The following is a 133704-nucleotide window of genomic DNA, read 5'->3' on the forward strand; positions in this document are numbered from 1 at the left end:
CCCTGGGCCTGCGAAGGTAGCAGGCAGATGGAGGGACAGAACAGATGACAGACAGACTACTGATACCTAGAAATATCTCTTAAACACACCACAAATCCCTGCCCCCCCCCCCCACAAGCACTCAGGGGTCAGATTAAAGTTCACTGCAATGGCTGGGATGTTTATGGGTTTTCAAAACACTATATAAATAAGACAGGGAAATGCCTTGCACCCATTCATCATGGGCTGTGACAGCTGCCTCTCAGGGCGTGCCCAGCTGTGTCTGGGCACAAGGGAGCTGCAATGGGAGCTCTCTGCATGGCTTTGGCACCTGCTCCTCACAGCCTGCCTGAAGCCAGCCCCTGGGGCAGGAGTGTGAGCTGGGCATGGAGTCATGGCAGATCCCACAGAGAAGATTCCTGGCAATGTGGTTAGAGAGAGGGTGTGTTTTCCAGACCCCAGGACTAGGAATCAGGACGCCTGGCTTTTGGTCCCAGCTCTGCCACTGACTGTGGGCAACTCACTTAACTGCTCCATGCCTCAGTTTCCCCATCTGTCAAATGGAGATAATAATACTGATTACTCACTTCTGAGGGTGTTGAGAGGTCGCATTAATGGCTGAAGCTGTCTGAGAGCCTGGCATGAAAGGGGGCAGAGGATCATTGTTATAACCCAGGCTAGCTTATCCCCTCTCAGTTCCCACTACAGCTGTGAAGGCTAAAGCCAGCAACCATCATCCATTTGCAGGATTCAAGGAGCCAAACAAGATTTCCACGCAAGGAATGTGTCTGCCGGAGACGATGTCCAGGGCTGGCAGGGCTCCACAGAACTACAGCCTGCCAAGTCTCTCTCTGTCCGAGTTCACACCTGAGGTTACAGGTGTGAGACAGAAGTGTTAACTGGGAGCCGCTAGGACATGCGCTCCGGGCTTATCACGGGGCAGGCCTGCAGCACCATGAACACAGGAATTTCCAGACTGGACCAGACGGCGGGGTGGCCGGGAGGGGGGCGGGGGGTCCATTGGCTCCAGGACCTTGTCTCTCTCAGTCAGTGGCCAGTAGCTAATGCTCCAGAGGCAGGCGTAAGAACCCCAGAAGGGGCATTTAACAAACAAGCAGCCGGCAGGGAAGTTTATTCCTGACCACAGGTAATTGGAGGCAGGCGGGTTTCTACACCTTGTTTTCCAGCCCACGGTTCCTGTGGAGGTTCTGCTGGTTGTGGGAGTTTCTATTATTAAACTTGTGCCGGAGGGGTTTATAGCTCAGTGCCCATTAGATAACACAGGGCTCTTAGCCGAAGGGCACAGGCCAATGAGACTGAACAGGAGCAGCCAAGTTCAAATGACATTAGCTGCCCGACTGGAGCTGCCAGGAGATTCAGCCTCACCCATCCTCAACCCACCCCCTTTTACGTGGGCGCCCACACTCCAGCAACAGGGACGAGAAGGTGGGTCACAGACGGAGCTTGGGCCTGGGCTGGGCATCTCCTGCCTTGGCTACGATGGCCTAGCGGGCGTGCTCTGCCTGGGACAGGCACCCAGGGGACCTGGCATGCGCCCTGCGGCCAGGGAGCAGGGCAGGAGCAACCTAGCTCAGGGTCCCGTCCTCCCAGGGCCCCGGCAAGCCAGCCTGCAAAGGCATCGCAGCAGATCGATGCAAAAGGTCGGGGGGTGTCCAGGTGGCTCAAATCCTGGGGGTTGGACCCTGCTCCCGGCACGGGGGCGGTTTGCTGCCCCAGCCCCCCAGGTCCCGGTCCCAGCCCCAGCCCCTGCCCCTGCCCCAACCGGAAAGGAAAGGCTCTTACTGGTTTGGGTTTCTTTCTAGGGGTCAGGCTGTCATAGAAAGTCTTGGCTTCCTCCCAGCGCTGCGGCGTCCCGGCCTCCTGGCCGCCCGCGGACGAGCCCTCCCCAGCGGCGGCGGCCGGCTCCATCTCGCCGGCCCGGAGCGCGAGCGGCTGCGCTGCTGGGTCTCCCCGGGACGCGGCGCGCGCCGCTCGGCTGGGCGGGGGCGCTTTATAGGGGCCGCCCGCCCTGCGCCGAGATCGCAGGGGCCAGCTGGCTTAACCCGTGCGGCGCTGGAGCCTGCCGGGCTCTTCCCGCCCAGCCCGGCCCTGCCCCGCAAGCGGGGCGGCAAACCAGCGCCGGGCCGGGCTGCGCCTCGGGGGACCGGCGCTGCAGACCCGGGCAGGGCCCCCCCCCCGGCTCGTCCTTCGGCGCCCCGGGCAGGGCACCTGGCTGGGACTCAGGCCGCCCGGGTTCCCCGGCTGGGTCCGCCCCGGTGTGACCTCGGGCCAGTCACCTGCTGCCCGTGCCTCTGTTTCCCCTCTTGAGCTCCGCGGTACTCAGGCCAAGGCTTTGGGAGGCGCTTTAATGGGTCTCCTGCGGCTCTTCGCAGCACACGGTATTCAAAGGCCCTTGAGTGGGTATCTGGCACTCGAGTATCTGAAGCCATGAATTCACACCACGGGGGGGGGGGGGCCTTTGGGGGTAATGCTGATCGCTGATTTGGCTCCTGAACCCCTGAGGTCCGAGTATGGCTGCTTTAGACCGTAAGCCCACGGACTCTTTTATTAGGTGTATGCACCGCACCTAGGCCCCTGGGGCCTTGATCCCTGTCGGAGCCCCTGGGGGCTACAGCAATAACTTTGCCCTTCTTTTTATCTGGGATATAGATGCTGTTCAAGGGAGAGGGGTGCAAGGGTAGTCAGGGCACTAAGAAAAGACATACCCCCCCAGATCTGCAAAGGTATTCAGGCTTCTAACCTCCACTGGAGTCAATGGGAGTTAGGAGCCTAATTAACCTTTGAAGATCTACGCCAAGGCCCCTGCCCCGAGGAGCTAACTCAGAGGCTGCAGATCAGTGCAGGAGGTTTGGCAAATGGAGTGCGTTTTAAGGAAAGATCCCGAGTAAGTGAGGAAGGGTGCCTGGGGATAGGAGGGTGCTCCCAAAAATCGAGGATGGCAGGAAAGATGGCTCAAAGCTGAGAGTGGGGGAAGGAGGCGAAGGGAAGGGATAGAAGAGGGGGTACAAAGGAGCATGAGGGATGAAATGGTAATAATAAAACCTAACTCTGTATCGTGCTTGTCGTCAGTCGATCCCCCAATGCTTCACCATCTTTAATGTATTTATCTTCACACAACCCCTGTGAGCAGGAGAGTTATCTCTGATGTGCAGACAGGGAACTGAGACTGAGAGAGGTTAAGTGACTTGCCCAAAGTCACACAGGACATCTGTGGCAGAGCTAGGAATTGCACCTGAGCCTGCCAAGTGCTGGGATATGGCCTTAACCATTTAGGGTGGAGTTATGCAAAGCCCTGCAAGAGAAGAGGAGCTTCCGTTAGGTGCTGCAGCAGAGAGGGTGTTGGTGCAAGGACTGCCAGGGTTGGAGCCCTGGGAGAGGAAGATGAGCTAAGCAGTGACATTTTGGGGAGATGAGATGCAGGCAGGTTGTGCTAGTCAAGGCATAAGGGGTGGAGAGAGGAAAGGTTGGAATCTAGAGGATGGATGAGGCAGGAAACTAGAATTTGGCAAGGGTCTATCTGGGGGCAGCAGAGAGGAACCCCACATTGTGAAGCTGGGGTCCAGGGAGGGTGATGGAGTTCTTGGCAGTGACGGAGACCTGCCCACCTTTAGATAAGCTGATGAAGGGCAGGTTTAGTCCTGCTGGTGGGCTGCAAGGGGCTGCAAATCACCCAGAGTAGTTGCTGCAAGCCCAGTGCTGGGTAAATGTCAGGGAGACTTGAAACCCCGGTGGGAACGGCGTAAGTCCATCATCCTCCAGCAGGCTACTCGGGGACAAACAGATCCACGGCTTGGCAGCCTGAGATGGAGACACTGCAGTACACTCAGCAGGATTCACCCACTCGTCCTCTGAGTCCCTGCAGGGGGGACCATAGCTGTGCATTAGTGAATGGAATTATTAATCTTACTCATTAGCTAATAAATCATCTCCCAGGTGGATTCATTTGTATAACCCAGCCCCTCTGAGTGAAGTCGGAGGCCCAACTGTAACTGCTAAAAACACCTTTTGGGACAAACCGTAAAAGGAAACTCTTTGCCCTAAATGCAAAGCCCAGAACCCACTGAATCCGGGCTGCAGAGCAGCAGGAGGCTGACCCCCCCCTCTTGCTGAACACACGATAAAAGAAAGCAGCTTCTGTTTCAACGTTATCTGAAATGGCAAACGCCCCTTTACTGCAAAACCTGGAACCGATCCACACCCTAACCCACCCCTGGAGAGGGTCACTGCAAAGGCTCTGCTGAGCTGAACCTTCAGACTAGAGCTGGTCAGAAAAATTCAGACGGAAGTTTTCCATAGGAAAATGCTGTTTCCCTGAAATCAAAATGTTTCCCAGGCACCTGTCGACTTTGGTGAACCGTTAGAAAAGTTTCAAAATCAAAGTGGAGTGTTTCATTTCAACTTCCGCGTTTACACTATTTATTATTGGATCGTCATCATATATAACATTCTATATTATGCTGTAACATTTCATTTCAACAGTTGTTTCAAGGTTTCTAAATCAAAATGCTTCAGGCTCTTCCCTTCTGTGAATAGTTCAACCTTTTGTCCAGATTTGGGACAAAACAAATTTCAAAAGGTCAGAATTTTCCATGGGACAGAAATCCCATTTTCTGCCCAAGTCCACTTCAGACCAAGGGAGCCAACAACCTCCCCCTAAACTAAATGATCCTCAAGGCGCTAGATCAAGACCTGTGAAACAACTGTATAGGAGTCACTGGGAAGAACAGATCAAAACCAACAAACCAGGCTGTTAGGGACACCTGGATGGCCCAGCAGCCTCATCACAGTGAAATGTGTAGAACTCAAACCAAATACAGAATCAGGGCCCGTCCATTAGGGATAGAAACTGAACATCACAAAGCACAACCCTGGCAGGAAGGCGCGAGGATGAGAGACAACACCCCACCACACAGCAGCCTGCTACTGGATCAGGCAAAATGGGCTATGGTGACAAATAGACCCAGCGGATAAGGCCCCCAACCCCGTGGGCAGCGCCATGCTGGGTGAATTGTATTGGTCTCTGACAGGACCCTGAGGGTGTTGGCCTATTTACACTTTGGCAGCCATGAGGAATTTTAGTCAGGACCCCCACTCATGGACTTTGAGTGTAGCAAGGGACTGTTGTCAAGGATCCCATCCTCTCCCTTAGAATGGGGCACTGTCCTAGTGCCAAGACTCACCCTTTCTGCCTGTGAGATGCAACAAGGTCCTTAGATATGCGTTTTGCACAATAGTTCATCGAGCAATTAAGGGTTCATTTTCAGAGCTGATTGCCCAGGGGCTAATCAGACCAGCAGGTGCCTGCTCTCTTCTTGTTAGCTAGAAGCACCAGGGAATGGACAAAACCCAAGACACTGTTGCATCTCATGTTCTAACTGGCACCTAAGGCTGGGGACAATGGTGCTGCACAGGGTGCTGCTGGAGAACATCACTGGCTTCAGAGCTGGCTCCCGTGCTGTGTTGATCCTGAACTGCTTGGAAATCCTCTCCGTTTGGTAACAGTTTGCCTTTGACAAAGGACCCCAGGAAGTGCTTTGCTAGTCTCCATACACAGCAACTACACCAGTGCAGGAGTGGGAGGGTGGCCACTGAGAGAAGAAGCTACTTCACCATCCCTCCTGGAACAGATCCAGCTATTCCAGGCCAAGGCTTAAGTTACTGCCCTTTCTAATAGCATCTCTGGCTCGTTACCAGGATCAAGGTCTGAGGCTTGCACACAGAATAATACGGTTGTGTGATCTGTACAGTTTCTCCTTCCCCAGACACTTGCAGAGCTACCCCCGCATCGAAAGTTCAAGGCAACCCCATCTAACTGACCTCATCCCCCGCTACACTCAGGAGACTATTTTGTTGGGGCAAAGCTTTCAAGTTCCCCTGACCCTGTCCCCGACTCGTATTCATGCCCAAAGCTTTTGTAACTGCAGCTCACCTGTGACCCAGACAACTGGCCAGGCGAAGGCACCCACTGTGACCTGCAAGCAGCCTGCGGCCCCCTTTGGAAATCTTAGGCATAGTGTGCGGATCCCCAGGGTTCACGCATCACAGCTTGAAAAACAACGGATCTAACTCCCATCTAGGTGACGGTGGGAAAGGCGCCGGAGTCCCATCTACACTAGGGCAGCCAGCTGCACTACTGCCAGTGGAATAACTGGAGAGTTCCTGAAAAAATACCACTAGCGCCCAGGCTTGGCCGTCTCTCTTCTTCGACTGTACACGCCCCAGGGCAGCGACTCAGCCCCTCTCAGGATCAGGCCCTTCGTCGCCCAGCCCCGCACACGCTGTTGGAACTGAGCAAGAAAGGAAGGCGGCAGTCGGGGGAGAGCGGGGTTTGCCAAGTCAGCCTGCCTCAGCGCCTCAAAGCGTGGCTGAGCACCCACGCTGCGGGGAACCCTGTGGGCAAAAATAAAAGTCTTTTAAGATGCTAATACAACAAGAGTTCCCTAGCAACCGGGGCTCAGTCGTTATCTTAACAAGTATGTGATGGGGGGGTGGGAATGGGGGAAAGAGGAGATCAAAACAGAAGGAAGAATGAGGCAGCCAAGGGAAGGAGACTGAAAAGAAGGAAGGGGAAAAAAAAGGCGGGGGAGGGGGATGAACTGCAGAGCATGGGGATGGCTCACCAATGAGCAATGGAGTCTTCCCCCACCCTCGCTTATAGCTATTTATAGTGTAGTCGTGCCTAGGAGTCCCAGGTAGAGTCCAGGCCCTGCTGTGCTAGGCGCTGTACATACAAGAGCACTGTTCTCCAGCCCAGGTTAGCAATGACTGGGTGCTGGTACCATGCAGTGGCAGTCTGGTAGCCCCCCTGGGAGAGGAGTTTGCTGGGTCTCCATCCAGTTCCCAGGGGCCCAAGGACAACCGGCCCACTCCTAGCAAGCTCAGCAGAATGCCTGTGCTGGGGCCCTTCCTGCCTTGAGGGGGGGGGGGTGGGCACATGACGATGAGACTGGCATCATCTCTGGCCCCGGAGCTGTCTGACAACTCCCATGAGCCCTAAATTCATTGCAAGCTAAAAGCTGGAGGCGGAGGAGAGCGAAAGGGAATGACACAGCGAGAAGCTGGCCCAGCCCGAGAGAAGTGGGCTGCAGGCCGCCTGGCAGCGGGACTCAGAAAGCTCCTTCTGTGCCTGGGTGTTCCACTGCCCTCTAGTGGAACGAGAGCCCCATGCGCAGGTCCTGTGACCGAGCAGCAAATGACCGAGGGGTTCCTTCCACAGGAGCGGGGGTATTAAAACATGCCGCTCCCATCAGAAGGCTCAGTGCATTTGCCCCCGGCGCCCTTGGTCCTTGCTACGAGTTTGCGTTTTCTTTCAGAAAGAAAGCGCTGTTAAGTGGTTAGAGCAGGGAGTCAGGGCTGCTGGGGGGGGGGGCGGGTTGCATCCCAACCCTGTCTCACCCCAGACAAGGCCGTTAACCTCTCTGGGCCTCAGTTTTGCCATGTGTGAAATGGGGCTGATACTCACCTACCTCCCAGAGGTGGGGGTGAGGCTTCCACCACTCCCAACAGCCCAGTCATCCCCTTTGGTAGATATTTTGAGCCAGGTCCTGCTAGCCGCACATTAGTGGCAACCTGCTGGGGCTCCTTTGGCTGTCTTGGATTTGTGATACCGGCTGAGCTCAATGAGCAGAGCAGCATAGGCCCTTCAGTGGTGTCTTGGGCTGCAGTCAGCCCTGTCTCCGATCACATTGGCATCTGTCATCAATTCCTTGCAGACAGAAACGCAGGAGTGCATGTCAGCTTGCCCTTCGTTTGACCTTGCCTGTTGCGATTGCCACTCCCCATTTATAATGGACAACTGCCGTCTCCCATAAGAATTACATTCCCTCCCTCCTCTAAAGTAATTCGCATCCAGTTTTGGGGGTGGGCAGCAGGGAGCCTTTGCCCTGGCCTCTCTTTTACAGGGAAAGTCAGTGAAGGGAGCAAGGCCAGGACTGGAAAACAAGCCAGGTTCTCCGCTGCATGACACTGCTGTGGTTCCTTATCCCAGCCGGCTCCCTCGAGCAGCGTGCGTGGCTGGAGCGCCACTGAGGCGGGGTGAAGAGGCAAGAGCTAAAGCCATAGCAAACTGGAGCCGCACCCAGGTTTGGCCACATGGGAAAACTGACCCCACTAGCTACCGTGGAATAGACAATTTGCAGTAGCTCCTTGGGTGGATGCTCTGTCCCTGCATAAATGGGATTTTATTCCACAATGATTACTCTGCTTTGGGACACTAATTATTCCAGAATCAAGTGACTTTTCTTCCAGAGTAGAGTGTCCACACAGGGAGCTATTCTGGAATAGCTGTTTCAGGGATTGTCTACATGGAGAAATTGACTGGGAGAGGGATAGGGCATGGGAAGTCAAGGCACAGCCCTGGACCCACATGGGACTGTAAAATCTTGAGGGCAGGGACTCTCTCAGCCTGTGCTAGGTACTCTACAAACCCAATGGGACTCCATTCTCGGGTGGTCCCTAGGCTCTACTGTAATAATAATCATAGGGAACCAGGCCAACGGCTGCTCTTGGGCTCTCTGTCTCTGCTGTTGTGCCAGGTGGTATATATGAGTGGAAGAACTACATCTGCCTAATTCTTTGCTATGTAAGAACACCCTGGCATCTGAAACAAAATATGGAGGTGGTAGTGGTACCCTGGCCTCTTGGACTAGTTGGTCATAAGAGGTCATCAAAACATCTCCCAGCTGGAGGATGCTGCACCTTCCCCTCGGAACAAGGGATCTGGGGACATGTCTGGTCCCATCACTGCTCACGCAGAGCGAGCTGGGAGGAACAAATACAAAATGCAAGAATTTTCACACATTGCTCCAGGCTTGTTATTGCCTCTCCTTATTTTCTAGGATCTTCAGCTTGGGAAGGGGGATTCCTTGCTGCCGAACAGAAAAGCAAGAGGCAGGGGCAGGTACAGTCCAAGGGCTGCTCGCATGATTTGCTCAGGAGAACCCAGAGCTCACGTCACATTCCAGACCTACACAGCTTCCTGTCTGGGTGATGGAGCAGTGCAAAGCCAAGCCCAGGTGCTGACTTTAATCAGATTAAACTAGCTTTGTGATCCTTTGGCACAAGCTGTACCCGTTGTGAACATGGCATATGAGCATGTGGGCATGACACTTGGGGGGGGTTGCAAGCTGCCAGGACAGCTCTTGGTGCTGCAAAGTGTGGGTGCCTCTGGGGGCCAAGGTACAATCCAGCATTAAGATCTATAGTGCAGATCTGGGACAGTTCTACCAGTGATGCTCACACAAATGGAGCCGAGCAGAGGTGATATGGAGAGGAAATGCCAATTGATTGAGTGGTGAGTTCTAGGCCCAGCTCTGCCACTGATTCATGCTCTGGTTTTAGGCAACTCCCACGCTCCCTGTGTTTCACTTTGTACAATTAAAATGTCAAGAACAGACTATATGACTGCTAGGCAATAGTGCTACAGCAGGGCACAGTATGAATTCCATTCAAAAGCTCAGAGACCTTATTTTAAAGCCTCTTATTCCCTCCCCCCCATGTCTTGGATGCTCTGCTCATTTTTCTTTTCAGGAATTTAATAGGTGACCAAGTGGCCTTTGGGCCATCACTATCCCTCTCCCGGACACTCTGCTCTAGTGAGCTCTGCAGGAAAGTGGGCTAAGGGGCGTGCTAGGCATTGTTCTGCAAGAGCTCTGGGCTGGGCCACCAGCCCCCTACAACTGGCCAAGAAACTGGTGCTTCCGCTCCAGCTGGGGCAACTGCCCTGAGCCAGCACCAAGCAGCTCCAGGTTCTACCCATCCTTCCCCCTGCCCCCTTTGGAAGGGCTCACTGAATGGGCTTCGTACAGGGGTAAGCTGGGGAATATAAATGCCCACCCCCTCCAGGAACTCCAACCCCCCCGCAGAGAGATGCACAGCAACCCACAGCTACAGTGATGTTAACAGCCCCTGCACCCACCTCACCCCCCACCCTGAGGGCTTGGGTAGTGGCTCTATGAATTTTGGGTTCTGCGGCTACAGCCCAGCCCTTAATTGTTAATCATGTTGATTACAGTAGGGCCTGAGGGGCCCTTGAGGCTAGGTGCACTCCCCCTGCTCAGGGGGATCAGGCCCTTCTGGAGCATGCCCTGAAGCAGCTGGCACCCAAGTCTCTTTAGGGACAGGTACATGGCCCTAAAGGACCCATGGGACAGCCCTGCAAAGGCTGGAGGTCACAGGGCTTGGGGCTAAATATTGCCATGTAGACATTTGGGCTTGGGCTGGTGTCTGGACTCTAGGGACCCCCCCCCCCCAGAGGGGGATGGGCCTCACAGCCCAGACTCCACCCCAATCTCAAAAACGTCTACAGGGCAACATTTAGCCCCAAAGCCTGAGCCTGTGTAAATGGCCCTGAGCTTGGACCCTCAGTGCAGGGGTGTTTTTATAGACATCCCCTTTGGGGAATAGGCTCTACCCACACCGTGCACATGGAGCAAGGGGTAGGATCTGGCCCTACATTTGGCTTCGTAGCAGGCAGGATTCTGCCAGAGAGCGTGGAAATAAGGTTCATCCACAGCCAAGCCAGGGTGCTGCTTTGGTGGGGACAGAGAGAAAACGCAGGAGCCTTGGGGAGGGGGAATTTTTGCTCAGAGTTGTCAGGGGCATTTCAACCCCCACATTCAGGGTACCCACATTCAGAACGCCCACAAAACAAACCAACCAACCGAGTGAAGTTGCCTGAGGAAAGAGACCGTTTCCCCCTTCACTCAGCTGCCATGGACCTTACTTACAGGGCAGGGGCGAGCTCAGTGTTATTCCCAGGCCAGGATGTGCAGGTCCTCAGGGTATCTGAAGAGCCCTATGACCCAAGTCTCAGAGGCAGATGCTGATCATGGTGTGTGTTTTGGGTCCCCCCCCCATTGGAGGAGTTTTTTTTGGGGGGGGGGGATGGGTCTAGTGAGAACTCTCTTGCTGCCCACATCAGCCCACCTCCCTCCCTTGGGAGAAGTTAAGAAGTCTCACCTCTCAGTTACCTCCTCACCTCAGGCCTGTAGCTGGCTGCAGCTCCCCAGGGGCTCAAGAGCCCAGCAAGGATTCTAGGAGGAGTCATGTAACATCCCAGGGCTGGCCCTTTCCACAAATCCTCCATCAGCCTCACTCCAGGTGGAACGGCCCATGGCAGGAATGGGCAACAGGCTGGAGCCGGTGCAGTGGTCAGAATTTTGTTGACCACTGAAGAAAAAGCCACAGGGGAAACCAAGCGGACGCTGGTGATTATTGCAGCAGGCGGTTACGCTGCCCCGGCGTTACCAATAACGGCTCCACGGAAACCCTTGTGGGACACATTTTATTTTTCAGTTAAAAAAATATATAAACAACTCCACAGCTTCCTAACAGTTATTACAATAATCAAAACCACAATGAGCAGACTAGATACACATCTGTGAACAAACAACTGTCCTGGGGTTGGAGAAGGGTGGAGGCAGCAGGCTGGGGAGGGGAGATGCTGTTAAAAAGGTCTCATTAAAATCACTCCCAGGCCCTCAAACCTACTCTGTGAAGCGCAGCCTCCTGGCTGGATAGGTCCTTTGGAGACGACAACCACCACCTGATCCCAGCTAGTCAGCTGCTCCCCAGGTCACTCCCACAACCCGCCACTGCGTCTCTCTGCCCTCCACCACCAACCCCTGGCCTGTGGGGATCTTCTCCCTGGAGAACACCCCTGACCCAGACTCTCACCACATTTCACCCCATCACACCTGTGCTGTTGTCCCCCAGCTTCAGACAGCCCCTTCTATCTTCCCCCCTCACTTTATACCCTCTCCAGGTGGGATGCTGCTGCCGAGAGGTACCACCACCCAGCTGCAAAGGTCACATAAGTGCTGAGCAACGCCTGGCACTCTGGCCTGCGCTGCGGGTTGTCCCTCCGCCCTGCTGTGCTCAGGAGCAGAAGCAACACCCAGGACTCAAACAGAAAATCGAGCCAGTCTCTTCCAACTAAGCTAGACTGGCCTAAGACTCTTCCTGCCCCGAGGAGATAAAGGCAGAAGATACCCACCTCTAGCAATGCCACCAATGGGCAGAATCTCTGCATTCCACCCTCAGCAGAGGTCTCAAGCCTGTACTTACCATTAATGACAAACCCACCCAAATCACAAGGAACCCACTTCTACGAACCTGCACTAACATTCGCAGTGAGCGTTCACGTGAACGGCGAGACGTCTACTCAGCTCTGGCCTCCCTTGGACCCAAGAGCAATTTGAACATGGGACCAGCCCCAACATGCCAGGGCAACAGGAAAAGGGACCCTTGAGATTAGATGGGCAATGGCTTGATTTCAGGGCTGTCTTTGACGGGAGCATACAGATCAATAGCTCCTTCCTTAGCCCACTGAGGAGGCCTGTATTCAATGGTTGCTTTGATTTCTGGTTGGCCTGGGGAACAGAGGGGGCAGTTTAAATACAGATTAATTTCAAGATGAAAAGAGGGGTGCATGGAAATGCATTTGAACCCAAAAGCTGCTGGCTCTGCAATGCTACGCGGTAGCCAGACAGAACACGGCACTCTGGGATTTTACAGTGAGACCATATGGAAAGAGGAGGCAGAAATCAGTTATTTCTCAACGTCTCACAATGCTGCAAGTGCCTCATCTATGGGAGCCCTGCAACCAACGCTGGCTGCAGTGAAAGGAGAGGCCAAAAAGGTGGGTGCTGGAGGGAGGTGGAGACTGCAGGACGGCAATTCTATTGTGAGGCCCAGGATTGGGGCCCAGGGCACTGAGCTTAGGAGCTCTATTCTGTCAGGGCCCAGTTCTGGCTAGTTCAAATTTGGGGCTCCGTGGACTGGGGTATGTCGTGTGGGAGAGAAGAGACAGTCAGGACTGGCAGCAAGGGGCACTGCAAAACCTAGTTTGGGGCATCACCAGGAATCAGGTTTGGGGCAGGGGGGAGGGAGGGAGAAATTTGTTGGTTTCAAATAGGCCCTGACAGGATAACCCAGCTGGGGCTGTAGGAACTGGAACTAGGGATGAGAAAGCAGCATTTTGGGGGAGCCAGAAGGCTTGATGTTGGTTATGGGGTGAACACTGCCTTGGACAGTGCACTTCAGGGCTCTGGGGTCAGGGGAATTTAAGTACTGAGGAGGCTTAAACTGGTATTGGGGGCTAGATGGGAAAAGAAGAGCAGATGAGCTCCTGGCAGTGTGATCCCAGGATGGATTGATAGGGGATGGGCTGTGGGGTTGAACACACTCCAGGGATTTTTGTGGGGAGGGATTGTTGGGGGGGGGGTTCTAATGTGGCTCAGGCAGTCCCTTTGGGGGTGGGAGGGCTTGGGGAGTGGGATGTAGAGGTGAGGAAGTGGAAGGCTGCAAGCAGAATGAACTCTGCCCCAGGCAGCCAAGTGCACAGCTCTGGGAAGCAGGGGCTGGGTGCATGGTTCTGGGGAGGGCGGTAACCGGTATGCTGGGGCACGCGGCCTCGGACAGTCCAGCTGGAGTCTGCGGGGAAAGGCTATTTCTGCATGTCGCACTGCAGGAGGAGGACAATAGAGGGGTCGCTCTTGGCAGCTTCCTTGAACTCTTCCAGGGTGATCTGGTCATCCTTGTCCTTGTCCATCTTGGTGAAGATCTTGTCAACCCGCTGCTGGGGTGTCAGCCCGTCCTGGTTCATTCTCATCATGATGACCGTCCCCACCATCTTGTAAATAGCCTGAGGCATGAAGGACAGAGGGAAGAAGGGTGAAGTGAAGAGGGCCCCTTCTGCACGGCAGTAACACCATGCTAGCAGGGGCAGGGCTGAGTAGGTCCACACAGCAAGTGAAGGGGTGGTTGGAGCACAGACAGGTGTACCTATGCTAGCTTTAATCCAGCTAGCGTGAGTAACAATAGCATGGCACAGGGAGGCATGGGCTTGTACTGGATTGCAAGCCCATGCCTCCACAGCCACACAGCTACTGTTAGCCACACTAACTGGATTAAAGGCTAGGCCTACCTGTGCTACAAACCACCCCTTCACCTGAAGCCCTGCCCACCCACCTACTTGAACGGCCCCCACCCATGCTGCTGCAGCTTCAGGACTGCTGTTCCTTGAGCTAGCTTTGATCTAGCACAGGTAAGTGGACACATGCTGCACCGCCCCCGGCGAGGTCTATGGCTGCACCTGCAGCCATGGGTAACTTCCAGCTTGGACTGAGCTAGTGTGCTTTAAAGAGTAGAGTCATGCAAGTAGATACTGGGGGACAGGTGTGATGGTATCAGGTGGCAACCCTGTACCACCACCCATGTAGCCATGGTTACACAGCTATTTTGCAGTATGCTAGATCTACCTTTGCCAAAAGTTACACCCTAGGCTGCAGTGTAGACATACGGCAGCAGGGAAGAAGAGACTGGCGGGTGAGTGATTGTGGGCCAAACTGTCTGCTGATGTCACCTGGTGCCATTCCAGTCAGCACAGAGCCACATCAGTTAACACTGGCAGATCTGGCCTGGCATGCCTTCAGGGCCCAGTCTGCACCTAAGCAGGGCATTCATTGCCAGAGCATAGGGACTTTGTTCTTAGGAGGGATGTAGGAAGGTCAGAGTAGCCTGGAGGGGAGGGCGAATGCTCTGGGGGATATGGATTTACCACTAGGGACCCCGGAGTGTTTATTACCTATGGTTCAGGGCATACTGGAGTTGCTTTTGAGTTTGAACACTCATGTGCTGCAATGTTTTGAAGGGGCTTCTATTCTAGTTGCTTGGTCCTGCTCTCCAACCTCCCATCAGTGCTGGGGTGAACGATCAGAACGAGCCCACTGCAGCATCTGACCCCACTGTCTTCACAGAGACAGAGAGGCCGGTGCATTCCGATACCTCAATTATTTCTAGCATCTCCAAGCGGGTTATCTTCCCGTCTCCATCTAGGTCATACATCTCGAAGGCCCAGTTCAGCTTCTGCTCAAAGCTTCCCCTGGAGGTGACTGACAGGGCACAGATGAACTCCCGGAAGTCGATCGTCCCATCACCGTTCTTATCAAATGTGCGGAAGGCGTGCTGAGCAAACTTGGAAGCATCTCCATATGGGAAAAACTGCAGGGTGAGGAGAGGCTAGTAAGAGATCTAGAGATAGAGGACCTGCAGTGCAAGGGAGCATATGGGATTCATTGCTGCTTAGAGACAGCTACACACAGAATCTGTATTTCTAGTATAGAGAGATAGAGGGCATCATCAACTTAGAGAGAATAGCTGCGGGGGACAAGGAGTAAGAGGTGGACCTATTTGATTCTAGGCACAAATCTGTGAAGGCCTGGCCAAACCAAGAACTTTAGAGGACTTCTTTAGCCCCCACCACTATGGTAAGTTTCTGAGTAGCAGCTGTGTTAGTCTGTATCTGCAAAAAGAACTGGAGTACTTGTGGCACCTTAGAGACTAACAAATTTATTTCAGCATAAGCTTTCGTGAGCTACAGCTCACTTCATCGGATGTATGCCACTATGGTAAAAGGCTTATCTAACTTTTAAGGGAATCTGAGCTCTAAATATGGCCACTTTCTATCACTGCAGAGAAAGGGGTGTGGAAAGACACCCGGGCAATCATACTTCAGGAGACAAATTCAGGGCATCTCTCAGCCTGCAGACAGAGGGTAGCACAGAAGGTTTTAGGGGCAGGGGGTTATGATCTAGCTCTGACTGGACTTGGAAGGAACAATCAAACATTCTGTAGCTTAGAGCAGTCAGGGGTTCTGTGACTCCAGCCCAGGATCCTGCTAGCAGAGGGAGATCGACTAGATCTTTGCAACCCCAATCCATCCCTCAGGCTGTGCTGTGCCAGCCATGGCCAGCAACAAGTACCAATTTCATCCTAACCATAAAACTCTCCTGGGCCCAGACAGCACCAGCAGTGAAGGGGGCGGTTCAGTGGTGCTCTGGACTTCTAGTTGGTCTAGCACTACCCGTTTGCTTTGCCGCCATCCAGGTGAGTTAGTGGTCTCAGCTAGTTACCAAATGCAGCCTTTTAAACAGCCATAGCCCCATGTTTCCCGGCAGCTTATTCACTGCCTGCCCCCATCCACCCAACACTGACCATCTTCTTCCCTCCCCTGTACCTTGATGTAGAGCTGCTGGAATTCATCCAGGTTGAGGATGCCGGTGGGACAGTCCTTCAGGAAGCCCTTATACCACTGCTTTAGCTCTTGCTCACTGAACTCTGTGCTTCTCACCAGGTCGTCCAGCATCTCAGGGGCCAGCTTACTGTTGTGTTTTCCCATCACGGACTCTGGAAAGATCAGCAGTTCTTAGATGCTGAAGTACTAACCGTGTTGGGGAGAGGGCCGCGAGACAGGCATTCTTGGGCTCCCTTCCCAACTCTGCCACGTCTCCATCTCTGTACCACAGTTTCCCCCGTTCCCTCTCTGCAAAGTGAGGGTTGTCATGCTGACCAGCCTCACGGGTGTGCATGGGAGGGTTCGCAAGTTAAGCTTGGTACAAAGCACTGGTGTTGTCAAAGGTCCTGGAAGCAACAAGTATCAACATGGCCAACATTTCAGAGGAGACAGAAACACTACTGGAAAAGCCAGTGACTGATGAATGTGACTCACAAGCCACCTCTCCCATGGACCAAAGCCCTGAGAAGACCTGCCTGCCCTCCCCACCACTCGGTGGGGTTGTTTGCGGCTTGGATGTTTCCATACTAACCATGCTTCATGCTACTACAAGTGTTGCTGGTTTTGTGACTAGGGCCACCCTGGCTCCTACAGAGAAGAGACTAGACAGCTGATCCCAGGAGTGCCATCTGACATCATTCTAAAACTTGTCTGGACACCATGAGACCTCAGCCAACACCTCACCTGCCAGTCATGGCCAGTAAAACCTCAGCACCCAGTGACTGTCTCATGGCACCTGCCACAGCATAAGATAGGTTTTAGGAGCAGCTGAGAAGCTCACAATATTGGACTCCTGCTGGAATCGCAAGGCCATTAAGAATCATCTTGTTCAGAGTTTTTCCTGGGATGATTTCATAAGCCCCCAAAAGCAGCACGACTGGATGGAATTTTGAGGACATGTCTCACTGCCAGGGAGTTGAAGTAGCAGCTGGGAACCCTTTTCCTCTCTTCCCCATGGCTGTTGAGGGCCAAACCGGCCAAGACATGGCCAGAACACCCTCCCTCTAGCTGGAAGAAAGAGCAGGGCACCTTAATGCCGTGCGCTCTGGCACAAACCTCTGGGAATGGAGTCAGGAAGGCATCAGATCTGCCCAGTAAGGAAGCCTCCAGCAATCATCCAACACTGTCGGTTCTAACAGTGCTAGAAGGTCTCTTGGCCAAGAGAGCCAGCTTCCCCCCAGTGCTGGGGCAAGGCCAGAATGCCTATGGGGGAGTGGGAGTGGGTGGCTGGTGGTAGCTGCAGCAGCAAGGGGTTGGGGGGGCTTTCCATGAAAATGTTTAAAAAGAAGAACAAGCCAAAGCTGTGAAGTCAGAGCATTTGGTGGTCTGTGCTATGAAGGGTTAAATAAAACTAGTATTCATTGAGAAAATGAAAGGGGTGGGGCAGAGCCCAGGGGAGCCCTTGTCAGTGATTTGGGGGTGGTGTCACCTCCAACTTTCCAAGGCAGGGAGAGGCAAGGGAGGGAGAAGAGGATGTTCTTGGAACAGTCTCATCTGTGAGGCTCCCATTCAGGATAGAGTTGGCAACAGTGTGACCTTGCCCACTACTCTCTTGGGTTTACTGCGAGACTCCTGATATTTGAGGTTGAATTTGAAGCCCTGGTGCCTGCAGTCCCGCGTGTACAGAAGGAGCTCTGCTTTTTATGCTTTTTTAAAAGTACATTTCTAGCCCTCATGGATGCAGAGGGAGAGCTTGGGGAGGGGGGGGGGGGAAGTCACGAGTATCCCAAGAAACTCGGAACCAAGAACACCAAAAACAAACTAGAGCAAAAAGAGTCCTGTGTGTGGTTTGTTTTTTTGTTTAAAGACAAAAATGTGATTTTTGAATGTTTGGGGCTGGCAATCCTGAGCTTCCCCCCACTCCCTCCCATTACTTTGCTCAGACAGAACGACCCACCTTTTAGTCCAAAAGGCGTGCCCTTGGGCCACATCTAAGAATTCCAGATAATGGTGTCGCCAGCATGGACCTAGGGAGGAATTTGAGACATCTCCGCACCCAGAACACACCCTCCTTCTCCACATAAGGCCGGCTGCTTTTTCCTCCCAACGCAAGTGTCAATAGACTAGATCTGGAGGGAAGGGCTCAGGGAACAAATAGGCCTGCAGCAAAATATCCGAGTAGCCATGGATAATAATCTGGTGCTGTTTGCTGTAGTCAGAGCAGAGAGGCAGGATTTCCGACTTCTATTCATGACTGCATTGCTCTTCAAGCTCAGGCAAGTCACAGGTCAGCCTTTGTGCCTCAGTTTCCCCATCTTTAGAACAGCTGTTATACCTCTCCAAGTGGAGCACTGTTAGTCTTAATCAGTGCCTGAGAAATGCTTTGAGATTCTTATATTACAGGTGCAATAGAAGGGCAAAGTATTTACTGCTTGATGAATTCCTGAGTGGGGAACCTGTGTCTAATGAATTCCAGCCATAGATACCAAACCTCCACTGTGGGCGGTTAACTAGAGAGCAAAGGAGGGGGTAGCGGTGCTCCAGAGAGGTCATTCCTAGCACAACCACCCCAGACATAGGTCCCAAGGCACAGCCCAAGACTTTCAATTCTAAAGCAGATACTTGAGCAAACTGAGTAAATCTATGAACAAGTAGAAGTAGTAAGCTCTCATCCCTCATGCACCAACCAGCAGAGGGCGACACCATTTAGCAAGTGTTACCCTAGGCTGCAGTATTGTGGATGTCAGGATTTCAAAAGTGTGTTGGGGCAGCTCTGACATTTGCCTTTCTGCATCAGTCAGCCCTTTATAAAAGGGCACGAGCTTTCAGGCAGCTCCTTCCATCCCCAGGCTCTCCCACAGCACTACAGAGAAGCAAAATACTGGCAAATCAGAGAATGCCTAGGCAAAGAAAGAATCTGCCCAGCTTTCAGCAACCGCTCCCACACATCCTGGGTCATTATTTGCTGTTTAATCGAATGGCAGATGGTTGGCCAGGAGGACACTGGTGTTACCTTATATGCTCAAAAAAAATTAGATTTTTAAATTCACCAAGAGACAGACCGGAACAGACAAGCCCAGATCTCAGTTTGATGCATCTTCCAAAATATGGCACTTTAAGTGCCAGTGATTTACAGACATCTGCTTTGGCACTCCTTTGTCTCCCCAACCAGCTTCCCCCTCTATGCCTGCCTCTTCCTGTACGGTCCTGGTTTCCCAGGACATCTTGTTCCTTGCCCCAAGATAAGCGAGAGACTGTCACCAAGTCTCAAAATGCTCACAAAAAAGGGATGTTTCAGAGTAACAGCCGTGTTAGTCTGTATTCGCAAAAAGAAAAGGAGGACTTGTGGCACCTTAGAGACTAACCAATTTATTTGAGCATAAGCTTTCGTGAGCTACAGCTCACTTCATCCACAGTATGCATCTAATGAAGTGAGCTGTAGCTCACGAAAGCTTATGCTCAAATAAATTGGTTAGTCAAAAAAGGGATGCTCCTTCCTAGCATAGACCTCAGCAGCTAAACTCCTTCCTGCTTCTCTGTGCCATTGGCATTTCCCGGCCCAAATCTCGAACCTGCAACTGTCTACAGAAGTGACGGAGCAGATAAATGCCCCAGTGCAATCAGAAGTTTTGCCATTGATTTCAGTGAAGATCAGAGGCTGAGCCAACCTTGTTTGGGATCACAGGCCAGTCGTCTAAGTCTCTTGGTATGGATGTTAATTTCTGTGTCCTGGATACTGTGCAATCAGGCATGCAGGAAGAGCGCTTGCCCTATAAGCAGAGCTGGCTGGCGGAGGGACTGTCCCACCCTGCACAAGAGAAGGTGTGTCAGGCATCTAATCCCCTGCTGCGGTGTTCTCCTCCAGTGATTCTCGCTGTTGAGCAATTGGAGACAAACGTAGGAGTCTAGATCTGCAAGTTTAACCTTCAGAGAGCTCAGGGCCTGGGAGTGATGTCACTGGGTCCTTTGATTTCTGATGCCTCCCCCCAAGTATGGCACAGGGGCTGCCCCATTGCTGAACAAGAAGAGGACTTCCCAATTACACTAGGCCAAGTTCACCCCCCATCTCACATCAACTGCCGCCTAGCTCAACCCACTCACTCTCTGCTTTGCACTCTCTCCCAATGAGGCATGGTGGAGAACTGCTGGAGGGGGAGAAACAGGCTTCTGGAAGAGCATAAGCTCTACCCAGCCCTTGCCTTAGAATCACCCCTTGAACCTCAGCAGGTTTCTCAGCAGAGGTGGATTTTGCTCCAACACACGTGGGCCAGGGGATTTTATCATGGGACTCTGTGGCACCATCTGGGAACAGAAGGCAGAATACCAGCAACTGCGTGCTTGGTACGGACACTTCATCTCCAAGCTCAGAGCTGATCCCAGAGAGTTACTGGTTGAAATGAGACCTGGGTTAGTGACAGGCAGGGACCCAGTCATGACACCATATGATGCAGATTCCCTCATCTCCTCTGGGGGGGGGGGGGGGAGGAAGCTCTCCCTGAGGGCCTAAATGCTCCAAGCCACCTAGTTACTGCTCTCCCCATTCTGCAGGTGGAGTTTTGGGTTTGTATCCTGCCTGGCCCCTCACCCCCCCCCCCAATCTTTACTGCACGAATAGGCTAGAACGATGCCACAGCCTTGGAGCTCTTGCTCGGCAATGGGCATTTGGCTTAGACAAAGCCGAAGGATCTCTAAGCAGAGTTCGGATGTTTCAAGAACCCCCGTTTAGAAATTCCAAACTTTGCTTTCCTAGAGCCCCCCACCCACCCCCTTCAAGCCTAGCAACTGATGGCCCCCACCCTGCCACACCCCAGAATAGCTGCAGCCAAACTCAATCCTTCTCAGCATCCCCGAGCCAAGTGCCTTGACTGCCACAGACATCAATGGGAGCCGAGGGCACTTAACATCATGAAGGACCTGGCCTTGCCCTAGCTTGGGTCTTTTCTGTCTAATTCCCCTCCCCCCCCCCAGCGACTTCCCGTCCCTGCAACTTCACCCACTGCAGAAGCAGCACACAATGGAAGGGCATGTCAATGCAGCTTCCCCCACCTCCCAAAAAACCACCTCTACACCCTCCCCTGCACTGGACTGTCTCCAGACCCAAGTGGGGCAGACACTGCCCAAATTCCTGGTCTCCGACATCCCTCCCTGGGTCAAGCATAGGGAGGCGCAGCTGCAAGGGGACGGAGGCCAAGCCACCCCCTTCACTCCCCTTCCCCCAGGTTTGTTTGTGCTCACGCTGAAGGGGGGCAGGGACAATCTCCGCATTACTCTGGTACATATAGGAACTGGTGCTGAGGAGGTTGCCATGGCGACAGCTCCGCTGTGGAGAGATGGTTGCCAACAGTAGCAGCATTCCCAAAGCTACCAGCCAACTCTTCCCCCTGTGCCTTTTACTTCCACAGACCTTTGCGCTTCAGCCAAAAGCCACAAGATTAAATCACTTTGGAGCAAGAAGAGGGGGGTGGGGAAATCATGGCTAGTGGTCCCAACTGGGAGGTCAAAGCAAAATCAGGTTCCCTCTACACCCCTCACCAGTGCTTGTCCCCCGAGACTTGAAGTAGAGCATCTGGCTTTCGAGATCTTTGGGTCCCTCATGTAAAGCGGTCTGCACCTTTCACTTCAGGGCGACCTGCCCCCATATTTTAAAGGGGTGGATCCTTTGATCCTGATGAAGGAGATCAAATGCTGCAATGCTTGATCTCAGCCACTCCATGGCCAGCACCATCAGCTTCAGAGGGGACAAAAGTCCATGCCAAGGGGAAGCTCCCTGTGCCCCTCTCCCCACTCTTATGCCAAGACTCAGCCTGAGAAGTTCAAAGCAGGAAAACATGCGAGTCCCTGCTGCATGCTCACAGACCCGTCTTCCTAAAGACCTGCATAACAACCTTAGAGTCCAGCTTCATTTCACAGGGTGGGGGGGGGGTCACAGCCACTGCCTTGGGGAGTGCATCTGTTCTCCAGAAAGCTTAACGAGCCTGCAGACCTGGGTCTGGGAAATCTAACAGGGTCACGTGTGCTAAACAGAACTGGCCTGGGCCAGTACCACTTGGATGGGAGATCTCCCAGGAACAGCAGAGTGCAGGACATGCTGTTGAGGATTCTTCTGAGCCAAAACTGGCTACTGGGAGAGATGCCACCTGTCACATGCTGTTTGCAAGACAAAGTCCCAATTCCTTGTTACTATTAAAGGCTGTATGTTTCTTGGGGTGGAAAGGAGATGTGGGGGGGGGGTGTGTGTGAGAAGAGATCAGTGTTAAACTCATGCCCTGGCTGAAACCGGACTTGGGTCAATTCCTTTCTTCCCACTTCTAGTTCTCCCTGCAGTGCTAATTGAGAGCAGTGGCCAGAGCATAAGTCTGGGAGCCAGGAACACTGCAGTGCTCATTCCAGCCATGCTGCCTTGAGCAAGTCACGTCACCTCTCCATGCTTCCCCGAGTCCTCCATCTGCAAAATGGAAAGACGCTTACCTGTCTCAGTTTTCCTTCTAAACTGTGGTGCAATTATGCCCTTTCACAATAGCTATGCTCCACCCAAGAAGTGGCTGTATTTCAGCTGCCAAGTGACAGGATCCCAAGCTACAGCCAGTAAATCAGTTTACGCCTGCAGAGTGCTGTGGGCTGAAAGATGTGGTGTGAGTGTATTTGCTAGACACAGGAAGCCAAAGCACAAGAGTGATTCTCTTGGACTCACATGGTGCATGGAAATTCTCCATTCTGTGTTTTCCATCTTGCTGCAGAGATTTATTATTCTGAATGTCAGAGAAAGGCCTTAGATACAGCTGTTCTCTCCCCCCCCAGTCCCTCTGATTGTGGGGCTCAGATGGTCTCCTGGAGTCCCCCTTCCATTTAGTGGGACTGTGTTTCTCTGCAGATCACCACAAGTTCTGGATTGATTCTAGGCACAGGCCAGCTCTGCTACTGAGAGAATTAACCCTCTTGCTCCTAAAGTAGTCAGGGTTTTCCTGGTGCAAGAGTCATTGCTATGAACAAAGGCAGAAGAATTGCTGGGCAGGTGGGTTCAAAGTAAGGGAGATGGCTGGGCTTGAGGGATTCCCTCCAGTGTGCAGAGACAGGAAGGACGATCCTTCCCAGTAGATGCGCATGTTGGCTGGAGTGGGCACACTTTGCATAAGAACAGTGAGACCTGTTTGAGGAATGCCGCAGGGTACAGGTGGTATTTGCATGGTCACTATTCAGCAGGAGCGGAGCCAGCACCCTGGGAGCAGCAGGAAGAGGTGACAGGAGATTGCAGCATGTGATCAGCCCTGTGGGTTTGGGCAGGCAGACATTTCATGTGTAGGTCTGTCAGGAGTGTAACACACCTGTGTATGTAATATCTAGCCAGGTTACACACAAAGAATGCGCATGTTCAAGTTGTGCACTCATATCCATTGTGTGCGCAGAGGGGAGCGTACAAGGGCTGTGTGCGTGGGTGTACACACACAAGATGGGAATGTGTAGAGAAGGGACACTAAAGCCATATTTCTGAGGCTGCCATTTGATGCAAATTTTAAGAGCCAGGGAATAAAGAGCCATCCCAGGCTGGGATAATTCCATTTTGTCCAGGGAAGGGGAGTGAACCCCAGAGGCAGGAAATTACATCTTGATCACTGGAACAAGGGATTACGTGGAGACATTCATGGTTGCCTGTGGGACTGTGCAGGATGAAAGGAGCTGTAGAATTTATCATCGTGTCCCCACGCAAGCTGCTGCACAAACAGTTAAAAAAACCATAGCAACGGACTGATGCAAGACATCGTTTGTGAGCTGTGTACGTTCCATTGTGGGGACATCGGCACTGTGCATGCCCAGACACACACATTACACCGTGTGCAATCCAAAGATGCGGGCACATGGTTGAGTTTGGAAAGGGCTCCTCCATTCCACGGGCTGGAGCGTGTGTTACATTGTTCGTTCTCCATCATGCAATGGCACTTTCTGAGGGTTCTCCGAGATAAGGAGAACCCAGCCCACATGCCTCCAGAGTTTGGATTGGTGAAAAGATCACAGGACCTCGATGAAACAAATCTCCCTGTGACCAGCTGCCTGCGTGCTCCTCACAGTACCTGCTGCAGGCAGTGAGGAATAGGAAAAAACAAACAAAAAACCATGGCAAGCACCCTGGTGGGTTGAAACCCTGGTGGGTTGAAACCCTGGTGAGCTGGCTTGTTGTTGTGACCAAACATGGGGCTCTGGATTGTAGAGACTGTTTTTTTGGAGACACTGGCTTCCAGAATAGCAATGCCACACTTACACGGGCCAGTTACAATACCTCTTACTGAGATTCCCCTCCCAAACCAGGGCTTTCCCAGGGCAATGACAAGATGGCTGCTTTTATGGTTGGGGGAGAGAATCTAAAGCTTTGGTACATAGAGGAACTAACTAGCACTAGTGTATGTGCAGGAATGACCCCCTTACTGCCCCCCCATACAATAAAGCATAAATTAAAACAACCCTTACAGTACCTCCCCCCAGCCCACCTCCCCCACATACACTCATAAAATCACACTGCTGGGATCTGCAGCACGACACTGTCCTAGTAGGAGACAAACAAAGGGATGGGGTAGAGAGGGGCATCTGTGCACATGTCTCCCCAAAGCTCTTAAGGGTCTTTGACGGAGGTTGGTTTGGAGGCTCCCCTGGGCTTATTTGCAGAACAGCCCCCTCCTGAGAGCCAGCCCATACCCCACCTCCATTTCCCAAAGGAAGGGCTCCCCACACCTGCCAGCCACGCTGGGATTTTAGATCAGGCGCTGCATGCACTAAACCCGCTGCCAGAGCGGTGGGAAACTTTGCAGAAGGAGCAGCAAGAGTTCTGGGTTGATGCCAGCCTGGGGCAAGCTCAGAGATGGAGCCTATAGGGCACTTGAGCCAAGGACCCAAACACCCCCCCCACCCCCTTTGCAATAGATGCAACCAGTACAGCACCTGGCTGGGACCAGCTCCTACGATGCCCCAGACACAGCTCGCTCAGCGAGGGGCTCTGAGCCAGCAGAGGGGGGCAAGCAGAGGGGGGCACATGACAGGGCCAGCTGGCCGAGCAGACCCACTGCTCCCCCATCCCCGCCACTTGAATCACAACACATCGTGTGATCATCAGCTATTGCTGAACCTCCATTTTATTTCCAGCAAACCCCCTTTTGTCCCCCAACCCCACAGGGGCTAGAGGAGCCCCTGGGGCATTTCTCACCCTCCCAGGTGCCTCTTACCTTGCAGCTGGGCTGGGATGCAGGGGAAGCGGCCGTCGTCCCTCTGGGCCAGCGAGGTGTCAGCCCCAGGGGCGGTGTCTCAGGAGAGGGGGGGACGCCTCCTGCCCATGCACTCAAGCGAGCCCCGGCTTTCCCCCCACCTGCACTGCCCGCGGGCTGCGGCTCCCTCTCTCTTGTATCCCTACGTGCCCCGCCCCGCTCGGAAGGGAGGCGCCGGATTGGTCCCGCCGGCAGGCTGATTGGGAGAGGAGGGTGTCAGTCAGCAGAGCCTGCTTCAGCTGGGGCCGGGGACATGCTGCCGGGCTGCCTGGCCGCTGGGCTGAATCGTGCCCGCTTTGCTCAGGGGCGCGGGGAGTTTGCTCCCGGGTTAACAGGGGGTGGCCTGTGCTCTGTCTTCTCCCGGATAAGGGCCTGGTGGGACTGGGAGAGATGCAGGATATTATAGGGAGGCAAAGGGGGAGGGGATACCTTTCATTAGACCAACTTCTGGGGGGAGAGAGGCGAGCTTTCCAGCCCACCCCGGGCTCTTCTGCAGCTGGTTCCTGCCAGCGACACCACACCTGGTGGTTGTTCCCTTCCCCTTCCCCTGCCCCCCGCCCCGCCCCACTGCAGCATCCCATGCCACCCAGGGCTGCCCCAAAGCGCTGCCCTGCTGCAGGGGGGGAGCAGGCGTCTCCCCTGGCTCTGCCAAAAGCAGCCCCAGGGGGGGCGCCGACATGCTGTCCGTTCTGCTCCCCTTGGCGCTCTCCTGGCCTTGGTGAGTCACGGCGCTTCCCTCACCTTGGCCTGCAGTCCGGGTACATGGCAGTAAATACTCCAAGGAGGGGCTGACACGGAGCCCACCTGTGGCCCTACTTACAGGCAGCTCCTTATATCAAGTCACGGAGCCTTGCTAGCAAGATAGATGGCTGAACTTCATTGATCATTCCTGTGTCTGTGCCCAAAGGCCTGTCCCGTCATGCACTGGATTCAGCATAAAGTCTGCGATGGAGTCTCAGGGGTGTTGCCCCAGAGTCCTGGCCAGGGGTCTAGTGGGGAATGCGTAACAACAAACATAACTCCTGCTCATTTGCTGTCGCAGCCCTCATCCTCCCTTCCTCTAGTGCAGAGCCGGCACTCGGCATAAGAAGACTGAGGCTATGTCTACCCTTGCACTTTTGTCAGTAAAACTTTTGTCGTTCGGGTGTGAAAAAACACACACACCCTGCCGACCGACACAAGCGTCACCGACAGAAACGCTGATGTGGACAGCACTATGTCAAGTACATAAAAAGTTGTTACAAGGAGGAGGGAGAGAAATTGTTCTTCTTAACCTCTGAAGATGGGACAAGAAGCAATGGGCTTAAATTGCAGCAAGGGTGGTTTAGATTGGACATTAGGAAAAACTTCCTCCCTGCCAGAGTGGTTAAGCACTGGAATAAATTGCCTAGGGAGGAGGTGGAATCTCCATCATGGGGGATTTTTAAGAGCAGGCTGGACACACACCTGTCAGGGATAGTCTAGATAATATTTAGTCCTGCCTTGAGTGCAGGGGACTGGACTAGATGACCTCTCAAGGTCTCTTCCAGGAGACGCTCTCCCAGTGACATAGCTTCTGCTGCTCATTGGGGGTGGTTTAATTATGCCAACCAGAGAGTTCTCTCCCGTCGGCATAGAGCGGCTACACAGGAGCCCTTACAGCAGCGCAGCTGAAGGTCTGTAGTGTAGGCATAGCCTAAGCAATTGCATAGGCCCCTGAGCGGCTCAAGGGGCCCCCCATTTGCTTTTTAATCTAAGAACTTGCCTGTTTTAATACTGGGGGGGTGGGGTGGGAAAAGTATTCCTGCTTAGGGCCCCCAGTGGGCTAGGACCAGCTCTGCCCTACTCTGTCCTTGAGTGAGTTAGGGCTAATTTAGTGTGTGATCCTGACCTGCACCAAGCACCCTGGAGGTCAGAGAGAGGTGTGGGTGCTCAGCCCCTACAAATCATGTTCTTGGAGCTTGTTCAGAGCTGAGGCCTGTCATATTCCACTGATCTGTAAAGCGTCCTGCCCACCCATAAAGCTGGGTTGATGATAATAAATACAGCATCCTTTGGATACAGAGAGATGGATTCTGAGCCATCCTGACATCTCACAGAACAAGGAGGTGCCGTGCAGGGAAATCCGCACTCTCCCAGGGGACTGAGGTTTAGATAAGATCATTGCCAGGGACCCCCTCAGCCTGGGGTATGATGGAGACAGCACCGGCAGCAGAAGGGAAGTCTGGGCGTATGAATTATTTGTTCTCAGGCACCAGGGAAGTCAGTCACGTTACAGTCTCCTCTTCCCAGGCCCCTTAAAGTACTACTGGGTAGAAGGCTGGGATTCCAGTTTTGAAGGCAACTGCTCCGTGCTAGGACATATGCTAACCGTGGCATCTCGCTGCAGCCAGCCCAGCCCCCCATTCAGCTGCGGTGGGAATTTCCGCCTGGTGGGGGCTGGTCTTTAACACGTGAAGGTGGATTGGTCAAGATCTCCTTGGTTTGAGCCCAGAGCTCTGCCCTGCCCAGGACGTGCCATGCTGGGTCTAGGAGCTCAAGATCCAAAGTGATGAGCAGGGCGGGGAGTGAGGGGGAAGCCACCCCGAGCTGAAATGCTGCTCCCAGGAGGGGAGGCTAAGAGGGCAGTGGGTAGCTCAGCATTTCCTTAGCAGGGGGAGGATTGTGCCCAGGTCTTGATGGGCACACCGGTTCTCCACAACATGCCCTGCCCCTTTCATGCCCTGGCCAGAGAGGAGCTTTTGTGGGGAAGAGCAGGCCTGCCGATAAAAAAACCAGAGAGAGACCAACTGATTTCAGAAACAAAGGCAAATGGTTTCCATGGTGACTGCCAGCAACAGGAGGATGTGTCTCCTGGTGTCCTTACTTCTCAGATGCTGCTGTGTGTCCCCAGGGCTGCCGAGCCCATATTTAACAGGGCCCTGCTGCAGTGGCCACGGGGGAGCGGCTCCACCTGTCAGGGAGAGGAAAGGCTCCAGCCAGCTGGGTTCGGTGGCCCCACCCCGTGGAGATCATTCCTGTCACGCGGAAATGTGCCCTCCACAAGTAGGGTACAAAACAATGGGGCAGCTGACAGGGTGCATTGAGCTCCCCCTTGCAGATCTCCCAGGACAGCTACTTCACAAAAGGGACGAGCCGGGGAAAACCTGGACAGGCGGCAACCCTGCCCACAAGACACGACACGGAGAGAGAAGACCGCTACAGGCCTCTGGCTGGAGACGGCAGTGGGGAGGATCCATCTTGGGGGGCAGCTTCTTCCCCCAGAAATGAGGCAGATGGTGTCTCGTACGAGGGACTAGAGATGGACTGAGGGGTTGAAAAAAACAGGGGAGCTGGCTGGCATTGTTCGGTGCTCCTGAGAGATGAAGATGCCCTCATTGCTCAGATGGGGCACAAGGCTAGGTCTGTGTCGAATGAAGCTCACTACCATCTGGAGAAATAGGGGATATGCCCACTGCTCTGGACAAATGGGGTCCTGGGACTCTGGAGGGCTAAGTCCCAGTGTCCCAGGGGTCTCTGCATTATAAGGAGTTGAGGGTGTGGCCCATGCTTTGAGCAGTTTCCTGGGAGTGTACAGAGCTGAGTTGACGTGGCCCATGGTCTAGGAGGATGGCGGGGTCGGGGGGGACTAAGCTTCCCAGACAGAGCTCTTCATCTAAGAAGCCAAGATCATAGCAAGCACGGCCAGCAAGCACGGTCAGCGTGGCTGAGCTGAGGTCAGCGTATGTGATGCAACACAACTTTATTTTGTGCATTTTTCCTACTGTGTCCCACATTGCTTTGCGGCATGAGCTCACACAAGGTACCAGATGGGTACCGCTTTCTCCTGGGATGTTGCTCGGTCTCCCACACTGATCACCAGCCCTGCTCTGAAGGGGCCTTCCCTTCAGAAAAGGGTTTAAAGTACTTATGTCTTTAATGTGTTCGGCCTCCCAGCACCCTTGTGAGGCAAAGCAGTGCTGTTATCCCCATGTACAGAGGGGAAACTGAGGCACAGAGCAACTAAGTAACTTGCCCAAGATCACACAGGAAGGCTGTGGCAGACCAGAGAATTGAACACAGGTCTCCAGCTAGTGCCCTAATCACTGCGCCGGCAGGGAGAGACTTTTTGTGTGAAAGCGTCCCACTGAAACAGGTAGCTTACTTTAGCAATCAGCCCTGAACGCCCCTATTGCAAAGCTGGAGAACTCTCTCACCCCCTCTAGGGAACAGCCCCAGCCAGAGGCTTGGGACATTGCACTGGTTAATGAGGTGGAATGCTTGGCGGCTTTGAAATGCCTTCTGTTTAAACACCTTTAGAATTCAGACTAGTCACTGCTGATGCAAAGAGGTGACACTTCTGGGGAAAGAGGCCCATTAACCCCAGCCTTTCCCTGTTCAGTTCATTGGGGTATTTAAGAAATGAAGCTGCAGCACCCCCACACCCCTAGTTCCTGTGCCCACAACGAAGCATCTACAGATGCAGCGTCTAGATTGCACCCAGCCAAGGAAGTAAATGGTTTACAAAGGAGGATACAGATCCTGAAAGCAATTTATCCTGAGCCTGGACAGGAATCCATCCATCATTCCAGCTGTCCCACACAGGGCTGGAAAACCAGAAAGCAAAACCCAACAGGAAAAGATCTGTTTTCTCTTCCAGAAACACATCATGCAGGAACTGCTGTCTAGCCTGAAATCAGTGTCCCTGGTGGTTAGGGGCTCATCTCCACCCCCCCAACCCGCTAGCTAGGGGCTCAACTCCCCCCACAGCCTACTGGTTAGGGGCTCACCTCCCCAGCATCCCCCTATCCAGTAGCTAGGGGCTCGTCTATTCTGGGACCCTCCCCCATCACCACCTACGGATTCACATCTCCCCAGGATTTCGCCTCTGCCCTCTAAAAGCTCACGTTCCACAGGATCACCCCACCAGCTAGAGGCTTACACCTTAAAGGAATCCAGATCTTCATCCCTTCAGCATGGTGCATGCTGTCCACATTGTCTCACTAGGGAATCTCCCTTGAGGCCAGGGGAGAGTTCAGGCTCCAGGTTTGGGGGGAGGGGTTCTACTCAAAGCCCCCTCCCCCGCTCTAAACAGCTGCACCCTCTTTCCTGGCAGAGGGGAGAAAGGTCAGAATCCATGCTCAGGCTTGGGTCTCCCCCTGCCATTCCCCCCGCCCCCAGCACAGCTGAGCCCTCCCACTGCGAGCGCTCCCCAAAGGAGAGGAAAACTATGCCCCCCTCTCCCCCCAGCAGCGATTCCTCTTCCATTTACAGCCCACTTAAAAAGAGAAGCGGCGTCAATTAAAAAGACAGCACGCTTTTTTCCTCTCCCTCGAAGGATTCTTCAAGGGCCTGAAAAATTAATGAGCGATTAATTGAAACCGTGTAATGGCTGAGCCCTGGGGAGACCGGTACCCCACTCCCACCAACAGCAAGGCCAGGATCCTCCTCCGACAACTCTGGCAATTAGCAGCACAGCCTGGGCCGGCACCGGGGACTTCATGCATCTGCGGGGGCGGCCACTTGGGCATCAGAACCACCTCCCACGAGAGGGGAATGGGAGCGTCCCAAAGAAAGACGTGCCGTCGCGCAGAGCCCGCTTCCGTCCATCCCTCCCGCGCAAGTCGAGCAGAGATTCGTAGATTCTAAGGCCAGAAGGGACCATCGGGATCATCTAGTCTGACCTCCTGTATGGTACAGGTCAGAGAACGTCCCCGAAACAATTCCTAGAGAAGAGCTTTCAGAGAAACCTCCAATCTTGATTTAAAAACTACCAGTAACGGAGAATCCACCATGACCCTGGGGAAGTTGTTCCAATGGTTCATTACCCTCCCTGTTAAAAATGTACACCTTATTTCCAGTCTGAATTTATCTAGCTTGATCTTCCAGCCATTGGATCCCGTTATACCTTCCTCTGCTAGATCTAAGAGCCCATTGTCAAATATTTGTTCCCCATGTAGATAATTACAGACTGTGATCAAATGACCCCTGAACTTTCTCTTTGTTAAGGCTAACTGGATTGAGCTCCTTGAGTCTACCCCTGCAACGCACATATTCTTATCCTTTAGTCATTCTCCTGGCTCTTCTCTGAACCCTCTGCAGATTATCAACATCCTTCTTGAATTGTATTCCAGCAATGGTTGTATCAGCACCAAATCCAGGGGTAAAATAACCTCTCTACTCCTGCTCGAGATTCCCCTGGCTACACACCCAAAGAGCATGAACCAAGCAGAGTGAGGCCTCAGCCTAGTTATTTAGGGTTATGGACAACTATCTAGTTTAGGTACTTGTGTGGCCCCCATATTTGAGCACCTCAGAGCCTCCCTGTGAGGCAGGGCTAGGCTAATACCCCAGCTGGGGAACTGAGGCACAGAGTGGCTAAGGCCCAGATCCTCAATGGAAGTTAGGAGCCTAAGCACATTTATGGATCTGAGCCTAAGTGACTTGACCAAGGTGTGGCAGAGCTAGGGAACTGAGCATCTGCCATACAAGTTACAGGTGAGCATCCTAACCCCTGGGCCAGCCTTCTGCTCCTAAATAACTGCTGGCAATTCTTGTGCCTGGCCAGTAATGCTCTTGGCAGGAATGTGTCCTGCTGCGTGCTGAGCATACTAGAAGCATCTGGGCCATATTTTGGTGGCTAAGTAGCAGCTGAGCACTTCTGAAAATCTGGTCCCTTGTGGGCAGAGGGGCCTGGACTTCAGCACTGGGCTAGTTCCTTGCTGAGCTGGAAGTGGGTGGATTTCGGGATAGGATCTATTGCCCCCTGCTCCATATTTATTTACATGCTGCACACTTCTGAACAGGCAGCAAAGCAAAGCCTCATGCGTGGAGCCAGCCTGCCACCCTCAGCAGGCGAGAAAGCAACTCAGCCCCCAGCCAGGCTGCTTGGGTACTTGCCTCCAGGCACTGGGCCAGCTTTGAAATCAATGGGTGTCAGGTGCCTAACTTGCTCAGATGCTTTTGACCATCCCACTAGGTGCCTAGGTACCTTTAGAAATCTGGCCCTGTGTATTTAGATTAAGGATCAGGGCTTAAATCCTACGGTGCAGGATGCTAATGTGCTGGACAATCACTCAAAATCACCCAGTCAGATGGCCTCGGTGTTAATCAGAACCAGCTCTGGGCTGCTGTGGATACATCTGGATATGCCTTGTTAGATCAATGAATTACACTGTCTCCAAACAACCTAGTGCTTCCTGAACAGTTCTAGGGCAGTTGGTTATCTGTCAGGATCTTAATTAAAGCTTAATCTGTAAACCCCTTTCTGGTCCAAATCAGAGGATTCTGCATAGAATCATCTTCCCTCATTACTCGAGCTCTTCTCCTTAAATCTTTCCTTCCTCTTTCTCTTCTCTGTTTTCACTTCCTTGTCCACTTTCTCCCCATTTCCCCGATTCTACACTGATATTTCTCCTTTGCATCCTAGCAATTGACATTCCCCCAGTCATTGCAGCTGCAGATCTACGGATAACGTGAAAGCCACCCAGCAAGACAGTGAGCCTACAGCTTGGTAGTGCCCCAAGGCTGTCACCTCCAGGGAGCGACACCAGCTACGCTGGGTGACTGTACTAGGATAACTAGGCTTTAATGATATTCCTAAAATCTCCCACCACCCGCCCAATCAATGCAGGAAGGAAATTAACACTCAGAAGAACCCAAGCTCCGCCCAAAAATCCAACATACACAGGATGGAAATATCTCTGGTATTGCATCCTTTAGAGAGAACAAAAGCCTATGTGTTAAAGGGGTGACTTCCAGCTCCCAAGGGTGCTAGATGACCAGCAAATGATGAATTTAATTGGACGACAATTTGCTTGTTACCCTGTAGTCCTGCAAGAGAGATCCAAAGGAGGTAGCATGACTAGTGGTTAGCACACAAGTGTGGACATCGGTCTTTCTAGGCTCTCTCTGCTACCTGCGAGGTAGAACAAATAACCGGGTGCCTCAGTTTCCCTACCTGTAAAATGAGGCAGGGGCATTGTGAGGGTTAATGCATTGGCATTTGGAAAATGCTGTGAGCTCCTCAGCTGGAGAGCACCAAAGAAAAGTGAGGTCTGGTTACGTTCAGTGCACTGAGACCTCGCCCTTTCCACTACACCCCCTTTCCCATTCTCTTGGCTTCTCCTTCTCTACCCAAGCAGAGCCTCCTTCCTCCAAACTTAACCCCCACTAAAGCTGCAGGCTCAGTTCTTTACCTGCATCTCTAAAGTGACCTGTTCAGTCCTTCCCCAGCAGGTTTGGTCAATCCAAGAGCAGAGAAAAGACAGCAGACCCTTCCCCCCACTACCCAAAAGGAGCGTTTTGACCACAGCTTTTGCATCCCAGGAAGGGCTGCGTCTTCCGAGTGCTCAGAGCCTACCAGGGCTGTGACCCCGTCACTGCCTGTACACCAGCCCCTGGGAAGAGGGGGATTAAGGTGATATGGACCCCACCCGCTCTAGCCCAGGTGTGGCTCAAATAAAGATCATTCCCACCTGCTGGCTCTTTGGCAGCGTATGTGAGAAGCATTGGTGAGCTCCGTCCAATGCCTGCCTAGCAAAACCCATTGCAGCGGGCACAGACCCCTCATCTGTGTGTACTGCAGTAATGCGGCATGGAACCGGCTGAACAAAACATTTGTTCAACCCAAAGTGAGAGATTTCATTTTGGTTTTGAGGGGAGTGGGTTTTTATAAAACTTTAAAAAAAGAGCAAAACTGAGTGAAAATTCAAACCAAAACGTCATTTTTGAGTCCAAACGTTTCATTTGGAAAAAATATTGAAACAAATCATTTGGTTTGTGTGGGACTTTTTTGTTTTGTTTTTGACAGAAAACAAATTGGGGAAATCCAGTGCTCGTTTGTGAACTGTTTCGCACAACCCTACTCTGCTAGTGTAAACACAGGTTATACCAGCAAAAAAAGTGATTTTGTGGGTATAGTTTATACCGGATTCAGTGAGCAAAATAAGCAAAAGCACTTTCATGTCAGCAAAAGTGCATCTATTCTAGGGATTTTTCCAGTATACACATATTGTAAAAAGACCACACCCCTAACCAACATTGCTACACCAGCAAAAGTTTGTAGTGTAGACCTGGTCTCAGTAACACTGACAAATTGATTATATTAATAAACAGAGGTATAAAACTCCTTCAGTTTGAATTTTTCTAAAAAAATCATGGAAATATTTCTAGTTACCTGAGGGTTACTAATTAACAAGTTGTTAAATCTGTATTTTGAGCCAGAATACCCCTGTAGGGCCTTATATAGTAACAGAACCCAGAGGGAACTAAGGCCTGGTCTACACGAAAAGGTTAAGTTGACCCAGCTATGTAGCTCAGGGATGTGAAAAAGCCACACCCCTTGAGTTGTGATGTAGTTAAGCCAACCTAACCCTTGGTGTAGGCAGCGGTAGGTTGATGGAAGAATTCTTCCCTCGACCTAGTGGCTGCCTCTCGGGGAGGTGGATTACCTACGCCGCAGAAGTGCCGGTGGTGGCTACATGCGGCAGCATTTCAAGTGTAAACAAGCCCAAAGATCTTGAGGTGACTAGGGTCTAACAGTGTGGCGTACGTGGCACGTATTAGCTACCACGTTTTAAAAGTCGAGTCTAGACACAGTACACTGCCTTTACCATGTTAAACTGGTCAAACCATAGCCTAGAGGGGAGTCAGGGCTTTAACTCAACCAGTTTAGTAACTGTTAAAGGCACACTTCCTCGTCTAGATTATAATATGTTAGTTAGCACATGCTGACAACACACCTTAAATCCCAGTCTAGACACTGGCAAAGGGTCTTGACGTTACAAGGTTGCACTTTTTCTATTTGGCTTTGTCTGGATTATGATTTAAAGGTGTGATGTTAGATTGGGTTAACTAGCTCAATCTAATTAGCATCTTATAGAATCATTGAATATTAGGGTTGGAAGGGACCTCAGGAGGTCATCTAGTCCAACCCCCTGCTCAAAACAGGACCAATCCCCAATTTTTGCCCCCATCCCTAAACGGCGCCCTCAAGGATTGAACTCACAACCCTGGGTTTAGCAGGCCAATGCTCAAACCACTGAGCTATCCCTCCTCCCAAAACTCTTCTAAAACTCTTTGCTGCAAAAAGTAGTAGCTAAATAATAGCTAACGGCAGACAGCAACTTCATGTGAAGCCCTAGTGGAGATAAGGCACTGTTGTTTTTACCTCCATGTAGCTGGCTGAGGTCAACCCCAGGTGAGGGGGTATAGTGTAGACTTGGACTGGCGACATCAAGGTAAAAACTACCTGTGCCTTGTCTCCCCTGGGATTATACGTTGAGCTAGCTGTCGCCATGCAAAACCCACTCCCTTCCTGCAGTGAACGACATAGCCAAAAACTCAAATCAAGGCAAAGCAATTGTATTTTAGCACCTGCTGCTAAACTGGTCAAAGGAAAGCTTAGAGGGCAGCCCTAGGCATTGTCTTGACCAGAATTTTAGAAAGCATTGATTAGATTGAACTATCTAATTAGATCTCACCTCACATCTTTAAATCCTAGTCTAGACAAAGCCCCAGTAAATGCAGGACTTGAGAAAGATGCTGGCTAGGAACAGAGAGCCTGATTGTCAAAGATGCTGAGTGTAGAGATTACAGAGACCCCAGAGACTGCTTGTCTGTTTTCCTTTCCTCATCTTTTCCCAGGGCCGTTCTGCTGGGTTTTTATTCGATCCCACCACTGACACCCTGGGGAGATTAGAGACCAGGACACTATGGTTGGGGTGAATGTAAGACTTTGTTTTCTGTTTACACAGATCCTCACCTCCTTGCTATATGCCCCCTGGTGGCCACCCTGAATAGTGGCATGTAAATGTTGACAGCACCACCTTGAGCCATCACACCTCCCGTGGGGCAGAAGCTACGGATGCTCTGCACGAACAGCATGAAGAATGAAGGGCCTGATCCCTACATTACTCCAGTTTTACACCCACTGCAACTCTATTGATTTCTGGGGCACTGAACTGCTTTAAAGCTGGAGTAATACAGTGGTGAATCCGGCCCTAATGTTTTTTACATGTCAGTTTTAATAATCTCTGATGCTCTTTGCAACTCAAAGGAATTATATGTATATGGGCCCAGGTCCTTCGCTGGTGCAAATGCATTCAGCTTCAGGGGTGTTATTGGAGCTTAGTTCATTTACAGCAGGTGAGGATCAGGCCCACGATTTTTAATCCCCGTACGTGTCTGCAATTGTGCAAACATCCTGTGAATTCCTCTTCCCCCCACCCCCCCACTGCAGACTGGTGTCTGACTTGTCTGTTTAGGACAGTCCAGCCATTTCCATAACAACCGATTCCTCAGACATGAAAGGCTGAATAGCTGCTAGCCAGGACTGGATCCCTGACAAGGTGAATGTAGAGATTTGTGTCAAAAAGGGGGTTTGAAAACAGGTGGGTCTCCTGAGTTTGAAAGGTAGCACATTGAGCAGTATGTCGTAGCTAGGGATGTAATGCACTGTACATTGCCAGCAGGGGGCACAGTAGGGCATACATATTTCATATTTAAATACTCAGAGGCATAGTTACTGCAGGAATGCCCATTGCATTTTTAATGTGAATTCACCGCTAGTGAAAGGTGCTAGACTAAGGTGACCAGACAGAAAATGTGAAAAATTGGGATGGGGGTGGGGGATAATAGGATCCTATATAAGAAAAAGACCCCAAAACCGGGACTGTCCCTATAAAATCGGGACATCTGGTCACCCTATGCTAGACTGACAGCCCTGGATAATGAAGTCCTCCGTGTAGACACAGAACAAGCACAGCAGTGCAAAGTTCCCCCTTCACACTGGCCTTGTGCCTCTGTCCCGACCTGCTGGGACCACCCACTCCTCTCCGGGTCTGAGAGCTTCCACCAGAGTCCAGGTCCTGTTGTTCCCTGGGCTCTTTGCTGACAAAGGGGCCAACTGTGGTTCGAGATGTAGGCCCTGATTTTCAGAAGTGCTGAGCGCCCACAGCTCAACCAGAAGTCAATGGGTGCCCACCCCCTCCGACGTCCAGGCTTCCAGTCACTGGCTCAGCAGCAGCTGTGCAGCCAAGAGGCTGCAAAGAACAAGGAGCACGGAAGTTTTAAGACACCAGCACTCGATCAGGTTGGAGGATACCGAGGCCCCAGCATCCGTGCAGCACAGGAAGGGGACCGTCCAAGTGCTTCAGGGCAGCGGTGTTTGGACAGCGCCAGGAGGTGTTATCCGTCGTCTGGAGGGCGCTGGCATCCCCGCGTCAGACAGCTTTGGGACAGCAGTGCTGGAGAAGCAGGAGCTGCCCTTCAGGGCAGCAGGGTCTGTGCAGCACTGGGGGCAGCAGCCCCACGGAGTCTGCAGCAGCAGAGTCCACGCCAGGCTAAAGTGGCCTAGTCCAAAAAGCCTCAGGACGGCAGGGCAAGAGCAGGCCCTAAGGAGCTCGTGACCATGGGCAGTCTCCAGGCAGCACCCATGCAGCCACAGCACTGCCTTGCAGCAGCGGGGAAGGCTCAGCCGCAGGATCGGGCCACGTCTCAGAGCAGCTCCTGAGCAGAATGAGTGCAGCCCCGCAGGCCAGCTGGCTCGCTGTGGTGCTGGAGCATTCAGGGAAGCTGTGGGAAGTGGGGGGGACACAGAAGCCACCCAGAACTATCAGAACCTCTGGGCCTGAATTATGCAGAATCCCCTTCCAGACACACGCGGGGTTTGTCCCCAGTGCATCTTGGAGCAGGAGTGCTATCTCGTCAGCTGTCCAAGTGCTGCTGAACCTGGGACCTTAGTGTCTCTGAACGGGTTGTCCCCTTGAAGGATTCCCACATTAGCAGTCCATCCTTGCTCCCTTCTAGAAATTGTTTCCAAGGCAGATGAGACCTGTGGCCTCCTTGTATTTATATCTGCTCATCTGGCCAAATGCAAAGGCTGCAGCTGCCCCTTGTGGCCACCTGCAGGGTTGCGGAGATCGCTGTCCTGCTGTTGCAGTGGAAGGGGATGGAGGGAGACAGCGCTCGCGGGGAAGGGTGTCACAGGCTACAGACAGATCAAGACTGAGGGGCCCTGCAGTAACTCAGAAGATCCTGCCCATCACTACTAGAAATCAGATCTCCAAGCAGAGCCCGAAGGTTGGCACAAATATCTCCCTTGGCATCTCCCCTGCACCCAGGATCTCTGCACCCAACGCACCCAGCACTTTAAGAATCTGGCTTTTATTTAGGCGCCCACACGGGAGCGGAGAGCCTTTGAAAATCTGGCTCTAAATGCAGCATCGGAGAGATGCCCAGCTCTACCAAGCTCTTGTCAGCCCTTTGGTTCCTGTTCCATCCTGCAGCTGGACATAGCAGACCCAGTTCCTTTCTGAGAAGCAGAGGATGGAAACACACAGATGAAGAGCACCGATGCCTATTTCCAGGCCTAAGGAGCCTGACCAAGGCTGCATATGGCACAATGTTCCTTATAGACCCATTCAGTGAATTTGCCGATTAGGGAGTGAGTCCAGCTGGGCTTGAACCTGGGGTCTGACTGCAAGACCTGTTAGCAGAATGGAACCTCGCCCCTCAGTGCTGCTGGACATGAGGAAATTGTTGTACAGGAAGCCCTGAGCAGGAAAGAAGCCAGAGAGAGGATCAGAGGAACACGGCACAGTGTTTTTGGCATCAGAGAGGCCTCTGCTCTCCTTGAGAGACTCAGTCATGGGGAAACTGAGGGAATGGAGAAAGGGTGGCAGAGAAGAGGCCATAAAGAGAGAGAGTGAGAGTCAGAATATAGGGACCAGAAGGCAAAGGGATCAGGGACAGGTCGATGAGGCCGGGGAGCTGTGTGATTTCGAACAGCATACATATGCTCATGTTCATATCTATACATAGGTTGTGTGGGTACATGTGTGAACTCACATCTGGTATGGGCCATATGGATCTGGTGTGTGGGAACGAACAGATCCTGACGGTACAGATTCACGCAGGGTGTGTGAGCAGCTTCTAGGGAGAACACCCTTTATCCCAGTCCCTGGGAGCCTGGCCTCATCCCACAGAACACTGGTTGGGGCTCATGCCCCTGTTCTGAGAATGATCCCCAGCGTCTGGAGTGCAATGGGGCCAGGAGAGGGTTAATAAGCCGTTGTAAAAGGCCCACACAGTCTGTCTGCGGCAGGTATCAGAGAGGGGGAAGTCTGCTCCTGCTGGTAGAAGCAGAGCAGATGGGAACTGGGTCTTGTTGGGGGAGAGGGGGAGAAGTGGGGTGACTGGCCCCGAATTGGGGTGAAATGATCCAGACCCACGGCATGGCCTTTATGTGAGGCAATGCAAAGAGAAGATGTGAGGAGAGTAAAAGACATAAACATTCATAGAGTCCTAGGGTGCGTCGACACGGTACGCTGACCAGACGTCCCGTTTTTAAAGGGACAGTCCCATATTTAAGCCCTCCTTTTCTTAAAAATGGGCAAATTGTCCCATATTTTCTGTCTCCCCCCAAGTATTGGCGGGTCCTGCTGCTGGCCGGATCCCTGCCCACCAGTGGTGGTGGGGGGGGTCCAGTGGCCAATGATGGAGGTGGGGGTGTAAGGCTGTTGGCGGGGCGAAGATACAGCACGCGGGACTGGCCCCTCCCCTTGCTGGTCCGTCAGCGCAGCCCCCGCTGCGTGCTGCCCCCCCCCCATCCCGTGCAGTGGCTGGTGAGTGCAGGCAGGCGCCAGGCAGCGACCGGTTACGCGTCTCCTCTGCTGCCCACCCATCAGCCCTCTCCATGCTCCCCCCTCACCGTCCGCTCCCTGCTTTGCCCCTTCACCCCCAACCTAGTCCCGCTGCTCCTCCATATCCCCCGTGGTGGGACGTGTCCCACTCCCAGCGCTGTGGGGAGAACCAGCCCCTGATCAGAGCGCTCAGCTCACCCACAGCCTGGCTGCAGGCTCCTTCCTTCCCTCACTGCCTCTGGCGGGGCCAGCGCCCCGGGGAAAGCCCAAGGCCCTCCGGCCCAGGGTGCTGGCCAGGAGGAGCCGAGCTCTGCACAGCGCTGGCATGGGGAAGCTTCTCCGCCCCTCAGCGAAGTTCTGGAGTGGGAACCTGCAGGTTCCACAGCAGCCCCTGGGGCAGGGGCTTAGCACCCTCCTCACCCCTGCACCTCTGGGTCCTGCCCCCCAGGGAGTGCGGGGCTGCTCCGTCCTCTAGGCACCATCCCCTGCTGAACCACCTCTCGGGCCGGGTTCCCTGGGCCCTGGTGCACAATGCATCCTCGGGGCTTAACCCCTTCCTGCCTGCGCTGTAGCCGGAGGCCAGCTGTGGCCAGCAGCAGCCCGGAGGTGCTAGCTGCCTTTCCACACGGTGTGGGCAGGAAGGCACAAGCTGCTTCCAGCCACACTGGAGGGTGGGGGGGAAGAGATGAGCTCTGCAAAGACACAGGCCAGGTCATCCCTTCCCCCCTCCCCTGCGGCTGGAAGCAGCTCTCATCCCTTCCCTCCCACACAGGGCCGAAAGGCTGCTCCTAGCCACACTCTGGTGTGAACCCTGGCAGAAATGTGACCCTGCGTGCCCTCCCTCCCCAAGCATTGCCTCAGGAAGACATGGCGCCAGATACCAGGAGAGCCAGGTCCGTCCTGGGGGCCCAGCTAGGCATGGAGGGCAGAGGGCACTGGGCAGGGAGGGTCAGGTCAGACGGTGTATGTGAGAGTGTGTGTGTGTCACCTCTCCCTAAAGCCTTAAAGATAAGAAGGTAAATAAAAAGAATCCAACTACACGGTATTTCTTTTTAACAGGGGCTCGGTCAACTTGATGTTAATTTGAACATTTGTACTGCATAGTTCTGATCGATTGCCGTTGAACTCACTTGAAGATGAGTAATTTTACCAGGTGCCCCGTATTCAGCATAGGGAAATATGGTCACCTTACTACACGGCAGGAAAAAAAACCCTGCAGCAGCCAGTCTCGGAGCCCTGGTCAACTGACTCGGTGTATTCGTCTAGGCTCAGGCTGGAGCCTGGGCTCTGGAACCTGGCCAGGGGGTGGGTCTCAGAGCTGGGGCTCCAGCCCCAATATCTACACGATTATGGTTAGTCCCGTAGCGCAAGCCCCAGTCAGTCGATCCAGGCTCTGAGACATGCTGCTGCAGGTTTGGTTTTCTGTGTAGACGTACCCCTCGAGTTTAAGGCCAGAAGGTCTAGTCTGACCTCCTGGTTAGCACAGACCATTCAACTTTGCGTTTGGCTACTGCGCCCCTTCCAGCCAGGCCAGAGGCTGAAGACATCAAGAGATGGAGAAGCCCCCGCTCCCCTTGATGGTTTGTTCCAACGGTGAACCAACCTCACTGGTCCAAAATTTGGCCTTATTTCCCATTTGACTTTGTCTGGCGTCAACTTCCAGCCACTGGCTTGTGTTCTGCCCTTCTCCATTCGCTTAAGGAGCCCTCGAGGACCTGGTCGTCCCTTGCCACGGAAGGGCCCATACCCTGGAATCCAGCCACCTCGCCATGTTCTTTTTGGTAAACTAAACAGCTCAGAGCTCCTTCAATCTCTGTTTGCTGGCATTTTCTCCAACCCGCCAACAATTTTTGTGATTCTTTTCTGCGCCCTCTTCAGCTTTTCAATGTCCTTCCTGAAATGAGGGCCCCAGAAGCGGACCCTGTTTTCCAGGAAAGGACTCACAGCCCAATCTAGCAAGAATCTTCTGGGTCCTGGAGCCTCAGACGCAGCTGGAGCCATCTGTTCTCTGCAGCTTCGCTTTGCTGCAGCTTCCTCTTTTGCAAGGCCCAGGGGCCTTCCCTCAAACCCAGTTGGTCAGCCGGGAACCCATCATGGGGGCACTGAATCTCTGCCCCCTCTTAAAGGGACCAGCCATCCCCTGACAACCCTGTCCTCGTCATCATTTACCCGTCCCCCAATTTTTGCGTCACCCGCAAATTTTATCAGCAGTGATTTTGTATGGACTTGAAGACCAAATGATGACATGTTGAATAGCATTAGGCCTGCTTACTAGTCACAGTCCCTGCAGGGCCCCCTTCGAAACACCCTCATTCATTTCAACGACTTTTGGAGACGGGACAGTTAGTTAGCCAGTTCTCAACCCATTCAGTGGGTGCTCTCTGGATATCGCGTAGTGCTAATTTTAACATCGGAATGTCATGCGTTACTAAGGCAAACACCTTACAATCGGCCATGTATATTGTATCTACGCAGCCACCTCTATCAGCCTAACTTGAATCTCATCAAGTCACGGGACTGGCCCGTCACTAGTACTGAGAGATCAGGGGCCTGAGCCAACTCCTCTGGGATCCAACACCCCACCTCCCAACTGTTCAGATCCAGCTCTGGATGTTGGGGATCAAGCCCTTTTATTCCTACACAACGTCCTTCACCCTGGTATCGGGGCACACACTTTGCCACAGGGTGTCCCCTTAATTCCTCGCATTGCTCAGCTCCACGGGGCAGATAAGTGGCTCTTTTTTTAAGAGCCACCTTCAAGGTTCAGCGACTTGGCCAGGACCCAAGACTTGGCCACTCAGTGCTGGGCATTCAGCTCCCAGGGGAACCCGAATCAACCTCAAGATCACAACATCCTCCTTTGGTTTGGGGTTTGGTGCCTCAGGAAGTCAGAAATAGAAAGCCTGGTCTTTTCACTCACTGGGGAAAGATTTCACATTAATTGGATTCTATAAATAGCTCCCCGAGGCACTGAAAAAAAATACCATGAAATATTTAAACTCCAATTCTGACAAACACAAGTCATCACGCCATACGCACCCCTCTTGACAATTTGCTCCCTCTCATTACATCACCCTACCATCACGTAGCAGCTCTCATCCCGAAGGCTCTCATAGTACGTTTGGAGGGATCACTTTTATCCACCATGGAAAGCAGCCACTTCTGAGGTGGAACAGGCTGCTCTTTAACAGCACGCAGCAACAGCGGTCCAGGACAAGAAAGTAAGAAACGAGTGCCTCTGTTTTTAAATGCGTGTGAATTTAGCGCTGGTGAAAACAAGGAGCTAATAGCGTTGGCTGGTGCTAAACACAAATCAGGCAGGAACTGTAATCCTGACCTGCAACCCCTCTCCTGCTCCACTCCTCAGCCTCTGCCAAGCAAAGACTGGGTCCAGTCCTGTGACTAGCACAGTTTCCCTGGAGGGGTGTCCTTGAGGCTAAACACCCGTCCTTGGGGTAGGGGTGGGGGGAGTCAGGGAAAACCCCTCTCTTGGCAAAGGCTCTGCAAGGTGCAGCATAACCTAACCTGATTCCAAGGAAGTCCTGGCCTCCTCGCAACTCCTCCTCTGAGCCGCTCTTTAGATCTCGTGTGTGCAGTTCCCTGGCCCCAGGGAAATCTGCTGTTTCGGCAGCTCCGCAGCCGTCTGGGCCTCCCCCGACCGGGGAGCTTGGAGGGGAGATGGGGAGGCTCCAGCCTGCCTTTCGGAAAGGATTGGGAGGACCTCCGCTCGGCCCTGTCCCATCTCAGCCAAGGGATGGGATGGGGATAAGGGACTAGAGCACTTCCTTATGTGCAGGTTGGCGACATGACTATTCCCACATCACATCACAGGCTACTGGACCAATGAGCATTACCCCTGCATCACTGCCTGCATCAGCTGCTGTTTCGTTCTCTGGCTCTGTTGGTACCTCCACCTTCCCCTCAGGCCTGCAGCCCCTCCCTCGCCCCCCCCCCTCCTTTCCTCTCTCCCTCCCTTACAAGCCCATCGGCCCTCTCTCTTCTTCCCTGCTTCCTCTGCCCCTTCTGCAGTCGCTCGCTCAGCCGGTTACTCCTCTGCAGCTTGTGTGTGCTGCAGCTCGGGATGGGCTTAGAGGGCAGCCATTGTCACAGAAGGCAGAGAGCATCACCCTCCTGGGAAATTACCTGGGACAGTCCCAGGTGGGGTGGGGCAGCGAATCAGTAAAGAACGAATGCCCCGATGGAGGAACCGATTGCCTGCTCGGCCACAAAACACACGCAAAACCATGCATGCACCTCTAAGCACGCACAATGCCGCCACACTCACACAACACCATGCCTACACACACCCACCGTTGCAACCAGGCACCCTCCCAAGTCCACAGCCAATGCATGCACACGCCGGCAGGCACCCTCACCCCTCCAAGGCACAGATTTCGGCGCATTCTCAAACATCTACAACCAGAGCATTGCTATTTGGCACCTCAATCCGAAACCCCTCCGGCATGTCCACATGCACTCAGGCGTGCGTCCAAGGTATTCTCTGCAAACACAACAAACTCATGCTCCTCAGCTCCAGTGCACAGAGCCTCCTGGACACCTCTAGCCTCCCACCTGCCTCTCCCTCCAGGCTGGCTTTTTGACTGACTGTTTTGAGGGAATGCAGCTGTCAGGAGCAAAATGGTTTCCCGAGAAGAAAATCAGCAGAGAAAGGGGGGCAAAGAGAGACTTAGCTGATGAAACAATGAGAATCTTGACTTCCCAGTGATCCAGAACACAGTGCAGCCAGGGAGACGAGACAGGCAGCTTCCTAACTGACCCTTAGGGGGCCAAACTCAAGGAGGGGGGAGGGTGCTATCCCGGGATAAAGCACAAGGGAGAAAATTCATACAGGGAAGAAAACTCCCAATCACTTTGGTGCATCAAAATGGGATTCTTGGAGGACACCTATGGGCTAGATTCTCTCGGGGTGTAGATCAGCACAGCTCCATTGAAGTGGATTTCCAGCAGCTGAGGAGCTGGCCCTGTTCCTCTCACACAGGTAATCTACAGGGTCAGGTGGCTTGCGGAGAACCTATATGTGTGTGTATTACTAATTTGGGGAGGCTTCTTTATCAGAACATTGATTTTTTTTTAAACTTGATGCCTGGGAAGTTTATTCCTGTTCATTGGTCTGTCCCCTGGATCAGGGTTGCCCTTTAAATGGTCTCGCCAGCTTCCCATCTGGTCCAGGCACTTTATTCCTTTAATGGGTCCTTTTTCCTCTTCCGAGTATTTGTTTAAGTGAGCAGCCCTGCACCTCCGTCCCAGAACAGAAGGCGAGTGGTGAGGCGTGGGTAGCTATCCCAGGATGAGGCCCGGGGTTAGACGCGAGTGCTGATACCTCAGCATGGGGTCGTTCTCCAGCAAATGCCCTGCCAGGATCTGACCTGATTTCCTTGGAGCCGGGTTCCTGATAGGCTGCATACATTGCACACAAACACGGCTTTTACACAGCTTCGCTCAGTGCAGTTATGACCATATATGGGAGAGAGAGAGTGAGAGACGAGCTGTTCGCAGCTGCAACACCAGAGGTGGGGGCGGTCCCTGGTGGACAGTTTTCTGTGTCACTGTGCAGCTTTGCTATGCACAATCAGCTAGTTCACAAGCAAGAGGTAATCTCCTCCTCCTCCGTATGGAGGCCCAGGGTTAGCACCCTGCGTTAATCCCACCAAAGAGCCGCTTTGCATGAGATGGGGAGTTAACACAACACAATTAGCCATGGGGGGGGGGAACGGGACTCTGCAAAAACAGGTTTGTAAGTTGATTATTTGACCTACCTCCCCCTCTGGAGGGTGCAGACCCTTTGGGACAGCTCTACAAGGAGAAAGTGCCAGGGAAGTCATTAGGGAAGGGTTACTCCCTGCACAATGGAATTCAGATCTCTGCCTTGGCAAACAGCAGAGGATTCTACATGCTGCTGCATCGAATAGCCCAAGGTATTTCATTAGAACATATGCACAGACAAACACGGGAAGAAGGCGGCATTCAGCACGGTGCAGCTAGGAAAACTGCAACCGGGTCAATCAGATACAGCAACGATGAGAGCAGTGGAAACAGCCAACCCTTGATCTACTCCAAACAACATTAATGGACCAAACGTGAATGTTCTTTCCTACTCCAAGCCCAGTGACATGGACCATCCGCGGAACAGGACTGTGTCTGATTTGAACAGGTGTCACGATGAGCCAGTCAGTCTCACAGGAAGCTAAAGAGGCTGAGATTGGAAGCAAGTTGTTCAATGTAGAAATGATGGGCCAAATTCACAATTGAGGTAATAAGGATTTATTATTTAGATTACACTACCATGCAGGGGCCACAACTGAGATCAGGGCCCTACTGTGAACAGTGTCGTGCAGACACATGGGTGAGAGACAGTCCCTACCCACAAAAGCTTACAAATCTTAATAGACAGGGCAAAGGGTAATAGGGAGGAGAAATGACTAGCCCAAGGGCAGGTTAGTGGCAAATCTAGGAATAGGACCCAGGTTGCATGAATCGTAATGCAGTGCCCTAACCATTGGACCACTCTGCAGGTAGGCTCAGTACCCCGGAGGTGAACTGGAGATGGAGTTTTGGAGCTAAGCAAGATACTGACAGTCAGGGAAGGTTGGTGTATTAAATACTAGTAACACTACACTCTTTTACAACACCTTCCACTGGCCTCCACTCAAGATCAAGCACTGCTCGGGCCTGAACTCTCCAATGAGTCTCGGACCCAGCCGCTCTAACAAAATCGGATTGATGGCAGTGCGCATTGTGGGTTACTCCTTGGGCCCCGCTTGGTCTGTGGGCTGTCCCTGGCAGAAAATGAACAAACCTTGTTCTAGTTCAGAAATCAATAGCACGGAGACCTCAAAGGGTACATCTACGCTGCCGAACAAACCCAAACCAAACCTGTGGCAACGAGTCTCAGAGCCCAGGTCGGCTGACTCAGGCTCACACTATGGGGCAAAAATTAGCTGTGAAGATGTTCCCACTCAGGCTCCGAAACCTGGCGGGGAGGCAGAAGGGGAGGCAGAGCTCAAGCTCCGGCCTATTTTCAGCCCAGTAGCATGATCCCTGCAAGCCTGAGTCAGTCGATCCAGGCTCTGAGACTCACTGCTGTGGGTTGTTGGGCATTTCTTTTGCAGGGTACATGTACCCTAAGACCTTCCAGGGATTTTCATGCACATGTTCAAATGAAATACATACAACTATGGGATGCAGCACGATGCAGTAGGATCTGCTGCTGCTTGCTAAGGAAGAGACCCGAATTCTATTGTCCGAGGAGTAACCCTTCCCTAATGACTCTTCCCTGGCAGTCCTTTCCCCTGTAGAACAGCCCCGAAGGGTCAGCACTCTCCAGAGAGGATGAGAGTCATGTAATGAACCTTCAAGCTTGGTCTCGCAGAATGTTCATGAATGATCATGTTCTGAGAACAACCCATCCTCCCCTACCCTAGGAGACATTGCCAGCTTCCTATTCTTACGTCCACCATCGGCACCCTTATGGGAAAAAACCCTACTGGGAAATCAAGGCAACCTGCCCCCGGAAGTCATAGCTGGAGTGGTTGGATCTCTAGCCTTAAGGAGACACACCTAGTAATGGGTACAGCCCTGCTTCTGCCTCTATAACAGCTTGTGTCATTTTACAAAACCCGTCAGCGACACAACCAGCCTATAACGTACCCTCTGATAAAAGAACAGGAACTCTTTCCAGCATGAGCCAAGCGCAGGAAGTCATAATTCCATTAACCACCCTCCCATGTCCACCGGCCTGATGCTGATCCCTGGCACATCAGAGGCAAAACTCCCCTGAGGTCAGAGGGAGCTGGAACAGGTCCCATGACTTTATAGCAAAGTGAAGCTCATCTAAACTTATTCTACTACTCTGTCTAGCGCCTGAAGCTCCACCTACCTGTTCATATGAACTGTATAGCTGTACAGATTTCCCCAACTTATTACAGTACGTTGTGTAGTCACAACTTGTTCTTATCTGCACAGCCACAGAGATCCCCAGCTACACCCATATTAATACTGTATAGTTATCTGCATCCCCAACAGCACCTGGTCTTATATTCTGGAAAGTCACCTAGATCCTCCAGCTACCCCGTTCTTGCAGTTTATTCTGCATCGCCACAATCACTCCTCCTTCTATTGTGCATAGGCACATATACATCACAAACGTCAACTCTCCATATCATCTGTGTAGCTAAATATAGTGCTAGGATAGCCTCCTCTTCTGCATAGTCAAATACCGTGAGCTGTACAGTCACATATCACCAGCAAGCCCTTTTCCATCTATGCAGTGTAGCAATGCAAAACGCCCACGCTCCTAACCACATCTACCCCTAATAACAGCCCTTTCTAGGCTCTGGGAAGCTGCACCCCAGTGCTCTCCAGAGCTGAGATCCTCCTGAAGCAATGCCCTGTGAGGAGAAATCCCTCTTCTTTGTCCCAGCCGTATGGGGCTCTCCCGCTCCCCACACAGTGAAACCTAGTTCCGATGAGCAGCAATTGGTTTGGTGTCTCCCACCACCTAAGCCATGAATGAGGGGCCTGTCCAGCGTGAGGTGAAGATATCCCTGTGATTGGCTGTCTCTATGGAAATACAAAGAGGTTTGAGCTCCCACTGGTGGGTGAATCTGTGAGTGACACACCGGCCAGCCCGTCTTGGTCTGCTCCTCCGGTGTGATTGGAAGCGGCTGGGGACAGAGTCCTGACACGTTTCCCCAGTGCCATGTGAGCACAACGTGGGGTGGACGAGGCCCCGGCCTCAGGCACCTCTGTCCCTCACCCCAGTTCTCCTGCCCAACAGATTAACCTACCTAGCATGGCCACTGTCTCATGCTCCCAGCCTAGGGAGCTCCTGGGTGGAAAAACCAAATTGCTTCTTTACCTGAGGAGATTGGTCAATTTGCCAGAAACTGGTTGTCCCGGCTCTTGCTCAGGAGCCGCCATCTTGGATTCAGTCGGCTACCCTGGCCCCTGATGTGAACCCCTCAGGGCGAAGGGCCTGGAGAGTATTTCCTGCCTCCTTTTGCCATCGGGGCTGGCATGCCGCACGCATCGCTGGCTGGGTTCAGAGGCAGAGCATGGAAGGATGGCGGCTTGTCAAAGTTGATCAAAATCACCCTGGGCCACATTCCTGAGTGGAGGAATCTAGTGCAGGGGATTGGTGCAGCCGAATCAGGCCCTGGAGCAAACAGGACATGCCCCCTCCTCCACTCACCCCAGCTTCCCTTTTTGAACAGTCCTGCCATAAGAGGGCATCACAAGGTCTCAGGACATTAGCCCATCTGAGTGAGGGTCCAAGGGCTCACAGCCACCGCATCTGTGCCACGTACCCCGTAGTCTTCCTAGCCTCTTTGCCAGTCCTCAGTGGCAGCCATTGTGATCACACAGCACTAACCTTGTGGCTGGGAAGGGAGCTGGTCTCTGTCCAGACTGTAGTGATGCTCAGCGTTTAGCCACAAAAACAAAGACGACTCCCTTCAATGGAAAATGTGCCACATTTCTGGGGCCCTCGCTGTCCTTCGTTCTTAGTCTGCAGAATGGCAGTGCCAAGCTGAACAGCTGGGAACTTCCAGCCCTGAGACTGCATTAGTTCCACGGTTTCACAGCACAACATCTGGAAACCTACAGAGCTGAGAAATGACTGTGTTCCAGCCAGCGTGTTACAGCCCAGCATCTAGGAACCGCGAGGGCTGCTGTGCTGACAGAGGGCTGGGTGGCCTCCCTTAAAACAGCTGGACATACAAGATCCTCCACTCTAATATGACTGCACCATGTCTGCGAGACTCCCAAGAATGGACAGCAGCCAAGTCCGACGAAGAGCAAGCCAAAGGCGAGAAGTGGGGGGAGATGGATTGGGACGGAGAAGGCTGGAAATGGCGCGGGGGCAAAGCTTTGGAGGATGAGTAGCAAAAGGCAGGTGGGTGGAGAGGAGACTGCTACAGAGGTAAAAGAAGGTGGGTTTGCGTCTTACCAGCCGGGCTCTGGGCTGGGTGGCAGGAATCTCATCAGATTGCTAGGAGAGGAAGAGTTTTCACAGAGCTGTAGGAAGTGTGTGGGAGATGTTAGGACCTGGTAGCAAGGGGGAAGGAAGGGAGGTTCCTTCAAACCCAACTCTGAGACCTCCACCAGAGTGGGCAAGTCCATAGCTGCAGCAGTGCAATCGGCCCAAAAGGGACCACCTGCTTCATCCACGAAGCAAGGCCCCCCGCGTCATTCCTTCTGCTGTCTTATCTAGTCCACTCCAGAATCCCCGCCGGGACGGCACCTCAACCACTGCCCTTGGGAGTCAATGCACGCGCCCGGCAGATCTCATCCTTTGAACGTTTCCATAGCTTCCTGTCCTCCCATCTCCCACCACAGTCCAGCTTCTCAGCCTGTATCCTTGGCCCACCCTTCCCGACAGAGAGGGGCCTCTCTCTCCTTCCCCCAGTGCCTGTCTGCTCTACGCCAGCCTTCCCTTGTGATCATTTCCCAGCCAGCCGCTCTTAGCCCAGGGCCACACGAGCTGCAGAACCTGTCACCTGCCAGGTGACAATGCCAGGACGGACACAGCAGCCAGGATGAGGGCAGGCTGGCTAAGAGCAGGGGGGCTGGAACAGTTGGTGCTGAGGTGAGGGTGCTCAGAGCCATTGAACCAAACTGTAAACCCTGCATATGATGGGAACCACTTCAAGCCAGGGGGTGTGGCCGCACCCCCAGCACCTCTGGCCAAGAGGGAGCCCTGGGGACAAGCGGTAAATAGCCTGCTCGCTGCATGGGCTAGCCAATATTCTAGTGGTGAGCGGGATTATCATGGTCTATGTCAGAGCAGTGTCCAGGGCTCCAGCGGGGGTGGGAACTCCGTTGCACCAGGTGCAGCGTGAGAGGCAGCCTCTGCCCTGGAGCCCTTACAATGGAGCTAAGCAGGATTGGCCCATGGCGAGAGGGGAAACAGAGGCACACGGATGACATGCCTCCCCTGGCCTGACGCAGCAGCTCGGGGGCAGAGCTGGGAGGCGAATGCCTGGTTCCCAGGCTAGTGCTCCAGCCACTAGATCCATTGCCAGACAAATTGACAGCCGGGGCTTGGAAAGAAAGAGCTGGCCCCCTACAAGGGTCAGGCAGCCCGAGCAGTGAGCTAGCGAGCCAGCTTGGCAGACCCCTAGCAGGGGTAGGAGAGCTCTGAGAAATGGGTCTCCCGGCTCCTAATGCCCTGCGGCTCCCCCACCCGCGCCAGGGTCTCCAGGGCGCAGCGGGACCTGAGGCACGGGCAGCCCGGCGAGCAGAGGGTTAAGCGGCCCTGGCTTCCCTGCACTTTAGACGTCACCGCTGTCTTGGGGGGGGGGGGGGAGCAGTGGTCTATGGTGGTCTTTGTGATGCATTTTCTACTGATAGCAGCAGCTGCTGCACTGAGCCTGCTTTCATCAGCGAGGCACACGCTCGCTCACACACACCCAGGGGCCGGGGCGGCTGAGCTCCCCAGCCGCGCCTCACTCCTCCTGGGCTCTGCAGGGACCTGGGACCCAGCCTCTGTCCTCGCGGCTGCCTCCCCCTGAGCACCGGGCTGGCGAGCGGTGAGTGCCAGGGAAGGAGACAAGGGGTGGGGGGCAGCAAGGCTGGGGTGGGGGGCAGCAAGGCTGGGGTGGGGGCAGAGCCCGCAGGAAGCTGCCCGCTGCGGGCTCCCCTGGTCTCCCTATTCAGCAATCCGCCGCCTGCCTCCATGGAGCCCCTCAAGTCTCTTTGCAACGCGGGGGGGGGGGTGTCTCTGTGCTCCCCCACGGCTACCGATGCCAGGCTTGCCGTCTCCCAGCCTGCCCTGTTTGCACTGCTCTGCCCCTGCGCTGGGTGGGAGCTGAAGGTGACTCCATGCCAAGCACGGAGGGGTTGGGGGGGGAGGTCCGTGCTCTTTGCAGGCAAGCTGGGTCCCCCTCCTCCCTCTGCACACAACGGGCCCCTCCAAGGGGGGGGGGTCTCGCTCTGCAAGCTGGGGGTCGGTGCATCCCCCGCTGCCGGCAGCTGGGCGCTGCATCTCCCTCCTCAGCTCCCCTGCGGTAAATTCTCCTGCAGTAGCAGGCAATGAGAGAGGCGAGCGCGCTGCTGGCCGGCTTGGCACTGAGGCGCAGGCTGAGCGCCCTGGCTTGGGGGCCAGCTTTCCCTCTTCCTCTCCGGCTGTGCTGGGGCCCGAGCGGCTCCTCTGGGGTCCATGGTGGCCTTTGCCACAAGTTCCCAGAAGGGCTGGGAAGGAGGCTGTATGGAGGTACCAGCGGCCTGGCTGCGAGGAGCGTGGCCCCTCACCTGCTCTGGCCAAGGGAGAGCAAGACCCACCAGGGTGCTGCTGTCAAGCAAAGTGGGAGCTGCCTGCTTGGGGACAAGAGAACGGGGTGACATCGTGCCCATCCCTGTTACCTTACCTCCTGCTTCTGGCATCTCCCAGAGATCACAGCTCCCAGGACCCAGACATCCCCCCCCCCACTTCCCCCCAGTAGAGCCCAGCATCCATCTCCCAAAGTGTCAGGAGATGTTTGGTCTGTAGCTGCCTTCTCTTGATCAAAGGGGCTTCTTGTTGGTGAGGGTGACTTCCAGCTGTTGTTGTGATGCCTTCTTCTGGGTCAGTGCCTGGGTCCTGGCTGGCCTGGAGAATAGGACAATGGAGACAGCTTCTGGGAGGGGTGAGAGAATTTCAGGAATTGCAGTGAAATTCATTCCCAGGTTGCCTTCCAAGGAGTGTTTATTAATCTCCTGCAAAACAAGACCTGGGAAGGAGGAGGCCTGCCTGGGGTTAATCTATCTCTGCCCTTGATGGGATCTGGGTGGGGGGATATTGGGCATAGGGGAGGGGATCAGGCCACTCGGAGCTTCCACTTCTCCCGTGGGTTTGGGGCTTGTAGATTCTCTTCTCTGTGCTGTGTCTGGTGGGAATGCGCCAGCATTCTGGTACCTAGGTATCCTCCGTGGCTTAGCTTTCTGGCACGATACAGGGGAGTCGGATTCAAATTCAGTGATGCAGGCTTTCAGGCTCAATGCACCACCTACCCTGAGCATCAGCAAGAAAGCAACACAGACCAAAACTACACGCAGCTAAGTCAGGATCCCTAAAGGACAAGAACATAGTCGTGTTTCTGGCCCATCCCAGCACAGGGGTTTCTCCAGACAGAGGTGGTCCACTGAGGGAGCAGTACTCACTGGCCTTGGGACAGGGCGGTCAGTCCAGGGGGAGGATGTGCAGCCCAGCAATGAATGAACATGAAGATTGCCAGGAAAGGAGGGTTCGTCCACATCAGGGTGCTATGATGGAATATTATAGACCAGGGTGGCCAAACTTACTGGCCCTCTGAGCCCTGCTCCTGCTGAAGCCCTGAACCCTGGCAGGTGTGCCCCACAGGGCTGATGCCCCAAGACCCCCCTCCCTGGCTCGGCAGAAGCCCCTACCACACCACCCTGCTACAAGGCAGAGATCCTGAGCTCCCTCCCCCACCAGCCTGGTAGGTGAAGAATGGGAGGGCGTGTGAGGCTCCGCAAGCCCAACTTTAATGGTAAAATAGCCACCTGTGGCTCACGAGCCACAGTTTGGCCACCCCTGTTATAGACGAAGCCCTGGGCTGTTGCCACCTCTCACCTGGGCAGAGGCTGGTCCTAGGTGAGGCAGTGTTGGACGTAGCAGGGGCTGGCAGCCTTAGGGATTCCAGAAGCAGTTCCAAGAACTCCAGTGAGGGTGAGCTATGGCTGCAGCTCTGCTCGAGAGAAGTAGGGTGAGCCCAGTAGACTCCAGGCCCTTGTTGCTTGCAGGGATCCACTTGAGTGCCCCCATTTCCCCTAGCAGATCTGGAGGGAGTGGGACTGACCAGGGATGGGCTGGAGAGGGAAGGAGGTCAGCTGAGTTCCAAGTAGCCTATCTAGGAATTGCTTCCAATCTGATGTAGAATGGGCTTACTCTGTCGGCAAGGGGGTCGCTCACGTGCTGCCCTCCTGGCTCTTCTTGGGCTCCTCTGCTGAGCTTGCTCCTTTGCACTTTGCAGGGTCACACACTCTTCACGGGTACAGCTGGGGTGCCCTGCCCCATTCCCTGGAGCTCAAAGGGGTACAGAGGGAGAGGAGGACTGGGGGGCACCACCAGCAGCTCCCAGGGTGCTCTTGAAAAACTGAAATCCTTTGCATCTGCTCTTCTGTCATCTCTGCGCTCCCTGGGTCCTGGAGCATTGCGGGGCGAGGGTGTGGGGGGAGGAAGACTCGGCGTGGCTGGATAAAACATCTCCAGACTCAGTTTGGCTCCCACTGCTTCCCTTTGAAGGGGAATCATACCCCAAATGCCTCCATCTTCAGGATCTTACTCAGAACAGCCCCTTGGGGAACAGGCGATAGGTCTTCCCCACTCACCCCCACAGCCATAGCCTTCCCTAAGCTGGGCAGTTCTCCTCCTCCATATTTGTATGCAGCTCCTGTCAGACACATTCAGTGCACTGAAGGGAGCAGGAAGGGAAAGCAAGTCTCCGCTGAGCAGGTGTTTACTGGGCAGCGTTAGTGCTGGCTGCATCTAGCCTCGACTGTACTTGATGGAGTCTGGACACCTCCAGTTCGTGCAATAGCTGTTTTTCTAGTAGGTCCACCATCATACTGCCCTTGACCTGATCCCCATGCAGCCCCTCCTAGATCCTGGCCACTTTCCGATGCCTGCAGTTCAACAGTTCCTGTGCCATCCCTGCTTTGACCCGATGAGACACGTTAGCAGGTCAGCTCCATGACGCTTCCGCTGGAAATTCCCATGCTGCAGTCTGGGGCTGCCAGCCTAGCCCCTTTCACCAGCACTGAATTCACCTGTACAAAGGACAGGACCTCGGCGTGCACTTGCGCTGAGCCTGCCAAGTCGATATTGCCCTTGGGCTGGTCCTGTCGAGTCCATACACTGCTATAGAAGAGCTCCTCTGATTCATACTGCTCTTGGACTGGGGCTCTCTGCTAGCCACTGACCCGCCTCTGCAGTCACCATTGCCCTTGAATTAGCGCCGTGTTCTGGGGCTGCACTGACATCCCCCTGCTCGGCCTTCCGGTCGTACAGCTCTGATCTGCCCAACTCCGCTGGGGCTGCACTGGCCTGCTCTGACCCCCACCACCGGTGCACCTCCGTGAGTCTGTCTCCACTCCGCTTTGTCCATTGTGTGCTGCACCCAGACACCGTTGAACCTGTCCGCTTCTTGCCCTATAATTGAGCCCATCGGCTCGGGCCTGCGTTGATTCGCTCCTTGGGAAGCCCTGTGGAGACAAGCCGCAGCGTGGTTACTGAAGGGCAGGTCCGTGCGTCTCCTTTAAACCGCCTCGCCTGTCCCTCGGGTGCAAATCAGCGTTAAATATGCATGCGTGGATTTAAAACGTTTCACCTCAGAGACAATACACTCAGTTCCTGGGGCCTGCTCCGCGTCAGGCTGGAGCGGGTCGTAGAATGGATGCTGAAAACCTGAGCCGCCTCCCATCGCCCCTTCATGCCACGCGAGTGTCTCGACGGGGCGAAACCAGCAGCACCACTTCCTCGCCGCTGGATCCAAAGGCCGGGCATGGGACGGCTGCTGGAATGAAGCACCTGGCCAGGAAGAGCTGGGGGAGCTGTACACGATGCGTTTGGAAACTCCGCCAGAACAGGAGTGCATGCTCCCAGCTCAGCTGCCCCGCTCGCCCCTTGGAGAGCATCCCCGCATCCCGCTGCCCTTACCCTCTTCCTTCCCCATCCCCTGGTTCTGCGGCTTTCTCCTCTTTTGCCTCCCCGCTGCCTTACTCCCTTCCCTCCCTCACTTTCCTTCTCTTGCACCACCCCCCATCTGCTCTCCCCTCCCCGTCCCCCCCCTCCACTTTGTTCTTCCTCTGGGGAGTTCCGCTCCTGCATCCTCAGTCTGCAGGGAGCCCTCTCCAAGCAAGGCTCCTGGGTGCGGTTTCTTGTGCCGACCACCCCCCGTCCCGAGGGCATCTCTGCCGTGTTCTTTCTTCGCTAACACAGGCCCCAAGAGGCGCCCGGTAGAAAGATGAGCTCAGTGCAAAGGGGAATGAGGAGCCACGTGAACCCCATACATGTACCTTTCTGTAGACGGAAGGTACATCACAGGCTCTCCCTTCAGAGAGAACAGAGAAGGGCACCGGGTGGTACAGCAGGGCCCCCACCAGCCCAGAAGGTAGGTTTTCAGTTCATCATGCTGGTGATCAGCCGGCAGTGCAAACCGTGGGATACTCGTGAGATCTAGATCTGAAAATAAGTTACAAAATAATGCAGTTCTGTAGCTAATTACCAAGGCCTGGTGCTTGTGTTACTTACCTTTCCCCTGAGAGCCTCAAAGTGCTTAGCAAGGATGAATTAATTACACCTCCCAGCAGTCTTTTGAGATGCACCCCTCAGTAAGTATTTTCATACCCATTTTACAGCTGAGGAAATGGAGGTACAGAGAAATTAAGTGACTGGGCTGAGATCACACAGCAAGTCAGTGGCAAAGCCAGGAACAGAACCCAGGAGTCCTAGCTCCCAACTCTGATTCCGAGAAGTGTTCCGCACACATGGCAAAGCCTCAGCTCAACCGCTGAAGTAAATTAAGCAGTGATTTCAGAGGCAGGGACTTGTAAAAAGATTTAGCCCAATGCACTTTTCTTTCCACAGTGTCCTCCGCACACTGTGTGCCTGACCTAGCAATTCACTCCCATCCCTGTATTATATCCCCTAGCAGGGAGCAGCACCTACTGGGTAGAGCAGAGCAGACCTGTTCAGCTGACAGCCGCGTGCCACAGGCCCCGAGAACCCTCCCTCTTTGGGGGTCTCATTCTCCTCTCCGAGAGGCAGAGACACCCCCCACCACTACCATCAGAGACACTCCTACCACCCATAAAAGCAGGAGCAGGACCTGCCTTACCTGGCATCCAGACCAAAGAGAGGGCTGGCCCCTCCTGCCCCTCCCAGGCACCCAGCTCCATAAACAGCTCCATCCCCTCCATAGGTCACTCCTTCCTCCTGGTTTCTGCTCTGTCATCTGCAGCTGGAGCCTCCGCTCCCCTGCCGTGCCCAGAACCTAGCGCTGGCTGCTGCCCTGCTTCAAAAGGAGACGGCCAGCCAGGAGGATTCTGGGATGTAGTAGAGACCCAAAGGCAGACAACAGAGCAGAAGCATAGACAGCCTTTGAAGATAACCGGGGACGGATGGCGGGAGGGCGCAGAGCAGCTTCGCACAGCCCTATCTGCGCTCTCCTGCCTACTTGCCCTATTCTGCGGCCGTCCCCGGGCACTTGGCATCTGGAGTGGAAGCTGGCGCTCCAGCCCGACTGACCTTTCCCCACGAACTTTGCTCAGGCAGACCCCAGCTTCTCCGCTACCCTTGCTGAGGTTGGTTGCCTGAGCTTGCAACACTCTGCTGGAAAAGACATGGGGTTTTGGTGCTTGAGGATCAAATATTGGGGTGAATCTTCCCTCCCTGCCTTCCTAGCTTTATCTCCTTCAGTTCCCACCTCAGACATTCTGGAGGCGGCCTGACAGAACTCTCAGAAGAGACAATGAATCCACTAAACCTCCTCAGGCGGCAGTGGACTCCACCATGGCAGGCAGAGCCGAGCCAGAGGGGACTGTATATAGGCTCTGGAGAGCGAGCCCCAGGTTCCTTCCAGAGCCTTGCGGGAATTGGGAGAGACTGACTGGGCCTAAAATCATTCAAGGGCGAGTCATTGCTCTGCAGTGTGGAAGGGCCGTTAAACGAGATCATTCTTCCCCCTCACCTTTGCCTTTTAAACTGTAATTTATACATCGGGGATCTTGCTAGAGCCTGGATTCCTGCAGCACCCCTCTGCATATGTAAAAGACAGTGAGTGGGACATAGACACATGGGCGCAGATTGTCAGAAGTATTTAGGATCCTAACTTCCACCAGTTCAGAGCCTAAATCCCTTTGAGTCTAGGCTCTGGTTTCTGGTGGCCTTCAATCAAAGAACGGCAACCAAGCAACGTCCTGAGGAGAGACCAGAGCCCGCTAGAAGCTGAAGAGACATTTCAATGGTAAAGGGGGAAAACATTTTTGCTGCTGTTTCATCTCTTCGCACTGCCCTAGCATTGCATGCAGCAGAGCCACAGAAACAGGCCCGCTGAGAAAAATTTGGGGGCTGACGTATCACCCCCTCCCATTTCACCTCAGTTACAGTCGTTTTGGGGGGGCAACTGAGCTTGAGGCCTCAGTCCAGTTGTCCCCCCCTACCCTCCTCTCCCCTCAGCCCTGCACAGAATAAGAACCGCCAGAGTATCACCAAGCTGTTCCTATTCACTGCACCTTCCTTCCTAACACCCTTCAAATGATTGGCACCTAGCCGCTCTGCGGAGGGACACACTCAAGCCCAAAGGCTGCCAGGAGGGAAATGAGTAAGCCAAAGCAGCATTGCACAGGTCAGAGGACTAGGAAAAAGTGCTGAGAACAACTTTAGCTTTTAAGGCCAGAAGGGACCACTCTGGTCATGCAGCCTGACTGCCAATAAACAATAGATGGTTTGCATGGATTGGGGTTTCCAAGAAATCCACCCGTTCCAAGAACGCTCCTTGCCTCTCTTACGGGGAGAGGGATACTGCAGACATTTGGTTCCATGGATGCTTGTTTGAACCTTTAAAGGGATTTGCTTCAGCTGCATTTGCTCCCCTTTTTCAGGCAGACATCTGAGCAATTTTACTGGCAAAAGTGGTCCGTGGAAAGGGCATTTCAAAGCCATGTGCACAAGTACCTGCAGACACCAGATTTTAAATTTGCACGTGCACATATACACTACAGAACCATTCACCCGCTGATCCAATCAGAGCAGAGAAAGAATCCCATGCGACCTTTCTTACCAATCCCAGCGAAGCTGGAATTTGGACTTTTCTGTATTTGGTCCAGAAAGCAAACCCACTGAAGAGGCTTTAATGGAATCAGCTGGAGGGAATTGCCATCAGATGGTGGATAAGAGAGGCTGAATATGGCTTATAAATTATTCCTTGCTTGTTATTTATTCAACTCTGGTTTCTGCCACATAAAGCCCATTAAAAGCTGGACATGTTGGGATGGGAAGAGAGAGAAAAGGGCTGCACCCAAAGCACCTGGCATAAAATAGGTAAAAGCTTGGCGGGCCCAAGTGCTCTCAATGAGGCAGAGGACAGGTTGGCTTTGTAAGAACGGAGTTAGCCCTGCCCCTTCCAACAATTGCTCAGGCCTTAATCAGCAGCCCAGCCCTGTGCCTACAGTTCCCACACTGCAAGCGACCAGAGCCGCGCAGAGAGATTCCAGATGGGGAATTCATCTCCGCGTCAGCAGGGCACTAAAATCTCCTTGAGCAGGCGGGGTTGGGGATTCTTTCTGGGCTTCTGGCTTATTTAATGAAGCGGTTTGGGGTTTTTATATATTTTTTAAACAGAGAAATAAGAAATAATCCATATGTAAAAAAAAAAAAACTCGGCAGAGAAGGCACTAGTCCCATCACACCCCTACCCATGCTCCAAAGCCATCCAGCAGGCCATGTGCAGACACCACAAACCTGCTTGGAACCAAGCTATCCAGCGCTCTAGTTTCGCTAAGCCTGGATTTACCCTAAGGGCTTCTTCTGTCACTTTTCTGGGATAAAACGTGTTGGTTCTGCAGGAGCTGAGCCCTTGTCCCTTGCTCAGGGACTGAAGAAACGAGCGGGCAATACCCTTCCCACCCCTGTAGCTTCAAACAGAGTGCTTAGGGCCCGGCCCCGGGCAGGGACAGAACATGCCGCAGCAGCTGCCGCATTACGGTTTAATGAGGAGTGTCAGATAGTTTACGGGGCCTGTGGATGTACTGATGTAACAAACAACAACAAAAAACAGGGCCCCTTGGCGATTTAAGGTTCCCATTAATTTAGTGCTTCTGAATATCAGCACTGGCTTCTAATTTGACAAAGAGACGGCTGTTCTTTTTCAGGTTATTTTAACTGCGTAGCGAGCCCCAGATAGAAAAACACCACGTCTGGGGTGGTAAGTTAGTTTGTCATGGCAACCTGAGGCAGAGGCTCACAGAACTTAATTGCTGTGCAAGGATGGACAAAAAAGGACCCTAAATGGAGGAACTAGATGGTGCTCAGGGGATCTGAGGGGGACATGGAAACTTCCCCCTATGTGGCTAGTTCAAATCCAACCCAATTCTGCAGGAAGTGAAAGTTATCACCACATATTGTGGTAGCACCTACAGGGATAAGGCCTCATCGTGCTAGGTGCTGTACATGCAGATAACAGAAATACAGTCCTTACCCCAAAGCGCTGGCAATCGAAGATGAGACACAACAGGTGGATCCAACAAGCAGACAAGGGATAGCGCAACAGCCATTTGGTGACATCTGTCTACCTGTGTATACCATGCTCCTCCCCACAGCATCCGCGTGTGCGGTGCAAATCAACATTTGCATGCACGAAATGTCCTCCACCTGGTCTAGATTTCTCCCTGCTCCAGGAGCACCTAGAAAAGCTTTGAAATGGTATTTAGCACCTCTGCGGGAGGTGTTGCCTGGAAGGCTTGGTCACAGCAGCCAGCATTGCACTTCACTGGGAGAGCTGAGATCTGTGGTCATCTCTCACCTCCTCCACGGGAGTTCCCACAGCTTCAGACCTGCTCACAAGACAGACATGTCCCCATCGCTCATGTGCTCAATGCCTGGGGTCTGCAGCTTTATAGTGGCTGTGAAATGAAGCTGTCAAGGGAGGATGTGGTCTCTGAGTGAAAGATGTTAGGTAGGGAGGGCTGATACCACAGAGTGGCCTTCATGAGAAAAGCCAGGATTGTGAATATGCCCCTCTGCATGAGGAGAGTGCAGAGCAAGGGAAGCGCAGGGGTGGGCTCTTGGATCCAGATTGTTCAAGGTATTTGGGTGCTTAATTCCCAGTAGAACTGGGCACCTAAATGCTTTTAGAAAAGGAGTACTTGTGGCACCTGAGAGACTAACAAATTTATTTGAGCATAAGCTTTTGTGAGCTTTTTGCAGATACAGACTAACATGGCTGCTACTCTGAAACCTGTCTAAATGCTTTTGAGATGCTGGGCCTTGGTGACCAGCAGTGCTGAAAGCTGGACCAGCTGGCGTTGCTTTGTGGTCAGTGTGGCCATTTCTGATGGATCACTGTGGCCAGCTCATCATCTGCTTTCCCATTAGCCCCTGCTACATCTCTGAGGCTGGTCATGTCTCGGAGGCAAGATGGTTAGGATCCGTGATAATAACTACAATGAGCTTTGGATCGGGAAGCTCCTCAGTCGAATTTGCTCATCATCCCATTGGCTGCCCAGGAATCTGCTGCAGAGAATCTCTTCCCTAGAATGACGCACAGGAAACATTCACTGAGCGCTCCCAGGACATGCGATTACCATAACACGGCTGGAACGCACGGTGGGAAGAATCAACCACGGAGGGCTGACCCGATCAGCCGAAAAAACGACCAGTTCACGTTAGGACGTAAAATAATAGGAAGTCAGTGCCTGAACCGGGAGAAAAATCAAAGTCATGCACACCCAGATCCAACCACCCAGACACCCATCAATGCTGGGGGGCTACTTAGCCACCATCGAGATTGGAGTCCCATCAGTCCCTGTTTGGAAAAGACTGGCCCGATCTCTTGGCTGCCCTACCCATGTGTTGGAAGGTGTGGGGGCATTACCAGAAGATGCAGAGCCCCACATCAGGTTGTGGGGACGACCCTAGAGTAGACAGAGAAGCTGCTGGAGGGGTGTCATAAGCATGCACAACTGGGGGAGTCCATACCCAGGAAAGATGGGGTTCTGGCATATGTTGCTTGGTAGAGAGATTCACACATCTGTAAGCCAGCCCTGAGGACATGCTCCCTAGGTATTTGGGGGTATACCGGTGTCTGGCAGGAGCTAGAGGGATGCAGCTATTTGGCTGGCAATTCAGAGCACAGTAATTAAAGCAACTTCCTCACTCATGCACTTTTAAGTGCTCCTGGAACTGCAATTCAAGGAGATGCAAGAAAGGGAGAGAATGGAAAAGAGAGGAAGAAAGGATGACAAGACTGGCAGCAATGGAGGACCTCCACCCACCCATCACGGTTTTATAAGGCACCCCTCACCCTGGCATCTGGTTTGCAGTCTCAAAGTTGAAGTATGAATACTGTGTCACTGGCACGACTGGAAGTTACCCGGGTTAGAAATGGTTAGTTGGCGGGGAGTGCAAAGAGCATCATTTGTTTCCAACCGCCCGGTACATCCTGCAGACGTCAGTAAAGAGCGGGGCTGTTTTTCTAGCTTCCCTTGCAGCCCTTTCGAAAAACAGAGACCTCACACTTTTTCTTGCGCTTGTGGTTTGTTTACATGGTGTCTGCCATTCAGAAAGCAAAAGCAGAAGGCCGGCTAAAGACTTTCCTGAGTCGAGACTACTGGCTGATTGGAGGGGGGTTCGTTAAGCACCGTTCTCAGCAAGTGACCTGATCCGAATCAGACAGGATATGACTGCTGCAGTTCAGGCCGGTTCTTAGTCCTAACGGAACAGGGTGTGGGGAACGTTTGGAACCAAGTATCATGGAGGGTTGCAAAGAAATTAAGTGCTTTGCAATGACTAAAGGTCACCCTCCAAAGTCTCTCCCCTCAGGTATTCCTCCTTGCAAGAAAAAACAGGGACAGAGAGCACCAGCCTTCTCAAAGTTGGGTGACGTAACTTAGATCTACCTGACCCCCTTTGCATAGAACTCATCCACGGAGCTCCTGCCCTGGCCACATTTAAATCCCTCTTAAAGACCCACTTCGGCTGTGCTGCTTATGGTGAATCAAACTGACCGGTATAAACATTGCCTGTTGTTGTTCCCCTTTCTCTAACCATGGTCTAACCCGTCTGTCCTCGAAGCAGAGACTGTCCCTCTTTAGTGTTTGAAAAGCACCTACCCTACTGCAGGCACCCCCATAAACAAACAACAAGAGGCACCAAAATCTATATTCAAGTACCTGAATCAGTGGCCTGATTCTCAGCAGCGCAGGACATTGGCAGCTCCCGCTGGTGCTCAACACCTCTGAAAATCAAATTATCTACGTGTCTAAACACAGGTGGAAGTGTCTAACTTAAGGGGCCCAGCTGTGAAAATGCTGGCCTGGATTTTTACTCCCCATCCGCTCTGCTTCTCCACTTAATTCCTTCATTTCTCCTGTCGCGTGTCTGTGTCCAGGCTATTGGGCTGTCTTCACATGTGGAAGAGGTCCCTTCCCACTTGGGTATGGGCAGTTTGTTCGGGTAACTGACCGTGGTTATGGTATGGGCGGTACCCAAGTTGATAATCATGGTGATGGAAGTGTTGGCAGTCGTGGTGGTGGGAACTGGGTGGCACTGTTGTCTCTGATGGGGCGGTGTCAGCAAGGAGGATGAGAGGGGTTGAGGTGCCCAGGAGGAAGGTTATGCTGGTTTGGGAGCAGTGGCAATCCGGCTGTTGGGGCAGCTGGTGCCCTTGCCCCATTCGCAAAGATGAGGAAACAGAATCAGAGTCAATTCGATTTAACCTCATTCGAGGTCACCCTCACGGCTGTTTGTTTCACATAATTGCTCTTCCAGATGGTGGAGGCAGCTGCTCCAGACTGCCTACGGCCCAGTGCCCTCAATTGGGAATGCTGCCCCCCTTCAGCCCAAAGCCCTGGCGGGTACAGTGCAGATGCCCACCTCCCGTTAGGGGGCTCCAAAGCAGCTGTCACAGGGGTTCCTTCGCCGGGCCTGCCAGCTACAACCATGCACAAAAACGGCACTTTCCAAACTGCCCTGAATTAACAAGCATCTATGCAGAGCTGCCACCTTGCCGGCGATTTGTTATTTATTTAATTAGCTTACGGAGCGCCCTGTCACCGCGGCAGCGAGGTGCTCATTAAGGCATTCAAAAGTGCGGCTTGCAGTCGAACCGCCCGTCACGGGGAGCTGGTCTTGGCGGAGCTAATCCCGGGGTCGAGGAGACCCATGAGGCTGGAAGCGGGCTGAACACTTGGCATTAGAGACAAGCACTGAGATGTAGCAGGGGTGACCCCTTGTATTTCAGAATGGGACCTATGGGGCTCTGGCATTGGGAAACGTCTGTCTCCCCTTGGATCTACTACAGCATAACTTAACATCTCAGGCCAGCTCCTCAGCTAGTGTAAACTGGCTTATCAACCGAGAAGCTACGCCAATTTACACCAGTTGAGGATCTGGCCCTGGGGTGTTACAGCAGCATCTGGGAACATGCAGAGATGAGGGATGGCTGCATTAGGTTTGGTATCTTACTGCAGGGAGAGACGAGAACTATCTCTACATGGCAGTGTCTAGGCGAATGAATAATTTGCCTCACCTTTAAAGATTTTGTCAAAACCTCATTTAATTCTCCAGCAACACAACATTCCCAGAAGGGACAAAAGTAATTTAGTCCTAAAGGAAACCAGGTTTTATTTTGCGAGAGCTGTTTGAATAAGGAGTCAGACCCTTGTAGCCTTTACTGTAAATAAGGCCAAATCCCTTTGCACTGTGTTCTATTACAATTCCGGCCTGGCATCTCTACTGGCATAGTGTAACATCACCTCTTACCCAGGTGAGAATAGAGTCCTTGTGAGAAGCTGAGAGCTCCCTTTTTGCCCTGGAGAACACTGCAGCCATCTGAGAGTTTCAGTGAGCTTGGCTCTCTGGCAGGGTAGCAGCTGCCTTGCATTCACGCAGAGCCCCTCCCAGAATGTGTTTCTCAAACACACGAGAGGGATCATTCGCCATGGCGACCTGGGTGCAAATTGCATCATCAACCTTAGGCCCTTTCCCTTTCAGATCTTCCCCCGCGTTAATTAAACCTGAGCAGTCGGCCTGTTACATGCAAAATCTAGCTTTTAATAAGGGTGTGGCTCAAAGAGAGAAAAAAAACACAAAACCCTAACCCAGGGCTGATGCTTCCTCCGCCTCTTACCCACGAGTGAAAGAATGAATGAGAAAGCAACTCCGGAGGAGGTGTAAGGGGAGGGCTTTGGTCTGCCCTCAGCTACACCAATCTGCAGGAACACCACTGAAGTCAATGGGTTCACACCAGTGCCTCAGAGCAGAATTTGACTCAGAGGACCAGGCCCCACCCTGTGGTCTTTTGCTGAGCAAACCAGGTGTTGGCTTGCAGGGAAGTTCCTCCTCTCCCCAACCTGGAGATGATTTTTTTCTTACCTACTGCTTGGTGCAATCTGTTCCATTGGGACTGTGGGCCCCAGTGACAAGCCTGGCCTGCAGGGATAATGTATCAAGATCAGGGATGGGAGCAAGGGGTGGGAATGGGGCTGGATTTCACCCCCACAAAACCCAGTGGTGGAATTTTAACCAATGCCCCCACCAACACATCACTGATCCCCATCCCCATCTACATCAAACAACTAGCAGGTTGGTGATTATGCAGAGGGTTCGCCACTGACACAGGACCTAATACTGCTCCCATTAAAGTCAATGGAGCAGCTATGGGAGACCCCCTAGGAGAAGCCATGGTTTCCTGTCTCCGCCAGTTGTCTCTTGTCTTGTACGTAGGCTGTAAGTTCTTTGGGGGAGGGAATGTCTTTGTGTTCTGTGTCTGTACCGTGCCTCGCACAAGGGGGGGGCTTGGCCCATGACTAAGGCTCTTGATTGCTACTGCAATATAAATTAATAGTAATTATAATAATCTGGTGACCTTACCCTGGTTGCTGCTTGGGCTGTATTCTGAAGCCAACTCCGATGTCAGATTCTTCATTGGTTTCCTCATTACCAAATGCCATTTTCCAGGGGACACACTGGTCCTACGTGACAGCCCTGCTCACTGGAAACATGCATCTTTAAAATAGCAAAGAATAACAATCCCATTAGCATAGCATAGCAAAGAATAACAATCCCGTGTACTAGCTGTGGCTCGAGCGTCCGCTGTCAATCTCTGGATGACGAGAGATTCTCCCCTCTGGGTCTGATGACTTGTGGGGACTGCTGGTGATGAAAAACTCACCTAACAGAGGCATAAATCACAGAAAACCAATGACTTGGAGACGTGTTTGGAAATTTAGTTCCATGTCATTGGAAATAAACAAACAGTCTCACACAGTCCAGTTACAATCAGTTTTCTAGTAAATGATAGAGGGGAAGGACAGTCCAGTGGTTCAAGCACTAACTTAGGACCTGGGCTCAGGCCCCTGCTCTGCCACAAACATCCGGTGTGACCTTGGCTAGTCACTTAGCCTCTTGGAACCTTAGCTCCCCATCTGTCCCATGGGATACTGGTACTTCCCTACCTCACAGGGGTGCCGGGAAGAGCTCAGATAATATGGTGTCAGGGACCATATAAGAACCTAAGACTGCACACCACTTGCGGCAGGACGTAGCTACCCCCCGCAGGGAAAAGCAGGCTGATTTCACGCTGTGGTGCGTAGCTACATGCGTGTCGGGGAAAGGCTCTGGCGGGGGACGGCAGTGGGGAAAGGCTCAGCAGTGGGGAGCTACCGGAGTCCTTCCCTGTGGCGGGGAAAGGCTCTGGCAGCAGAGTAGGAGCAGGACGCCACGCTGTTTGAAATGGCAGTGTAGACCAGGCACTGCTTGGGTGTGCAGGTTACACTCCCACCGGACTCAGGTCTGTCCTAACGCGACTCATCGACGCAATGCCTCACCATCGACATTGCTATTTACACCTGCCCTCCGGGGCACACAGTGTAAGCACCCGACACGCCACAGAAGGGACCGTGCGGTGGAGCCGAACCTTAAGATCGATACTGGGCCAAATTCGCCCCCGCATCGCTGTATCAATATCAGTGGAGTTACACCAGGGACAAATTGGGCCCAATGTAGTGATTTTTTTTTTTTTTTTGTATTCGTATTTTGTAAAGAAATGAAAAACCCCATAAAAATAAAACTCACCCTTCGCTGGTTGATTTTTGGGTGGAGGGAGGGCATTTTGCACCTGGGTCAGTGGCAAATGACAGCATGCTGGAGAGGGCGTTTTGTTAAAGACCAGTAGCCGATGGCAGCCCGCTGGGGAATTCAGGCTGTCCTGGGATATAGAACACAGGAAATGAGCAATCAAATATTAACTGCGGGGGTATCCGGGGAGCTGCTGGTGGAAATAGCCGTAGTTTGGTTCAAGGCTGACATACCAGAGCCAGGGGAGTGTCACGGAGTCACCGGACCGATGCTCTGGAACTACTCCATATGAGGCCAGCCAGGACTCTGCGGGAGCCTCCTCTCTCTGAGCAGACTGTCTCCCGGGCAAGAAGCTTACACAGCTTCCACCTTCCTGGGTCTGACCTCGGAGCATTCAGCAGCCCCTTCCACACCGCGTGCTTCCCACAGTGAGACCGCCCAGGCAGGGCTCCTGGGGAAGCCAGAGGGCCCTGCACCCCAACTCCGCAGTCAGACGTGACTCTCAGCCAGCCGGTAAAGCAGAAGGTTTGTTAGTCGACAGGAACACAGCGTAGAACAGAACGTTAGCACAGAAATCAGTGACTTTCAGCCAAGTCCATCTTGCGGGGAGGGGAGCCAGGGCTCTGGCCCTCCCCCTGCAACCCAAGCCAGCCCAGACTGACTCCGCTTCATGCTGCCTGGCCCCTGTCCTGCCCGTTGCTCCTCCTCCGGCCTTTGTCTCGCTTCCCAGGCCAAGGGTCACCTGGTCGCATCCCCTCCTGGGTCTCAGGTTACGAAGGGGCGGCCATAGCATATGTGCAGGCAGCTGGAGCAGGCCCCGCAAAAATCACACACGCTTATTCCCACCACCTAGATATTGGTGCAACACATAGGGAAACTGAGGCACACACCGCCCTCATGCAAAACGGTAAGACTCACATAGGCTTACATACCACAAAACAAGGGAAAATCCCCACTTCATCATAGGGAGTTTCTTGTGAGGCAAGGAAAATCGCAAACAAAATCCCATAGAAAAATAGGCGAAATTCATTCCTGTTGTCCCTCCATTGGCTTCATGTCACCAAGCTTTCCAACGCCCTAGCCAGGCTGAAAGGTGAGCGTCCTGCCTGGAAGGACGTTTGAGTAGACACATCCCAATGCTTGCAGGAAAGCAGCGTGGTCTGAGGGGACCAAGCCCATGGGTAGGAAGCAGGTGGTCCCGAGTGCTAATCCTAGCTCCACAATTTATGCACTGGACGGGCCTGGGCAAGTCACTTCACCTTCCAAGCTCAGTGTAGCCACTTAAGAAATGGGGATCAGCCACCTGTCTCACACAGAGGTGCTGTGAGGATTAGCTAGAACATTTCCAGGAGGTGCTCTGAATGCTATGTAAAGGCTCAGTATTATTAAACAAACACAGGGCTCATTCCTTTCCCGGGGGGATTCTGCTCAGATGTCAGCTGGAAGAGCTGAAGGAGATGATAGTAAAAAGAACGGATTCCTTCCATGAAAGGCTGGCTGGCTTCGAAAAGCCACTGACTGCTGGTGGAAAAACAATTAATAGAGGCAAATACGGTGAACCTTCAAGGCACAGAGCACAGAGGCGCAGGTTGTCCTCACTCACAGCTGGGAGGAACCAAATGCCCGTATGGATAACATCAGACAAATTAGAAACTGAGAGCAGGCAGTACTGCAGGATGCAGGCCCCAGCTCCTCAAAGGCACTTAACTCCCACTAAAATCAATGAGAGCTAGGCATCTCCATATCTTTGAGGATCTGGGCCTAACACCCAATCTCCGTGCTCTATGGCTCTGGACTGAGCTGTGGCTGCCTTTATTTTGGTATTTAATGTCCCGGTATAGCGAGGGGTAGTCACAGAAAAGGTGATTGCGTACAAACGGTACCTTCTTTCTCAGCTAGGCGTCATCACAGTCAGATCTGCTGACCCTAGTGACAAAACTATGCTTTTAGTGCTTTTTATTCCCGTTCAGCCTGCAGAGCGGGTACAGCTAGAGGAGAGCGAGTTGGATGCAATCCTGGCTCATGCATCATCAAGAAAATTATTAAGCTAGTCCCCGTGGCAGAATGATTATTACTGGTGATGATACAAAGACTGAGAGAACCCAGATCTCAGGGGGAGTTGGCAGGGCTGGCAGCTAAAAAAAGAAACGTCTTTTGAACCTGCAAGCTGAAGAAAGCTGCTAAAGAATTGCTGAGACCAACCCAGACTCAACAGTGCTGCTCCCACGGAGTCATTTCTCAGAGCAGGACTGAACTCTCGGAGCACCTCAGAGGAAGTAGTGACCTTTGTAAAAGAGGAGTGAAGGTCAGAAAGCAATGGGACCGAATGCAGTGGAAGATGCGGACAGCGACTGGTCTGAATCTGTGCGTACTGTTCACCTAACATTACTGGGCATTTATTTGATACCTGCATTTTGAGATTTGCACCGGCAAGGTGTGGGCCTGAGAGATGCTAACAATGCCCAAGTCCCATCAATGTCAACAGGAGTTACAACATTCCACATTGGTTCTGATCAGGAAACGTATTCGAACTAGAGTGGGGTGGCAGTTTTTGTTGAAACATTTTCAGCTCAGCCATTTTTGCAGAACATTTCATTTTGGTCAAAGGTTTCCCGTTTTTCAAAGGGAAACCCGGCATGGAGTGCTTTTCTTTTTATAAAAATGGTCCGTTTCCAGTAAAAAAAATAAATAAATAAAAGGTTTTCAGTCAAACAGTTTGGTTTCAGAAATTGAACATTTCTCCCAAAACCTGATTTTAAAAAACAAAACGAAAAACCAGGTTCCAAGAGCAAACATTTTCCCCATTCACAATTTTGGGGTTTTGTCAAAATAATAATAATAATAATTTACAGAGAATTAAAAAAAAATGGATTCCCACCACAGATAAATGGCATCATTTTTACCAGCGCTAAGTAAAAAAGCTGCACTGAATGCTAGTGAGAATTTGTACTGCAGTACCTGGTGTGCTAGGCGACGTACAAACACAGAACTTTTTTTTTTAAAATGGATTTTATAAGCAATAAACCAATTTGTAAGAAAGATAGATCTAGTCATCACATTCTGATTCCCTTCGGAAAGAAGCTGCAGCGACTCTCATACATGCTGTATTTCCTCTCCTAATATTAACTATGAAATGTTAAAACTTAGCAAAAGGACAACTATCCGAGAACAGAGAGGGGGGGGGAAAGAAAGTAAAAGCAGGAGGAAAGATGGGTGTGGCTTCCAAGCTGCCGTTAATACCACGAAAGCCACACGCTTCACAATGGAGTCCATGAATTTAAGTGTCTTGGACTTTTCCAAAATGAAAAGAGTAGGAATGCTTAATGTGAGTTGCATTGTAGTAGCAACTAGAGGCTGCATATGAGCTTGAGGTCACCTCATGGTAGGTGCTGCACAAACGTAATATCAGATAGGCCCTGCCCCCAAAAATGTACAATCCAGGGAGACAAAGGGTGGGAGAAAGGAAATACTACGACCTTCATTTTACAGCTGGGGAACTAAGACACAGAGGTAAAGGGAGGCTGTGGCAGGGCGAGGAACTGAGGCCAGTGCCTTCACCACAAGTCCACCCAGCCTTCTGCTGTCTGCCTTTCGTGTCTAGATTATGGGAGAGGACTTTTTTCCCCCACATGCCCAGAAGGGAGAGTATGGTTCCATTTTGAAAGGATGCTGCTGAAGTCGATGGTCATGACTTTTGGGCTCACCACTCATATAGTGGCACACAGTTCCTTAAACTGAAGGACTCAACCAGAGCACGTTTGCTCAGAGTGTCACACTCCCCGATGGGTTGCGGCTAGTTGCAGACTGGATCTCTGGAGAGAACTGATGGGTTTATGACAGCTGTTTCTTTATGCCTTAGCATCTCACTGACTTCGTGCAAAGAGTATTTCTGCCTCAAATTAGACAGAGTGTTGCTGAAGCATCACTACCCAGCTGTTCGCTCTGGATGGTGGGATGGCAAGGATCTCTAGCTTAGCTCTTCTTTCTCCATCTGTTTGTACTTTTTCCTCTGTGCCACCCAAAATCGCTAAAGAATCTCCAAGACTTCGCTCCCCTCCGAGCTGTGCAAGAATGAAGAATAGGTGGCCCTGTGGCAAAGTGGCTTCCCAGGACTGGGAAGTTTCCTTTAGGAAAAGAGCAGGGCATATTCTTGTTTTTAAGGGGCAAACATAGTGAAATCCATACCCATACCTGTGGAACTCCTTGCCAGAGGACGTTGTGACGGCCAAGACTATAACAGAGTTCAGAGCATGGTTTTGCAACCCGGCCCATCCTGGCTAATAACCATTGATGGACCTATCTCCATGAATGTATCTAGTTCTTTTTTGAAGTATCCTAGCCTCTGTTTGCCAGAAGCTGGGAATGGGCGACAGGGGATGGATCACTTGATGATTCCCTGTTCTGTTCATTCCCTCTGGGGCACCTGGCATTGGTCACTGTCAAAGACAGGATACTGGGCTGGATGGACCCAGTGTGGCTCTTCTTATGTTCATATTGTGTGGAATCTTCCCTGACAACTTGAAACGGTGCTGAAAATAAATACAAGAGAAAACAGAAGTAAAAGGGTATTTTAAATCCTTTACTCAGTGAGCGAAGTTCTGCAATATGTTCATAGTTAGGTTTCAAACCTAAAATTCTGTTCAGTTTGCTATGGTTCATATGATCCTGGGCTGAGTTATGGTTTCAGGAGAGAATCATGTGAGAAGAAGCAGACTAGCAAAATGTCCTGCCCACAATCCCATCACTAGCCAAATCCCATCCACAATCCCAGTGTGGCTAAAGGTTTCGGTCAAATGATCAATCGTAAATAGGTAAGAGATTAATGGAACCAGTTCACACCTCTTCAAGCTAATGACTCACTCTGTCTTTAGGCTCAGGAAGACAGCCCTGTACTGGGTCATATTCAGAAGAGGAGGTTGTTTTTTTAAGCAACCATCATGCCACCAGCCCTTGGTTGGTGCAGTGCTGGTATGTCATACCGCCATGAACCAGCTCTGTTCAAAACTTAGCCTTGACACGTTTCCTGTTTCAAGGGATGGCTCTGATGGCATTTCACACTGAGTGTTTGCGCAGATTCAAACCTAAATCACACAACTGTACTCTGAGCCCATGTGAACCAAAACCAAAGAAAGTTTTGCACCTCTCCTAGCTGACTGGCCCAAGCTTTGGGCTGCTTCGTCGGTGCATGGGAGCATTGCAGTGGTATTTATGGGATGCCTGGTATTTATTTGGTAGACTGGAATGGTAACATCAAGGAGTGTCAAAGAGCATGCATAGTCCATTACTGATAACTGGTCCATTACCATCCACTTCTGTTTGTCTATGTAGCCATTTTTAATGATAATTTATTAATTGCCTAGATACTGTGCTGAACTGCTGATGGCCTATTAACAATATTTTAGAGATATTACACAGATCCTTTGGAAGCAACTTAATTCTAAATGCAAAGAGGAAAGACCCTTCCTGACCACTGCTCCATTCTAACCTTTAGATAAGGGTCAGACTCAGAGGCAAAAATACTCTTGGTCCCATTGTATATTTAGTGATGGATGCCACAACACTGCAGACCTTCAGCCTGCAACTTTATGAGATGTTGAAGGGCCCTCTCTGCCATTCTCATTGACATACAGGTTTTAGACATCTGCAGAAGGCAGTTCATCCCCAGTACAGAAACCATAACTCATCTCTGCCGAGCGGCAGTAATCAATTGCCATAGCTTGACTTCTCCCTGGGCTAGCGGTAACGGATGCCTCTTCATTTGCATCTTGCAAACGAAATGGCCAACGATAGGAAATTGCATCATGAAATGAGTTCAAATCCCATGCAGCCCTGGGTGAGAAAAGGAAAGTTTGGATTGTAGACACGTCATGGCATGATTAGAAACTCCCTGTTGTCATCTTAAAGGGCCAATTGCTTGGGCATTTACCCCTTGTTGCTCTCGACAGACAGAGGAGCAATAGGCCCCTTATGCGCTCGATATGGGGCTGGGGGAGGATGTCTTAAGGAGACATTTTAGCTGTTGCCATAGCGATGTGGAGAGCTCAGCACCAAGATGGAAACCAGGCAGAGATGCAGAGTCTGTACTGCAACTTGATCTCGCACTCAGAATTCCCTCCCCGTCACAAAGATTGGCCATGCTGCCTTGAGGACCAGGAAGGCGCAGGATCCAAAGTAGGAGTTAATGGAGGGTGTGATGGGGTTGGTCCCGATGTGATGAGGATGAATCTGGTATCTAAGCCAGCCCGTGAAAGAGACAGAGTCATGGCTAGCTGTCATCAGCTACAGATCCTGGGTTTAATTTCTGAGCAAACACTTGCCCCAAGCCACAGGGTCACCGCTTTGATTCACAGGAACATTGTTCTCTGACAGTAACATCATGTTTGGAGACACATCCAAGGTGGTGATCTGAACTGGGGGAGCCAGAGTACAAATGAACGAAGTGTCCAATGAGCCCACTCCCTGGGCAAACCCCCATGATGTGGCCTGCAGAGGCAGAATTTTAATTGGCGTTACCCTAATAGCTTCCTCCATATGACCCACTCCAGGCAGTTTTTCCTGAGACCTTTGTGTAGGCCTTTGCTGAGCTCCTTGGTAGCTTTCCCTGGATGAATGGGCAAGGCCTGGGCTCAGGTAGTCACTCCCTGGGTTCCAACAAGGACACCTGGCCCTCACTATCAGCAGGTTTATAGGGAATTGCTTAACTCATGAAGATGGTTGAAATTTTGAAGCCTCCAGTGATGTTCCGTCCCTCTCCTTCTCACTGCAGATTTCTGCCAGCCGATGAAGTGATTTATGAGCAATACACAGCCCCGGTTCCTGCCATAGAGGTCACTGAAGCGTCAGAAATCAAGGTAAAGACCATCATCTCTTCTTGTTCCGAGCAGACCCAACTGGGAGGCCAGCAATGGAGGAGGTTACAACCTTAGAGAGGAGGTTGCAGTGTTTACTAGTGGGAGCTCACAGACAGTCTAGGCCCAGCCCCTCTCAGCAGGATGTAAGAGCACCAGTTTAAGTCTAATTCCCCGAGCAGGCACTGGATGGGCATGGGGCTAGCACTTCAGTTTCAACAGGAGGTACTGTACCGAGTGGGTGAAAAGGGGAATAGCCAGCTACCCTAGCTATAGCAGGAGTCAGTGAAGGAAGTTATGCAAGAGGACAGCTTCCATCCCCGACTCCTGCCAGCATCAGCCAGATAGTTAATGGCAGAGGAGCTCTGCTAGCCGGGGTCCTGGTGCTCCCTGCCCCCCCGATGGAGTCATTTTTACAGACACAGAGTATAGTCACCCAGGCTGTCCTAGGCCTCTGCTCAATGTCTGTTATCAAGTTAGCCCTAGCAACTAGGGCCTTGGTACCCTGGAGTTGGGCTCCTTGACCCCTGGAGTTGATACTGCCCCTGCCCTAGCCATCCTCTGGGGAACAATCAGTGATAGCAATAGACTGGAGAAGAAGATTGAGAGACCCCTGGTTGTGAGGGGGCTAGTGTATCTTAAAATTGCAATTGAGAAAGGATGAGGGGTCCTTGATGGGCTGCAGCAAGTGGAGAGCACATTAGGAGAGCAGCAGATGGAGGTTTCAGGTCACAGCATTCCACTCCAGCACAAGGATTCTTACGCTGTGTTTCTGGACTGCAAAGCAAACCAGTGCTGGACTGACGGCAGGGACCCCAGCACCGAGCTCTGGTGCCCCTCGATGGCAGGTCAGACTGGGTCATTCATGAAGGTGGTGGAGTCTCATGGTGGGACAGACAAGGAGCAAGACTGCCCAGGGGGTAGGGGCACTGGACGTGGAGTTGGGAAATGCAGCTTCCATTCCTGCTCTGCCACTGACTCACTGTGCAGTGCTGGGCAAGTCACTTCACTGCTCAGGTTCCCCCTCTGCTTAATGGGAATAACGAGACTTCATGATGATTGTGAACTGCCCAGAGCTGAACAACTGAAGCATGCCAGGCCTTAGCCCAGACCTCTCAAGTAGCAGTATGTAAACCCAAGAGGCGCATGCAAACTGGTGCTCAGGGAGACGTGTTCCCATTCGTTTGTGGAACTGTCCCATGCAGCTTCACAGGGACTGGTTTGCCTGCAGCTCCGTTTAAGGAAGTGTAAGGGTCGTGGTGTTATGGGGACGGGTGTTTTCCCATCCCAGTGCCCTCAGTGGCAGACAGATGCTAGGTGGGCCCAATAAGGGCTCCTGCCTTCTGACCCCAGCCAGTCAGGGGAACAGGTTCTCAGTGCAGCTGAAGGGGCACCAAGAAATAGCAGCAGCAGCAAGCGTTAGGGAAGTCAGGGGGCCTCTGCCGTTCTGCTGGGCTAGGAGGAAGTCCTGAAAGGCAGAATAGCTCGGGTGGAGGGGAAGATGCGAGAGGCTCACACAGGAAATTCGAGGCACGGAACAAGCTCTCCGCTTCCCCTCCGGCCTCAAAAATAGAAAAAACAGAAGTGGCGGGGAGAGCAGTCGCGTTTCCGCGTCCTCACGCAGACACCCAGCAGGAGAGGGACGCAGGTGGAGCAGACGGCTGTGCTGCGGACAGTAGCATGCCCAGCTTTCACCGCCGCTCACCTGCTCTTGCATCCCAAAGTCCATAGCCAGGTGGGGAGGCAGAGGGAGACTCCCCTGTATTTGCAGAGCCGATACCAGCTGTATCTGGCGCAGGCAGGTAAGTCGGCCCAGGCTTGGTAGTGTCACCCTCTGGTAAGAGGGGATGACTGCGAGGGAGCCTTTGGCCAGGGGCTCTCCGCCGGGCGTGGGCCGTCTGAGAGGTGCAGGAGGGTGGATGGCTCTGGGCCAGGTGGGAGGAGGAGCGCCGTGCTCCGGGCGGTGGCGTGCTGTAGCTCTCAGTGCTTGTGCTGTTCCATTCTGTTCTTTCTCTCGCTCAGGTCTGCTGGCCATGGGCAACCTGATAAAGGTATTGGGCAAAGATTTAGAAAACTGTCCTCATTTTTTCCTGGATTTTGAAAGTAAGTCCCGCGCTCAGGGCCGGGGGATTTCTGTGCCTGGCAGGAGGAAAAGCCGCTGCTCTCTAAAGATGACCATACATTCACACTGGTCCCTGCAATGGGTTTGACTGACGGGCCTTATTACGTTTGGTAACGTCCCTAGAGACCTCTCTGAGCGAGGGCAGCTGCAGCCAAACGAACAGTGGGAAACAGTTCCCTAGCTTGGGATAGGCTGGCACTGGCAGCTCCCGTAGGCTAGGCTGGACAGGTGGACACAGGGCCGGCCTTACTGGTGGGCAATGTGGGCGACCACCCGGGGCACCGTGATCAGGGGGGTGCACCAGGGTCGAGAGGCAAGGAGTGGGTGCAAGCCCGGGGTGCGAGGCTGCAGAAGGGAGCTCAGGGCAATGGGTGGGAGGGGAGGTTGCAGGGCCTGGGGTGATGAGTGGGGAGCCCAGGGAGGCAGCAGCACTAGGGGTGATGGATGAGGGGGCCAGGAGAGGCAACAGGAGCCAGAGGGATGGGTGCGGAGTCTGGGGGAGGCAGTGGGGGCCAGGGTTGATGGGGAGCCTGGGGAGGTAGCAGGAGCCAGGGCGGATGGGTGGATAGGGAGCCCGGGGAGGTAGCAGGAGGCAGAGGAGATGGGGGGATGGGTTGGGAGCCTGGGAAGGTGGTGGGTGCCATGGGCGATGGGTGGAGAGCCCAGGGAGGCTGTGGGGACCAGAGGGAATGGAGGGATAGATGGGGAGGCTGCTGGCCCAGGGGTGATGTGGGGGATGGGTTGGGAGCCTGGGGAGGTGGCAGGGACCAGGGGGGATGGGGGCGATGTGTTTGGAGCCCAGGGAGGCAGCGTGAACCAGAAGCGCCAAAATACATTTTTGCCTAGGTCGCCATTTTCCCTAAGGCCGGCCCTGGGTCGCCACTGAGCAGGGGAATGGGGTGGGGGCATTAAATAGACTTTCTCCCACGTGAAACCACCATGTGATTTCCCTGCCGCCTGTCACATCCCATCTCCATCGCCAGCCAGGTCCGGGGAGGGAAATCTTACGTCCTCCCATCAAACGAGCAGCTCCGGCCTCACCCTGCAGATGCCGATGGAGAGCTCAGGGGCTTTCCTGGTTTTATCCTTAACGGGGGGGAGGTTCCTCCACGCTGGAGCACCCACCACTCCCCGGCCGCTGCCTGAACGGAGAGGCCCCAGCCCACTGGCTCTCTTTATTTATCCAGCACCCATGGCTCTGGGATCCAGGTGCCGAGACAGATTTGCTATGGAGCGAGGCTTCCCAGCAACCTGGGCAATTCATTTATGGCAGCCGTGGAGAGGTGACATTCCCCCAGAGGATATTTGGGAGAGAGAGAGGCCGTTGCCGTTCACACTAGGATCTCAGCCCCAAACACGCTCTCCCGAGGCAGCTGCCTGGTCTGCCCCATGATGCCTGAATCCCCTTCGCTGCTCACAAGCCTGTAGGACTTGGACCGCTAATAAGCCTCCCGGCAGGCCAATAAGCCCCCAAAGAGCCCGTCTGCCTGTAACGGCTGGTCACATGCTGCCGCAGAAGGAGGAAGGAAGGATTTGTGCTGCCTCATTGTACTGCCGGCAACATCCAACAGCTTCAGGGAGCCAAACTCCCTTTGGCCCCAGCCCCTGGAGCTGGAGGATCAGGGAGCAGCACAGTGAGAACTAAAACAGAGACTTGTTCACGCTGGCAACGCCACCCCACTGCTCGCCGTGGGGTGAGAGGCCCCCATGGTCAAAACACATCCAGGCTGGAGCTCGCTCTGTAAGCTGCACCAGTGCTGAAGATGGGTCCGGCGCTCCCAAGGGGGTAGGAAAGGGAACAAGGAGGACGGAAAGCTGGGGTCACTCCTAAAATAACCCACCTGCCTTTGACTAACCTGGGCAAACCAGCGAGACAAGAGCCCCCATGGCTGCCCCTCCTCATCCACTCAGAGAAGCAGCTCAGAGTCAGCACTCAGGAAAACCCGAGGGGTGTAAAAATAGTGCAGGGGATCACAGCTCACACTCTGCCTCCCGGCGGGGGCTGAGAGGCGAGGGCTCTGTTCACCACAGAGTCTGGCTCAGAGAGGCCTGCGGGGGGAGCCCAAAATAGTCCTCTGGCTCTGCAGCACTGGGGAGGCCCTTGCAGCATGAGGCTGGAGATGGGGCCAGGAGGGATGGCTCAGCCCTAAGGCCCCATTCAAGGACCTTTTCTGGTTGTCACAAGAGCAATTCCCCCAGCAGGGCCCCAGGTACCTCCTGACTGTGAGCAAGCCAGGAGATTCCCTTCCAAACATGCTGCCAATTTGTAGCAGAGCCTGGCCCAGACCCATGTTCTGGGACCAGGGCTGGACACGTCCAAAGCTTCAGCCTGGGTATGGGCCAGGAGGTTAAAGTCTCATCGGAACCATGTTGCCTCCGGGTCCCTGGAGCCGGCTGTAACTGTGGGGTAGATGGATGTTCCACGCTGCTGGGTAATTACCTCCCTGAGACTCAAGGGGCAGGTATTGGCTTTGGAGATGAAATGAGACATACCCACCCCATGCAGCGGGACTCCAGGAAGCCCTGGGACCATTCCCCCCCTCCCCCTCCTGGAGAACAGCGGCTCTCCCTCACTTTGCTTGTTACTGTTGGTCACCACCCTCATCAGCCAACGCTCATCTCCATCTGAGGGCAGGAAGAGGCTGCAGCTCATTGGGCTGGGAGCAGCTGCCGGGCCACCCGCCCGTGAGCCACGTATGGCTGCAGTCGCCATCAAGATCTTGGGAGAGTCTCTAATGAGCCTCAGCTCGTTCTAACTGAGCAGCACGGCTCTTTAAGGTTAGAATTGCCGCGTGCTGCAAAGTTGCTGGGCTCAATAGCCTTTGCCTCCCTTAGGCTCTTGCTTACGAAGAGCCAACAACTGGCACCTCTTACATGTGGCCACAAAGATTCCGGAGTGACACAGCCGGCCAAACCCCTTGACACTCTGATGCCCGAGGGGCTCTTCCTGCTGCCCAGATGTTTCCCTCAGGCTAGTGCTCCCACTGCTTCCTTCCATGAACGCCACCTCACTACCCATCGTATTTTTTTCCTCTTGTCTCTTCTCTTGCAGGTGTCACATGGGGAACCTTCTTAAAGTGTTGACTTATAACGACCTTGAACAAGGCCCTAATTTTTTCCTTGACTTTGAACGTGAGATGGGATTTTTATTTTATTTTTTATTTTTTTTCCCCCCACATTCATGTCATTTTAAGTTGTCGTCTCAGTTAATCTCCCATGGCATCGTACCCATTCCAGAAATTGTAGCGATTTCTTCCCCACTCACCATCCCGCTTGGTCTCCCGTAGGCGATTTCTCAGGAAGCTGGTCTTGCCAGATGTTGGGGGATTTAAAAGGCTGGTTTCCAAAGGGGCGGCAGAAAGGGCTGTCAGGCTATTCAGGGTTTTGGTAGGGGCATTTCAGAGCTGGAGGTGGGCTTAGCTCTCCATCCCTAGCGCCAGTCCCATCCCTGTAAGGTTATCTTCTCCTGGTTTCTGCTCTGTTGATTATAACTGAAAGCCAGAAGCTCAGCCAGGCATTCAGGTCCCAGCCAGAAGCCTGAATTCTTAACATTTACCTGCCATGTAAATCCTCTCAGTCCCATCCATTATTCCAGAGAGACAATGTTAGTTAACAGGGAGCTGTTTTCCCGTGCGAAGTGAGGCAGGAAGGGATCTGACGGGCCCATTCAGGAGCAGTAAGATTGGAAGTTGAGCCCGGAATCTGGCCCAGTCAGGAAAGAAAGGGGCCCATTCCCTCCCTACACCAGTATGATGCTACTGTAGGTCCACTGACTCCTGATTTGCTATGGGATCAGAACCAAGCCCGTGGAGGGGAGTCATATTCCAAAGCATCTCATTCCAATTGGGTTGTTCTCTCAGCAGGAGACGTTTCTTCCCTTTGGTTTGCTTTGTGTTGTTTCCTTTGCACACGTTTCTTTTCCGTTGGGAGTCTGCGTGTGTGACTAGATCACTGGGGAGAGGAGAGCCAGGTCTCCAGAAGGTTCAGATCTGACTAGCGGATAGATGAGGCCTAGCACTAGACGGGGCCTGGCCCTACTGGTGGGAGGTTTTCTAATTTCCCTTTCGCACATCTTTCGTCGGCACTTTCTCCACAGCCTTAGGCAGAGGAATCGCTCTGTCTGCCCTTGCGCCCCAGACAAGCCAGTGCGTTTCCCCGGGTCTAAGACTGCTCGGGGACCGGCCGCCAAAGAGCCCTCACTCTCGCTGTCCGACGCACACGCTGAAATGTTGCTTTCTTGGGGGGGGTGATCCGATGCAGATGCTCAGCCCACGGAAGCCGAGACAGCTGTGTGGAACCAGGTCAATGCCGTGCTAGAGGAAGCACAGACAATCCTGGCTGAACTGCAGTCCTACACGGGGGCTGGGCTGGAGATCAGAGAGGTAAAGCTCTTCAGCTCCTCCAGCCATTGGCCTGGGGACACGGGCAGGGATTCAGGCACGAACGATGAGCTTGCCATCTCGGTTCCTTGTAGGCAATCCAAAATCCCAATGACCTCCAGCTACAGGAGAAGGCCTGGAACGCCGTGTGCCCTCTAGTGGCAAAGCTGAAACGCTTCTATGAGTTCTCTCTTCGACTGGGTGAGCCCCAGCTCCATTAGTAACGCAATCTCCGTTCCTGTCCCCCGAACACCTGCACAAACCTGCTGCCCTCAGCCCTCATCCAGCTCCCTGCCCCGCATGTCACTCCAAACACTATCACTGGGCCGCACCCACCTGTCCTTCATTCAGAACAACCGGCGCGTTGCCTCAGCAAGGACTGCAGCATTTGGCCTTGGACTTCAGAGGGGAGGATGGTCTAGTAGTTAAGGCTCAGGAGTGGGGCTCCGCCCTGGGTTCAAGTCCGGATTCTGCCACTGACTTGCGTGTCTAAGGCAAGTCACTGTGACGCTCTGTGCCTCAGTTTCCCCATCTGTAAAATGGGGATTGCGAAACAGATCTCACTCACTGGGGTGGGGAGATGAAGAGGCTAGATTCACCAATATTTGAAAAGCAGATTGGCTGGAAGGGACTGAAGTGGACACAACAGATCAGATTATCAGCTCTGTTCCAGTGACATCAAGTGATTGGGTGGCTGAACTAGGCCATCCGGGGGCTGCTCACCTTTGGAATGAGATCAAGGGGATTCACCCAGGAAATAACCCCGCTGTTAAACGAGAATGAAGAGATTTGCTTCCAGCAGCTTGCAGGGAGGGGAAACACTGCTGGTGCATGTCCCTGGGTCAGGAGAGGTAGAAAAGCCCCTGAGTGCAGGAGATGGGGAGGTTATAACCCAGAACCTGCAGTTAAATCTGCTGCCAGCTAAGGCTGAACTGCTCCATGCGGGGTGGGAGGGGGTTAAGCCTGAGTGCTGGCAATCGCTGGGTGACATGCCGCCCTGTAATACACCTTTTTCTCTCCTCCCGCTCCCAGAGAATGCTTTGCGCAGCTTGCTGGAAGCTCTGACTAGCCCGCCCTATGCACCGACTCAGCACCTTGAGAGAGAACAAGCCCTAGCAAAGCAGTTTGCAGAAATCCTACACTTCACCCTCAGCTTCGACGAGTTCAAGGTAGGGAAGCTTTGCATGTCCCGCTGGAGACAGAACATGGGAGCTCAGAAACTCAGCTTTCCCAGTGATGGTCTGTTGGTTTAGAGAACCAATGCTGCATGACGCAGTAACAGCCCAACACAAGCCATGCTCTTCAGGGAGTCAATATTCCCTGGCATGTTCCTCCTTGTAATGCTAAATTGTGACTTGGTGAATTAGCTCTGCTTTACTTGACATGCAAGCGTAAACCAAACGAACCACTCATTAGACAAACGGGCAGTGGAACTAGCCTACACTAGGTCCTCTGGACCATTCCCACCAATCGCCACTGGGGTATCATACCTTATGCTAGATTTTGAGAGGTTTATCCACTCCTCTTTCAACCATCTCTTGGAAACTGGCCCCCAGTCTAACAAATCCAGATCTAAGGCCCATTCTGCCCTGTGGGAGCGTTACCAAGAGCAGTTGACCAGACCTCCAATCTTCTCTGTCCATGTTTGCTGCAGATGACCAACCCTGCCATCCAGAATGATTTTAGCTACTACAGAAGAACCCTCAGCCGAAATCGCATTAACAATTTACAGGTAAGAGGTCGGTCCCCCTCCCAAAGGGTTTGAGTTCCTTGTCAGAGCAGTGTGGGATGGAATGAGCGTGGAATAAGCGTGGATATGGAGGTCTGTTTAGCCCTGCTAGCCCGGGTTAACACTGGGTAAAAAGCTTTGGGGGTGAACTCTACATAAACTGCTAGAAAAGTAAGATGAGAGATTCCTGCAGGGGCAGTGCTTGTCACTCGATGCTCTACCAGATGGTTGGCAGAACTAAACATCTCGAGGAGCAAGCTGTGGAGGACACAAGCAGTGGGTGGGCCTCTCATAAAGTGATGCGCAGAATGAACCGGAGGACGGCTGCGTTAGGTCCCCTCGCCTCTCTGCCGCACCAGCAAGGCTTGGGGTGAACAAACCTGAAGGCGGTCCGGGTTGAGCCCCCAAGTTCAGCAAACCCAGACCTGAACTGGGAGGTGTGAGCTGGTGAGGTTATAGTCTGGGTCTGTTCAGCACATTCCAACAGGGCAGATTAGGATGGGCTCAGACATTTTCAGCATTTGCCCAGTCCTGTTGGGATTAACGTGACCAAGACGTCTTTCGCATCTCATGTCCTGCAGTTGGAGGCCGAGAGTGACGTTAACAATGAAATGGCCAACAGGATGTCTCTCTTCTATGCAGAGGCCACGCCTATGCTTAAAACTCTAAGCAACGCCACAACCAAGTTTGTTTCAGAGGTGAGTGAGCCCCAAAGACAGAAAGAGAAACCAAAAGCCGAGGGGGGGGGGCTGGAGGAGAGAAATATAGACAATAGCCTAGATGTACCTGTTGGGTAAACCAGTGAGACACCATTGAGGTCAATCAAGCTGTGCCCAGCAGTAAGTTTGGCCCAACAATTCACCATGAGAGAAAACAGGATGCGAGCTTTGGAAGGATTCCTTCACGAATTCAGCACGTTTCCAACATCCGTGGTCATGGACGTCCTTTGTCATAAGAAACAGGTGTGTATAAGCCACAGGCATGGAGAGTTGTCCATAGCAGCATAGGCACAGGAGTTTATAGAGGGAGACCAACTGAACAGGGGTTAGGGAAATAGCAATACGATGAAGTGATTCAGTCCCTAACTGATCCCTCCCCTACAGCGAGGGGCACAGGGGATCAGGAGGCAAATCTAGTGTCTCTCTCGTTCTCTCCTTTCAGAACAAGACCCTCCCCATTGAGGACACAACTGACTGTCTGAGCACCATGGCCTGTGTCTGCAGGGTGATGCTGGAGACCCCGTGAGTATTTCATCCTGGCCCATGTGCCTAGGCGCGGAACCCGGGCTGGCAGATGGCTTCTAAAATCACAGGCCAGCAGGAAGCCAAGGGAGGGAATTCCATCATCTGGAGTACTGTGTCCAGTTTTGGGCCCCACACTACAAAAAGGATGTGGATAAATTGGAGAGAGTCCAGCGAAGGGCAACAAAAATGATTAGGGGTCTAGAACACATGACTTATGAGGAGAGGCTGAGGGAGCTGGGATTGTTTAGCCTGCAGAATAGAAGAATGAGGGGGGATTTGATAGCTGCTTTCAATTACCTGAAAGGGGGTTCCAAAGAGGATGGCTCTAGACTGTTCTCAATGGTAGCAGATGACAGAACGAGGAGTAATGGTCTCAAGTTGCAGTGGAGGAGGTTTAGATTGGATATTAGGAAAAACTTTTTCACTAAGAGGGTGGTGAAACACTGGAATGCGTTACCTAGGGAGGTGGTAGAATCTCCTTCCTTAGAGGTTTTTAAGGTCAGGCTTGACAAAGCCCTGGCTGGGATGATTTAACTGGGAATTGGTCCTGCTTCGAGCAGGGGGTTGGACTAGATGACCTTCTGGGGTCCCTTCCAACCCTGATATTCTATGATTCTATGATATCAACGTACACTGGGAAGACCGGGACTAAGCAGTCACCCTACCAGGAGTGAATCCATGCAGTTCCTGAGCGCTGAGAGATCCTTGCAGGTCCCCAAGCCCAGCTTGTAAACACATATAGGCACCCATATAGAAGGGGCATGTACAGGTAGAAGCTCTCCCACCTGTGACCCCCCCATGGGACGCTCCTTCTCATCTCCCTTCACTTGCCAGCAGCAATAAGAACACTAAGTCAGACCCTGCCACACTTCCCTCGGCTTGTCACTTTGACCCCGCTCTTGATTTCAGGGAATACAGGAGCCGGTTTACCAACACTGAGACTCTTCTCTTCTGCATGCGAGTGATGGTTGGAGTCATTATCCTCTACGATCACGTTCACCCAGTCGGGGCTTTCGCAAAGACCTCCAAAATTGACGTGAGTGACACCTTGGTCTCAATAGATGGTGCATTGCCCAGCAAAAGGGCACGAGAAGAAAATCACGAGGCAGTGAAGCCAGAGATGGGGAGTGCTATGGGGCCTACAGGCATAGGTTTGGTGGTTAGCAGGAGCGGTCCTGCTAGCCACCCCCTGGATCAGGGCAGAGTCAGAGAGAAGATGCTTCACCTCCACCCAGGTTCTGTTGGTTCTTCTGGGCTGGATGAGCCCATCACAAGTAGCCAAGCAAGAATCACTCTTGCTCTCCTACCTCTGAGCAATGAGGTCTTGGTCAGCGTGAGATACGCAAGGGGTGACATCCAGCAGAGTCACTCTTAGCACAGCACTTACCAGCCAGCCTGGGTGGCGGCTCACTTTTGGCTTTCCTAGTTGCCCGAAGACCAGGAGTCGTACCACAGCTAGATTCCCATCTGCAGTAATGTGCACGAGACACACCGCAGGACAGGGGCCTCCAGGCACCGCACTTGAGCAGCTGGCAGCCAGCTAAGAGACTCAGCGGTCAGCCTAGAACGCAGTGCGGGTGCAGGACAATTCCCAGTCCAAGATTTTAAGAATAAGGTAGGAAGGAAGTACTGGAGATAAAGAGACAGATGGAGGAAGAAAGCAAGGCTGTCTCAAGACTAAACATTTCCCACCACTGGATGCAGTTCCACTGGGGATAGCACTGGTGAGAAACCTAGAGGTGGTCAGTGGCTGGTATTTTAACTCTTCTCAGAGGAGGTCTTAGAATTGCGGTTAATATACCTGGGGCCTTGTCTACACTGGAGTTCCCACCACTGCAGTGCTGCAACCAATAGGAGCAGGGGTGGGACATTTTAAGAAACAAAGGGTATGTCTACACAGCAAATGAAGGTGTGATTTCAGTGCTTTAATCTGCCCGGCAGGGGATCCTCGGTACGCATTCAGGTTGCTGGCCCATCACGTCTTCCCAGCTGTTCTTAACCACGCTAGCTAGACTGAGGCAAGGGTGCTTGTACCTACCTATGCGACAATCACCCCTTCATCTGCTGGGTGGCGACAAAGCCAAAAAGGAGAGGGACAGGGAAGCCAAGACACAGCTGGGAAGTGTGAGAAGGACGGGCTAAGAGAGAACACTCAGTCCTTCCTCAGAAGGTGTGGGTCAGGGGGCTGCCATTCCCTGCTCCCACCTGCCATGTGCTCTTTTCATTTGAGCGCTGACCTGCCTGGCTCTCTCTCTCTAATCCTGGTAGATGAAAGGATGCATCAAAGTCTTGAAAGATCAGCCTTCAACCAGCACAGAGGGGCTCCTGAACGCACTGAGGTATGTATAACTCTGTCCTACCGGACCAACAGCTGCCTTCGCGCTGAGAAGGAGGGTGGGGCCGAAACAGGAGATGTGGTCACATGAGATGCCTTTCCTTTCCTTCTTCGCTGCCGAAAAGCCTCAAGATTCTTCTTCCCCCCTCAGAGCCAGCTCAGATCACAATCGAGGGCAGGGACTAGCTGGTCAGGTTTGGTGCCAGTTCCCAGTGGAAACACATCCCCAGTGCAGAAACAGCATTGCTAATACGAGCGGTAATGCTGAGAAGGTGGAAATTCCACCGTGCTGCCAGGGATTTCAGCAGCTGTATCAGAGAGAGACAAGATTTTCACGGCCAGCTGGGGAACGTCAACGGGAGTCGTATGTCTTTGGTTACATCTACACAGCAAATGAAAGTGTGATCATAGTGCAGGTTGGCATACCTAGCAAATGCAGCTGGTGCAGGGACCAGTGGTCATGAAGACATGGTGACATGGGCTTGCTGACCCCAGCACCAACCTGCTGGGGACTCTGGGTACACCCTGAGGTCGCTGGCCAGGGTCTGTGCTGCTATGTTTTCACTGCTATTGTTGCCCACATGAACTAGGTTAAAACTAGTGGGGACGTGACCCATGCTACAACCACAGCTTCACTTGCTGAGTAGGCGCACGCTCCATCCCCTTGTCAGCTCGGCTCACTGGGGCGCGTGTGTATTCGATCTCTCAGAGAAAGGTCTAACATGAACCAATGGCTGGAAGTTGACACTAGACATACTCAGACTGGAAATAAGGCATACATTTTTCACAAGGAGGGTAATTAACCATTGGAACAATTTACCCAGGATTGTGATGGAGTCCCCATCACTGACCATTTTAAAATCAAGAGTGGATGTTTTTCTAAAAGATCCGCTCTAGGAATTATTTTGGAGGAGTTCTCTGGCCTGTGATGGACGAGAGGTCAGAGCAGATGATCACACACACACACACACACGTTTGTTCTCTTCTTTATGAATTAGTATAAAGTCCACTCTCTGTGACTGTTTTGGTAAGAGAGGCTCGTCTGCCCCATCTCCTCCCCTGCTGAGAACTCTCTTCTCGAAAACACTTGCACAGAATAGAGCTCAAAGCCTCCAGGAGCCAAGCCGAGATCAGACAGTGCATTCAGCAGACAGACCGGCAATAACTAGAATGGCTTTGGTTCTCCCTTGATTTAATGTTTCCCTGGGCATTTCAAGGTGCCAGGCTTACAGACCTGGGGGCTCAAATCCATTCCACTACAAGACTAGTCCAGTAGCAGATGCCCCCCGAACTCCCAGAAGGGTGGGAGCAACTCAGACTTTATGGCTTGTTCAGTCCTTGACTCTGCTGAAGAAAGTGCCAACAGGGAGGCTGATTTTCCGTCAGCTGTGCTGGGTCTTTTCCTGTCGTGGAGACACCTGCCCGCTGAGAACTCTCCAACTCATTTCAGACAGGTCACCAAACCGCTGTCCGGTGGTAGCCGCTATAGATTGCTACTGAGCTAGGCTGGGTGTGAGCCAGTGACCTACAGATTCAAGGCGCCTTGTCTCTACAGACAGGCAGGTTGGTTTTGGCCCTGAATGGGCCTCAGGAGATCCAGGTTCACACTCCCACCTCTACTGCTGACAACCTGTCCGACCCCAGACTAGTCACTTTATGCCTTAGTTTCCCCATCTGTAAAAGGAGGGTAATAATACGGCCCTTTCTCTCACCTGTCTTGTCTATTTAGACTGAGCTCTATGAGGCAAAGACCATCTCTTACTATGCTTATGTGCAGCACCTAACACAATCTCAGCGAAGGCCCCCAGGCACAGCAGTAATACCCATAGTAATCATGCTTTCAAGTCCCTGAATCAGCCAGTGCAAAGATTGTGTTTCTGGTGCGCGCCCATTGCTCTCTGAGGCATGGATCCGAAATGCACAGGGCTAAAACTCTTGGTTCCAGGTCCACCGAGCTTCCTTTTGAGTGTCAGCTGAAGCACACCCATGGACTCGGAGGCATTCTCCGACAGATGTTTAGGTTGATCTCAACTGTGCTTGGGATCTGCTCCCGTTAGATAGATCCTTTGGAGTGCTGGTCTCCAGCATATTTGAATCTGATGCCTGAAGCAGCTAGGCTGCTGGCCTTGTGTCTGGGGAAAGGGTCAGGGTTCAGGTGTGCTTCGAGGCGCATTTCTTGTGGCTGGCCTCTGTGTTATACAGCACAATTCCCAACCCTTGGATTAGACCCCTTGTCACACACAGGTTCTCAGTCTAAATCCCACTTCATAAGATAAATGGCTCCTTCATAAGGGGCATTAGTCCTCCCTTGCGTGGTAAATTCCTGCTCCGTTGCTTGCTTGAGATTCCTGTCTGTGCCTTGCTGTTCCCTTCTTTGTCCTGAGCGTTCACTGTTCAGAGGTTTCCTGGTGGGACAGGATTAAAATGTGGAGTCAGCATAAACACCACAATGCGATCAAAATGGTTTGGCCTGAGCTCGTCACGACGGTTGGTTCTGGGAGACAGAGAGGAGGCTTAATGGCTTGAAAAGCACCACGTGGACTCTTCAGTAGCATAAATCCCCCTCCTCCATTTGCAGGTACACCACCCGGCACCTCAACGACGACACCACGTCCAAGCAGATCCGGGCCCTGTTGCAGTGAGGCCCTCGAGAGCGGTGGGGTGGGGGGGATCTGTGCAGCTGAGGCCTGGAGGCTTAACTTAGAACTGTCAGCAGAAAATTTTAAATGTTGCCATGTTGCTATAAATAACCATGATCATAGTCCTCATTTTGTAAAGAAAGGGAAAAAAGTTTTTACAAAATAAAAATGCAGAAATACAAGAACAAACTAAGCAGCCCACAAATCCGCCCTCCCCAACGCCCCCCGCCTCCCTCCAGAGAAGATCAGTGTCCAACTCTGGCAGGCTGCGTGCCACCCACTCCGTGCGCCTCCGTTCCGTTTCCCACCCCCAGCACCCCCTCAGTGGCGATGTGACATGCCCAGTTCTTAGCCTGCCTGAGCTTGGGGTGGGGGCTCGGGGATGGAAGCCCGGGAGCAGGGGGGGCGTCCCATGGTTCCCACAGGGGTACAGCGTAGTGTCACTTTATCTGGACTACACCCCCCAAGTGCGAAGGGAGGGGTCCAGGGCATGGCCGGCAGGAAGCCGCCTCTCCTGACAGATGTAAATAATGTGCGTGAATCACTCCAAGGGTCCGACTGTGACAACGATGACAATGACGACGATGAAGAAGAAGAAGAAAAAGACATCATCTTGAAACCCTCCCGCACTGAGTCCATTGAAAATAGCTCAGTGCACCTCTTAGATTTTTAATATAAAACAATTAAAAGCCACTCACCTGTTATTTTGTACATTTTTGTGTGAAATAAAATAACATTTAATCTGTTTATTGCCAGACTGGCGCCGTCTCTGTTGCTTGGCCTCGCCGGGGCTTCCTCCACCGGGGGAAAGGGGTCACGGGCAACCCCCCCTGCAATCAGCTGTCCACCGCCCCCTGGTCATTGCTTCCCCTGCTAGCTGCCGGGAGAGGGCGACAACACAGCATTCCCTACGATCTAGCAGTGCCAGGCCATGCTCTATAAAGATCCACCAGTATTTCATCCCCTTTCACTGCAAAACGTTGAGGGCTCCCAACAGGCTTGACCCCCTCGCCCCCCGCGGAGAGGCACCGTCTTCCTCACGCCAGAGTCCTTGATCTTCCTAACCCCTTCCACCTGTGACGCTGCCTTCCTGTCGCAGCTGGGTCCCCTCCAACATGGGGACTTGGGGGCCAAGGATCCAGCACTCTGGCCTTTGTCCACTCCTGATTCCACCTGCCAAAGGCTACCACCGGAGTAGCAACGCTGGGCCCTGCAGCAGTGCCGGCGACGGCCGGAGTCGCTCCGGTGGCCTGCAGCGGGGGAAGCTGGGAGCGGTGCCCATTTGCAGCCAGGGGACACAAACCGGACCCGTGCCACTGATCCCATTGGCTCACTGAGGTTGCCCGGCTCCTTTCAGCCAGTGTGTGCTCTGCGTCTCTTGTCCAGCAGGTGGCCCCACGACACTATCGGAAGCTGGCCGTTAATTGCCTCTCGGCTCGTTTGCCCAAAAGCTCCCAGCCCAGAGCCCCAAGAGCTGAGCCCCGAGCCCAGATCTGATGCTCGGTCTCAGCAGCGCCAGAGAAATCCAAGCCCTGGGGGCACCTGATGAGAGGCAGCTCCCAGAGCTGAAGCCGTGAATTCTCTGCGCAAGTTTGTATTAAAGAAGCAGAAGAACAGGCCTGCCATTAGGATGGGGCCGTTCCCGTGACTCGGTACCCAGCCATGGGGGACCGGTGCGGGAGTGATAGCTCAGTGGTTTGAGCATTGGTCTGCTAAACCCAGGCTTGTGAGTTCAATCCTTGAGGGGGCCATTTAGGGATCTGGGGCAAAAATTGGGGATTGGCCCTGCTTTGAGCAGGGGTTTGGCCTAGATGACCTCCTGAGGTCCCTTCCAACCCTGATATTCTATGATTCTATGAGTGCCCTGGACACTGGTGACGAATGAGTGGGAATTTCCACCCCGCAGACCCCAGTCAGCAGCGGCAAAGCGAGAATCAGCGAGCCCAGGGCAGGCAGAAGGCCACGCCAGACCTAGCAGCTGACCCAGGGCACCGCGCTTCAGCCCAGCGCCCCTCAGAGACAGCAGCCAAAAGGCCCCCTGGGGACACTCCTCGCCCGGACGCATTGGTTGAAATGGAACCTGCCTCATCGTTTCTGGATGTACAGCAGGACCCGGTGAGGGAATCGGGGTTTGTACAGACTTCAACCCCCAACCCATTTATCTTTCCACACCAGACTCCCAGTCGTCATCGCACCGGGGGGCTCGTCTCCCCCAGCCCACAGGACTGTGCCCCTCCCACCTGCCCCCGCTGCTTTCAGCTCCTGCCTCTCCGCCAATGACTCCCACCTCGACTTCTTTGGTCTCTTCCTCAGCTGCCTTTCCGGTACCTCAGGCAGGACATCCCACCATGATCCACCAACTCCAACCCAACTAGCCCCATCCCACCCCCCCACTCTTCTCTAGCACAGACCACAACCCGCTCGCCCGGTTCACACCAGCCTTGGGGCCACCCCCCCTCAACAAGCTCCTCCATGCAGCGTCTCCTCTCCATTCCCACCGCTAACCCCCCGCCACAAGGCCTCCCTCCTCCTACTCTTCTCTAGCCATGCCAGGCTCTCTGTCCTTCACCGCCAGCCCAGCCACATCCCTCCAGTGACAAAAAAACACCCCCCCACCCGCCCATTTTGGAGCCTCTGCTGCTACCTGCATCTCAGCTCGCATTTCCTCCAGCTGCTCTTCCCAGGCCCTCCGCTCTGCCCCTCTGGGCTCCATACCACCCCGCATCAGCACAGCCTCCCCTTTGCGCCCCCCCCCACACGTTCCCTAGCTGATCGCCCCCCCGCACACACTGCTCAACACCAGGTGGAAATGCACCGATAAAACCGCACACAGCAAGACAGGCCAGCTGAGTGCAACCCCAGAAACCCTCTCTGGAGCGTTTCCCCCCTCGCTCTGCCAGTGCCCCCCGCAGCGCACACTGGGGTATCCGCCCCACCTCCACTGCACACTCCTCGGGGCAGCGAACTTGCCTTATGCAGCGAAAGCGTCACCTAGCAAACTAAGCACTTTGCAAAATTGAAAAAAAGTGGGGGGGGGGAGGGAGCCTTAAAACGAAACCTTACCTATCAAATCACCAGTCCCATGTTTGGGACGCTTTGAAATGGTTTGCCAAGGGCCCTGTCCTACAACACCGGCCCAAGCAGAGCTCCCATTGGCTGCAAGGGCATCAGCAATGCAGGATCAGGCCCAGACTTCACCCTTTGGTGGGTTTGTTTGCCAGGTGGACCCAGCACCTCACGCCAGCTGCTGCAAAGACAGCAAACGGCACCGGACTCCAGGAAATAAGAAGCCATCTGTGGGTTATGTTAAACGCAAAGGAAAGTCCTGAATGGAAGGAAAAAACAAAAGCAAATAACCAACCTCATAGGCCTGGAGGGGGCGGATCTGGTGGTTAGAGCAAAGGCCTGGGAATCCTAGGTGTTAAGCCTTCAGACACCTTGGGTGACTAGAGCTTTGGGGCCCTCAAGACAGACCTGATATTCAGGGTGAGGGGGAGCTGCATTTTCCGGCAATCTGGGCCCTTTGACAATGTCTCCTGCTGGGGAGCCCCAAAATCACTTGTCTCTTGAAAATTCAGTGTCATGTTTGTAACATGCTCTGTGCTCCAGGGTGCTCTGACAGAGGCGGGGACCAAGTCTTGGGTGCACGGAAGCACAGCCGAGCCCTGCCCAAACCCTGCCACCCCTGCTGCACGGACACACCTTGGGCAGCAGGTGCTGGCGGCTTTCCCAGGGACCCTGCCGCCAAATCCCCCTCAGTCACCCAACGGCTCCGCTCCCAACCACCACTCTCGCGCCACAGGGCAAGAGTCCAAATTCCAAGAGGTTTTTCATTGTGGAAAAGGCCTTTTCCCCGGCCAGTTTTGCCGCGAAGCCCCAGAGCCTTTCCCGCCGCGACACTCAGATTACCTCCCTCCCCCGCCCACCGGATCATAGCTATCCAAACCGGCACAAACTGCAGCTCTCACTCCCTTTGGCAACTTTCTGATTCCTCTGCCCTGCACGAGCTGTTGGCAAGAGCCTTTCTGCTCAGGCTCTCCAGCTTCCCCAGCTGCGTTTCTCTGGGGGGGGGCTGGAATATACAGCACATCCTCCCGCCCCATGTCCCTGCCCCCCACCGTGTGCCATTCCCTCTGCATCACTTCAGCCACTTCTCCGCTAGAGAGACGAATGGCAAGAGGAAGGGGGTGGGAGCCAGGCGTCGTGGGCTCTGGTCCTCAGGCAAGTCACGTCATGTCTCCGTGGCTCCGTGGCTCCTACCTTTGTAAAGGGCTTGGAGATCCTCAGGTGAAAGAATCCAACAAAGGAGGGACTCTGACCTGAAGGGCGTCCCGTGGTCCAACTCAAGGACTGTGGCTGGCATTCTCAGACTGAACGGGTAGCTCCTGAATCCATGGAGGCCTGATTTCCAAAGATGTGAACTTCCTGCAGCCCCCGGGACTGTGCTGGGGGCCAGGGGCCTTCAGCAGCTCTGCAGGCCACGGATACTTCAGCGTCTAAATATGCACTTGGGAGCCGAGCCTTAAGCGTAGGCTCCTAGGTTTGAAAATGTTGGCCTCTGTTTGTGGCTTGTGAAAGAATGTCACAGACCTCTCAAGTGGCGTATTTCCCCTGGGAACTAGAATCAGGCCTTGGAACGGCCCTGAAGCTACTGTCACGTTCTCCAGGATCTCTGCTTTTTTTTTTTTTTGTTAAGACAGACTGAGCCGATTGCACAGAAAAAATCAAAAAACGTGACTTGAGTGGAACGGAAGCAGACAGCGGCTCAATAGCTTGGAGACATGTGAACTGCCCCAGTCATCTCCATGACTTAACTCGGACAGCCGGGCAATGATGCAAGTTTGCCAGTGTTAACTATTTCATTGCTCATGTGAGGAAGGGGTGGGAGGGTCACAGAGTGGCCCAATTCACTCCAACTGACACCTCCTTTTGGTGGGCGGCAGGTGAGAGGTGCCAACCCCACTGATTTTCCCAGTCAAGAAGCAGCCCAGCCCAGAGAAACTAGCAGAGCCCAGCTCAGGGTCATTCTCAACACAAGGGTTATAGACTGCAAGTGGTTAAGCAAAGTCTCTCTCTGGAGACAGGGAAGGGCCCCTCCACGTCAGGCAGCTGCTAGCGACCCCTTCGGAATCGCAGCTACAACCGGGCAGGATGCCCACGAATCCCAGCAAATCTCTGCCTGCCCAGGCCAGGTTTCCCGCTGACACCACGTGTCTCAGCGGGGCCAGGGAAAACCCTGCATCCACTGGGCAAAGCTGGCAGAGCTCAGCGCTTGTCCCTAAGCCCAAAGAGGGCTGCATCCAGGGGCAACATGGTGCTCTGGTGTGGGTACAACCCAGCCACACCGCGACACCGGCTCTGCACAGCGGCATGACGGCCTACCAGACCCTGAGACTAACGGATCTGCCTCAGCTTTGGCCCGGAGAAGGGGACCTGGCGGGAAGAGGACAGCGCCCCATTCCTGGGGTGAGAGCAGGTGGGAGGGTTGGGGCTGGGATGAAGTCTCCTGCTGCAGGCCAATGCTTTCCAACAGCTGCCTAGGAAAGTACCAGCCCGGGGAGGGGAAGGAGCAGAGAATGGCGGGTGGGAGAAGAGAATAATTCCTTTGTTACTGGCATTCCCTGAACTGCTGCTCACTGGGCCTGCAGCCAGGATCCAGGGAGTCTCTCTAAATTCTCTCCACACTCAAAAAAAACACCACCACCTGGGCTTTGCCGCCAAACCGTATCTGTTTCACCCAGTGGCAGTTTCCCGCTCTGCCTGGGATCTATAAATCTGTCCCACCCACAGTAACATAACAGGGACATCAGCCGCCCGTAGCCCTTGGGGAGGCAGGGCACTCCCCAGCTCTTATCGCCCCTGCAGGGAAAACAGTTGGCTTCAAATGCTTTATAGCGCGGGAACCACACGCTTATCTAATGGCCTGAAAGTGCAGGAGAACGTACTCTGCTCTTGCCCTAGCCTGCTGGAGGGGAGTGGGGGGCCGAGCGGCTCTTCCCTCCCCAGTGACGCAGCCCTGGCCCTCAGGAGGCTGGATGCTGCAACGGGCAGATGGTACCGATTGCATCTGACCTGTTTTGGGCCCCATGGGGTTACTGCTGTCGGGGCTTCGGGCTCCTGAGACCGGGGCAATAGCTGTAGTGGGTGGAGCACAGGAGCGGGGCCTCAGGAGGCCTGGGTTCTGATCCTGGTCCTGTCGCGGGGTGACCTTGGGCAAGTCAATTCCCCGCTCTGGGCCGCCGTTTCCCCGTCTGCGAAACGGGGCGAATGGCAGCGACCCCCCCTTGCAAAGCGGCGTCGAGAGCGAGGGATGAAAAGTGCGAGCTAACAGCTGGGGATTCATCACTATTCATGGGACGCTTGCCTGGAGCACAGAGCCTGCCCAGATGCCCCCGCGCGACGGCAGGAGACTGCCCCGGGCACATCAGTTCCGCGGCAGGCCGCCGTTTGTGTCAGAACGAGTGCCACGCCTCCGGGGTCGGCCCAGTGCATTCTGGAACATCTAGCGCCCAGACACGGTGCCGGGATCCGGGGCTTCTAGGTAATTTCCAACTACGAAGCAAAGCATTGTGGGATAGACCCTGTGTAGCAGTGAAGCCTGGGGAGAAGGCACCAGAGACATCAGCAGCTGGGGTGAAGACGCCTCATTCTGGGCATCACAACCAGATCACAGAGCCAATGCTTGGCAGATCCGCAGGGCTGCTGCTCGCTGTGGCTCGGTAAGTCCAAGGAGAGCCGGTGCCTTGTGGTGTGTCAGATGCTGATGCTGCTAGATACCCTGGGACCCACAGCCGTGGGGAAGAGGACGCAGGTGGCTGAGCTGCGTTGGGGCTCCTGAAGGCTGTGGGTTTGTGTCCTGCACTGTTTGCACTTGGGACTGAGAAGGGCACCTGTAGCTGAATGCAATCGCATCGGCCTCAGGTGTGTGGCGAACGTACCAGCCTCTGGCACTGGGTGCATGGTGCAGCCTGGGTGATCAACAGCTGTTGGCAAAACACTGCGTCGAGGAGGAAATGCGGCTCTCATGACCCAGCCTTAGAGCAACTTGAAGGAACTTTTTGAACAGGGAAGTTGGCACCTGGTCAGAAAACTCCCAGGCATCATGTAAACAGCCTGATTGTTCCCTCTATTTCAGCCAGGTTTGGGGGAAGGCAGTTGCTCCTCCTTACATGCCCCTGCTCTACCCGTGCGTCCTAAATCCTGGCGCAGACACTGCCAGTCTGGAGCATGGCTGAGCAGAAACAGGCCCAGCTCTCTGCCTGCTGGAGACAACCTTAGTACAGTCATGAGAACCACACCAAGCGCCCACGCTCAGCAGAGCCCACGGCCACTGCTCACTGCCACGGCATGGGACTCCCTCGGCACTTGGAGCAAGCGCTAAAGGAAGCACCCGACCCCCACCACCTGGGGGAAGCCGATTCCCACAAGGCTAGAAAAGTCCCAGCAAAGATTACAAGTGGGCGTGGGGAATCCACCCGTGCTGGATCCGCAATCCGGTCTCCTGTTCGACCCAACAAGCTGTAAAATCTCTCCCGATAGGAAAGGAATCAGGGCTGAGCAGGAGCAGAAAGGTTTAAAAGGTGCCCGGGAAGAGCTGCCCCTGCTGAGTGCCTCTCCCCTGTCACTTGAGCGCAGGCTCAGATCCCACAGAGCCCAGGGCCGACTAAGTGCAGAGATGATTAGCTAGCTAGCAGCCCAGCAGAGACCACCCAAGCCAGCCTCTCAGTTGCAGGTTCCTCAGCCTGCTCCCCAGGCCCGCTGGTCGCAGGGACCCAGAGACTTTGGCAGCTCGGTCACTCGCTGCAATCTGGCCCAGGGCAGTAGCTGCCGGGAGCCGCCCCATGCCGTCTGGGAGCTGCTTGGTGGCATGGCCTTTGGGGAGCGCGTTTGCTTGGGACACAGTCTAGGCCTCCACGTCCTTGCTTGCTAACAGACAGGCCTCCATGTCCCAAGGATCGCCCCCAGAGCTGGCCCTAGATGGGCCATGGAGCCCGAGAGCTCCTCTTGCCCCCGCAGCCCCTTGGCAGGAGTGAAGCTTCCATTGCTTTAAGGTCCTTCCTATGGCCGCATCCCTCTGCACGGGATCACCTCACCGTCCTTACCGTATTTGGCCTCACACCACCTCTGGGAGACTTGGAGGTGCTGTTATCCCCACTGAACAGAGAGGAAGCTAAGGCCCAGAGACCGGGGGCCTGTCTACACAGCGAGTTACTGCACGGCGAGCCGGCACACTGGGTTCACTCCCAGGCTTGTGGTGCAGTAGCTCGCTGTGTAGACAAGCCCGAAGTGACTCATGTAAGGTCACACAGGGCCCCTATGGTGTAGCAGAGACTTGAGCCTGGGTCTCCTTAAGGCCCAGGCTAGTGCCCTACCCACTAAACTGTCCTTCCTCCCCCTACACCATCCCCTGTCCCGTCTTCAGCTTGCCAAGGATTTGTGATCCCTACACGCCGGGAGCTTTGCACCCCTGAGATGCACTTGCCAGTCTGGTGTGTCCCCTCTGCTTCCAGCCTGAACGGTGCATGCAGGGAACTGCCCCCTGGCTCAACGACAATGGGACAAGATGTGGCAGGAGACAAGAGCGAGCAACTGGTGCATTTCCCAAATCAACCCGAGGGCCGGCAATTGCAGCTGTAGCTTCAGAAAGCGTCTCTAATAGCTGCACGCAGGGAGTGCTTCCGCCGCACCTTTGTTTGCTCTGTGCTCTGGCGGGAGAACTGGCTGCTGGCTCCCAGCGAGCGACTGAGCTCTCTATAATTCACTCCTTGTTCCACCCCCACATGGTGGGGCTTGAGTCAGCCGCGAATCCTAGCAACCAAGGCAAAGCCCCGGCTCCGGGACAATCGGTGCAAGGCAAGAAGTACAGGGATTGCGTTCCAGCCCTGAGCGGAGCTGGCAGCTCTGGCTGGGCGAGGGACAAGGGGTCGAGGAGGTGTGATGAGAACAGACGGACACTGAGACTTGCCCAGTGTTTGGGAAGCTCAGATCTGAGAGATCGGCTGGGCCCATGAAAAAGATAAAATCCCAGTTTCCTGACAGGACTCCAGAGCTTCCCCAAAGTTTGGGGATGCTTGGCTCCCGAGCCACAGGGTGGCCCCCTCGCTAACCCGCACAGACATGTTTCGATGCGGCTGTCTATGCACGCTGAGCGCACAGGGCGTCTATGCACACGGAGGTCCGAACACAGCACTGGGAGCCGGCTGCACCCGAGTTCTAATCCCAGCTCTGCCACTGACTCACTGTCTGACCTTGGACATGTCACCTCTGTGCCACAGTTTGCCCATCTGGTTCACAGCAATGCACCGAACCCCCACAAAGCGCCTGAGGTGGGCAACGAGCGAATACTGACAGAGGACTTCGAAGATGGAAAGCCTTGTATAAGCAGTATCATCACTAGTCTATCAAAGAGCGGCAGAGTCCTGCACTTAGGAAGGAAGAATCCCATGCACCGCTACAGACGAGGGACCGACTGGCTAGGCAGCAGTTCTGCAGAAAAGGACCTAGGGGTTACAGTGGACGAGAAGCTGGATATGAGTCAGCGGTGTGCCCTTGTTGACAGGAAGGCCAATGGCATATTGGGCTGTATAAGTAGGAGCCTTGCCAGCAGATCGAGGGAAGTGATTATTCCCCTCTATTTGGTGCTGGTGAGGCCCCATCTGGAGTATTGCGTCCAGTTTTGGTCCCCACCCTACAGAAGGGTTGTGGACAAATTGGAGAGAGTCCAGCGGAGGGCAACGAAAATGATCAGGGGGCTGGAGCACATGACTTATGAGGAGAGGCTGAGGGAACTGGGGTTATTTAGTCTGCAGAAGAGAAGAATGGGGGGGGATTTGATAGCAGCCTTCAACTACCTGAAGGGGGGTTCCAAAGAGGATGGAGCTCAGCTGTTCTCAGTGGTAGCAGATGACAGAATGAGGAGTAATGGTCTCAAGTTGCAGTGCGGGAGGTCTAGGTTGGATATGAGGAAACACTATTTCACTAGGAGGATGGTGAAGCACTGGAATGCGTTACCTAGGGAGGTGGTGGAATCTCCTTCCTTAGAAGTTTTTAAGGCCCGGCTTGACAAAGCCCTGGCTGGGATGATTTAGTTGGGGATTGGTCCTGCTTTGAGCAGGGGGTTGGACTAGATGACCTCCTGAGGTCTCTCCCAACCCTGATATTCTAGGATCCCATGTGCATCAAAGAGCAGCCTGTCCCGAGTCCCGCAATGCAATGGCAGGAGCAGGAGCGAGCACGGCTGCTAGTTGCCCCTTGGCTCTGGGGCGTTGCTATTTTCAGCACACAAGTCAGGAGGAGATTGAAAAAGGAGATCTGGGGTCAGGAACCAGCACTGGGAAATCCTCAGCGCTGGTGCCCTAGGATTTGCAAGGGAGTGACCTAACTGGAAAGCAAAGGCAGTTATCACCGGCTACGTTACTATTACAAGGAACATTCTGGTCTGGTGCCTAACCTCAGCTCTGCCTGGTCACCCCAGTGGCTGCTTTCTACTGTCCACGGTTGCTCCCGTCTCAGCTGTGGGGACTCAACCCACATGGAAAATCTGCACAAAAGCCCTCGACTTGGAGTCCATCCACCAACAGGAGAGACCCAGACAGACAGGGCATCTCCTTCCGACCCCTCCCCAAGTTGGCATAAGGAGGATTAACGTGGTCATGCTGGATACAGGCACAAACCAACACCAGCCTGCGTGGTGGGGTGGGGGAACGGAGTGGCAATAGAAGAGACACCCGTGATTTGGAGGCACCGATAGCTTCCCTGCTCTCCAGTATGGGCGGGGCAGGGGCATGCCAAGCGTAAGAAGGGAAGCTGAAACAGTGCTATCTCCTCCCAGTCCCCGGCTGCACCAAAATCCAATTTGGGAACTAAAGATCAAGCGAGCGGCGCTGCTAATCCACAGTCGGTTTCAGTTTGTATCTTGCAGCTGCCATGTGTCTGCAACAAATGTGCATCCCCAGGTGACACCATCCCCCAGACAGCCTCCTGCCAGGTCGGAGTCTGCCTGGGCCAGGGACCAGCGTGGGAACCCTCCCCAGGCAGGGCACACTGTACCGCCAGGCAGCTGCCAAGTGGGAGCTAAAGGGTCGGGAAGGCTGAGGATTGGTCCCATGAACACCTGTGCACTAGATCCTCTTCTGACTTCTCTCCGTTGACTGCTGCGGGATTGGCCCTAGAGAGATCAGAACTGGGCAGTCTCTCAACCCTCCACCCCTCTTCCCTCCCACATGCAACCACCAGATGATGACACCAAAGGGGAAAGAAGCTATTTCCACCCACATTCAAGGCAGATTGGACAGCATCCTGAAGACAAAACCCAGGCTTCCGGCCAGCCAGGCCCATCCCCACACCCTCTGCCACAGGCTGAGAGGCATTCTCCAGCCAGCAGAGAGAGATCAAGGCCTTCAGCAGCAAAGAAGAATGATCCCCTGGCTGCTAATCCCTTTGATCACATGACAGGAGACGATGCTCAAAGACAGCACAATGGACGCACCAAACCCCCTTCCCAAGGGCTCATGCAAATATGGGCTCACCACATTTCCCCTTTGACAATCAGCAGCGCAGGATTACTGGGAAATCAGCAAAGGCAGCCAGCGCTCGCTTCCAACTGCTCTGAGGCTTCGTTCCCCAGAGCTCACAGGATGTAGAACTGTCCGCCACGGTGGGTGCCCATCTGCAGACATTTCCCTGCACGCCTCAGGAGGAACAAACTGGAGAACTTACCGGCCTGGCGAATGAGACAGGCCTGATGCCAGTGGTACAATGAACACAGCAGCTGCATTGGAGACCCTGCAGAATGTCTTCTCAAAACAGGAGCTGATGCTTTCAATAAAACTAATCCTATACATAGCGTCACTTCCCCAGCACCTTCCGTTGGAGAATCTCAAAGTACTTTGCAAATACTAAACCACTGGGTAGGGTCCCATGGTCTGTGTTCTACAGGTCAGACTAGATGCTCATAAACAGTCTCTTCTGGCCTTAAAATCCACAGAGTCCTGTACGTTTCACTGCCCTCTGGTGCAGTGGGCATTAGCCCCATTTTACAGATTGGAAAACAGAGGCACAGAGAGGGTAAGTGACTTGACCAAGATTGCCCAGCAAGTCAGTGGCAGAGAAGGGGATCAAAGTGGTTGAATCCTGACTATTAGAACCCTGCTGTAGCCACATGACACCAGTGTCACCCTTAAACTAAAACCAGCAAAGGCTCAATTATAACGATTTATGCAGAAGGTTCCCTTCCCTTTGCACAGGAATTGCAAGTGGGCATTTCCCCATAATCAATGCGGAGGCTCTTTCGGCAGCACCTGCCTCACCTAGGTGCACGTTACATGGGGCAAGGGCCACCTGGTAATCCAGCCACAGGTGGCCTTGGAGTGAGCTACCAGCTGTTGTCCCTCTCCATTGTTCTAGGTTTCTTCATGTTCTCTTCACATAGGCTCTTTGCCGGAGCAGCGCTCTGGCTGGGTTTATGTAACACAATCTCTTGACCTCTTTTCTCCAGCACCTGTTGCCACAATGTTACCTGATGTCTCTTCCTTAGGCGAGAGAGGACAGGTTGGAGTAGCAACAGGAGGGGTCTCTGCTGTGTTCTCAGCTCGACTGAATGGCTATTGTACAGAAACCTGTGGGCTTGAGTTCTGCACCAGGCTCTCACCCTGCCGCAATCAGACTGGTCCAGACATCTGAGCTGGGCTCTAGCCCCATTTCCCTGCTTGGGGTTCGAGTCCCTCCGTGGTTTCTGTAACTCGCTCTCATTCAGGGTTATGCTGCAGTCCAGGGTGGGTTTATAACCCGGGCCGTGCCCACCAGAGGTGGGAAGAGTATGCTAGCATCCTGCTGACTGCGGCCAGCTGTAAACGAGGCGGGTGCTGGCACTGTTCTGATCCCAGCCCGGATGGAGCTGGAATGGATTGGGCTGCTTTGCTGACGACGGGTAGCCTGAGGGGCCGTCAGAACTACACGCCAGAACTAGATGTTCAGTAACAAAGGCCCAGCTCATCCCCTTCAGTGGAACCTGCAGGAGGGGACTCCGGGGTAAGAGGTCTCCATGGCAATCTCCTCACAGGGATCCCACCCCCCCACCCCTCCCACTGCTCAGTTGGGGGGCAGGAGCAGGAGGAGAGGTGGGATTTCCCAGGGGAATAGGCCTGCCCCAAACCTGGCAGAGCCCAGCCAAATTCCGCCCCCCAACGACACAGCTCCATTAGAAAGTGGGCAGGAGTACAGCATTATGGCACCACAGATCCCATTTTGGCAGCGTAGCTGGGCCCTCTCCGGACGCTTCGTTCACACACAGGCAGGTACCGGCTGCGTTTCCGTCCGGTCACTTTCACGTACAGTATCAAATGTGGCACCTTGGAGTTTGCAACTTAGCAATAATGCAAAGAGACCTGGTTCTTGCAGGTGACCAGGTGATACAACAATTAAAAAAAAAAAAAAAAAAGACTGAAGGGACAGCTGCAATCTAGAGGATCAGCCCGGGGCTGGGAGTCTGGGATGAATGCCCGATGTTGCCACTGACTCACTGTGTGGCCATCCCGAGTCATGCCATTTCCCCATGCCTCAGTGCTCACACCAATGAAATGGATACAGCACAAAAGCAAAGGGATTAACTGCACAGACCACAACTAGGTGACCAGGCTGGTTTCTAGCAGCTTTCACCCGTTTAGGTTCTCAGAGATGGCTCAACCCTGGCAATCCCTGAGTCACAAACATCTGCAGGGCCAAGAAAGGCTGAGATGACACATGTGAGGTGACAAAAGGAACGTTGAACCCAGTGACAGAGCTTTGTATGGGTGAATAAGAAACTCTTGACGGGGACAGGGGATCAATGCTGAGGAAGAGCACAAGCAAAACCTTACAAGGAAAAGGAATTTAATCCAAAGAGGAGTAAAGATGGAGGATCTGCCAGGAAGGTAAATATCACGGAGAGATGGAAGAGCCACCAGGTCAGCTGGTTCCCCAGGGTGTGGGGCAACTTAAATAAAACATACAACGAGTTTCAGAGATTGCAAGAGACAGAGACAGACATTTTAGAAGCAACCGTTGTAATTATCTAGTCTGACCCTGGATAATAGGTCATAAAATTTCATCCATCAAGCCCAATGATTTGTGATTGACTCATATAAACTGTTTACCATGGAGACAACGGGAATCCAATGAACGGATGGGGACATCCATGTAACGAGCACTGTGGGTCTCAGTCCAAGTCACGGTGAGTAACTCAGAACCACCAGCACACTTGGCACTTGCATGACCCCTTTGCTGGGGGCCTCAGCAGAGGTATTAAGAACTGAGCAGGGCACGATGGATGAATTCCCCCTTACTCTTACAGCTGCTTTCTCTTTGGGGGCTTCACTCTCCAGGCTCCTCCTGCTAGCCTCTCTCCTGAGCACTAACGGCCCCTGTGATGGAAGGATACAGCTGGGCAGCGGGAGCAATGCAGGAGCTCCGTGTTAATTGCTGATGATCAGGGCGTTCATACATCCAAGGGAGGACTGTCCCTAAGGCAGGCAGTGCATTTCCTCAAACCTCTCTCTTTGGGCAACAATGACCTACACTTCTAGTGCAGGGTCAGGGCCAGCCTAGCATAGGTTTTTACTGATAGGCAAAGCCAGGCCTGGGCTGTTTTCTAATCCCACTGTAATTAATTACCTTATCTTTGGCCAAAGTCATTTAGATAAAGTGCCTGGTGTGATAGGACCTGAGACTCAGCAGCACAGATGGGAAGGCTGCATTTGTCTGGGGATTAGCGGAGGGCAGATGGAGCGAAGTGGCATTCCTCATCCTCATTCCACTCAAAACCGACAACAGCCTGAAACTCGAGACCCCAACAACTTTCTCAGGGAGGCTGATTTTTAACCGTGCTCTTAGCTGAAAGAGGCAGAGAGGGGGCCGGGAGCAACAAAACCAAGCGAGGGAAATCTGAACAAAGGCCACGCAACATGGCAGCAGGAACCCGTTCGGGTCCTCGCCAGAACCGCCTTCATGCCAGGCCTGCATGCTGGCACTTACCTAATGCGGGGAATAAAAATACCCTATGGTGTTTTTTTATGCCTAGGGGTAACGTGCGCCGTTTGCTGGCTAAGTTCAACGGTGAGGAGCTGCCCGCAGTTTCCCCACTGGCCTCTCAGGGCAACAGCTAACTAGGAAGATCAAAGAAGTATTAACTCCTCCCCACTCGAGACTCAGAGCATCCAAAAGGACACTAGCAATCCAGAGCCAAGACAGCCTCAGAACTTTCCCCTGTGTATGGAGCATTTCCACTGCCCCAGCTGAATCTGCAGTCTGGTGAGGATCCTGAAAGTCTGAAGTTCACTAGAGACTTTACTTGCAGGATGCTCAAATACTGCAGCAGTACAGAACCTACAAAAGGGGTGTTTTCTATCTGCTCAAGGGAAGATGCTCCAGGGAGGCCTCCATGGGCCAAACAGTGACAGGGAAACGAACCTTGCACCTGACCCTTCGAGATGCTGAGCCCTTTCTACTCCAGGAATCAAGGGGGCATCTCTCAGGCTTAGCCCTTAATGAAGAGAAGGTTAAAGAGTGACTTGAGTTTAGTCTGTAGCATGCACGCGGGGAGCAAATATTTAATCAGGGGCTCTTCAGTGTAGCAGACAAAGGTCTAATATGATCCAGTGGCTGGAAGTTGAAGCTTAAAAATTAATCCTGGAAATAAGACAACAATTTTTAACGGTGAGAGCAATAAAAAAATTTACCCAGGCTCGAGGTGGATTCTCCATCACGGAAAATTTTAAAATTGCGAGTGGAAAAAGCTGCTCCAGGAATTATTCTGGGGACAGTCTCTGGCCTGGGCTATGCAGGAGGACACACTAGATGACCACAATGGTTCCTGCTGGCCTTGGAATCTAGGAATCTATGACTCTTTGCATTTCCACCAGTGGATTCATTTCCCAGCTCTGTCACGGGAGGGATGAGATAGTGAAACAGAACCTACGGTCACGAGGGCCATATCATCTGACCCCTGCCACGAGAGAGCCTGAGAGGAAGTCTGAGCATCGCAAACACAACATCGAGGAGAAGGAAAAAGCTCTCACCGGCACAGCTCTCACCTGCAGCTCAGCATCCATTGCTAATGGGATCGTCAGTGGAATATGCAGACTAGCAGCCGCTATTTGGGTCGCATAACACTGTTAATCTTTGGAGATGGGGCGTTAATATTAAACCGATTAGGCCCATTAAATCCATTTTTAACAGTGTGGTCATCTGACAGCACATGCTCCGTGAGGCAGACTGTATGCCCCCCCCCCCCCCCCGTAATCCCTGCCTCATTCACAGAGTTTGCCCTAAGGATCCCAACCCTGGCTGGGAAGACAGGGAGAGTGGGAGGGAAGAGTCCTTACAAAACAGCAGCGTCTGAAGGTTTCAAAGCCAGCGTCCAGCTCTTGCTGATTCCAGGGCAAAAGAGCGACACATTATTTGCAACTTCTCCTTGGATTTATGTTGACTGAGCTTCCCCCAGTGGGTCAAACAAATCAATGATACTGCTTTTCAGGGTATTACAGAAACAATTAAACATAGGGGGACCCAGAGAGCATGTCCCGGCAATTCAACCTAATCCCCAACCAAAGATCCATCCCCAGAGCCTGCGATAGGGAATCTGTCCAGAGATACTTTTTTAGTAACCCAATCCATTCCCAAGTGGGCAGAGCCCTGGGGCATTCATCTCATCTCAGCCACATTAAGTGATTCTGTGGCAGCTGCAGGAACATCTTGCGCTTTGAAGGTTAGAAGCCCCATGGGAGAAACCTTAGCCAAAATATAGGCTGCTCCCTTTGCAACAAGAATCCCACAAGCCCAGAATGGTTTTTACACAAGGAAATAAGGCAGCGTGGCTGGATCTCTCTTTGATCCATCAGAATGAAGCTCAGAGGCATTCGTTACCACATAGAAACCCACAGGACTACATCTGCTCCGAGTACGGCACTCATCCCCAGGCACCAGTGGACGTCAAACCACAGTATAAACCCCTGGGAATCAGGGTTTAGCTAGGATAGACTCACCTGTTGTCAACTCCAGGGATCTTAGTTCTAGCCCATTGTCAAGATCATTTCAAAGGTGCTCTCTAACAGGTGCTGGTGCTTTCACTGCCAGCAGTATGCAGAGAGATAAGACTACCTTCTGCCCACCGCATACAAAAGCCAGGTGGAGACTGAGGCTCTGGAGAAAAGGGCTGGACCTGGAGTAACATGCAGGCCCACGGGCAGTCCAGGGAAGCCTGGAACAGATCGGAGCTACCAAACCAGAGGGCTAATCATTTTCACCAGAAAGAGGGGGGCCAACGTTTCTACTTTATTTAGATGTTTAAAAAAAAAAATCGCCTTCATAAACAATAAATAAAGATAGCAAGAATTCCCTAGCGTGTGGCTCTATGCTTTTGGCCCAGGCTGGAATGGACACAGTATTTCTGTCCCTGAGAACACCTCGCTCAAATGCCAGCAAACTAGATCAAATCCCAAGGCTGGGATGCTGCATCACGGCCTAGAATTAAAAACACAACTCAGCTTGGTTGCTCCTGGTGAGCTTGCTTGGAGGTTCAGCCATTTTCAGGTTGGGCTGGAGAAGTTTGGGGATCCTCGCCCCATTCGTGCCGTGTGAAGAGGATACGCTCTTGCCTGCAGCAGGATGCTGAAAGCAAGACACCCAGCTTATCCCCAGATCCTTCCTGCACTCTGCTCCGTTCAGTCTTGATTCCACTGGGGGCAGAACAACTGCTGACCCTGCTCCCCAGCTGGCTGGCAGATGCAGAACTGAGCCTACGTTCTGTCCTGTCCCAAGTTCTGTGTCCCGTCACTATCTCCTTGAGTCCCTGTGACATTAACTTGGCTTTCCACAGCACTGAGCTTCGAGTGCAGCTTCCGTCTTTTCTTCAGGTGGTGAAGGTGGGACTTCGACTTTGTGTGAGCTGAGGGCAAAGACAAACAGAGCATGCGACTCAGGGGGATCTTGGGGAAGCAAATACCCAACTCATCCAATCCTGTGATGTGCTGAGCACCCTCAACTCCCATTCACTACTATGGGGGAGATGAGGATGTTCATTACCTCATAGGATCCAGCAGCCTCTGTTCCAGTCACTCATAGAAGTATTCCTTTCAGGCCAAACCAATTCATACTCATTCTTAGCACTAGAGGGAAAGGCCTTGGTCTGTTTAAAATCCTGCCACCTACTCGAATAATCCAGATGGATAAACATTATATCATATTATACACACGCACACTGCCCTGTAAAGAGAGATGCAAAACCATTTTTGTGCCTAAAGACTCACAAATGGGTGACCTCTACATTGCTGACGAGTCTAGCCCTCAGTGAGGAACAGCTGCTGTGAGCCTCATATCACAAACCGGTTTTCGTATCTCGTTACGTCGTGAAGTTGGACAATTGTCTGCAGCACCACGAAGCGGTGCCAAAAATGTGTCTTTACATACAATATGCCATAGCTGGGTGTTTTGTGGGTCTATAGACTGGATGAAGTTAACACCTACGGAGTTGTGCAAAAACACAGGTAGGCCCTGATCCTGCAAACACTCACGCTTGTGCTTTCCTTTAAGCACACAAGCAGTCCCGTTGCTTAGGCCTGGCCTACGCGCAAAGTTTTACTGGCATTACTAGGTCCATACGAGGTATGATTAATTTACAACACAGTTACAAAGCAGTAGTGTACATGCAGTTATATCGGTGTGAGGTGATTCACCGAACCAGAATAGCAACGGCCGTATAAGCACTTTTATCCCGGTATAACAGCCTCCACACTAGGGGGTTTTCGCAGCCCTAGCCATGCCGGCATAGTTACGACAGCAATACTTCAGTGTAGACAAGGCCTTCGCTAAGCATGTGCATATGTGTTTGCAGGATGGGGGCCCTAGGACATTTTCCAGACTTTTTTTCCTTTGGCCTCCTTTGAAAGAAAATTATATGCACATTTGGTACTTTATCGCAGTGTTATTGGAACACCATCAGGTTGCAATGAAATCATAGTTCTCTGAAATTTTGTTACAAGTGATACCAAAGTTTAACTGAAACAGTACACATCTCTCCTGTCATTTGTGAGAGTCTTTCGTTTTAAACAACTTGAAAGTGCAATTGTAAAAAAAAAAAACACACACAAAAACTGAGAGGACCATCAGGGCCAGGAGCAGTTTCTGAAACTATTTCTAACTCATCTTTAGAAACTGACTAGATTTCAAGTTGACTCCGGGCCCCCGGTGTTTTCATTTCCTGCCTCATGTGTTTAAATGTGTAGCTTTAAGGTTGCATTTAATGGCAACATTTCAGTTCAGTTCTACATGCGCCCTCCCTCCCCGTAACACTGCTCTTGCACCATTTATGGGTTCATGCCAAGTATGGCTGGATATAGGGGATGCAGCATTGATCTAGGATAAATAAATATTAACAACTGGGAACTTGGGCGACACCCCCAGGAAAGGAATCTATTGCCCCGTAACTGTACCTTACAAAAGGACCACTCTTGGTCATAATGATTCCTGTGCCCTAGCAGCATGGAGTGAGCTCTCAAATCTTCCAGACTCTCTCTCCTTGGTGTGTATGCATGTCTTTTAAAATGTTTTCAAACTAGTACAATACACAGATCTACTAAAAACCAGATAACTACATTTATGATCTAAGCATATTAAAGAGAATTACTAATGCAAAACACCAACTTCCCTACCTACGTTATAAACCGCTCCCTGGATCAATAAAACTAAATGAATCTTTAAAACCTACTTCTCGCTATTAATACTGCATTTGCTTTCAGCATTTCACTCAGTTTGCACAATGAAGATAGACGTGTCAGTTTCATGTTTGTTGCTAGTCAGTTTCTAGCCAATCTCACTTTGAGGTTCTGAGCTTCCGGGAAATGTTAATTTGTTTTAAAATATTTTGATTCCAATGGGATTAAAATTCAATTTTCAAACTCATGGAAATGTTCCTGTCAACATTAGATCTGGGAAAAGCTTTAGTTTTACAAAACCTAAATGTTGGCGCAAACCCAACTTTTTAAAAACTTTCCAGGATATATTATTGTTTGTTTTAAAGAAAAAAAATAGATTGTAAGAGAAACAAGATTCTCGGTGCAGGTTCGCTAACCCTCCTGAATTGCTAACAAGAACCAGCAGCTCAGAACGAACACGGAAATTCAGAAGTGATGCGCTAAGAAGAGTGTTTTGACGGAGAGGGCTCCCACCACCCAGTGCCAGAAGAGAACGTGAGTTTTCCTGTTTCCCTCCCCCCAGCCCAGTGGTAAGAGCTGACAGATGGCTGCTTACACCCCTCCAGGCTTGCAAGCGGCTGCTTTTATCAGAGGGCTGTAAACAGTCCTAGGAAGCCTGAGATCATGTAATGAAGGTCATATGACCAAGAGCAGGTATCTATGGACTCATTTTGTTCCCTTGACACAAACTGCAATTCCACATTGAAGTTATCCCATATATATTTCCCCCCCCTCTGGATCCTACCTGCCCATTCTCTGTCCCCAATGATGACTCTGTTGCAGAGCTCACACATGTGATGACTCCGTTTGTCCTCATTTATCTCACTCTCCATCATTACAGGGTCTGCCAATGGCTGCTGCCCCTGAGGTTAAAAAGGTGTCAGGTCAGTTTCTATTCAGCGAGGTTTCTCTCGTCACTGCCACTGTCATGGGATTTGTAGGCTTTCCTACTGACCTTCAAGGGTCAGAGCTACGGAGTCAGTCTCCTCCCAGTATGAGACAAGGGGCATGCTGTGTGTTTGGGGGTTCCTCAGTAACAGCGGGACACAATCGGAAACCTGGAGTTAGAGACATAGCAATAACCCTTGGCCAGCCTGAGAGGGGCAAGCCTGGAGGCTAGAGGAGTAGGGAGAGAGGGAGCTCTAGTTTAGAAGCATGGAGACCGCAATCTCCCTGGGTGGAGCTCTGGGGAGAAGAACTCTAGCGACAGTGGCAGCTTGTGGAAGGGACAGGCTGCAGTTCTGGCAAAAGTCCCCATCCAGGGCAGGACAGAGAGATCAGACACACACCAAAATAAGTGGCTCCTAAGCAACTGCTCACACAGGCCCATGGATGAAGCTCACCTGGATGACGCTCTCCACAATCTGAAGGGCAGGTTTCAATACATTCTCATCCCACCGTGAGAGATCAGACACCTCCAAACCATACACTGGGGGCACATTGGGTCCAGGGCCTGGGGAGAAACACAGAGCAGAAGCAATTAGCTGCCAGCAGTATCCTAGCCAGTCACGTTACTCCTGAGCGGTGTGGCTGCAGGACCCTAACATCCCTGGGAGACGTCCCACATTATCCTCACCAGCTTGTCCTTCCGAGACAGATATTCTGAGACAGAGTGGTCCTGAGACAGGATTACCGGAGCCCTTGGTTTGCTAGGAACTGCACATCCTCAATCCCAGCGTCCAGCAGGGCAGTTTGCAATCCAGGGGCAGGAAAGAAACCCAACATCTAGAGCTTGGCAAGAGCCAAGCAAATTGTGCTCCCATCATAACTAGAACCCACTTCCCACCTGCCCGGTCCACTGGAAAAGTCCAGGCTCACTCAGCCAGCGGAAGAGTCAGACGGAGACCCAGATGGCTTCAGCACACAGCAATTACGTGAGGTGCAGCTGTTCTTCTAGGGAGACTCGAGCCTGGTGCTTGGATCGGGTATTTGCTTTTGAGGGTCTCAGCCTGGTTGCTTTATTTACAGCTGTCACGGAAGGACAAGAGGTGGACGCGCACGTAGCAATGGGTGTGCTTCATCTGAACACCTGCATTTGGTGTGGGACTATTTTAAAACCAACCCATCTGCCTCCTTAAACCAACGTGAGGGCGTTTGGTGCTTCCAGAGGCCCAGCCGGCACTCAGAGCGCAGAGATGTCTGCAAGCCAGACAGCGCACACTCCCCAGCGATGTCGCTCACCTGCCAGCCGGCAGAGCGAGCACCTAATCACTCAGACAAAGTCATCAAAGGCTGCGGCATCCGGCAGGTGCTGCCTTTTATTGCTCCAGCCACAAAGAAGGCTCTTAAGAGGCCGATCGAAGGCACACCTGTCCCATCTGCTGCTCGGCAGAAAGGTGAGACGCGGATGCTGCGCACCTGGCCCCGGGAAAGCCCTGCACCCAGTTCAAAGCCAGTCTTTTGGCCTGGTTGGGTTTCTTTTTCTTTTTCTTGCCCCTACCAGCCACCTTTCAACAAATGCTCGGCTCCCAGCTGCTGATCCTGGCCCTGCTCCAGGGCGAGGGAAGTCCCTTTGGCTTCTTGCCATCGTGGTGTGCACGGCAGGCCTGTAACAACCAATCGGCTGCAGCTCCTAATCTGGAGGGCAGCTGTCCGTTGGGCTTTTCGCTCCAGCCCGGCGCGCGTGTGGGCTCATGGGGAGAGGTAAACACGATGGGCAGATCCCCTGTAGCCCCTTTCAGGAAAGAGCTGGCCGGTAGGCAGCCAGGGATCTGACTGCCAGCAACAGCTAGTGCAGGAGGAGGGGACGTGTGGAGGGACAGGTGACGCGTGGGGCTTTGTTCTGCTGGGATTTTAGCCAGCAAGGAGGGAGCTTTTCCTGGGAGGGGTGGAGACTTCCCTGTCACAGCTGGACAATTAGGGAGCAAGCACACCGAAGAGGGCCTGGGAAGGGAGCTCAGGAACGTCCACTTCAGGTGGGAGGGGGAATGAGCACAGACAAGGCCGGGGCAGCAAGGTCTTGGGCAGGCCTGGTCCTGATGGGCCGGGAGCGAAGCAGGAACAGCACGTCCCGATGTGCCCAGCCCTCTCGGCAGCCTGAAGACAGGACACACCCAAAGGTTATTCACTGAAGAGGCTGCTGGACAGATCCCGGTAATTTGGGGGGGCGGGCGGCCTCACACTCAGGCGGAGAATGTCCACGTGACTCAGCAGAGGGAATTCACACGGGAACGGTTCCCTCGGTGGCCCTTGGAGAGCCATGTTACGTAACTGTCCTTGGATATGGCCTGCGCCCGGAGACGTTGCTATTTATCCAGCTGCCCCATCGTGTACGGCCCCCTCCCTCCAGAGGGCTGCCTTGGCCGTAGAGCCACAATGGCAGAGGAGAGCTGTTCACAGGGAGAGGGGACTGCAGGGAGCAGGGTCAGAGCGTGCCCTGTACGCAACGCACCCCCCCTTGGGAGAACTCGGAGCCCCCCACGGGCTGGACAGCACCTGACAAACCAGAGTTCGCCTGGCCACCAATGGCAGCCAGGCTCCCTTCTCCAGCCAGGAGGGCAGAGGACACTGCTCCGAGGGATGGAGGAGAAAGGGGAGGGCTGGGACACTCCCCAGAGCAGATCCGGGAGTGGGGCGTGAATGGGGCGGAGGGATGAGAGGGGAGGGGATGCTCCCAGGGCAGCTGGGGGTGGGGCGAAGAAGGGGTATAAACACTTACGTCTCAAGAAGCGGTTTCGGACCCACTTGTTCTGCTTCCGGGCGTATCTCTTTGTCACTAGTTTCAGGGCCTGGATCCCTTTCAAATTAAGGTAACAAAGCACCTGTGAATTAGACTCCATGGATGTTAAAGAAGCCAGTGGGAACTAAGTGGGGCAGGGTGTGGGAAGGTGCGAACCCCAAGGGAGGAGGGGGGATGGCCGGATTAACGGGAGGGTGACCACTAGGCTGAAGATCAGGGAGGTCTCTCAGCAGGGGGAGGACTCTCCAAAGGGAAGTGATGGAAACACCATCATGGGGGACAGTTAAAACTCAACTGGGCCAAGCCCTGAGGAACAGACTCTAGGGACGATCCTACAGAGGGTTCCAAGGGGATGGACTGGAGGCCTCAACAGATCTTCTCCATCTTTGGATCCAACCAAGGGACAAGTGAGCAAATCCCTGGCTCACCAAGCAAAGGCAAAGGAGTCTCCATCTCCCTCAATCTCTAAGCATGGGAGACACTCTGCAGCCCAGCTCCAAGGAGCCCTTCCCCAGGGAGACAGCCTGGTTCAGCTGGCCAAGGGGCACCAGACCCTGCTCAAGACTCTGCCAAGTGACACCAGCACCTCCCGAGTTGCAAGGCTTGTCAGGCATGGGTGGCTGGGACCTCCTGGGCCATTGCACAGTGCTGCTAGGGGTAGACACGAGACTCCCCTTCATGGGCTACCAGGTGTGAGCAAGTGACAGCCTCCTGGGCATGCCATTCCCACCTTTCTCCAGCAGCAAGGCGCTGGTCTCCTGAGGGCAGTTCCCCTCCGTGATAAGGTACTCGTGGAACTCCTTGAAGCCAATAGATTGGAAAATGCCGTGCTGATAATCCTGGCTAGAGAAGAAGGTCAGACAGCAGGTCAACACCTGTCGGTTGCAGCAAGGAGCTGCCCCCCTCTGTGCTGTGTCCCCACAACATCAGCTCCCATGTGTTTAGAACAGCAAAGCCATTGCCAGCCACATGGGAGCGACCCCAGCAATGGCCTGGATCAGTGGGGTGGGGTGGGGGATGTCCAGGTGCCCACACGAGGAGCTTGGCATCAGAGGTTACACCTGGGAGGTACCATCACACCAGCCCAATCCTGGATGTCACAGGCCACTAAACACCCTCTAACTACCCCCACACCAAGCCTTTCAGCCACAATCGGCCCAAGGACTCAGCTCTCAGGGGGACTCACGTATTACAGGCCACAGGCAGTGAACAGGAGGATTGAGGTGCTCCAACGCCCAAGGCCCCTGCAACAACAGGGGATTGATTGAGTGCGAAGCAGCCAGCCGAACACTCACCAGTTCTCAGCCACCTTCTCCTGGTTGTAACGCCGGTGGAAGTCCCGCAGCTCCTCCAGGAGCCCCGCTGCTACCATGTCATCCACCCGCTTGTCCAGCCGCTCATCTAGAGCTGGCAGAGATCATAACAGCGATTCAAACACCCCGAGCCGCATTCGCAGGATGGAGAGCCCTGGCACTGAGAGCGCACGGCTTCCCAGCCACATACACCCACAGTAGCAGGCTGCATCCCGGACCTCCCGAGGACCATGCGAATGGCTCCATCGCCAGGCACCCTAAATCCTTGCGGGGGAGAAGGGGTAGTGCAAGCCCTACACTCCACCCCAGACATCTCCATACTCACAAACCTGCTGCCCCTCTCACTGTGTGACTCCCACCTCGAATGCCCCCTCCCTGCTGGAGCAGGGAGCACCATTCACAAAGCTCCTGAAGAGGGACTGGCAACCAAGGACCTGAGCACTGAACTCGCGCTCTGATCCCTGAGGGCAGCACTGGGCCATTCCATGCTTGCCAAGGGCTAGGTCAATGGACAGGAGCTGGGGACAGGATTCCTGGGTTCTATTCCCAATGTCGCCACAATCCCACTGTATGATCCTAGACAAGCCACTTCACTTCTCCCTGCCTCAGTTTCCCCATCTGTAAAATTGGAATAATTCTACTGACGGGAGGTTACAAGAATTACAGGGTAGTAATGGGCAGATCCTGCTCTCATTAAAGCTAAAGGCAAAACTCCGATCATTTTTGACGGATCCGGCCTCCTGTTGGGTGACGCACCGAGAACTCTTAGGAGTCCTGCACCGTCAGAATCCCATTCTGCTGGGCCCATGGGCGTGACCCAGGGCACGAGGAGGTGGACCCCAAGGAAAGAGGATTGCTTTGGAGGGTACGAGTGGGACTTGCCAGGGCTAAAGGGAGGGCACCATGACGATCGGGGCAGGGGGGCTCACATTAACACCACACTGAACACGCTGCTCAGCTGGGGTCTCTCCTTGCTGAGGACCCCTCCCAGGCTCAGACCAGGCACCGCTCAATGAGGAGACTGCATTTGGGACGAGAGAGACCCTGCCTGCGTTTCGCCCCAGGACGGCTCTGCCCATTCAGCCAGACGGCCCCTGGTCAGAACCCTCTCTTTACCTGCCTGGTCTGCATAAAGCCACAGGATACAGGAGTTTGGGTACTTCAGGGCCCCCCCCAACGGGCCCCCGCCTTCCTCCTCTCGCTGCCGATGCAGGAACTCGCTATGGGGGATCCCAGTTTCTTCAAATACTTGCAGGCTCCTGTACAACAGATGGACAGAGACAGCTCAGAAGCCAGGTTCGGAGCAGATTTCCATCTGCCCAGTGCCCTCGCGGATACAGCCAAAGGGAACCATGAACGCACAGGAAAACCCAACCCTCCCACCTGGGGAAAAAGTATCTGCCCCTTTCAGGAGCATGATGTACTGAGTATGCCCAGAGCCGACTACCAGCTCCTGGGGGAAGAGGCCAGGGGGTGGGTGTAAGACATGGAGCACCTAGCTGGCTGACCATAAGAACCACCCCCCACTAATGACGCTGAGACAGCCCCTACGGGGCTAGGGGAGAGGTGCTGGCATGCGTCCTGCCTCTTCCCGTCTAGAGTCCCTGCAGGGAAGGGGTTGGTACCACGGATCAGAAAGGTCACAGAGCAACAGAAGCAGCCGGCAGAACAATGACTGCGTCTCTCCCGTGCGAACGGGGTGGGCGTTGGCCCGCTTCACCTGCGGGCAGGGCTGGGTTGGGAGAGTCTGTTCGAGGCGACAAGTCCAATCTCGCCGCGCCCCGTTCCCACAGCTCCGCGGTATGTTACTCAGCCAGCACGGCAGCTTTCTTTTTAAATCGCTCCAGAGAAGCTGCTGCTGCTCTCCCGGCCTGCGTGGGCTCCCCAGGTTGAGCCGGCAGCGCGCTGTGGGCCCGTGGGCAGCGTTTTACCGGTTGCCAAAGGCCACCCTATTCAGGGCCGCCGGAGGCGTGAACGACGATCGCCAGGCTGGGTCCTGGCCACCCTCGCTGATGCCTCTGATTGCAGCAGGGATGCTCCTGTTAACAGGCCCTAGGTTTGCAAGTCAGGGCTGGGCCTTCACTGCAGAGGGCCTGGGCTTCGGCTCCCATATTGGTCCCTTCAGAGCCCGAGCTGGGTGATGTCCAAGGCATAGTGCTAGGTCTCTCCAGCCACTCGGGGGTGGGGAACGGGAGCCTGCTCGCTCTGGCTTTGGGCAGCAAGTCGCTTCTATTGCCTGTTTCCAGATGTCTCCCTGCCGACTGAGCAGCGTGTTTCATAAGCCCCCAAATAAACGCAAACCGCCCCGAGGAATTGCACCCACTAGCTGGATGCCCTGGTGTCACAGGGAGCAGCTGGGAAAGCACGTGAGTCACTTTCACTCCCGCTCCCTGTCAGATCACTTCCACACAGCCAAGAGCAGAGATCAGGGCCTCTCAAAGAATGGCTCTGCCCAGTCTCTCTGGATATTGGTATTCGACCCTCACGAACCACCCAGCCTTTTGCTGATCTGACAGACTCCAAGAACCAGAGACTGCTCTTCATCCAATGGCAGAGAGATGAAAACACCCTCCTCCGGCACCCCACAATCTCTCTGCATCAGCTGGAACCAAGAGGTCAGATCTAATTCCTCCTCCCTGTCTGCAATGTCACTCCATGCAAGCCCTGCCCCTCACACTCCTCTCCCTTCTCTGTCCAGCCTCCACATGTGACCTGGTGCTAGTCTAGTGAGTGGCAATGGAAACCGACGAGAGGCCAGCGAAGTTTGTTCATCGGGTGGCAGACAAGAGGCGACTGTGTCCACTTCCCCGCGAGGGGCCCAGCCATGGCAGATCTGCAGAGAGGCACAAACCTCAGCTGGACTCTAACTGCAATGGCAAGAGAGGCCGCAAACGGCACGAGGCGACCGTCTACAGCGGCCGCAGCGCCCCCGAGGTCAGCGCTCTCCAGCTAGACAAGCTCACCTGGCCACTTTGCGCTTATCATGGGGATGCAGCTTGGCAGCCATTTCCGGGTCCACGTGGCTCAGCCGGCAATGGAGCTCACGGCCATCCAGCTGCTCCAGTTCCACCTTCCGGTCGGCTGCTCGCCCAGGGGAAGGGCTGGTCTTCTCCTGTGGGGCACAGATCAGCCCGCCCAAGTCAAACCTCTGCGAATGTTCCTGCAGGACAAAGCAAGACCCTGCTCAAACCTGCTGCATCTGGGACCCTCCGCTCCCTGAGGATGGTGGGATGGATCAGAAAGGAGCCCAAATCAAAACCAGGCAGCCCAAATCTCCCCGAGCTCTGGGGCAGTGCAGGGTCAGACCCGAACGTCATGTCTCAGGCCCAGCTTCAAGCAGAGCTGCTGCCTACAAGCGTACCAAAGGACTCACAAGTCTACCACCTCGCACGGGGCACCGGCTCCCCGCCATTGGCTAGGGATTGCCGCAAGAGCCTTCAGCAATAGAAAGAATAGGAGGACTTGTGGCACCTTAGAGACCAACAAATCTATCTGAGCATAAGCTTTCCTGAGCTACAGCTCACTTCATCGGATAGAGTAACGCCCACAGCACCGGTAATCTGCCTCCAGGCACCTGCTTGGTGCTGACTCAGCTAACAAGCCGCTAATGCAAGGAAAGCATGTCCTCACCTCTGGGCGAGTGCCTTAGGCTGCTCCCGAGGGAGGGCATTACCTGGATGCACTTGGTATGTTGCTCTGCAGGAAGGGGGTTACATAGGCCTAGTGTAGCATCCAAGGGAGGAAGGCGAATTTGCTTCCAATCACAGCAAACCCAGCCGTGAGGAGGGGACCTGCCTCGCCCAGGAATTGCTGCCCCCCAGAGCTCCTACCTTGGTATCGACAAGGACCTTCCAGAGCAGGGACTCGATGTAATAGTTGGTGCCTCCCACAACGATTGGGATCTTCTCTCGAGCAAATATATCTTCAATGTGCACGGTTAAGGAGCGCGAGGCGAGACACAGAGGGGCCTAGAAAGCTCTGCAAAATCTCAGCATTCGATGGAGGGAAAGGGAGCTTCTCACAGGCCATCTACACCATGGAAACAACCGTGTCTTGCTGCTACCCACACGTCTCCTGAAATCCAGTCTGGTCTCGTAGCGTAGACAGGACTGAACCAGGCTGAGCCGGAGCCCTGCTCCTACTGGGTCATAGCAGGTCTCAGGGACACCGATACATTCGTTCGAGCCTCTCTGCAGTACAAACTAAACTTATTCTTTAATCTGACAACGGACAACAGCGCTCTGACTGCGTCTCTTGATGTACCTGGGTATAAAGCAGACCAGCACCTACTCTCACTCCTGGGCTCCCGGCATGATTTCACTGATCTATTTCAAACCTGACCATCTTGGGTTTGGGATTATATCACGGGTGGGCAAACTTTTTGGCCTGAGGGCCACGTCGGGGAATAGAAATTGTATGGCGGGCCACGAATGCTCACAAAACTGGGGTTGGAGCACAGGAGTGGGTGAGGGCTCTTGTTGCGGGTGTGGGCTCTGGGGTGGGACCGAGGGGTTCGGAGGGCTGGAGGGGGATGAGGGGTGCGGGAAGGGGTGCAGGTTCTGGCTGGGAGTGCGGGCTCTGGGGTGGGGATGAAGATGAGAGGTTTGGGATACAGGAGGGTGCTCTGTGCTGGGATCAAGGGGTTTGGAGAGGGGGATCGGGGCAGGGGCATGGGGAGAGGCTCAGGGGTGCAGGTTCCGAGCAGCGCTTACCTCAAGCAACTCCTGGAAGCAGCGGCATGTCCCTTCTCCAGCTCCTACACATGGAGCGGCCCCAGACCGGGAGCTCGCGGGACAGCTTAAAACGGCTCGCGGGCCGTCGTTTGCCCACCCCTGGATTAGATCATCATCCCCCTCTCCACTTCTCCCCACTAGCCACGTCCGCCCCAGGCACTAATGCTGCAGGTGGCATGCAGCGAGGTAGAGGGCTCTACCCGACAGCTGCCCGGGGAACCCCAAATTCGAGTGGCTTTGATCACGCCAGCAGCACTGTCTTCATCAAAGGTTGGTTTCCGAACTGCTCCTCTTGCTGGCTACGGAGTCTGGCCTGACACACGACGCCCAGACGTCCACACATGGACAAAGAGGGGTTTGGACAAGCTAATGCTTCTCCTACAGCATTAGCTCAACTTCCCACCGCCTTTAACATTCTCTCACCAGCTTCAGTTTTTAAGGAAGTCACTCCTGGAAGACAGCGAATGGCTGATCCAGGCAATGGCCCGGGCCCAGGGAAGGGGCCAGGGAGAGAACGGAAGAGCCCGGTGTGTATTTGTCTGGCCAGTCGGACTGCTCTGTGAAAGGATATCAGGGCCGCTGCTTTGTTCCGGAAGTCCACCACAGTGTAGTTAGAGACCAAGGGATCCACAAAGCTGATCATGTGGTGTCTGCACAAAGCCTGCTCCTGGGGAGAGATCTTGTTTGTGATGATGTCCAGCCCCTTGTACACCTGGGACACAGAGAGCAGGAGATAAGAGTCCGAATCCCCGCTCGTTAATCTCAGAGCTGTCCCCACCCCCGCCACATAGGAGAAGGGAGGAATTTGCTCTCCCTCCTCAGCCCCATGACCACAGACCACTTCAGCTAATCCTTCATACTCTGGAGACATCCCCTTCTTCCCTCTGACCCAGGCCGAGACAGGACACAGGCCATGCGAAGGAAGGCCAGCTTCAGCCCTGGCGTAAGCGGACTTGCCAATCAGGGCAGCATCTGCTTGTGCTGGGGCCAAATACAGCCCCACGTGCGTTGCTGACACAAGCGTGTTCCAATGACCCAGTGATCGGAGAGCCAGGGCAGAGCCACTGATCAGGGTAACCTCGCCAAGTCCAGCTCCAAACTGCAGCCCTCAGACAACAGCCTGTTTTCATGAACCCCACCGGGCACTTCTGCTGGTAAACGTTCAGGTGCAGCTCTGTCCAAATGCAGGGTCCCTAACAGAGCACAAAGTCTTGTTTGGGGAGGAGATCCTTCTGCAAACACCATGGAGCCCCGTAACAGTCGGAGCTCTCACACCCAGTAAAAGCTGAGCTTATCACCCCTTTCCCTGCTCGGTGACACGTCCCTCCAGGTACCCGAAGGAAAAAAGTTATACATCAGCTCAGGTCAACAACCCCCAAAGAGAGGACACAGCCACTCCCTGGAGTTGAATTAGTTCTGCCACAGGATTACAGGCCTTTGTAATAGAATCAAAATCTCCAGATTTACAGGTAAACTGATATTTACCAAATCTCAGCACCCAGACAATGGGAATTCTGGGCTTCAAAGGGTCCCGAGTGCAAGCCCCAAGAACCAGTGAGAAGACAACAAGGGAGGGGAGAGCAGTAAGGGAGCGGCACAGAGGAAATGCCCAGAGAGCTGGAGGCTGAGATTTTGCTTACACTAGGATCCCCAATCGCATTTGAACACAATTGTAAATTGTAAAGTAGACCAGTGACCACACGGCCATCCTTAGTCTAGGCTACAATCATGTTAACAGGAAACCCCACTTTTCATCAGCAGATTTCAAAATATTTTACAGCAGACGGTCAGTATCCTCCCCACTTCACAGCTGCGGAAACTGAGGCACAATGCACTGGCGTGACTTGCCCACAGTCAGCCAGCAGGTCAGTGGCAGAGCTGGGAATAGAACTCAGGTCTTCTCTGGCCCAGTGTAGTGCCCGATCAGTTAGCTCCCCAATTCTAAAAAGATACACAGTTCCCTTTGGAGGAGAGACAGGGTCTAAAGCACAGGACTGGGAGCCAGGAACTCACGACTCTGACCCTGTGCGTGGCCTTGGACAAGTCCCCTTCACCTCAGCATCCCCATCAGTGAAATCAGGGACAATACTCCCCTACCTCCTAGTACCTAATAAGTGAGGCATAATGGGTGTTTGGAATATGCAGTGCCTATGCCCTGCAGGGCTAAGCTAGCAAGGGTGGGTAGCCCCTGGGGAAGAGAAAATCCTGCCTGTGTACAGGAAGGGCAAAGCACCCGCACCAGATGGTTATTCTGGGAAGATCAAAGACACACTGGGTTCCTCACCTTCAGCTGGGGCGCTTTGGTTTTCAATGTTTGCTGAAAATTCAAGGGGCCTTTGGCAGAAATAAACGTTTGACCAGAAAGTCCAACTCGGGGAGCTTTGGGTGTTTGCATATGACCCATTCCTGTCAGCTTTGTAATGTTTCCTATCATCGGACTGGGGGTCAGGACTCCTGGGTCCCATTCCTAGCCGTGCCACTGACTTGCTGGGTGACCTTTGGGCAAGTTACTTTGCATCTTCATGCCTATTTCCCTGTAAAACGCAGACAGTGCCTCCCAACTTTTGTAAAGCACACCAATCTTTTCAGGTAGAAGGCACTGCAAAGGCTGGACAAATTATTATATTCTGTCTAATACAAAAGGAACATGAGATTATCCAGAGCCAGCTGCTCTGACTGCTGCGTTCTCTTTGGAGTGATCCCATATCAGAGTTTATCTCCCCGGTCTGAAAGGGCTGCAGGCCTACAGTGGAAATCTGATCAAAAAAGCTGGCAAGGTAGAGAAAAAGACAGAAGACAATCAGGAGTAAGAAATTCTCCATTGTGGCTGCAGCTGCTCTTTTCCACCCTGCGTAAGCGTCAGCCCTCCCCCACCCCAGCTCAGAGGCCCAGCTGACAACACTTCACATGGCAGAAACATACACTGAGGTAGCAATTCAGCTCCCTGGATGCTTCAGAGACCAAATCCACCAATGCCCTGGATTATCAGCGCAGAGAAGAGCATCCCAGTCATGTCAAGCCCACGTGCTGATCGGGTGATACCACACTGATCTCTGTGGATGTGTCTTTAACACACGCACCTCTGTCCATACCGTCTGCAGCCACTCCTGCAGCTGAGTGGACGTACAGACTTACCTGTATCCTTTCCTGCAGTGATGTAATACAGTGCACGGTGCACCCTGGAAGATCTGTGTTTTGGGTAGTTACCGAAAGAAAAGGCACAATCACCGATCAAACCCAATGCACCACACCCCTTCAGGAACAGCAAAAACCGTGCTACCACAGTCATCAAACTCACAGTGCAGATGGCACTATTGGATCTGATTATTTTCTAAGCCCCTGATAAGAACATCCCTCAGCTAGGCAGTCTAGTATCGCTGGGCTATTCAATCCCCCCTCTTCTCCTACTCCTTCCTTGCGGAACCAGGAAACAGACTTCAGGGCACTTTTCATGTGAAGATCTCAAAGCACCTCACGTCATTACATCCCCTGTGAGCTAGAGGAGTACTCCCTAGTGAAATGGAGGAACTCAGGAGGGACCTGCCCATCACACAGCAAGGGAGCAGCAAGGGAGATAGTCTGGCTCCCGGGCTGGTGACTAGCTGCTGGATCGCATTCCTTGATTTAGGAACAGAGTTTTTTTAAAAACAGGCCAACCCTTCTGCAGGGCTCTTTGTAAATCGCCACGCTCTGCATCCAGGCAGCACAAACATCAAGGTCATACCCAGGATCCACCATCTGGGGTGTGTAAATACCCAGTTATGGCCAAAACTAAGGAACTACCCAGTGTAAATATCAGAGCCTTACTTACGACTTCGAGCTCTGGATCTAAGGAATTAGGAGGGTCCCCTGAGGAGAGCTCTTTCAGAAGAGCGTGTTGTTACATCGGTGGGTGTGTCCCTTGCATGCTTCACGGGCACTGTGCAAATACAAGTCTCTTCAGTGATGTATGCCCACGGACCTGGCACTGGCCTGGCACGGCACAAAGAGCCTCGGATGCTGTTGGCAACCCGTGCTGAGAAGCAGCTGGGCCACTGCTCTGAAGAGCCTGCCTGCAAACCCCGATCAGAGTTGGGTTCTATAGCCCAGCACTCCCCCAGGACGCCCAGCGCTCCCCCAGGACGCCCAGCGCTGTGGGCGAAGACACTGCTCATAAAGCAGCCTCTCTGTTCGGAAATCAGATTTCAACGCTTTAAGGGGGACTGTGCCTTCTTTGTGTGAGACACCCACTGAGGCCCTGCTTTGTAACCACGGGGTTCAGCCCCTGGGAGGATGCACTGAGCATGGCGCAGGCTGGAGTTTTCTGCACATGCCAGGCCTCAGGTTAGAGCCTGCGCTGGAATAAGGCCCTGTCAGCCTGGCTTGGTGAGGCGAGAGCAGCCTGTAACACTGGAGAGCCAGACTCACAGAGCCAGATTCATTCCCACTTTACTTCTGCTAGCTGCCAACCGTTCAGCCCCCCCGCCCGCCAGTCTCCTGCAAGTGATGCTCAATGGATCGCGTTGGTGACTTGCTAGGGAGAGGCGGAGGGCCATGGAGAAGAACAATGTGAGGTTACTGGAGCAAAACATCTCCCTCCCTAGCTTGCAGCAAGCCAACCTGCACACCTTCAGCCTGGGGCCTCCCTCTAGTTTGTAGATGTGCTGCTTTCCTGCAGAGTGGGCCCCGGAGCAAATCCCAGAGCACACAACAGGGAGAAAGGAAGGAAGGCCCGCCCCGTCTCCCAACCACGCCAGCTCAGGGAAGGGCTGCCCAGAGACTCAGGCCACGTCTACCCTGGAAACCTTGGCGGTATAGCAATGGCAGGTAGGGAGGTGACTTTTTGCAACACGTCTGTAGGGCAAAAGCCCTAGCGTGGTTACAGTTCGACCAGCACAAGAATCCTTTTGCTGGTATCGCTCATTCAAGCGACAAGTGACACGGGGATAAGCTGGGTCTCCATGCGGAGAGTTTGCCGGCGGAGTTATACAGGTATAACCGCCCCAGCAAACCTTGCATTGTGCAGCCCTGGCCTCAGCCGGTGGGAGCACAAGCAGCTGTGGCAGGACCTGCGGACTCTGGCGAGGTAAGCTGTGCCCGGTCGCTTTTTCCGCTCCTTTTGACTCTGGCCATTCTCTCCCTGAGCTGATTGGCCGTTTGCTCCAACACCCTCCACAGCTTCTTTGGCTCAAGCTCATTCCATCTGTCCTCCCCGCACCCCTTCTTTTCCTTTCCCCTATTCTCCTTAGCCCCCCCGCCCCCCCCCCCCGTAGTCTCTAATTAGCTAATTCTCCTCCCAGGACAACCACACCCAAACAATTCAAAACAAAACCACCAAACCACGGCACTAACTTGACAGGTACCATCTGTCACCCTTGCTCCTGTGTTACAGCCCTTCTCCCTTAACCCTGTGTTGGTCCGTTTAGATCACTAGCTCTTCAGGGCAGCAATCATCTGTTTGTGCAGCACCAGGCACAGTGAGGGGCCTGATCTCAGCTGGGCTTCTGAGGTGGCCTCCTAATAATAATCCCCTGGAATGACATGGGATGCTCAGGAGATGGAGGGCAGGGAGGAAGAAGGAATTTATGTTGGCCCCTACAAGACAGTCAGCACATTGGGAAGGACCATTGCCAATATCTACTGAATTCTTTGGGCCTCATTCCTCCACTGGACCCCATGACGGGGAGAGGGGGGATTGTGGTCCTTCTAGTATCATATCACATCTCAGGGAAGCTGCAGAGAGAAACAAGATTCATTTGCTTGTTTAATTTGCCCCTTGGGGGCCATGCTTTGAAAGCACCAGGCCCCTCCCCAGCCACCCACTGGCACTCCCTTAACAGCATCAAGAAGGTAGCGGCTGCCTGCAGGCAGTCTCTGTAGGGGAGGAAGGGGCAGGAGGGTGACAAAGCTGTGCCCGAGGAAAGGGATGGAAATGCAGCCAGCTCTGAGCACAAACACAAACAGGGCTCTGAGCAGACAGAAGGAGATACCCAGGAGCCAGCTCCCTGCCGGCAAACCCCATGGCTGGCTGGAGCCTATTGATTACCTTCCATTATCTAATACAGTCAGACCCAGAGGAGGTAATTGCTTGGTGCAATTCAGGCCTGCTGTGGCTTGATACAAAGCCGGTGGAAGTCAATGGGAAGACGCCCTACCCAGGCAAGGCCCATCAGCCTTTCAGCTCCCCTGGTTCACACCTGTTTCGAAATCATAGTGATACACACAAATCTCTTGCTAATGGCAGGACTTGACTAGCTGCAGGGAGGCGGCTGGAGCCCCAGCGCCCTACATGGGCAGAGCTGGGATTTTCAGGCCATGCTCAATCCTTCAAGGTTCTCCTGAGAATAAACACGGAGGGAGAGGCTCCCTAGATATCTGGAAACAAGAGGAGGAGGAATGTGGTGTCCCTGTGTGGGCTGGGAGCGGAACAAAGGGAGCCTTTTACACACACAGAGAAAAGAGAAAAGAAAGATTCCACCAGCTGGCTGGCTTCAGGGCCTCGCAGCTGAGATATCCTCGCACTGTAGACTCCTGTCTATTTTCTGCAAGGTTTCAGATAAGACTTTGTTACTGTCTAAGGCCCCAAAACAGATTAGCAGCAGCCTGGAGCACCAGTCCTCTGGGTGCAACACCAGGAAGAACAATACTGCTAGAGCACTCAGCTGGGGCCCACGTAAATACCTAGATAGATTCATCCCTAGATCTTAAAGAGGTGGGAGAGTAACGAGGTGGGGAAACTGAGGCAAAGAGAGCTGATGTGAAAGTCATCATGCCAATCACTATTAAAAACACACAGTAAATGACAATCCCTGTCCCAAAGGGCTTCCAGCCTAGAAGATAAGACCTCACAATGGGCACATCAGGGTGGGGGTGATGGGGTAACACAATAACAGGATGTGTGCCATTTCTAGCCTATCAGGAGTGGTGGGCAGAACTCACCAGCGGCCTAGCCTCGATGAGGTTGTTGGCATTATGAAAGGAAGGGTGGTCCAGTGGTTTGCACTATCACCTGGAATTCATAAGATCTGGGTTCAACTCCCTGCTCACCCCAGATTTCATAGGTGACCATGGGCAAGTCACTTAGGCCCAGATCCTCAAAGGTATTTAGGGGTGTAACTTCCACTGATTTCAGTGGAAGCTGGGCCCCAGCCTCCTTCTTCCCCATCTGTACAATGGGGAAAAGAGCACTTCCCTACTTCAGCAGGGTGGGTGAGGATAAAGTTACAGATTGGGAGGTGCTTGCTCAGACCCCATGGTAACAGGGCCATCTGAGTACCTAAGATAGATACAATTCTGAAGAGGGGCATGAAGTTTTTGGCTGGGAATTTTCCCCACATGCGGTACGGGGAGAAAGGATACTCAGCAGCCTGATGTGAAAGGCCCACTTGTTTCTTCAGCTGTCTCCCATTAGCTGGCACTGCAAACAGGGTTACAACAAAGCACTCCCTTCGCAAAGCACCTGGTAGGTGTCTGTTTTCTCCGGGGCAGCCGTAGAGAGCTGCCGTTACTCTTAAAGAAGGTTCATTAGGATTATAAAACCAAGGGAAATGACAACACAGAATGAAAAAAGTAAAAGCCCCTTTAGATGATCCTGACATCCTGAGCCACGCAAAGAGGGGGCTGTGAATCCATAACTCAGCTACCAGGATCCACAGGCACCAAGAACACTTGGGAAATACAAGGGTCCCTGTGAGCCAGGCCTTGGCCACACTATCACCAGAGCAGGTGGTCTCGGGGCACTGCTTTGACTCAAACAGCTGCCTAAACACTGGCAGCATTCGTTAGATGTTTGCTGGGTGCCTTCCGTGACTGGATAGACGCGTTAATGTGTGTCTGTCAATTAGGAACGAGGGACGGGGACAGAGAAACCCAAACTCAGCCTTAAGCAGCAACTCACCAGGATCCTTCAGCCTGAATGCTACAGCCAGCTCTGGGACACCCAGCGGGGAGGCACGTGCCACAGGAACAATACCAGAAAGAAGGGAGACGCATCCTTCCAACTGCTAATGCCTACGAGAGCCACCATGCCGTGTGCGACACAAGGTCCAATCAACACTATGCCTTCAGGCTGCCCAGTACCTCCGAGACGCACCCTTTGCCCCAGTGTCTGGCAGCCTCAAGGGGCCACGCGGAGAGCAGGCCGCATTACAGGATAAAAGCAGCAGAGCCGCTCCGCTCTCCCTCCGTAGTCCCGCTAGGATGAGGTTCAAAGGAAAGCAGGCCGACAGCGAGCGCCTGGATTCCACTGGCTGCCTGGCGTCAGAATTTTCCGAGTAGACCCATTCCCACAGGGGCAACGGAGATAACCAGAGCACAAACTATAGTTCAGGTCCCAGAACATCTAGAAGCCTCAAACTGTGGCAGCCAGTCCCAGCCAATTCTGCAGAGAAACAGAGAAGTCAAGACAGAGCCAGGATCTCTTGTTTTCCCATTGACTTCCATGAGCAGAAACATCTCGCCTTGGCCATAAAAAACCTGCCGTATTCCTAAAACAGGGGTGCCAATGGTTTCCCCCTCCCACAACACTCAGTTTTCCTCCTGTGACCCCCATGACTCAGACTCATTTCTGCTACGCCGGCCAAAATGAGTCCCAGGACCCAATAGCTCGTTCAAGTTCACTGTGCCCTAAATCGGCATTCACATCCAGCGCACATTCATTTGATCATTGCACGTTACCCTTGCAAAGCTTTCCTCATGGCCAGCTGGGCTAGAATCATTCCAGTGAGAGCTCCGGGCTTGTTTAGACTGGAAACATTTGTACTAGTGCAATGACATCCGTATACACTACGTCTACACATACCCGAGCGAGCACCCAGCAAGCTAGCCTGAGCACAAATCGCAGTGTAGCCAAGACTGCAGAAGTCACGGCAGAGCTACCTGGACCAGCCAGGCTACCGCAGCTATGCTGCTATTTATACTCCTACTAGCCCAATGAGAACTAGCGCAAGTAGGTGTGTGCGGGCAGAGGAATCAAACCCCTGGCTCATGGTGGAAACGTAGCCTTTGGGACACTCGTAGAAACCCCTAATGAAGACACTATACTAGAGAGATTTATCCCCAATAACTTAACTTGCACTAACCTAGACAGGGCCTTAGATTCCAGAGAAAATAGGTTACCTCCTCCCTCTACGATCTACCATGGAGTCAGAACCCCAAATGTTATAACAACCGTTCTAAAGGACTAGCAGACCATTCACCAGGAATATGCTTGGCCTCCTAAAAACTGTTCTAAGTCACCTTGTGACTCCAGCAGATATTTCCACACCCATGTGGCTTTCTAACATAGCTAGGTCAAACGCTTGAATTGATGGTAGCTCAAAGACACCATGACATGCTGCACAAAGCTTCACAAGTGTTACGTTCATTTGGTCATGCCAACTTAGTTCAGGCCTAAGACTCCCCAGCCCCACCTCCCTGCGTTTTAAAAACTCCCGTATGAGCAAAAGCATTTTCATTATTTGTTTTAAATTCAGTAGAAAGAGTTTCTAGACTATCCCCCCTTCCCTGTTCAGAACCCAAACAGCAGCCGTGAGCTAATACACAAGAACCAGAAAGTAAAAACAACAAGTCCAGTTTCAACATCTAAACTGAGTGAGGTGCAAAAAGACAACAAACAATAGCAAAGATGGGAGGGAAACACATCCACAGTTTTAAAAAATTATTTCAGGATTAAAAGGTAAAAACCAACACCTTAAATTTGGCACCAAATTAAAATACTGTAAAAAAGAAGCTTATCAGAATATTGCCACAATTTAATACAAAACGATGAAAAAATTTAAAGTAATTTAAAGCAGTGTTTTAAATCCAAACATCACAACACTAGGAACCTCAGTGAAAGAGACTCTAAACAAAAGCAAAACTTACTTCATTGATTTTCCTTGTACAAGCTAACAGAAATCCAAAAAGTAAATAAAACACAGTGACAGGTACAATGGAAGCATTAACATCTTTCATTTGTAATAAACTAAGATGTTATAAGTAAGATAGCTAAAGAAATGAATTTGCTTACATGGGATTTTTAAGATGACATTGTCCCTTTCATGATCTCTGGTGTCATTAGCGACTAATAAGGAATTGTTTTTAATATTATTTATCTTTAGGCTAAAAAGGACTCGTCTTTTGTTGGTAAATGTCAGTAAACACTGATTTTACCACACACACACAAGAAAAAGTATTTCCAATGATAACAGAAATTTACATATAGGCAAAAGAAGAAAAATGCTGCTTGAACACTTGTCAGACTTTGATTTAAGGATATTTACTTTGTAGAATTTGACATGTGATGTTGGCAATGTGTGTTTTAACAGTTATAAACTTTAACTTTTTGAATCTCAACATCTACTGATATTAAATAATTATTGTCTGACCCTCCCTCAAAAAATGTATGTGAAAATTTAAATTGATAAAAATTGAAAATAAAATTACTTAAAACCTATAATTTTCCGCAATATGAAAATGCAAATAGATGAAAATAGAAAAACTGCTTAAAATAAGCATATTATCTGTCAAAATTATAAAAATATAACATTTGAATTCTGCCATGCCTATTTATCCAGCCAGTCCCTTTAATAAGCAGTGATATAAGCCCACCAACTGAGCTTCCAAATTAGATCATTATCTTCATTTGGACCCTCCTCCTACAATGACCTCTCCAGTGACAGACCCCACCCCCCCACAGAGTAACAGGGCTCCATGCAAATGCAGGAGACCACCTACACAGAGCTCAGTGCAGGAACAGGGCCTTGAGCTACTATCCTGTTTTATTTAACATTGTAAGACCCTGACCTTGCACTGGGATTCACTTAAGGAGGTCTCACGTGCTCTGCAGAGCCTTATTCACTTCGATGAGACACAACAAACGCCCAAGAGTCCATGCTAGCGGATCCTGATTGGAAGCAGTGCTTATAAGAGCAAGCATGACAGGTTTCAGAGTAACAGCCGTGTTAGTCTGTATTCGCAAAAAGAAAAGGAGGACTTGTGGCACCTTAGAGACTCACCAATTTATCTGAGCATAAGCTTTCGTGAGCTACAGCTCATGTGAGGTTCAACTTCCATTCTGCATTCCCTGAGCTCATTACTTCTCATACTGATTCCTTTTGGGTTTCAACTGTCCAGGCCCAGTCTCATTCCAAAGGTGAAATTATTTTTGGCGGGGCGGGAATTGAACAAAATCAGTCCCACCATTTTTGAGTATGCATGCGTTAAAAAACAAAGGAACAGCTCGCACTCCCCCTCCCCCAGGATCTTGATGAGAAATCTTAGTCACTCAAAAAACTGCAGAGGGTAGAAAAGTCAAACTTGGCTTGTTTTTAGAGATCGCACCAAGATCCGGTGAACAGAGAACAAAGACGGCCCAAACAGTTTTAAAGTTATGTGTTGACTCCTATCCTAAGAGTTTCCAGTCCCTGTTTTGGGCTAGGCCAGGGGTCATTCTCAAGAGCACATCTGGGCAGCCACTGGAGGCTGAGCAATTCCTTCCCAGCTTGTAAACATTAACCCAGAGCCTCTATTCAGCAGGCAAGTTCATTTTTTTAAAAAGACACTTGCCGTATATTTCACAGACAGGGAAATTTCATTTGATTGAACAGAAAGCTCTCCAGGTTGTTTCACCTAGCACATCTTAAGTAAGCAGTGGCGGCTCTTAGAAAAAAAACCTGCAATTACACGGTCCAGTCAGCCTGGTGGGATTATTTCCCTCTGGGGTGTGTGTGTGTAACTGGGGGCGGGCGGGGGGGTGTTGCACCCACCTCGGTGAGTTAGGGGGAGCCACACCAGGGTCTCCCGGCTGCAAACCAGAGCGAAGCGTGGCGTGTACGGTGCTTAACAAACAATAAGGGGCCCCAGCGGCGGGGAGAACTAGGAGCTGCGGAGCGAGAGCAAACCCCCCCCCACCTGGAGTGGGTCTTTGGGGGGCCTGCCCGAGTTCACCCCACAAAGCCCAGAACCAGGGCAGTAGCTGGGGGTCTCCTGGCTCCCCTCTGCGATGCAGCGTCAGTGAGCTCGCTCCTTCCCCCCCCCCGCCCCATCCCCTCACGGGGCCCCGGCTCTCCCGGCCCCCCGTCCTGCGGGAGGCCCCGGCTCCGCAAGGCCTTGATCGCTCCCCTTCTCCCCGCCGCCGCGCCGGCCAGGCCCCGATCCCTTCCGGGCCCCGCTCCCGGCCTCCCCCCGGCGCTACCTGCATGGAGTCGGCGCCCACGATCTCGCCGCCCAGCCGCAGGCCCAGCTGCAGCGCCAGGTCGGACTTGCCGGTGCCCGTGGCTCCCAGGATCACCACCAGCGGCAGCGCCCGGCGGCCGGGCCCGCAGAGGGAGCGCGCGGCGGCGGCCGCGGCCATGGCGGGCTGTGGGGGGGCGGGAGCAGGGGAGGGCCCGAGGGGCAGGGGGAGGGGGCAGGGCTGAGCCCCTGGGCCCCGCGGGTGGGGCTCTCCCAGCCAAGCCAGGCCCTTTCCCCACCGGGCCCCCCCTCGCTGCCCGCTCCCGGGCTGAGCCCCACACAGGAATATCCCCCCCCCACTCGTAATTAACAGGGGGCCCCTTGGGCGGCTGGGGACCTAAAGCGGGGGCGGAGGGGGGAGCTCAGTGGCGTGAGCGTGGCCTGCCAGACCCCGGCTCGGGCGCTCGATCCTTGAGGGGGCCGTTTAGGGACCGGGGGCAAAAATGAGGGATTGGTCCTGCTGCGGACAGGGGACTGGACGAGATGAGCCCCCGCGGGCCCTTCCCACCCTGGTAGTCTAGGATTCAATGGTGTCCTCCGCTCTGCGGGGCAGGGCCCTGTTTCTATGGGCTTGTGCAGAGCCCCGCGCGAGGGGACCCAGCGTGGGCCCATCCGCACCCCGGGTAACCATCCTCCGGACACGTCCCATCCCTAGACCCAGCGCCCGACCGCACCCCGGGTAACCATCCCCCAGACACGTCCCATCCCTAGACCCAGCGCCCGACCGCACCCCGGGTAACCATCCCCCGGACACGTCCCATCCCTAGACCCAGCGCCCGACCGCACCCCGGGTAACCGTCCCCCAGACATGTCCCATCCCTAGACCCAGCGCCCGACCGCACCCCGGGTAACCATCCTCCGGACACGTCCCATCCCTAGACCCAGCGCCCGACCGCACCCCGGGTAACCATCCTCCGGACACGTCCCATCCCTAGACCCAGCGCCCGACCGCACCCCGGGTAACCATCCCCCGGACACGTCCCATCCCTAGAGACCAGCGCCCGACCGCACCCCGGGTAACCATCCCCCAGACACGTCCCATCCCTAGACCCAGCGCCCGACCGCACCCCGGGTAACCATCCCCCAGACACGTCCCATCCCTAGACCCAGCGCCCGACCGCACCCCGGGTAACCATCCTCCGGACACGTCCCATCCCTAGACCCAGCGCCCGACCGCACCCCGGGTAACCATCCCCCAGACACGTCCCATCCCTAGACCCAGCGCCCGACCGCACCCCGGGTAACCATCCCCCAGACACGTCCCATCCCTAGACCCAGCGCCCGACCGCACCCCGGGTAACCGTCCCCCAGACACGTCCCATCCCTAGACCCAGCGCCCGACCGCACCCCGGGTAACCGTCCCCCGGACACGTCCCATCCCTAGACCCAGCGCCCATCCGCACCCCGGGTAACCATCCCCCGGACACGTCCCATCCCTAGAGACCAGCGCCCGACCGCACCCCGGGTAACCGTCCCCCGGACACGTCCCATCCCTAGAGACCAGCGCCCGACCGCACCCCGGGTAACCGTCCCCCGGACACGTCCCATCCCTAGACCCAGCGCCCGACCGCACCCCGGGTAACCGTCCCCCGGACACGTCCCATCCCTAGACCCAGCGCCCGACCGCACCCCGGGTAACCGTCCCCCGGACACGTCCCATCCCTAGAGACCAGCGCCCGACCGCACCCCGGGTAACCGTCCCCCGGACACGTCCCATCCCTAGACCCAGCGCCCGACCGCACCCCGGGTAACCGTCCCCCGGACACGTCCCATCCCTAGACCCAGCGCCCGACCGCACCCCGGGTAACCGTCCCCCGGACACGTCCCATCCCTAGACCCAGCGCCCGACCGCACCCCGGGTAACCGTCCCCCGGACACGTCCCATCCCTAGACCCAGCGCCCGACCGCACCCCGGGTAACCGTCCCCCGGACACGTCCCATCCCTAGACCCAGCGCCCGACCGCACCCCGGGTAACCGTCCCCCGGACACGTCCCATCCCTAGACCCAGCGCCCGACCGCACCCCGGGTAACCGTCCCCCGGACACGTCCCATCCCTAGACCCAGCGCCCGACCGCACCCCGGGTAACCGTCCCCCGGACACGTCCCATCCCTAGACCCAGCGCCCGACCGCACCCCGGGTAACCGTCCCCCGGACACGTCCCATCCCTAGAGACCAGCGCCCGACCGCACCCCGGGTAACCGTCCCCCGGACACGTCCCATCCCTAGAGACCAGCGCCCGACCGCACCCCGGGTAACCGTCCCCCGGACACGTCCCATCCCTAGAGACCAGCGCCCGACCGCACCCCGGGTAACCGTCCCCCGGACACGTCCCATCCCTAGAGACCAGCGCCCGACCGCACCCCGGGTAACCGTCCCCCGGACACGTCCCATCCCTAGAGACCAGCGCCCGACCGCACCCCGGGTAACCGTCCCCCGGACACGTCCCATCCCTAGAGACCAGCGCCCGACCGCACCCCGGGTAACCGTCCCCCGGACACGTCCCATCCCTAGACCCAGCGCCCGACCGCACCCCGGGTAACCGTCCCCCGGACACGTCCCATCCCTAGACCCAGCGCCCGACCGCACCCCGGGTAACCGTCCCCCGGACACGTCCCATCCCTAGACCCAGCGCCCGACCGCACCCCGGGTAACCGTCCCCCGGACACGTCCCATCCCTAGACCCAGCGCCCGACCGCACCCCGGGTAACCGTCCCCCGGACACGTCCCATCCCTAGAGACCAGCGCCCGACCGCACCCCGGGTAACCGTCCCCCAGACATGTCCCATCCCTAGAGACCAGCGCCCGGGCCGGAGCATGACCTTTCCCCCTGGCAGTGAGAGCAGGAAGCCCCTACAGGGGTCTCCCTTTAGGCTAAGTTATGGGGCGGGCTGGGGGGCCACTGGCAGTCTAGCACCAGGGAAGCAGAGAGGTAGAAGGGAAGGTGAGAAGCGGACTGGGGGGGGAGTGGGAGAATGTTACCATAGCAACAGAGGAAATGTTACCCTGGTGACTGAGTGCAGGCCCTACAGAGGGATAAAGAGCTAAAGCTGCAACACAGGCAACAGGGAGAGATGGGGAGCAGGCAACTGTTACTGTAGCAACAGAGAGAAGAAGGAAAAGAAAGATGGGGAGACTGTTACCAGGGAAACAGTAGGAGGAGACTGTTACCAAGGTAACAGAGGGGGTTCTGTGACTTCTACTGCAGCAACAGATATGGAAGAGGAAGCAGAAATGGCTCTTATCCTAGCAACATACATCTTTTGGCATAGCAACAGGGAAAGCAAGGGGCAGCAAGGAGACGTGTCATTGGAGGAGATGAGATTATAGCAGGTTTGCCACACTGTCACAAACTTTACCAACCCAGGCGCAAACCTCCACACGCCACCCTTCAGCATGATAAGCATGGAAAAAAACATGATTCTTTACTCACCCAGAACAAATTACTCACCCTGTACAAGAAGAATTTTGCAAGAGTGTAGTAAACCAGTTACAGCTGCAGAGAAAAGCATGGTCCAGGGAATGGTAGAATACATGCAATATGAATTGGGGTGACCCCCTGAAAGGCTTGGTGTTAACAGGACAATGTGAACTTAAAAATTTGGCTTTTGTCTGTAACAGTTTACTATTATTACAGTTAACACCCAAGAGTCTGATTGCTGAAGGAGATTATAGGGGGAAATATGCTCTCCCTTTGTTTCTTATGGGCTTTTGGCAGCACTGTGTGTATAGTCAGTTTCCATATTTACCTTCTAATGTCAGTTGCCATGGGTCCTTCATGTAGTAATACTAGGAAAAGCATTTTTAAGGGTAGGAAGCTGTACTTGAAAACTGACAAAAATGGCAGGAAGATTCAGGGACAGGTCTAACATCTACATTTACTTTTAAACTTGGTTTTGAAATTGACTAGATTTCAAATTGACTGATCCCAGAACAACTTGTAACTTCCAAACACAAACAGCTCGTTTGTTTCATTTAAATCTCTTTCATGCCTTCTGTCATTAAGCCTCTGCCCCCCCCAAAAAAAACCCCCAGAAACCCCTTTAAAAACCTCTCTGTAGGTAATTTTAACAGAGCAAAACACCAT

General features: G+C 53.4%; 4 protein-coding genes across 15 annotated transcripts in view; 1 reads left to right on the forward strand and 3 right to left on the reverse strand.

Moving 5' to 3' along the window:
* NT5C1A (5'-nucleotidase, cytosolic IA) overlaps window positions 1–1955 on the reverse strand; it is a 16270-nt gene extending 14315 nt beyond the window's left edge. Inside the window, exon 1 of the mRNA XM_073317545.2 lies at window positions 1783–1955. Within this exon, the coding sequence (XP_073173646.2) occupies window positions 1783–1908 (126 nt within the window). The 5' untranslated portion in view covers window positions 1909–1955. The remainder of the gene's footprint in view (window positions 1–1782) is intronic.
* A 9315-nt stretch (window positions 1956–11270) lies between these two features.
* On the reverse strand, window positions 11271–43484 carry HPCAL4 (hippocalcin like 4). 2 transcript variants are annotated; one of them, XM_073317670.2, is made up of 4 exons: window positions 43392–43484; window positions 16019–16188; window positions 14788–15003; window positions 11271–13645 (listed from the first exon to the last, which is right to left on the reverse strand). In XM_073317670.2, the coding sequence occupies exons 2-4, from the start codon at window positions 16178–16180 to the stop codon at window positions 13448–13450; spliced, it is 576 nt and encodes a 191-aa protein (XP_073173771.1). In that variant the 5' UTR covers window positions 16181–16188; window positions 43392–43484; the 3' UTR covers window positions 11271–13447. The 2 variants fall into 2 exon arrangements, with proteins under 2 accessions (XP_073173771.1, XP_073173770.1); XM_073317669.2 differs by lacking the exon at window positions 43392–43484 and adding an exon at window positions 25225–25396.
* Window positions 43485–51191: 7707 nt separating this feature from the next.
* On the forward strand, window positions 51192–88724 carry LOC140900398 (CYFIP-related Rac1 interactor B). 9 transcript variants are annotated; one of them, XM_073317636.2, is made up of 12 exons: window positions 51192–51415; window positions 73448–73532; window positions 75552–75632; window positions 79912–80033; window positions 80126–80231; window positions 81063–81199; window positions 81685–81762; window positions 82341–82457; window positions 82921–83000; window positions 83913–84039; window positions 85272–85342; window positions 87917–88724. In XM_073317636.2, exons 3-12 carry the CDS (start codon window positions 75563–75565, stop codon window positions 87978–87980), a joined length of 972 nt encoding a protein of 323 aa, XP_073173737.1. In that variant the 5' UTR covers window positions 51192–51415; window positions 73448–73532; window positions 75552–75562; the 3' UTR covers window positions 87981–88724. The 9 variants fall into 9 exon arrangements, with proteins under 9 accessions (XP_073173737.1, XP_073173734.1, XP_073173740.1 ...); XM_073317633.2 differs by lacking the exon at window positions 75552–75632 and adding an exon at window positions 78704–78783; XM_073317640.1 differs by lacking the exons at window positions 51192–51415; window positions 73448–73532 and adding an exon at window positions 78704–78783 and having other exon boundaries at window positions 73539–75636.
* Window positions 88725–105260: 16536 nt separating this feature from the next.
* TRIT1 (tRNA isopentenyltransferase 1) lies at window positions 105261–129764 on the reverse strand. 3 transcript variants are annotated; one of them, XM_073318009.2, is made up of 11 exons: window positions 129581–129762; window positions 117996–118138; window positions 116524–116620; window positions 115657–115805; window positions 113810–113952; window positions 112676–112787; window positions 112111–112223; window positions 111360–111437; window positions 109045–109154; window positions 108447–108564; window positions 105261–105897 (listed from the first exon to the last, which is right to left on the reverse strand). In XM_073318009.2, exons 1-11 carry the CDS (start codon window positions 129737–129739, stop codon window positions 105749–105751), a joined length of 1371 nt encoding a protein of 456 aa, XP_073174110.2. In that variant the 5' UTR covers window positions 129740–129762; the 3' UTR covers window positions 105261–105748. The 3 variants fall into 3 exon arrangements, with proteins under 3 accessions (XP_073174110.2, XP_073174109.2, XP_073174112.2); XM_073318008.2 differs by having other exon boundaries at window positions 115657–115853; window positions 129581–129761; XM_073318011.2 differs by lacking the exon at window positions 108447–108564 and having other exon boundaries at window positions 105764–105897; window positions 115657–115853; window positions 129581–129764.
* Between the last annotated feature and the right edge of the window lie 3940 nt (window positions 129765–133704).

The sequence above is a fragment of the Lepidochelys kempii genome, chromosome 19 (genome assembly GCF_965140285.1).
Source record: "Lepidochelys kempii isolate rLepKem1 chromosome 19, rLepKem1.hap1, whole genome shotgun sequence".
Taxonomy (NCBI): Eukaryota; Metazoa; Chordata; order Testudines; family Cheloniidae; genus Lepidochelys; species Lepidochelys kempii.

What these genes read in the sequence shown, in the direction of transcription:
- LOC140900398 (XM_073317640.1), top strand. Translation starts at nt 75,377, where the DNA reads ATGACTGCGAGGGAGCCTTTGGCCAGGGGCTCTCCGCCGGGCGTGGGC. An exon ending in AGGGTGATGCTGGAGACCCC is followed by an intron (nt 83,001 to 83,912) that starts GTGAGTATTTCA and finishes TCTTGATTTCAG; the next exon opens with GGAATACAGGAGCCGGTTTA. An exon ending in GGGCTCCTGAACGCACTGAG is followed by an intron (nt 85,343 to 87,916) that starts GTATGTATAACT and finishes CTCCATTTGCAG; the next exon opens with GTACACCACCCGGCACCTCA.
- TRIT1 (XM_073318008.2), bottom strand. Translation starts at nt 129,739, where the DNA reads ATGGCCGCGGCCGCCGCCGCGCGCTCCCTCTGCGGGCCCGGCCGCCGG. An exon ending in TGGGCGCCGACTCCATGCAG is followed by an intron (nt 118,139 to 129,580) that starts GTAGCGCCGGGG and finishes TCTGTGTCCCAG; the next exon opens with GTGTACAAGGGGCTGGACAT. An exon ending in GATAAGCGCAAAGTGGCCAG is followed by an intron (nt 113,953 to 115,656) that starts GTGAGCTTGTCT and finishes TCTGTTGTACAG; the next exon opens with GAGCCTGCAAGTATTTGAAG.
- HPCAL4 (XM_073317670.2), bottom strand. Translation starts at nt 16,180, where the DNA reads ATGGGAAAACACAACAGTAAGCTGGCCCCTGAGATGCTGGACGACCTG. An exon ending in TCCAGCAGCTCTACATCAAG is followed by an intron (nt 15,004 to 16,018) that starts GTACAGGGGAGG and finishes CTCACCCTGCAG; the next exon opens with TTTTTCCCATATGGAGATGC. An exon ending in AGATGCTAGAAATAATTGAG is followed by an intron (nt 13,646 to 14,787) that starts GTATCGGAATGC and finishes TTCATGCCTCAG; the next exon opens with GCTATTTACAAGATGGTGGG.